The sequence below is a fragment of the Carcharodon carcharias genome, chromosome 15 (assembly GCF_017639515.1).
Source record: "Carcharodon carcharias isolate sCarCar2 chromosome 15, sCarCar2.pri, whole genome shotgun sequence".
Lineage (NCBI taxonomy): Eukaryota > Metazoa > Chordata > Chondrichthyes > Lamniformes > Lamnidae > Carcharodon > Carcharodon carcharias.
In genome coordinates, this window is record NC_054481.1 from 11,790,094 (window position 1) to 11,912,205 (window position 122,112).

General features: G+C 44.2%; 2 protein-coding genes across 6 annotated transcripts; one reads left to right on the forward strand and one right to left on the reverse strand.

Moving 5' to 3' along the window:
- Positions 1 to 60,685: 60,685 nt before the first annotated feature.
- smim22 (small integral membrane protein 22) lies at positions 60,686 to 82,542 on the forward strand. Of its 3 annotated transcripts, none has more exons than XM_041205881.1 (4): positions 60,686 to 60,839; positions 76,031 to 76,236; positions 79,075 to 79,154; positions 81,180 to 82,542. In XM_041205881.1, exons 2-4 carry the CDS (start codon positions 76,107 to 76,109, stop codon positions 81,225 to 81,227), a joined length of 258 nt encoding a protein of 85 aa, XP_041061815.1. In that variant the 5' UTR covers positions 60,686 to 60,839; positions 76,031 to 76,106; the 3' UTR covers positions 81,228 to 82,542. The 3 variants fall into 3 exon arrangements, with proteins under 3 accessions (XP_041061815.1, XP_041061817.1, XP_041061816.1); XM_041205883.1 differs by having other exon boundaries at positions 60,697 to 60,839; positions 75,970 to 76,236; XM_041205882.1 differs by having other exon boundaries at positions 60,717 to 60,859.
- A 1,242-nt stretch (positions 82,543 to 83,784) lies between these two features.
- On the reverse strand, positions 83,785 to 117,386 carry rogdi (rogdi atypical leucine zipper). Of its 3 annotated transcripts, XM_041206617.1 has the most exons (11): positions 117,308 to 117,386; positions 111,567 to 111,638; positions 106,285 to 106,367; positions 103,354 to 103,408; positions 100,227 to 100,307; positions 98,446 to 98,541; positions 96,974 to 97,072; positions 96,193 to 96,306; positions 89,768 to 89,817; positions 88,083 to 88,209; positions 83,785 to 87,060 (listed from the first exon to the last, which is right to left on the reverse strand). In XM_041206617.1, exons 1-11 carry the CDS (start codon positions 117,341 to 117,343, stop codon positions 87,019 to 87,021), a joined length of 855 nt encoding a protein of 284 aa, XP_041062551.1. In that variant the 5' UTR covers positions 117,344 to 117,386; the 3' UTR covers positions 83,785 to 87,018. The 3 variants fall into 3 exon arrangements, with proteins under 3 accessions (XP_041062551.1, XP_041062552.1, XP_041062553.1); XM_041206618.1 differs by lacking the exon at positions 100,227 to 100,307; XM_041206619.1 differs by lacking the exon at positions 96,974 to 97,072.
- Positions 117,387 to 122,112: the final 4,726 nt, after the last annotated feature.

Genomic DNA, 122,112 nt, shown 5'->3' on the forward strand with positions numbered 1-122,112 from the left:
TATGTGTCACACAGAAGAGAATCACCCTGAACAGGGGTCACAGAGTTGAGAATCACCCTGAACACGCGTCACACAGAAGAGAATCACCCTAAACACATATCACACAGAAGAGAATCACCCTGAACATGTGTCACACAGAAGAGAATCACCCTGAACACGGGTCACACAGATGAGAATCACCCTGAAAACGCGTCACACAGAACAGAATCACCATGAACACGCGTCACACAGAAGAGAATCACACTGAACACAAGTCACACAGAAGAGAATCACCCTGAACATGTGTCACACAGAAGAGAATCACCCTGAACACGCGTCACACAGAAGAGAATCACTCTGAACACGCGTCACACAGAAGAAAATTACGCTGAACACGCGTCACACAGAAGAGAATCACCCTGAACACGGGTCACACAGAAGTGAATCACCCTGAACACGCGTCACACAGAAGAGAATCACCCTAAACACTCGTCACGCAGAAGAGAATCACCCTGAACACGCGTCACACAGAAGAGAATAACACTAAACACACGTGACACAGAAGAGAATCACCCTGAACACGTGTCACATGATGAGAATCACCCTGAACACACGTCACACAAAAGAGAATCACCCTGAACACGCATCACACAGAAGAGAATCACCCTGAACACGCGTCACACAGAAGAGAATCAGCCTGAACATGGGTCACACAGAAGAGAATCACCCTGAACATGTGTCACACAGAAGAGAATCACCATGAACACGGGTCACACAGAAGAGAATCACCCTGAACAAGCGTCACACAGAAGAGAATCACCCTGAATACGCGTCACACAGAAGAGAATCACCCTGAACACAGGTCACACAGAAGAAAATTACCCTGAACACGCGTCACACAGAAGAGAATCAACCTGAACACGGGTCACACAGAAGAGAATCACCCTGAACACGCGTCACACAGAAAGAATCACCCTGAACACACGTCACGCAGAAGAGAATCACCCTGAACATGTGTCACATAGTAGAGAATCACCCTGAACACGCGTCGCACAAGAGAATCACCCTGAACACGCGTCACACAGAAGTGAATCAGCCTGAACACGGGTCACACAGAAGAGAATCACCCTAAACACGTGTCACACAGAAGAGAATCACCCTGAACATGCGTCACTCAGAAGAGAATCACCCTGAACTAACGTCAAGCAGAAGAGAATGACCCTGAACACGTGTCACACAGAAGAGAATCACCCTGAACATGGGTCACACAGAAGAGAATAACCCTGAACACGCGTCACACAGAAGAAAATTACCCTGAACACGCGTCACACAGAAGAGAATCAACCTGAACACGGGTCACACAGAAGAGAATCACCCTGAACACGCGTCACAGAGAAGAGAATTACCCTGAACACACGTCACACAGAAGAGAATCACCCTGAACACAGGTCACAGAGAAGAGAATCACCCTGAACATGTGTCACATAGTAGAGAATCACCCTGAACACGCACCATACAGAAGGGAATCACCATGAACATGTGTCACACAGAAGAGAATCACCCTGAACAGGGGTCACAGAGATGAGAATCACCCTGAACACGCATCACACAGAAGAGAATCACCCTAAACACATATCACACAGAAGAGAATCACCCTGAACATGCGTCACACAGAAGAGAATCACCCTGAACACGGGTCACACAGAAGTGAATCACCCTGAACACGCGTCACACAGAAGAGAATCACCCTGAACACTCGTCACGCAGAAGAGAATCACCCTGAACACGCGTCACACAGAAGAGAATAACACTAAACACACGTGACACAGAAGAGAATCACCCTGAACACGTGTCACATGATGAGAATCACCCTGAACACACATCACACAAAAGAGAATCACCCTGAACACGCATCACACAGAAGAGAATCACCCTGAACACGCGTCACACAGAAGAGAATCACCCTGAACATGTGTCACACAGAAGAGAATCACCATGAACACGGGTCACACAGAAGAGAATCACCCTGAACAAGCGTCACACAGAAGAGAATCACCCTGAATACCCGTCACACAGAAGAGAATCACCCTGAACACAGGTCACACAGAAGTGAATCACCCTGAACATGTGTCACATAGTAGAGAATCACCCTGAACACGCATCATACAGAAGAGAATCCCCCTGAGCACAGGTCACACAGAAGAGAATCACACTGAACACAAGTCACACAGAAGATAATCACCCTGAACACGCGTCACACAGAAGAAAATTACCCTGAACAGGCGTCACACAGAAGAGAATCACCCGGAACATGGGTCACACAGAAGAGAATCACACTGAACACGCGTCACACAGAAGAGAATCACCCTGAACACTCGTCACGCAGAAGAGAATCACCCTGAACACGCGTCACACAGAAGAGAATAACACAAAACACACGTGACACAGAAGAGAATCACCCTGAACAGGCGTCACACAGAAGAGAATTACCGTGAACACGTGACAAAAAGGAGAGAATCAACCTGAACACGCGTCACACAGAAGAGAATCACACTGAACACGGGTCACACAGAAGATAATCACCCTGATCACGCGTCACACAGAAGAGAATCACCCTAAACACGTGACACACAGAAGAGCATTACCCTAAACACGTGTCACATGATGAGAATCAACCTGAACACGCGTCACACAAAAGAGAATCACCCTGAACACGGGTCACACAGAAGTGAATCACGCTGAACACGCGTCATACAGAGGATAATCACCACAACCACGCGTCACACAGAAGAGAATCACCATAAACAGACGTCATACAGGAGAGAATCACCCTGAAAACGCGTCACACAGAAGAGAATCAGCCTGAACACGCGTCACACAGTAGAGAATCACCCTGAACACGCGTCACACAGAAGGGAATCACCCTAAACGCATATCACACAGAAGATAATCACTTGGAACACGCGTCACACAGAAGGGAATCACCATGAACACGTGTCACACAGAAGAGAATCACCCTGAACATGCTTCACACAGAAGACAATCACAAAATAAAGGCGTGACACAGAAGAAAATCACCCTGAACACGCGTCACACAGAAGAGAATCACCCTGAACACGCTTCACACAGAAGAGAATTACCCTGAACACGCGTCACACAGAAGAAAATCACACTGAACACGGGTCACACAGAAGAGAATCACCCTGAACAAGCATCACACAAAAGAGAATCACCCTGAAAACGCGTCACACAGAAGAGAAACACCCTGAACACTGGTCACACAGAAGAGAATCACCCTGAACAAGCGTCACATAGAAGAGAATCACCCTAAACACATATCACACAGACGAGAATCACCCTGAACATGCGTCACACAGAAGAGAATCACCCTGAATACGTTTCACACAGAAGACAATCAGCCTGAACACAGGTCACACAGAAGAGAATCACCCTGAACATGTCACACAGAAGAGAATCACCCTGAACACGTGTCACACAGAAGAGAATCACCCTGAGCACGCGTCACGCAGAAGAGAATCACCCTGAACATGGGTCACGCAGAAGAGAATCACACTAAAAACACGTCACACAGAAGAGAATTACCATGAACACACGTCACACAGAAGAGGATCACCCTGAACACAGGTCACAGAGAAGAGAATCACCCTGAACATGTGTCACATAGTAGAGAATCACCCTGAACACGCATCATACAGAAGGGAATCACCCTGAACATGTGTCCCACAGAAGAGAATCACCCTGAACACGGGTCACACAGAAGAGAATCACCCTAAACACATATCACACAGAAGAGAATCACCCTGAACATGCGTCACACAGAAGAGAATCACCCTGAATACGTTTCACACAGAAGAGAATCACCCTGAACACGGGTCACACAGAAGAGAATCACCCTGATCACGTCACACAGAAGGGAATTACCCTGAACACGTGTCACACAGAAGAGAATCACCCTGAACACGCGTCACGCAGAAGAGAATCACCCTGAACACGGGTCACGCAGAAGAGAATCACACTAAACACACGTCACACAGAAGAGAATTACCCTGAACACACGTCACACAGAAGAGAATCACCCTGAACACAGGTCACAGAGAAGAGAATCACCCTGAACATGTGTCACATAGTAGAGAATCACCCTGAACACGCACCATACAGAAGGGAATCACCCTGAACATGTGTCCCACAGAAGAGAATCACCCTGAACAGGGGTCACACAGATGAGAATCACTCTGAAAACGCGTCACACAGAAGAGAATCACCATGAACACGCGTCACACAGAAGAGAATCACCCTGAACACAAGTCACACAAAAGAGAATCACCCTGGACATGTATCACAGAGAAGAGAATCACCCTGAACACGCGTCACACAGAAGAGAATCACCCTGAACACGCATCACACAGAAGAAAATTACCCTGAACACGCGTCACACAGAAGAGAATCATCCTGAACACGGGTCACAAAGAAGAGAATCACCCTGAACACGCGTCACACAGAAGAGAATCACCCTGAACACTCGTCACGCTGAAGAGAATCACCCTGAACACGCGTCACACAGAAGAGAATAACACTAAACACACGTGACACAGAAGAGAATCACCCTGAAAAGGCGTCACAAAGAAGAGAATCACCCTAAACACGTGTCACATGATGAGAATCACCCTGAACACGCGTCACACAAAAGACAATCACCCTGAACACGGGGCACATGGAAGAGAATCACCCTGAACACGTGTCACACAGAAGAGAATCAGCCTGAACACGGGTCACACAGAAGAGAATCACCCTGAACATGTGTCACACAGAAGAGAATCACCCTGAACACGGGTCACACAGAATAGAATCACCCTGAACACGCGTCACACAGAATAGTATCACCCTGAATACGCGTCACACAGAAGAGAATCACCCTGAACACAGGTCACACAGAAGAGAATCACCCTGATCATGTGTCACATAGTAGAGATTCACCCTGAACACGCATCATACAGAAGGGAATCACCCTGAACATGTGTCACACAGAAGAGAATCACCCTGAACATGCCTCACACAGAAGAGAATCACCATGAATATGCGTCACACAGAAGAGAATCCCCCTGACCACAAGTCACACAGAAGAGAATCAAACTGAACATGTGTCACATAGTAGAGAATCACCCTGAACACGCATCCTACTGAAGGGAATCACACTGAACAGGTGTCACACAGAAGAGAATCACCCTAAACACGCGTCACACAGAAGAGAATCACCCTAAACAAGTGTCACACAGAAGAGAATCACCCTGAACATGCGTCACTCAAAAGAGAATCATCCTGAACACACGTCACGCAGAAGAGAATCACCCTGAACACGTGTCACAAAGAAGAGAATCACACTGAACATGGGTCACACCGAATAGAATCACCCTGAACACGCGTCACACAGAAGAAAATTACCCTGAACACGCGTCACACAGAAGAGAATCACCCTGAACACGGGTCACACAGAAGAGAATCACCCTGAACACGCGTCACACAGAAGAGAATCACCCTGAACACTCGTCACGCACTAGAGAATCACCCTGAACACGCGTCACATAGAAGAGAATAACGCTAAACACACATGACACAGAAGAGAATCACCCTGAACAGCCGTCACACAGAAGAGAATCACCCTGAACACGTGACACACAGGAGAGAATCACCCTGAACACGCGTCACACAGAAGAGAATCACACTGAACACGGGTCACACAGAAGATAATCACCCTGAACACGCGTCACACAGAAGAGAATCACCCTAAACATGTGACAAACAGAAGAGCATCACCCTAAACACGTGTCACACAGATGAGAATCACCCTGAACAAGCGTCACACAAAAGAGAATTGCCCTGAACATGGGTCACACAGAAAAGAATCACCCTGAACACACGTCATACAGAGGAGAATCACCACAACCACGCATCACACAGAAGAGAATCACCATAATTAGACGTCATACAGGAGAGAATCACCCTGAAAACGCATCACACAGAAGAGATTCACCCTAAACACGCGTCACACAGAAGAGAATCACCCTGAACACGTGTCACACAGAAGGGAATCACCCTAAACGCATATCACACAGAATATAATCGCACTGAACACGCGTCACACATAAGGGAATCACCCTGAACACGTGTCACACAGAAGAGAATCACCCTGAACACGCTTCACACAGAAGAGAATCACAAAATAAAGACGTGACACAGAAGAAATTCACCCTGAACAAGCGTCACACTAAAGAGAATCAACCTGAAGACGCGTCACACAGAAGAGAATTACCCTGAACACGCGTCACACAGAAGAGAATCACAATGAACACGGGTCACACAGAAGAGAATCACCCTGAACAAGCATCACATAGAAGAGATTCACCCTGAAAACGCGTCACAAAGAAGAGAATCAGCCTAAACACGCGTCACACAGAAGAGAATCACGCTGAACACGTGTGACAAAGAAGAGAATCACCCTGAACACGCTTCACAAAGAAGAGAATCACTCTGAACATGGGTCACACAGAAGAGAATCACCCTGAACAAGCGTCACACTGAAGAGGATCACCCTAATCACATATCACACAGAAGAGAATCACCCTGAACATGCGTCATACAGAAGTGAATCACCCTGAATACGTTTCACACTGAAGAGAATCACCCTGAACACGCGTCACACAGAATAGAATCACCCTGAACACGTCACACAGAAGAGAATCACCCTGAACACGTGTCACACAGAAGAGAATCACCCTGAACACGCGTCACGCAGAAGAGAATCACCCTGAACACGGGTCATGCAGAAGAGAATCACACTAAACACACGTCACAGAGAAGAGAATTACCCAGAACACACGTCACACAGAAGAGAATCACCCTGAACACAGGTCACAGAGAAGAGAATCACCCTGAACATGTGTCACATAGTAGAGAATCACCCTGAACACGCACCATACAGAAGGGAATAACCCTGAACATGTGTCACACAGAAGAGAATCACCCTGAACACGGGTCACACAGAAGAGAATCACCCTGAACACGCTTCACACAGAAGAGAATCATCCTGAACACACGTCACACAGAAGAGAATCACACTGAACACAAGTCATACAGAAGAGAATCACCCTGAACACACGTCACACAGAAGAGAATCACCCTGAACACGGGTCACACAGAAGAGAATCACCCTGAACACGCTTCACACAGAAGAGAATCATCCTGAACACGCGTCACACAGAAGAGAATCACACTGAACACAAGTCATACAGAAGAGAATCACCCTGAACACACGTCACACAGAAGAAAATTACCCTGAACACGCGTCACACAGAAGAGAATCACCCTGAACACGGGTCACACAGAAGAGAATCACCCTGAACACTCGTCACGCAGAAGAGAATCACCCTGAACACGCGTCACACAGAAGAGAATAACACTAAACACACGTGACACAGAAGAGAATCACCCTGAACAGGCGTCACACAGAAGAGAATCACCCTGAACACGTGACAAACAGGAGAGAATCAACCTGAACACGCGTCACACAGAAGAGAATCACACTCAACACGGGTCACTCAGAAGATACTCACCCTGAACACGCGTCACACAGAAGAGAATCACCCTAAACACGTGACACACAGAAGAGCATCACCCTTAACACGTGTCACATGATGAGAATCACCCTGAACACGCGTCACACAAAAGAGAATCACCCTGAACACGGGTCACACAGAAGAGAATCACCCCGAACATGTGTCACATAGTAGAGAATCACCCTGAACACGCATCATACAGAGGGGAATCACCCTGAACACGCGTCACACAGAAGAGAATCACCCTGAACACGCATCCCACAGAAGAGAATCAGCCTGAACACGGGTCACACAGATGAGAATCACCCTAAACACGTGTCACACAGAAGAGATTCACCCTGAACATGCGTCACTCAGAAGAGAATCACCCTGAACACACGTCACGCAGAAGAGAATCACCCTGAACTCGTGTCACACAGAAGAAAATTACCCTGAACACGGGTCACACAGAAGAGAATCACCCTGAACACAGGTCACACAGAAGAGAATAACACTAAACACACATGACACAGAAGAGAATCACCCTGAACAGGCGTCACACAGAAGAGAATCACCCTGAAAACGTGACACACAGGAGAGAATCACCATGAACACGCGTCACACAGGAGAGAATCAGACTGAACACGAGTCACACAGAAGATAATCACCCTGAACACGCGTCACACAGAAGAGAATCACCCTAAACACGTGACAAACAGAAGAGCATCACCCTAAACACGTGTCACACAAATGAGAATCACACAAGCGTCACACAAAAGAGAATTGCCCTGAACACGGGTCACACAGAAGAAAATCACCCTGAACACGCGTCATACAGAGGAGAATCACCACAACCACGCATCACACAGAAGAGAATCACCATAAACAGACGTCATAAAGGAGAGAATCACCCTGAAACGCATCACACAGAAGAGAATCAGCCTTAACACGCGTCACACAGAAGAGAATCAGCCTGAACACGCGTCACACAGAAGGCAATCACCCTAAACGCATATCACACAGAATATAATCACGCTGAACACGCGTCACACAGAAGGGAATCACCCTGAACACGTATCACACAGACGAGAATCACCCTGAACACGCTTCACACAGAAGAGAATCACAAAATAAAGGCGTGACACAGAAGAAATTCACCCTGAACACGCGTCACATAGAAGAGAATCACCCTAAACACGCGTCACACAGAAGAAAATTACCCTGAACAAGCATCACACAGAAGAGAATCACCCTGAAAACGCGTCACAAAGAAGAGAATCAGCCTAAACACGCGTCACACAGAAGAGAATCACGCTGAACACGAGTCACACGGAAGAGAATCACCCAGAACACGTGTGACAAAGAAGAGAATCACCCTGAACACGCTTCACACAGAAGAGAATCACCCTGAACACGGGTCACACAGAAGAGAATCACCCTGAACAAGCGTCACACAGAAGAGAATCACCCTAAACACATATCACACAGAAGAGAATCACCCTGAACATGCGTCACACAGAAGAGAATCAGCCTGAATATATTTCACACTGAAGAGAATCACCCTGAACACGGGTCACACAGAAGGGAATCACCCTGAACACGCGTCACACAGAAGAAAATTAACTTGAACACGCGTCACACAGAAGAGAATCACCCTGAACACGGGTCACACAGAAGAGAATCACACTAAACACGCGTCACACAGAAGAGACTCACCATGATCACTCGTCACGCAGAAGAGAATCACCCTGAACACGCGTCACACAGAAGAGAATAACACTAAACACAGCTGACACAGAAGAGAATCACCCTGAACACACGTCACACAGAAGAGAATCACCCTGAACAAAGGTCACACAGAAGAGAATCACCCTGAACACGCGTCACGCAGAAGAGAATCACCCTGAACACTGGTCACACAGAAAAGAATCACCCAGAACACGCGTCACACAGAAGAGAATCACCCTGAACACGCGTCACACAGAAGAGAATCACCCTGAACAAAGGTCACACAGAAGAGAATCACCCTGAACATGCGTCACGCAGAAGTGAATCATCCTGAACATGTGTCACACAGAAACGAATCACCCAGAACACACGTCACACAGAAGAGAATCACCCTGAACACGCGTCACACAGAAGAGAATCACCCTGAACACGTGTCACACAGAAGAGAATCACACTGAACATGGGTCACACAGAAGAGAATCACACTGAACACGCGTCACACAGAAGAGAATCACCCTGAACACAGGTCACGCAGAAAAGAATCACCCAGAAGACGCGTCACACAGAAGAGAATCACACTAAACACGCGTCACACAGAAGAGAATCACCCTGAACACGTGTCACACAGAAGAGAATCACACTAAACACGTGTCACGCAGAAGAGAATCACCCTGAACAGGAGTCACACAGAAGTGAATCACCCTGAACACGTGTCACACAGAAGAGAGTCACCCAGAACACGCGTCACACAGAAGAGAATTACCCTGAACACGCGTCACACAGAAGAGAATCACACTGAACACGCGTCACACAGAAGAGAATGACACTGAACACGCGTCACACAGAAGAGAATCACGCTGAAAACGTGACACGCAGAAGAGATTCAGCCTAAACACGTGTCACACAGAAGAGAATCACCCTGAACACGTGTCACACAGAAGAGAATCACCCAGAACACGTGTCACAAAGAAGAGAATCACCATGAACAAGCGACACAAAGAAGAGAATCACCCTAAACACATATCACACAGAAGAGAATCACCCTGAACATGCGTCACACAGCAGAGAATCAACCTGAACATGTGTCACACAAAAGAGAATCACCCTGAACACGCGTCATGCAGAAGAGAATCACCCTGAACATGGGTCAAGCAGAAGAGAATCACCCTGAACATGGGTCATGCAGAGGAGAATCACACTAAACACACGTCACACAGAAGAGAATCACCCTGAACATGCGTCACACAGAAGAGAATCACCCTAAACACAGGTCACACAGAAGAGAATCACACTGAACACAAGTCACACAGAAGAGAATCACCCTGAACATGTGTCACACAGTAGAGAATCAACCTGAACACACATGATACAGAAGGGAATCACCCAGAACATGTGTCACACAGAGGAGAATCACCCTGAACATGTCACATAGAAGAGAAACAACCTGAACACGCGTCACACAGAAGAGAATCACACTGAACACGGGTCACACAGTTGAGAATCACCCTAAACACGTCTCATACAGAAGAGAATGAACCTGAACACGTGTCACACACAAGAGAATCACCTTGAACAGGCGTCACACAGAAGAGAATCACCCGGACATGCGTCACGCAGAAGTGAATCACCCTGAACACGTGTCACACAGAAAAGAATCACCCAGAAGACACGTCACACAGAAGAGAATCACCCTGAACACGCGTCACACAGAAGAGAATCACCCTGAACACGTGTCACACAGAAGAAAATCACACTAAACACGTGTCACACAGAAGAGAATCATCCTGAACACGTGTCACACAGAAGAAAATTACCCTGAACAAGCATCACACAGAAGAGAATCACCCTGAAAACGCGTCACAAAGAAGAGAATCAGCCTAAACACGCGTCACACAGAAGAGAATCACGCTGAACACGCGTCACACAGAAGAGAATCACCCTGAACACGTGTCACACAGAAGAAAATCACACTAAACACGTGTCACACAGAAGAGAATCATCCTGAACACGTGTCACACAGAAGAAAATCACCCTGAACACGCTTCACACAGAAGAGAATCACCCTGAACACGGGTCACACAGAAGAGAATCACCCTGAACAAGCGTCACACAGAAGAGAATCACCCTAAACACATATCACACAGAAGAGAATCACCCTGAACATGCGTCACACAGAAGAGAATCAGCCTGAATATATTTCACACTGAAGAGAATCACCCTGAACACGGGTCACACAGAAGGGAATCACCCTGAACACGCGTCACACAGAAGAAAATTAACTTGAACACGCGTCACACAGAAGAGAATCACCCTGAACACGGGTCACACAGAAGAGAATCACACTAAACACGCGTCACACAGAAGAGACTCACCATGATCACTCGTCACGCAGAAGAGAATCACCCTGAACACGCGTCACACAGAAGAGAATAACACTAAACACAGCTGACACAGAAGAGAATCACCCTGAACACACGTCACACAGAAGAGAATCACCCTGAACAAAGGTCACACAGAAGAGAATCACCCTGAACACGCGTCACGCAGAAGAGAATCACCCTGAACACTGGTCACACAGAAAAGAATCACCCAGAACACGCGTCACACAGAAGAGAATCACCCTGAACACGCGTCACACAGAAGAGAATCACCCTGAACAAAGGTCACACAGAAGAGAATCACCCTGAACATGCGTCACGCAGAAGTGAATCATCCTGAACATGTGTCACACAGAAACGAATCACCCAGAACACACGTCACACAGAAGAGAATCACCCTGAACACGCGTCACACAGAAGAGAATCACCCTGAACACGTGTCACACAGAAGAGAATCACACTGAACATGGGTCACACAGAAGAGAATCACACTGAACACGCGTCACACAGAAGAGAATCACCCTGAACACAGGTCACGCAGAAAAGAATCACCCAGAAGACGCGTCACACAGAAGAGAATCACACTGAACACGCGTCACACAGAAGAGAATCACCCTGAACACGTGTCACACAGAAGAGAATCACACTAAAAACGTGTCACACAGAAGAGAATCACCCTGAACAGGAGTCACACAGAAGTGAATCACCCTGAACACGTGTCACACAGAAGAGAGTCACCCAGAACACGCGTCACACAGAAGAGAATTACCCTGAACACGCGTCACACAGAAGAGAATCACACTGAACACGCGTCACACAGAAGAGAATGACACTGAACACGCGTCACACAGAAGAGAATCACGCTGAAAACGTGACACGCAGAAGAGATTCAGCCTAAACACGTGTCACACAGAAGAGAATCACCCTGAACACGTGTCACACAGAAGAGAATCACCCAGAACACGTGTCACAAAGAAGAGAATCACCATGAACAAGCGACACAAAGAAGAGAATCACCCTAAACACATATCACACAGAAGAGAATCACCCTGAACATGCGTCACACAGCAGAGAATCAACCTGAACAAGTGTCACACAAAAGAGAATCACCCTGAACACGCGTCATGCAGAAGAGAATCACCCTGAACATGGGTCAAGCAGAAGAGAATCACCCTGAACATGGGTCATGCAGAGGAGAATCACACTAAACACACGTCACACAGAAGAGAATCACCCTGAACATGCGTCACACAGAAGAGAATCACCCTAAACACAGGTCACACAGAAGAGAATCACACTGAACACAAGTCACACAGAAGAGAATCACCCTGAACATGTGTCACACAGTAGAGAATCAACCTGAACACACATGATACAGAAGGGAATCACCCAGAACATGTGTCACACAGAGGAGAATCACCCTGAACATGTCACATAGAAGAGAAACAACCTGAACACGCGTCACACAGAAGAGAATCACACTGAACACGGGTCACACAGTTGAGAATCACCCTAAACACGTCTCATACAGAAGAGAATGAACCTGAACACGTGTCACACACAAGAGAATCACCTTGAACAGGCGTCACACAGAAGAGAATCACCCGGACATGCGTCACGCAGAAGTGAATCACCCTGAACACGTGTCACACAGAAAAGAATCACCCAGAAGACACGTCACACAGAAGAGAATCACCCTGAACACGCGTCACACAGAAGAGAATCACCCTGAACACGTGTCACAAAGAAGAAAATCACACTAAACACGTGTCACACAGAAGAGAATCATCCTGAACACGTGTCACACAGAAGAGAATCACCCTGAACAGGAGTCACACAGAAGTGAATCACCCTGAACATGTGTCACACAGAAGAGAATCACCCAGAACACGCGTCACACAGAAGAGAATTACCCTGAACACGTGTCACACAGAAGAGAATCATCCTGAACCCGTGTCACACAGAAGAGTATCACCCTGAACACGGGTCACACAGAAGAGAATCACCCTGAACATGCGTCACGCAGAAGAGAATCACTGTGAACATGCATCACGCAGAAGAGAATCACCCTGAACACGCGTCACATCGAAGAGAATCACAATAAACACACATCACACAGAAGATAATCACCCTGAACGCGTGTAACGCAGAAGAGAATCACCCTGAACACGGGTCACACAGAAGAGAATCACACTAAACACACGTCACACAGAAGAGAATCACCCTGACCACGCGTCACACAGAAGAGAATCACCCTGAACACGTGTCACACAGAAGAGACTCACCCTAAACATGCGTCACACAGAAGAGAATCACGGTGAACACACGTCACACAGAGGAGAATCACCCTAAACACACATCACACAGAAGATAATCGCCCTGAACACGCGTCACACAGAAGAGAATCATCCTGAACACGCGTCACACAGAAGAGAATCGCCCTGAATAGGCGTCACACAGAAGAGAATCACCCTGAACATGCGTCACAGAGAATAGAATCACCCTGAACACGTGTCAAACAGAAGAGAATCACACTGAACATGGGTCACACAGAAGAGAATCACACTGAACACGCGTCACACAGAAGAGAATCACACTGAACACGCGTCACACAGAAGAGAATCACCCTGAACACGGGTCACACAGAAGAGAATCACCCTGAAAACTCGTCACACAGAAGAGAATCACCCTACGCCCGCGTCACACAGAAGAGAATCAACCTGAACATGCGTCACGCAGAAGAGAATCACCGTGAACACGCATCACGCTGAAGAGAATCACCCTGAACACGCGTCACATCGAAGAGAATCACAATAAACACACATCACATGGAAGATAATCACCCTGAACACGTGTAACGCAGAAGAGAATCACCCTGAACACGTGTCACACAGAAGAGAATCACACTGAACACGGGTCACACAGAAGAGAATCACCCTGAAAACGCGTCACACAGAAGAGAATCAGCCTAAACACGTGTCACACAGAAGAGAATCACCCTGACCACGCGTCACGCAGAAGTGAATCACCCTGAACATGTGTCACACAGAAAAGAATCACCCAGAACATGCGTCATACAGAAGAGAATCACCCTGAACACGCGTCACAGAGAATAGAATCACCCTGAACACGTGTCAAACAGAAGAGAATCACACTGAACATGGGTCACACAGAAGAGAATCACACTGAACACGCGTCACACAGAAGAGAATCACACTGAACACGCGTCACACAGAAGAGAATCACCCTGAACACGGGTCACGCAGAAGTGGATCACCCTGAACACGTGTCATGCAGAAAAGAATCAACCTGAACACGCGTCACACAGAAGAGAATCAACCTGAACACGCGTCACGCAGAGGAGAATCACACTGTGCACAGTTTACTCAACTGCCATGGGATGCCCATCAGGAGTGTTTGGTTATTTTCCCTCTCCTTCGTCATGGTCCCTGAGCCCAGCTGCACCAACCCTACTGCCAGCTTAGCATTGATCAGCCAATCTGGCATAAAACAGCAATCGAACGTGGGTCATGTTCCAGCTGTGGCTCAGTTGGTAACACACTCCCTTCCAAGTCGAAATGTTCCTAGTCCTTATCCCACTCCCAGGGCTTGAGCACAAAAATCTAGGCTGACAAGCCATGCAGTACTGAGGGAGTGCTGCACTGCCAGAGGTGCAGTCTTTCAGATGAGATGTTAAGGTCCAGTCTGCTCTCTCAGGTGGACGTAAAAAATCCTACAGCAATATTTTGAAGAAGATTGAGAGAGTGCAGAGATTTACTAGGATGTTGCCGGGTCTTAAGGAGTTGAGTTACAGGGAAAGATTAAACAGGTTAGGACTTTATTCCTTGGTATGTAGAAGAATGAGAGGAGATATGATAGAAGTTTACAAAATTATGAGGGGTATAGACAGAGTAAATGCGAGTAGGCTCTCTCCACTTAGATTAGGAGAGATAAACACGAGAGGACATGGCTTTAGGGTGAAAGGGGAAAGGTTTAGGGGGAACATTAGGGGGAACTTCTTCACTCAGAGAGTGGTGAGAGTGTGGAACGAGCTGCCATCTGATGTGGTAAATGCGGGCTCACTCTTAAGTTTTAAGAATAAATTGGATAGATACATGGATGGGAGAGGTCTGGAGGGTTATGGACTGGGTGCAGGATAATGGGATTAGCGGAATAATATTAGGGCACAGACTAGAAGGGCTGAATGGCCTGTTTTCTGTGCTGTAGTGTTCTATGGTTCTATGTTCTATGGTTCTAAGAATTGGGTAGTTATCTGTGGGATATTTATTTATGTATCTCTCAACCAACATCACAAAGACAGATTATCTGATCAATAGCACATTGCTGTTTGTGTGAGACGTCTGCAAATTGTTTCCTGTGTTTCCTACAAATGACTACATTTTAAAAATGCTTCATTGGCTATAAGGCACTTTGAGATGTCAAGTGTCTCAACCAATTAAATCTTGACAACCAGTCAGGAACGTCTTATAATGATAAAAGCAAAACACTGCTATGATGGGCTGGCAATCTGAAAGAAAAATAAAAAATGCTGGAAAATCTCATCAGGTTTGGCCGTATCTGTGGAGAGAGAAACAGAGTTAACGTTTCAAGTCCATATGACTTGAGAAGTGGAAATGTGATGGACTTTATACTGTGTAAGGGGAGGTGGAGCAAGACAGAAGGTCAGGGATAGGTGGGAGCCAAGGAGAGATTGACAAAGATGTCATGGACACAAGGCAAAGGGAGTGTGAACAGTAGTGGTAAAGACTAAAGAAGGTGTTGATAGTGGCATAAAGGTAAGAGCAGAATGTGTTGATAGCAGAACAAGGGTCAGCGTTGTGTGAAAGCACAACATAGAAACAAGTGACATATAGCTGGGGGCAGGAGGGTGGGGGTTTGGGGAAAAAGGATTAAAAAATGAATACATTTTTTAAAAATTAAAATACAACAAAAAGAATTGGATTAACAAAGGAGTAAAGACAGGGGAGAGAGTTCATGGTCTGAAATTGTTGAACTCAATATTCAGTCTGGAAGGCTGTAAAGTGCCTAGTTGGAAGATGAGGTGCTGTTCCTCCAGTTTGCGTTGAGCTTCACTGGAACATTGCAGCAGGCCAAGGATGGACATGTGGGCATGAGACCAGGGTGGAGTGTTGAAATGGCAAGCGACAGGGAGGTCTGGGTCATGCTTGCCGACAGACCGAAGGTGTTCTGCAAAGCGGTCACCCAGTCTGTATTTAGTCCCCCTAATGTAGTGGGGACCGCATTGGGAGCAGAGTACAGCAGACCAAAGACCTTGTAAGTCAGATTCATATGTCCACTATTAATTCTGTTTTGTACCCTGACCATGGCCGGGATTTTCCTGCCCCCCCTCCCCCCCTACCCCCGCCCACTGCTGAGATCTTCCGGTCCCGCCTAAAGCCAATGGGCTTTTGGCTGGTCTGCCGCATACCCTGTGGTGGGTTCCACCACAGTGAGACCAGAAAATCCCGGCAAGTGCAAACACTCAACAGCAAAGGAAAGTGTCTCAGAAATGAACCAAATCTGCATTTCAGTCTGTTCACGCCTTGCTGTTTTGGTCAAACGCTGAACGTTTAACAATGGCTCCAGCATTGCCGCCTGTATCCTTTCCAGTGTAACTTGGCAGTTCTGGGATTAGAGAGCTGGGTCCCTGGTAAGGAAGACTTTCCACAATGCGCCTTCCGATTCCCTTTACTGCATTGCACACGTGTTCGTGGCATTACTGGATGTGGTGTTCTGAGGTATTGCTGCATTCTGTCTGAAAGCAAGGGAAAAGGACAGTTTAAGAAAAAGACGAGGGCCATCTTCAACAAAGAGGACAGCTTTTTCAGCCAACCACACAACAGCAAAAGGAAAAATAATTTATCTGCATGCGTTTGGCTGAAAGGCAAAATAAAGCAACTGAGACAAAACAATAACGGAAACTTAAATAAGTTACTTTTTATATCCTCTTCTGATGAGATAAGTGTAAATTGCATTTCTTCTGAAGAAACTATTGTAAAGCCTTGAGCCTATCTTTTAAACAAAATTCAAATCAATGCAGAACAAAGCCTTATACTTATCTCTTGGGCTAAAAATAAGGAGTCTATCACTCCGGGCCGTCTTATCTAATGTTCTACCTTATTATCACTATAATAGGCAGTCAATACACCTTCCAGCTTACTCTGTTATAAAGAATATCAATCAATGCTGTTTGCCAACCTTATTTTATTATATAAGCATTTAAACTTATCCAGTTTAAGGCTGGTTACTTCCATGTAAGGTTTTTTCCTACTCTTCAAAAAAAGTAACTCATTGGTCACGTAGCAATTCAGGATGTCCTGTAACTGGGCATCTTGTAAATTCTAGATCATTCTTTCATTCACAAATGTTAGGAAAGCCATTATTCAGAACCCGGGGTGGGGGCTGGGAGGAGAGTTAAGTCAAGCACAAAGAGCTTTAAGGGTCATTGGCTCAAATCTTCCAATCGCATTGTCCGGAACGCTGACCAGGCAGGAAGTTTACCCACTTACCCCCTGGATGCAATTTTTCTCTCCGGCCAAACTTCTGATCCACGATGCAGAAGAAACTCCCTCAGCGCAGGAATCCTCGGAGAGAGTAGTGAAGAGAAGCCTTTTTAAGAGATCAGGCTGCCATATTCTGGTAGGTATTTAAAGGTCCCAGAGCTTTTCGGTGTGTTAGTGAGTGAATGTGTAAATTAATGGGTGAGTGAATGGGTGAGTGGGTAGGGTGGGTGAGGTTAGTGGGTAGGGTGATAGGGTGGCAGATGGATGAGGTGGTAGGGTGGCAGGTAGATAGGGTGGTAAGCGGGTTGGGTGGTAGGTGGGTGAGGTGGTAGGGTGGCAGGTGTGGAGGGTGCCAAGTGGGTTGGGTGGTAGGGTGGCAGGTGTGGAGGGTGCCAAGTGGGTTGAGTGGTAAGGAGGCAGGTGTGTAAGATGCCAAGTGGGTTGGGTGGTAGGTGGGTTGGGTGGTAGGGTGGCAGGTGTGTAGGGTGCCAAGTGGGTTGGGTAGTGGGGTGGCAGGTGTGTAGGGTGCCAGGTGGGTTGGGTAGTAGGGTGGCAGGTGTGTAGGGTGCCAGGTGGGTTGTGTGGTAGGGTGGCAGGTGTGTAGGGTGCCAGGTGGGTTGGGTGGTAGGGTGGCAGGTGTGTAGGGTGCCAGGTGGGTTGGGTAGTAGGGCGGCAGGTGTGTAAGGTGCCAAGTGGGTTGGGTGGTAGGGTGGCAGGTGTGTAAGGTGCCAAGTGGGTTGGGTGGTAGAGCGGCAGGTGAGTGTGGTGGGCAGGTGGGTGAGTGGGTTGGTGCATGGGTCAAGGGGATGGTTGAGTGGTGAGCGTTAGTCAGGTCAGGTCAAGATGGGTCGTCTGGTCGGATCAGGGGAATAGTTGGGGGTCAGAGGGGCTAGTCAGGGAGATCAAAGGTGGGGGGCTCAGGGACCTCTGTGTGCGTGATTGGGGGTCAGAATTGTAGTTTCCCCAAGAACTAGGCTAGGATTTTTCTTTCTAACACTTGCTGGGTAACTTCAGATAAGTAAATAGGAACTGTCTGAGGTCTTTTTTGGAGGGTCCTAAAGAGCAGGGCAATTGCCCATTGGAGGTTCAAACATCCCAGGCAATTCCTACTGTGTTAGTGTGTCGGGAATTCCGCTGGGTCCCGTCGTGCATCTTGGGTCGTACGTATGGGCTCCAACGATCCGAAGACTGGAAGATCTGGGCCATTATTGTGCTCAAGAAAACGAAGAGTGTCAGTATTGGACAGTGGGGGCCCTGCTCAAATTTTTCAACCAGTTATCAAATATGAAGCACCGATCGAAACGATAAATACAGGGAAATCTGAAATAAAAAGAGAAAATGCTGGAAATACTCAGCAAGTCAGGTAGCATCTGTGGAGAGGGAAGCAGAGCGAATGTTCTGTTAACTTTTTCTCTCTTTGCCTGCCATGCTTTTATTTCAGTATTAAGCACTCTGGAGCCAGGTGAACAGTTGACAGTTCCTTTACTCTGCCCCGATTTCCTTGCAGTACTTCCTACTATACCAAATGCCAATCTTTGTCACTTCATCCAGCATTCATCCTGATGAGCTATCTGATCAAGGTCATCAACCTTCATGAAATAGTACAGCACCCAGCACCTGACACATCAAATCTCTGGGGTCCCACGAGCCAGACAGATTTAATTCTACTCTCCCACATGCTCCCCATCCCTTCTAACATTCCTCTTTTTCAAGCAATGGTTTAATTCCATTCGAGGAGAACTTACAAACTCCATTTCAACAATAATTTGTGCCAGTGAACTGTGCGTTCCAACCACTCGTGTGTAAAGAGATTTTACTCTAAGCTCCACTTTTAAGATGTTGCATGTAGGGAATCAAATAACACCTTCAGGTAAATGAAAACAGCTAATTGGGTATTGACGAATTTTAGGATTACATGATTTATTCCACTGTACAAAAATATTAAAATAACTATAGATTCACCACAGCAAAGAGGTACTTATTTCAATTCATTAATAAATTCATGTGAAACATCAGCAACCTGCTAGCTAAGTCTTTCTTTTAGGTCGCTGCTCATTGACTGAGATGAAGAGAAATGTTGTCACTCATAGGGCAGTGGATCTTTGGAATTCTCCATCCCAGAGGTCTGAAGATGTTCAGTCATTGAGTAGATTCAATACTGAGGTTGATTGATTCCCTTGGTGGCCCAGCCTCTGAGGAAATGGGCAGGAAAGTGGGGTTGAGGTAGGAGGTCAGCCACATTGAATGATGGTGCAGGCTCAAGGGGTTTGTGTGACCTACTCCTGCTCCTATTTCTTATCTAACGTTCTTTCCTCAGGAGGACATCACTGTGGCTGCATGAAATCTGGTCAGAGGAGATGAATATATTCATTTGAAAACTGTTCATCAACTTAAAGACAATATAGAAAATAATTTGTCATGGTATTGGTACAAACCTCAGGGCTATCTGCCGTGCTAAACTCTGATTCGTGGCACTTAATTAATCGTCCCATTTAAGGTGAACACCCAATATGGCAATAAATATTCGTGTGCTTTGCTTTTTCGTAACTAGCACGGTAGTCCAGCTGAATTACCATTTCATGGCACATGTGACAGAGGAATAGGCTACAAAGAGAGCAAAAGGCTGCTCTCCAGTTCAGTGTTGGAGCATTGCCATCTTAAAAATAATTACCAGGATACTAAGGAGAGGAAGGTGCCATAATACTGGTAACACCAGTCACTATTCTTTTAAACATGTACCTAGGGTTTTAATTAGATGTTAGCTTAAAAGAGAATTACACAGCAGGAACTTATTCAATGTCGGAACTGGAGCAAGAAGCTTTTTCAGACAGCAAATAGAGCAACATTTAAACTGAGAGAAAGAAAACAGACAGAGTGAGAAAAAGGGAGGAAGAGGAGTCATTCACATTCTCTTTTAAGCTAACATCTAATTAAAACCCTAGGTACATGTTTAAAAGAATAGTGACTGGTGTTAACAGTATTATTGCACCTTCCTCTTCTTGGTATCCTGGTAATTATTTTTAAGGTGTTTTGTCAACGACAGCAAAGGGACATCACCATATGTATATCTATCTAGGATCTATACATTAAAAATAAACATCTGTGTGCAATTCCTGTCTGTAAACTACTCATATTTTCATCAGGCTTTTGTTTCAAATGATTTCGTAATAAATTTCTGTGTCACTATTTATAAAGGTAACAATGTATGTAAACTTGTCACACCGTAATGACACCCTCCTGCCTGGGATGGCACTGTCTCACCCCAGTTTGCTTCACTCAGTTCCTCATCTGCATTGCAGAAAAATGACTGTGCTCCAGTCAATTCTTCTCTGCATTCAAGGAGCCATAAGTTTCATTATTTAAGTATAAATAGCAACATAAAATTGAAACGTGGAATAAAAATTAAAACGGAAAGAGATAGGGAATCCATGTTCTGGGAGAATTATCTCCCTCTCTCTAATATTCTGTCACATGAAGTTGACACTTGGGCTGGCCTCTGTGTGTTAAGTGCCAGAGTGATTGACAGGCATAAGTCATGTTATCAATTTCCTGTAAAGGTCGCACTTACTTCCTGCAATATTTTTTTCCCCATTGCGCTCGGTTGATAACACCCCTGTTTTTATAAATAGCCCATCCTCCGGCTCACCGTAAGAAACACCATTGGCTGACCTGCTGGTAATATACTTAAATATTCGCACATTCGTATACTTCCTGTAAGTGACACACTCCTGACCTTCCCCACTGTTACCAGCCCTGAGCCCAGAGAATAACAAATGCAACAACTTGTGTCTCTAGCACGAGTTCTGAACCGGATCTTGAGTCCCCAACCCACCATAACAAAAAATCTTGTTCTTGGCCATTACCAGGGACTAAGCTTAAAGCAAGCGCACCGCCCGCTCTTTACAAATAATTATGGGTACAGTACTTCAAATCCGGCACTCTCGGGGCTGAGGCCTTGCCAGGTTTCAGATATTTCTGGGCTTCGGGTCAGGCGGTTTGAGCTGTGAGCAGTCCGTGTCGGATGGGGTCAGGGGTCGCTTGGAGCGCGGGATAGAATGGCGTGCAAAGCGGGGAAGCTGGCGGCTAGTCTGGAGCAGCACCACACCAATGCAGCACCCAGCCGAATTATCCAAGTAAGTATTCTTTATGTTTAGTTTTACTCACTTAAAATTGATGCATGGAAGATTTGAAATGCCTGGTTTACACGCACGCTGGCTTTCAGCTAGCCAGATTTGAGGGTATACTCCTACCTGTAGGACTTTAAGTCCGTTCATGAGAACAGATTGGAATGCTGGGAGAGGGCAAGGGATCTCAGGACTTGACAGTGAGCTCAGAGGTCATAGTCTCTGTTGTGGATGGGGAGATGGCAGATTACTGTAACCTGAAGATAATAATACACAGTCATATTTATTGTAAATAATCCAACTCTCCTCAGGTGGTTGTTGTGGAAATGCTTTTCAACGTTGGGTTGACTACCCGCTTGGCTGATCTGCCTCCTGATACAGGCCCGCCTAAGTTAATAAGGTATTAAGTCACCAAAACCTTGGTGATTAGATGAGTCATTAAAGCCCAACCTATCATTTCCCTGTCTTCCTTTTTGTAAAAACATAAAATTTGAAATACTGATCTCCTAAATCAAAGCAGAAGTGATGAATGAGCTCAGAACCCTAGCTGCCTCAAGTTTTACTTCATAGGTATGCTGAGCGATGCTTGCTTATTATTCTTAATACAAAATCAGGACAAAGCAGCCCCGCTTGATCAGCACCCTATCCACAAACATTCACTCCCTCCACCACCGACGCACAGTAGCAGCAGTGTGTGTACCATCTACAAGATGCACTGCAGGAATTCACCAAGGCTCCTTAGACAGCATCTTCCAAACCCACGACCACCACCATCTAGAAGGACCAAGGGCAGCAGATAAATGGGAACACCATCGCCTGGAAGCTCCCCTCCAAGCCACTCATCTGACTTGGAAATATATCGGCCGTTCCTTCACTGTCACTGGGTCAAAATCCTGGAACTCCCTCCCTAACAGCATTGTGGGTATACCTACACCACATGGACCGCTGGGGTTCACCTTCTCAAGGGCAATTAGGGATGGGCAATAAATGCTGGCCTATCCAACAATGCCCACATCCCATGAATGAACTTTAAAAAAAAAGATAAACTTTTTCTCCGAGGGTTGAGAGTCTTTGGACCGCTCTTCCTCAAAAGGCAGTGAAAGCAGAGCCGTTGAATATTTTTAAGGCAAAGCTAGATAGATTCTTGATAAGCAAGGGGCTGAAAGGTTACCGGGGATAGGTGGGAATATGGAGTTGAGGTTACAATCAGATCAGCCATGATCTTTTTGAATTGTGGAGCAGGCTCGAGGGGCCAAGTGGCCTATTCCTGCTCCTAATGTGTATGTTTGTATGTATGGCTGACTATTAGGTGACAAAAGTGTCCAGAGAAATTTCTCATGTTCAGAATATGTCTTATAAATTTATAAGTGGCATTTTATATTGTTTTGTTTCCAAGATGTTATTTGCCGCTTTGAAGCTAAATGATATATTTGATGTGAGAGCACCATTATAGTAAAATGACTACATCCCAGAGAGATAATGTGATGGAGCCTTATAACCAGAGTACTAATGAGAGCCTTGGGTGTATTCAACATCGCTTAGAAAGCACATTGTGCATCAAGATAACACAATGTTGCATCATCTCTCCTAATCTTTATAGTGGACGGACTGGGATTCTTATTATATGATGAAAGCAAAACATTTATAAACTGGAATACAACAAAGAGGATGCTGTCAAGCTCCCAGAGAGAGCGGAGAGGCAAGCAATTCCAATAACAACTTGGAGCACTCTAGGCAGTAACTATAGCAACTGCACTAGCCTAGACTAAGGAGTCCACCATGATCTGTTCAATAGTGCACCACGAAAAGGGTTTTAATCAATGCGACCTTCACATTTCTGTGGGAGCTTTACTTTGTTTCAACTCTTTACGGGTAGTCCCATTAAACTCCACCACCATGGCTCTCTGTGTGCAACTGGAATCCATTTGTCATCAGAGGCCTCTCGCCACAGATCAGAAATAACCCTGAACTTGAGGAAAAAATGGGGAGAATTTTCATCTCAGGACATGGGAGCAAGTTTCACAGAATTGGATTGGCCGCCCGTTACACATCATGTCGGACTTCAAAGAGAAAGAAATTTGAGTAGGGTGTTTAACTAACCTGTTACCGGTGGGATTTCTGCCCCACTTGAGTTTAAAATTACCCCAAACGTCCGTGTTCCCAATGAATTCAGCGGTTGCAAGACTGAGAGAGTAAAGGATGCAGGGTTATATGTGTGACCAGGCTTCACTGAGTGATTCGAAACATTTTCAGAACTGCACATTACATTATGAGCAATATGAACTTTGCAGTCGTATGAAAGATGATGTTAAGATCGATTATGCTTTGGTTGCTGAGAATTAAATAGGCCATATTTCCATGTTAAATTTTTGTTAGCAGTTTTGATAAATGGTGTGGCTTGTTAGTTTTATATTAGTGAAGCAACATGTTGGTTTTAGAACTCTTATCCTTGTTCTCAAATCTTTCCAAGTCCTCCCACCTTGAACATAAACTCCTACTGCCCTACAAGCCCCTGGTCTCTGCGCTCAGCCACTTCTGGCCCCTTGAGCGTTCCTGATTTTTAACCTCTTCACCATTGACAGCCATCCCTTCAGCGGCTAAGGCCCTATTCTCTGGAATTCCCTCCTCATATCTCTTCGCCTCGCCTCTGTTCATCGAGATCCCCCTTAAATCCTAACTCTTTGACCAAGCTTTTGTTTATCCCCCTTATGTGGCTCGTTGTTAAAGGTTGTTTGTGTAACATTCCTGTGAAGCATTTTATTCCTGGGATGAAAGGGATGCCTTATGAGGAAAGTTGAATAACTGCAACTACAGAGGCTTGAGGGAGGAGCTGGCCAGAATTGACTGGGAGATGAGCCTAGCAGGAAAGACAGTGGAACAGCAGTGGCAGGAGTTTCTGGGAGTAGTTTGGGAGACACAGCAAAAATTCATCCCGAGGAAGAAGAAGCATATTAAAGGGAGGACGAGGCAACCATGGCTGACAAGGGAAGTCAGGGACAGCATAAAAGCTAAAGAGAAAGCATACAATGCGGCGAAGAGCAGTGGGAACCAGGGGATCGGGAAGCCTACAAAGACCAACAGAGGACAACTAAAAAAGAAATAAGGAGGGAGAAGATTAAATATAAGGGTAAACTAGTCAGTAATATAAAAGTAGATTGCAAGAGTTTTTTTAGATATATAAAGGGTAAGAGAGAGGCAAAAGTGGACATTGGGCTGCTGGAAAATGACGCTGGAGAAGTAGTAGTGGGGAACAAAGAAATGGCGGAAGAACTGAATAGGTACTTTGCATCAGTCTTTACGGTGGAAGACATGAGTAACATCCCCAAAGTTCAAGAGAGTCGGGGGGCAGAGGTGAGTATGGTGGCCATTACCAAGGAGAAGGTGCTAGGAAAACTGAAAGGTCTGAAGGTGGATAAATCACTTGGACCAGATGGATTACACCCCAGGGTTATGAAGGAGATAGCTGAAGAGATAGTGGAGGCGTTAGTGGTGATCTTTCAGGAATCACTGGAGTCAAGGAGGGTCCCAGAGGACTGGAAAATCGCTAATGTAACCCCCCTGTTTAAGAAGAGAGTGAGGCAAAAGATGGGAAATTACAGGCCGATTAGCCTGACCTCGGTCATTGGTAAGATTTTAGAGTCCATTATTAAGGATGAGATTTCAGAATACTTGGAAGTGCATGGTAAAATAGGGCAAAGTCAGCATGGTTTCATCAAGGGGAGGTCATGCCTGACAAATCTGTTAGAATTCTTTGAGGCAGTAACGAGTAGGTTAGACAAAGGAGAGCCAATGGATGTTATCTACTTGGACTTCCAGAAGACCTTTGACAAGGTGCTGCACAGGAGGCTGCTCAGTAAGATAAGAGCCCATGGGGTTAGAGACAAGGTACTAGCATGGATAGAAGATTGGCTGTCTGGCAAGGAGGCAGAAAGTGGAGATAAGGGGGTCCTTCTCAGGATGGCAGCCGGTGACTAGTGGAGTTCCGCGGGGGTCAGTGTTGGGACCACAACTTTTCACTTTATACATTAATGATCTAGATGAAGGAACTGAGGGCATCCTGGCTAAGTTTGCAGATGTTACAAAGATAGGTGGAGGGGCAGGTGGTATTGAGGAGGCGGGGAGGCTGCAGAAGGAGTTGGACAGGTTGGAGAGTGGGCAAAGAAGTAGCAGATGGAATACAACGTGGGGAAGTGTGAGGTCATGCACTTTGGTAGGAAGAATAGAGGCATAGACTATTTTCTAAATGGGGAGAGAATTCAGAAATCTGGAGTGCAAAGGAACTTGGGAGTCCTAGTCCAGGATTCTCTTAAGGTTAACTTGCAGGTTGAGTCAGTAGTTAGGAAGGCAAATGCAATGTTGGCATTTATTTTGAGAGGACTAGAATATAAAAGCAGGGATGTGTTGCTAAGGCTTTATAAGGCTCTGGTCAGACCACATTTAGAATATTGTGAGCAATTTTGAGCCCCGTATCTCAGGAAGGATGTTCTGGCCCTGGAGCGGGTCCAGAGGAGGTTCACGAGAGCGATCCCAGGAATGAAAGGTTTAACATATGAGGAACGTTTGAGGACTCTGGGTCTATACTCGATGGAGTTTAAAAGGATGAGGGGGATCTGATTGAAACATACAGAATACTGAAAGGCCCGAATAGAGTGGACATGGGGAAGATGTTTCCATTAGCAGGAGAGACTAGGACCCAAGGGCACAGCCTCAGAGTAAAGGGAAGACTTTTTAGAACAGAGATGAGGAGAAACTTCTTTAGCCAGAGAGTGGTGAATCTATGGAATTCATTGCCACAGAAGGCTCTGAAGGTCAGGTCACTGAGTGTATTTAAGACCAAGATAGATAGGTTCTTGATTGGTAAGGGGATCAAAGGTTATGGGGAGAAGGCGGGAGAATGGGGTTGAGAAACTTATCAACCATGATTGAATGGCAGAGCAGACTCGATGGGCCGAATGGCCTAATTTCCGCTCCTATGGAAAGGTCGAGTAGGTTGAACCTGTACCCAATGGAGTTTAGAAGAATGAGAGGCGATTTTATTGAAACATGCAAGATCCTGAGGGGGCTTGAAAGGGTGGATGCTGAGAGGGCATTTCCCCTCACTCGTGGGGGAATCAGGAACTGGGGGCACAACTTCAACATAAAGGATCTTCCATTTAAGACGGAGCTGAGGAGGAATTTCTTCTCTTGGAGGGTTGTTGGTCTTTGGAATTCTCTTTCCCAGAGAGCAGTGAAGGCTGGGTCAGTGAATATATTCAAGTCTGAGTTGGACGGATTTTTGATCTACAAGGGAGTAAGGGCATGGGGAACAGACAGGAAAATTGAGTTATTAGATCAGCCATGATCTTATTGAATGGCAGAGCAAGTTTGATTGGCCGAATGGTCTACTACCACTCCTGTTCCTTATGACCTTATGACCTGTTAAAGATTCAGAAGGAGGTCACTTTGCTATCCTCAAAGCTAAGGGAAAGCACAGGATGAGAAGGATCTAAGAAGGACAACTGTCGTGGTTTAAACGAAAGGCAAGGTGATCCCTACCGAAACCTGGAATTGTTGTTTAGGTTGAGAGATAAAGCAAGCAAGAAGACAGTGAACATTGGAATCAATTTTCCAACCAGGAATGCCCATCCTCTGGATGTAATCTGGGCATTTCCCTGATTTTTCTGTCCCATCAGCCTCGAGAGATTGATGTCACATCAAAATGGTTACCACTGTTCTCAGAGTGGAAAGAGGAATAAACACAGGGTGTTTATTTTCTTCAGTTAATTCCACAATGATTTGTATTGTTCCAAGAGTGGTAATCAGAGATTAAATAATCACCAGGCCATAATCAAATTCTTTTGGCCTGACATCCCATTGAGATTATTGTCACAGTAAGAGGAGTTGAGACAGTAATGTATTGCATTGTTATAAAAACAAAAACAAAAACAAAAAACGGCGGATGCTGGAAATCCAACACAAAAACAGAAACAGAAATACCTGGAAAAACTCAGCAGGTCTGGCAGCATCAGCGGAGAAGAGTACAGTTGACGTTTCGAGTCCTCATGACCCTTCAATAGAGCTAAGTAAAAATAGGAGAGGGGTGAAATATAAACTGGTTTTGGGGTGGGGGGGCGGGGAGAAGTCAGGGGGTTGGTGGTTGTTGCGACAAGCAAGCAGTGATAGGAGGAGATAACCAAAAGATGTCACAGACAAAAGAACAACGAGGTGTTGAAGGTGGTGATATTATCTAAAAGAATGTGCTAACTAAGTGTGGAGAGCAAGAAAAGCAAGGTAGCTCTGGTGGGGGTGGGGTGAAATAAGACTAAAAGGGCATAAAAGGTATAGATAAACGATAGGTGGAAATACATTTAAAAATAATGGAAATAGGTGGGAAAAAATATCTATATAAATTATTGGAAAAAACAAAAAGGAGGGGGAAGAAACAGAAAGGGGGTGGGGATGGAGGAGGGAGTTCAAGATCTAAAATTGTTGAACTCAATATTCAGTCCGGAAGGCTGTAAAGTGCCTAGTCGGAAGGTAAGGTGCTGCTCCTCCAGTTTGCGTTGAGCTTCACTGGAACAATGCAGCAGGCCAAGGACAGACATGTGGGCAAGAGAGCAGGGTGGAGTGTTGAAATGGCAAGCGACAGGGAGGTCTGGGTGATGCTTGCAGACAGACCGAAGGTGTTTGGTCTCTCCAATGAAGAGGAAACTGCATATTGTGCCTAGTTTAGGCAGTATCCTGTGTACAGGTGTATACGTGTGTGTGTTATGAGTGTGTGCGCGTGTGTGTTCGTGTGCTTGTGCTTGTATATGTGTGTGCGTGTGTGCCTTTTTGTGTGTGCATTTTTTGGCGTATGTGTGTGCATGTGCATGCTTGCGTTTGTGTGTGTTTGAATGTGTGTGTGCGTAAGCATGTCTGCATGTGTTTGTGTGTGTGTGTGCGCATGTCTGCATTAGTATGAGTATGTGTGCATGTGTGTATGAGTTTGTGTGCATGTGTGTGCGTATGAGTGTGTGCCTGTGCATGCGTGCATGCGTGTGTGTACAGCTATACATAATCTCAGAATAATAGTGCAAAGGTGGAAAACAATATTTCATCATTGTGGCAAAACAGAACAGCAACAGCACAAGTCGCTTCTTATGAAAAGAAACTGGACTCGATCTCTTCACCTCCCCCATAGGTTTCACAATCCAAAGTTCAGTCATTTTAAATCCCTGCTGGATCAGGGATAATTAGAACAGTGGAACAGTCATGTTTGAGCAGTATTTGAATGTCAGGGTCTCCGCTCGGAGTGGATAAACTGGTAAGCACATTGGTAAAGATTCACTGCTGGGACAGAGATTCAGATAGACATATTTCCACGAGTGCTGATTTTCAAATGTTGAGTTGTTTAGAGCGAATGATATAAAAGGATTTCGGAGATCACATGGATAAAAAGATTCATAGCTTTTACATTGCTGGAGCCAAGCTCACACAACACAAAACGTCACACAACATGAAAATCAATAAGAAGAAGATTGAAGGGTTTAGTTTCATTTCCTTTGGTCACACCTTGCTTAATGAATTCTCTCAAAGTTCCTTTGCATGTTATTAACAAATTGGCATGCAGGAAATTAAACCAATGATGGATTTCAGCGGCTCCCAATGTGGTTTCCTCTAACTTGGAGAGACCAAACGCAGACTGGGTGACCACTTTGCAGAACACCTTCGGTCTGTCCACAAGCATGACCCAGACCTCCCTGTCGCTTGCCATTTCAACACACCACCCTGCTCTCTTGCCCACATGTCTGTCCTTGGCCTGCTGCAATGTTCCAGTGAAGCTCAACGCAAACTAGAGGAACAGCACCTCATCTTCCGGACTGAATATTGAGTTCAACAACTTTAGATCATGAACTCTCTCCTCCTTCCCCACCCCCTTTCCGATCCCCCTTTTTCCTATCATTTATATATATTTATATATTTTTCTTTTCCCACCTATTTCCATTATTTTTAAATGAATTTCCATCCATTGTTTTATCTCTACCTTTTAGCCTATTTTGATGCCCCCCCACCCCATACCCACTAGAGCTATCTGTACCTTGCTCGTCCTGCTTTCCCCCTTAATGTCCCCATTAGCACATTCCTTAGCTAATATCACCACCGTCAACACCTCTTTGTCCTTTTGTCTATGACATCTTTGGGCAATCTCCACCTATCACTGGCCCTCTATCCAGCTCTACCTGTCCCACCTCCCCCCCCACCCCCCCCCCCACCCACCACCTTAAACCAGCTTATATTTTACCTCTTTTCTATTTTACCTTAGTTCTGATGAAGAGTCATACGGATTCAAAACGTTAACTGTGTTCCTCTCCGCAGATGCTGTCAGACCTGCTGAGTTTTTCCAGGGATTTTTGTTTTTGGACAGCTTTATAAAACTCTCGTTCACTCACAGATGGAGAATTTAAGGTTGCCAACTGTGATTATGTATATTCCTGGAGGTTTCATCACAAGACTTACCCCCACATCCCAGCCATTAGTCGGCCAACACATCCACCCTTGTGACGCACTGCCTTCCTACACCAATTGGAAAGCAAAAAGACCCATTACCCAATCGAATGATGGTTAACTGTCGGCCAAACAACCCTCCCCACCCACCCCGCACTCCCCAATTTTCAATATTTTTATGTCTGGTAAAGAAAAATGTTCAAAGAAATTTTTTTTTTGAACTCTCTTTTTTAACATCCCGATGATTTTTCTCCAGGGTTTGCACACAGCAGAGTCCTGGAGATTGATCGTCAATTCCTGGAGACTCCAGGCCAATCCTGGAGGGTTGGCAACCATAGGGGTATTGTGCCTAATTCTGGACACTGCACTTTAGGATGAATGTGAAGGCCCTAGAGAGGGTACAGAAAAGATTTACGAGAATATGGTTCCAGGGATGAGGGTCTTCAGTTATGTGGGTAGATTGTCAAATCTTCTTAGAGAGAAGAAGGTTGAGAGGAGATTTGGTAGAAGTGTTCAAATTCATGAGGGATCCGGATAGAGTAAATAGAGAGAAATTGTTCCCATTGGTGGAAGGCTTGAGAACCAGAGAACACCAGGGTGAATGGCAACATGAGGAAAAACTATTTTTGTTTTCACACAGCGAGTGGTTAGGATCGAGAATGTACTACCGGAGAGGGCGGTGGAGGTAGATTCAATCGAGGCTTTCAAAAGGGAATTGGTTAAAAACCCAAAGAGGAAAAGGAAGTTGCAGGAATATGGAGAAAGGCAGGGAAGTGTGACAAGTTTAACAGCTCTGGCAGAGAGCCAGCACAGACATGATGGGCCCAATAGCCTCCATCTACACCGTAATCATTCTAAGAATCGGCACAATTTCCAAAAGCAGTTTAAAAAAAGGGCAATCTGATTCTATCTTCCAATGTTCTCACCTCTACTCTGATAGGCCTCAGGTCCTTGACTTCTAAATGTGTCTTCCTCACAGGCGGAGGTCCCTGTCACAGGGAAATATCCACAAAATCAGCCCTCAAGTTACGCCCTGAAATCTAGACTTGCAGACAAGGACTGCTCGTAAAAACATGTCCGTGCAGGAGCCCAGAGCTTCACAGCAGTCGCTGACTTGCCCTCAAATTATCATTGTGTTAGCCTTTAGAATGTATGATGTGATTGACTTGACAAGGGTAAGCCACCCATCGTTCTTCAAATGGTGATTAACTATGATTTGCGAGTGAGATATAGACTCCCATTAAATATGCCTTGCAGCAGCACAGGCAGTATGTTACTGCTGTTGAATATAATCATGTCAGCTCCATAAATCACTCAATGCTGTTTACCCGAAGCCCCCTGTCCCTTGGATAAGAGCCTGACTTGTGATCTGATTGCCGGTGTCTTATCTAATCTATATTAGATTACAAGCAGAATTTTAATTCAGTTAACTGGACAAGAATATGGAAAAAATAACTTCTGTCTGTCTACAACACAGATGTTAACTTCACGGGGAAACAGAGCAACATTTTGAACACTTCCCTCAGATTTCAAAAGGAAATCGGTGCTTCTCGGGTTTACTTGAAGGTCAGGCTGGTGAAACATGAGGAATCATTGAATTTTCTCCTTTAAGAGGCAGCGAGGTCAGCAAAGGTCAGAGGGCATGGCGGGCACACAGTGGGGGTGGTTTCAGTTTGGGTGAGCAATGGGCAGGTGGGGTGGCGCTGCCCAGCCAATCTCACTGCTGGGAAGCTCTAATCAATTGTAGTGATCGGGTGTCATTCAAATAAAACGAGCCACAGCTCGTCAACCGAGGGGCAGAAAATCTGTTAGCTCCACCCCGAAACCGAATGGGTAAAATCTCACTGGGTGGGGTGGAGTGCAGTGTTCTGTGATTGATTGTGTGAGTCTGTTTACTATTGACGCTCGCTGTGCTTGATTAGTTAAGCCTGGGTGTGGACTCAGAGAAAAATAAACATAACTGTAGAAAGAGCTGGAAGCCAGTGCTGAAGCATGGAGTAGACATTTTAAAACACTGTAAATAAAATCTATTATAAATATAGAAACTAGTTTCATCTCTGCATAGACCTGAGATATAAAATATACAAGACGGAGGGAACAGGAAATCCTGGGGAGGGGATCAGGGGTGAGAGAAGGACCAGCAGCAAGAGGGACAATTTTTCAGGCACCAAAACCACAAAAAAAATCAGTTAAAAAAAGTGTACCCATATTGCTTGCAGAGCAGTCCCTTTAAGGGCTGTATTGAATGATGGGCTACCCTCTCAGGATGCCAATTTAAATGTATTAATGAGGCTTCTGACCGGGTTGGGTGAGAATGCTGGCATCTAAACTGAAGCCCAGTCCAAAATAGCATCTGCTGAACTTTCAGGCAGTGACTAGTTATTTTTCCTCAAATTTTCATCTTGCCACTTCCCCAGTTATGCTCAAGAACACAGTTGTAGCAGGAAGAGAATTGCCCACCAGCGTAAAGAGCAGTGCTTCACGCATCAGTGCTACAGTACTCCTGGAGTCATAGGAACAGGAGAAGGCCATTCAGCCCCTCGGGCCTCCCCCACCAAGTCATTGCTGAAACCCTATTTCCCCGGCAAAGTTAATAGGCCACAAGCAAGGTTAGAGATTTCTACACAAGTGGTGCAGGGATATCAAAGGCAGCCAAAGCTAGGCAAGTGAGCTGCTCGAAAAGATCCACAAACTACGTAGAGAGGGGGAGACCTCAGATTTGCTTGCGGACCTTTAACTCTGCCAGAGAAGTGTGAAATTCCCCCCACCCGTTATTGCTGTACCTTTCATGCGGATGAGCCTCAGAAACGCCAGTAAAGGTTCTCCCACGGAAGTCATGGTGACTGAGCAGGGAAACCATGAAGGGTTTAGAGGTAAGTGGTGGGTGGAAGTGATCGAATATTGCAAGCGGGATGATCATTCCTACATGACTCCAGGTTGTTGCAATTTTGGTGTAAGCCCTTATAAACATACAAACACAAGGCGCTGCCCGGCAAGACAGGTGGTCCATCTAGCCTGTGCCCATGTGTAAGTACCAACTCCTGACTCCAGTGATGCTCTTTAATGTTAAATGGGCGAAGCCAGGGTGGTGAAATTGCACAACCTGGAGCCAAGGGCATAAAGCTCAGGAAATTCCTTAGAGCTGCTCTGGCCTCTGGGGTTATTTGGGCATAAATTCAGTTTACACACGCACGCGGGGATTTTCACCACCCTGCCGAGCAATTTGGAGTTGTCGGAATATGGCAGGAGCAGCTCTGATGAGATTCACCCTGTCGTTTACCACTTGAAATCTACAGGAGTTTTAGTTTGACAAAACCTCAGCTGGAAACCGCTCAGATTATAAACTCGTCTAAGGTGCCGGTGGTCATGTTACTGAACCAGTAACCCAGAGAAACAGGTCCAAGTTCCACTAAGGCAGCTGGGGACTTTAAATTCAGTTAATTAAATGAAGCTGGAATTTAAAAAAACTAGTATGGGTCAAGGTGACCATGTTACTACTGGATTGTCATCTGGTTCACTAAGGTCCTTCAGGGACAGAAATCTACTGTTTTTACCCAGACTGGCCTATACGTGACTCCAAACCCACTGCAATGTGGTTGGCTCTTAACTGCTCTCTGAAATAGGCTCCCCTGCACCGCCCACATCCTCTGAGTACATGGAGCTGAGAGGCTGCTGTCACTACGTTCCTAGAGTGCGACTAATCTAGACTTTCACTGAGCTATCAGAATCTCAGATTGTAAGTCACTCTGTGTGTCCAGTCTACTGAGGAATATCCAATCAAATTTACACCATGCCCTTTGTACCCTGTTCCACTATCATCTCTGTTGAGAATTTGTTTCCTTCCCCACTTCAAGATACAACAGATGGATTACTGTTAGTAAAAATTAGCACCTCTTGATTCTTTATCTCATAACATCCTTTTTACATTATATATCTAACCAAACCTGCTAAATATATCTCATTCCCTCCTCGATAATACTCAACAGAAGCCTCAGGTATCTTTCTTCAGCTATCGGTTGCTGACAAAATAATTGGCTTCCTCTCCAGTTCTCACAATCAGTTCGGGAGCTCTTCTATGCCCAGGCGTTGTTACCACTAATCCTTAGCCATTAGAACAGTATCCAATCTAGTCATGACCCATTGCTCACTTCTTGTTGAGAGTGCTCTAAACAAAGGGCTTTGCATTAAATTCATCACGAAGCAAAATCAAACTCAACAGCAAAGTGCTTAACTCTCATCCCCCCTCTAGCCTGTGCAGGCTTCATTAATATGTTACACTTGTCTCCACTTTGTAAAATGCTGCAGAGAAAGCGCAACCTCTACTCAGAGAAAGTAAGTAAGCATTTACCGCTTGGTTTATGCTCTTTGTTACCTAGCTGCTTACTCCTTGATAGTGTCACAGATTATAAAAGAGTCAAAGAAGGATACAGCATAAAAAGAGGCCATTGTGCATGTGTTGGTTCTATGAGTTGTCCAATTAGTCCCATTCCCCTGCTCTTTCTTAGTAGCCCTGCAATTCTTTCCCTCTTTAAGTAGGTACTCAATTCCCCTTTAAACATTATTTTCTGAATCCTCTCCTACTGGCGTTTTAGACAGTGCATCCCAGACTTGGGGAAGACTGTGTCATAGTGGTACTGTCACTGGGCTGTAACCCAGACAAAAACAAAAATACCTGGAAAAACTCAGCAGGTCTGACAGCATCTGCGGAGAGGGATACAGTTGACGTTTCGAGTCCGGATGACCCTTCACCATATTTGGTTATGATTGGCATCTTATTATTCCCCATAATTTGGGCAATGGTCAACCTGAAGGCAGCAACAATGAGACTTCACTTTGATTGGGTTTTCCGGTTCATGGGTTCATTACCTTACAAGCAGCAGGGTTGGATTAAACACTTGCGCCTCTATAATTTAATTACGCTGACTTCAAAATGACCTTATCACTGTGTGATTTGATGCATTCATTTTAGAGCATAGCTTCTTGGTGTTGATCTCTCATTGCTGCGCAGTGAAACAGGAAGAAGTCAATGAGAACTGCAGACTGTAAAATGAATAAGTTGAGTGCAGCTAATGAGTGAAGTGTTTGAGGAGATGATAACTGCAACATGTTGTACTCCGAATTGCTGCTCACAACTCCTAATGTATTATTGAGCAGTTGCTCATCAAATATTTATTAACCTGCAACCAGCGATTGCTGATTCTACTGACTAAAGAAAACTTGGCAGTGTAAACTCGAGAAAAAAAAATATTTCAAGTCCTTTGAATAACAAATTTCAATCAAATTCAAAGTGAGTTTTTATTGTCGAAGGATGTACGATCGTTATCATCAAATGTTTGCATTTATTTCAGTCCCTAAACTTAGAGAAGTGTCTCAAGGTTCTTCAGATGAGCTGAGATAGAGGTGGAGGCCAGCGATGGGTCTACGCAGTTTCCAAGATAGGAATGATGTGGGGTTGGAGGCATTGACACTGAAGGCTGCAAACTGTCTGAGACAATGGGCTAGATTCTTTAATGTGGGATCAGGAACTGGCACCCAAATCGTTTCCGACCCCAACGTGCGAAGCCCCAAATTGGGCCAGAGGCGATTCGGCGTTGAATTAGCGGCACCGGGTATAGTGATCAACTATTCTGTGTTTGATTATGTGAGTCTGGTAGCTGATCTATGCTCACTGTGCTCGATCGGTTGAGCCTGGGTGTGGATTCAGAGCAAGGTGAACAGACACAGAAGCTACTAGAGGCTGGACCGTTAAGCATGAGGGCAGACATTGTGTGATTGCAGGGATATTTTTAAATTCTTGTTAATAAATCTGTTGCACACTTAGAATAGTTTTATCACTGCATTGCTCTGAGATATATTAAATATACAACACCGGGCGCTGCCTGGAGGCAATAACTGGCTCTGGAGGGGGACTTTCAAAGTCAGACAGCTGCCAGGACTGGGCTTGTTGGTGCCTTGTGGAGTGGAGTAGGCAGGAGCACAGAGGGCCTGATGGTGCATACAATTGGGTCATCTGATGACATCATCAGGGCTTGACCGTTACTTACCCCCTTGTGGGGGAATCTAGATCTAGGGGACACAGTCTCAAAATAAGGGTTCTCCTTTTAAGACGGAGATGAGGAGGATTTTTTTTTTCTCTCAGAGGCTGTATTGAGTGAGCCAAATGGGTCCTGCCTTTCATATCAGACTAACTTTCTTACTGCCACTCCAAGACAGGCCTGCAAATCACTAGGCTGTGATTCCATCCTCTCCCCCCGGAGAGCAGTGGAGGCTGGGTCAGTCAGTATGTTCAAGGCTGAGTTAAACAGTTTTTTTGATGTACAATGGAGTGAAGAGGAAGGAAAAGGCAGGAAAGCAGAGTGAAGGCCATAATCAGATCAAATGATGTAATTGAGCGGTGGAGCAGACTCGAGGGGCTGAATGGCCTTCTCCTGCTCCTGCTTTGCATGTTACTATGTTGTTATTTTTACCTGGGGCCTGAGCAGGAAAACACTGTCATTTCCCAACCCAGCCAGGGAGCAGTCACCAGGGCCAGAGGGAGCCTGTCCAGTACGTTTTAACATTTTTTTGTGAGGTTCCTTGTCAACCAGATGAATCTCGAATACCACTCGGAACCCACAGGGAAATTTTGGGTAGCTCCCACCCTTAGCACTTGAAAATGACTCAGCAGCCAGTTCAAGCTTTGGAACTGGTCACCAGCTTTGAGCTAACATGGAGGCAGCAGAGAACTAACGGGGGAGGGGTAAGGAATGAGCTGAGTATTTTTGGAAGTGGATTCATTGAAATGCTTTAACCCTTTGCTTTGCCTTTCATATTACAGGTCTCAGAATTGGCCGCCTGTCAAACGGACGGTGCTGGCTATTAAAGGGACAACCAACATTAATCCAAGCAACTTGTTCAGCTGCCAATTCACTGGTCAATATTGTAAAATGGATGACGATGTGAAAGTTACCTGTAGATTTGAGAATTTGTGGAATTCGCTTCCAAGGTTATTGGCTGAAGCGGAAACTATGGGAGGGATTTTCTGGTCCCTCCTGCCACAGGACCAAAAATTCCCACCTGAAGTCAATGGACATCTTGCTGGTCCATCAAATTTCCTGCCCCACCTACATCAATTCCCACATCGGGTGGGACCAGAGAATATCAATCTATGTCAACGTTCAAAATTACATTGGTTATTTGAATGAAGAAAAAAGGGATTAAGGAATATGGGACCAGGGTAGGTAAATGTGATTAGAACTATTTGCTGGTGTTGAGGGTAAATGGTGATGTGGTCTCTTGGACCTAATGGCTGTTTCTGTGCTGTAAAAAATATTATGCTCAAATAGGGGATGGGTAGCAGATTTATCTCTCAGGAAATGCAAAACTTCTTCAATCCTCAAAAAGGTTAAACAAACTACTTCATTTGGTTTATAAAGTAATATATTACTTTTGGCTAACCTCATGTAACAGGGCCTCCTACAGCGGGTGGTGATGTTGGGGAAGACCACCGAGCAGAGGAACTGGTCGACCTCCGTGGGCCCCTCGCTGCAGGGAGCAGTGTCTTTGTCAAGCTGAGGGGCAAAGCCAGATGTGATGAGGTGAGGGAGAAAGCAGCAAGGACTAATCCAGGGCTTGTAAATGGCAGCGTGGCAAGAGCCTAGGGCAGCTTGAAGCCCCTGAGGATGGTGAAAGAGCCAGGAAGGGAATTGGAAACCTAGTAAAACTGATTGGCAGCACCTCTGAGTCTGAGAAGTCCCATGAGAGAGAGAATGAGAGAACAGGACTGCAGTCAGGAGCTGGGCAGCAGAACAAGTCTGGTGAGTGACTGTGTTGAGGAGTGAAGACCTTGAATAGGACTGAGATCTGGAGCATCAGCAGTGAACGTTCTCTGTAAATAGTTTGTTTCTTGGGGTTACGCTTTCCCTTGAGCGTTGATGCCAGTGGAATAAATGAATCTTGTTTTATAACCTTTGTGAAGTCCGTGTGCTTAAATCACATGTTTAGATTCTACCATCATGTCCTCTTCTTCAGTAGTCCCTCGGGATCGAGAATGATTTGCTTCCACTTTGGTTCCGTGGGGTTCTGCACGATCCACAAACTCTGCCACGCGTGGGATGAGGGTTTGGGAAGAGGGTTTGTTTGGAGGTTTGTGTGCTCCCTCCAACGCCTCAACTTTGCCCATTGCATGTTGCCGACAGGGTGTCTCAATGTGTCTGGTGCCTTCCTGAATGAGCCTTCTCCATTTTGCCCAGTCACAAGCCAGGGTCTCCCGTGAGTCGAGGGGATGTCTGATCTCTTCAGGGATGCTTCGAGGACATTCCTGAAGCACTTCCGCTGTTCTCCTGAGTGTTCTCTGCTGCCACCAATTCCCGGGTTCCTAACAGTCATGTAACATGTTACCCACTGGTTAATTCATTGCTTTGCCCGTGTCCATTGCCCTGTCCCATGGTGCAGCTTACGATGCACCAGGTTTTCTTTTACAACATGGCTGGGATTTTCAGAGCGGCTTAACACAGAACTGGTTTGCTTGGCTTCATGTAGTTATGAAAAGCACCAGGCTTTCCATCCTTCAGACCAGTCTGACAGACGGCTATCAGGACAGACACAAAGCTGAAGAGAGCTATCAGATTTCATCGATCGTAATCCATTCTACATCTTTTAAAGTGCTTTCGAATACTGGTTTATCACTTTATTTTCTTTTAAGTGTTTCAACACTCAAGATATTTCTTCAGCTTCTTGGTCTCGGAGCTGACTAGCTGCATCAGCAATAGGTTCTTATTAAGACATTGTGACTGTGCGCTTTTCCCCCCAAAAATACACTTTTCTCATAAAATTTATACAAGTACATTACATAACAGTTCAAAGCTGACTTTACTTAAAGTGCAGAAGGGATCAATTTATTTCAATACAGTGTGTGGCACCCTGAGATGCCTCACCACAGTTACAACTGCAGCTTCTATTTGCAACCTTCATTTCATGACAACTATACAGCCCGAGGCATTTTACATGATTTCTAACCCTTCGGTATGCAGTGGCAGGAGGGCGTGAGATAGTGAGTTTTCCCCACCCAACTGCCCCAACCTTTACTATGTCCCTCAGCATATAGTTCCTCACAGTGTGGGGGGGGAGGTGTTAGCATAGTGATATTGTCACTGGGCTGCCATTCCAGAGACCCAGGGTCATGCCTGGGTTTAAATCCCACCATACCGAATGGTGAATTGAATAAAAATCTGGGATTAGAAGTCTGATGATGACCATAAAACCATTGCCAATTGTTGTAATAAACCCATCTGGTTCACTAATGTCCTTTAGGGAAGGAAATCTTATGTCCTTATCCAGTCTGGCCTCTATGTGACTCATGAACCACAGCGGTTGACTCTTAAATGCCCCTTGAACAAGGGCAGTTAGGGATGGGTAATTCACACTGGACCAGCCAGTGATGCCCACATCCCAAATATGAATAAATAAAAATGTGTTAATTAACTTTAAAGCCCAAAAGCAAAGTAGGAAACCAGATGCCAATCTTTTACTTTAAAAAAAGATATATTTAATAACCCCACAGCAAACTTGAGATAGGATGAACTCAAAGAGTTAGTTTATTTTCACACACCCAAAATGTGAAAAGATTGTTCACAACATCATCTTCACTCTCAAGTAGTAAAGCAAGGGATAGAGAAAAGAAAGATTTACAGTACAGAGACCATAGAGGAAAGAAATATTGTTTCACATGGAGTTGCAGAATCTAAGTCCAATGAGGTATTCCTTCACGGAGGTTGGCAGGTTTAAAACCATTATTGTAGAATTCAGATTTCAGGTGGTATTGCGATAGGCACACAGAGATGAATCAGGCTTGTAGGTGATGGCACGGAACTCCCCGAAGCAGTGTTAATGAGGCCAGGTATTCAACATAGGCAGAGCTCCTTTTCTCTGATGCCGCTAGTCAGATAGTGAACAACGAACTGAGCTGTGCTGTTCAGCAAGGCAATATTACTTGTTCCACAAGCCAGCGGCCCATGTCACATGACTCCCATCTCTCCACTACCTTTGACAAAGGATGTGTACCCATCATCTGAACTCCAAAGACTGGTAAATACCTCAGCCGTTAGGAATTGAAAGGAAGGTTGCGGGGCCTTTGTCTTAACAGATGGTCCATTTCATTCTGGCCAGTCTGGGTTATTAGATGCAGATGGCATTTGTTTGGCTTTCTTTGAAGTTAGGCTGTACAGTCCACAGGAGGTCATTAGGCGCTCCTCAGAGATGATGAGGTTTGAGTTTTCCTAAAACTGTCAGTGGCTTCTTTTGTTCAGGGGTCACAGACAGACACAGCTTCAGCCATTTTAAAGGTCTTTGTTCAGTTTTTAAAATCTTAGAAATAGCGATGAGCACATCTATGCATATTTTATAAAAATTTATGAGTGTGAGGTCTTTGTCCCTCACACAGGCATGGGACAAAGTGCAGAGTATTACCCCCTAGAAAGCATAGGCTCAGAATGGTGATCCATTGCCTAAAAAATGAATGTTTCCACTTCTTACCACAGCCTTACATAAAGAATACCTAAAGATGGACTTGAGTATTCTCTTTGCATTCAGTATTTGTATAGCCAGTGGGGAACGATTCATATCACAGCACTCTGGAAGCACTGGGAGTGTAATGGTACATTGCCTTGGAGAAATGATACAGGACTCGTCGCCCACTGTCCCGACTTCCTATCAGAGCCACAGCACAAATGGGGAACTGCCAATCATAAACTAGGCATTGGCTCGATGAGAGGAACGGTGCAGCAAATCAAAGGATTGCCCCTGTTTAACTGCCCTGGTGTTCACGATTAGGTAAGTCTCGCTGCTCACTTCTGTAGGGACACAGGAGCAGGAGTAGGCCATTCAGCCCTTCGAGACTGCTCCACCATTCATTAGTATCACGGCTGAAGGCTTCACTTTCCTGTCTGCTGTCTGCCCCCCTAACCCTTGATTCCTTTGTTTAACTGTCTAACTCAGCCTTGAATAAATTCAATGACCCGGCCTCCACTACTTTCTGGGGATGAGTAATTCCACACACGAGCGACTCTTTGAGAGAGGAAGTTTCTCCTCATCTCAATCTTAAAAAGGAAACCTCTTATTTTTAAACCCCCCCACCTAGTTTTGGCCTCCCCCACTTTCTCAGGGCATTTTTTTAAATCTAGAGGTAAAGCCATGACCAGCCAACATTTAACCTAAAGCTGTGGCTCAATGACAGCAATCTCACCCACTAAACCAAAATGATGAGATCAGATCCTAAACAAAAGACTTCAGCACACAACCTACGCTGGCTCTATAGGGTAGCACCGAGGAAGTGCTGCACAGTGTTTGGTGGGATGGTAAACCCAGGCCCTATACCTGCCCTCTCAGGTGGGCATTAATCATCCCGTGGGCATCAGCCCATGAAGAGCGTGGGAATCCACCCGATGTCCTGGCCAATATTTATCCTACAATCAATACCTAAAATAGATCTATTTATTTATTTGTTTAATTGGCGGGGCCTTTCTGCCTGAAAAATGGCTGCTGTGAGTCCTGTGTTACAGCAGCGACCAGACTGACCACTGTTTGGAAAGCAAGGTCAAACGTTATGAAAGGTGCTATCCGTCTATTTTCTTCGATATTCATCCATGGGGTGTGGACATTGCTGGCTGGGCCAGTATTTATTACCCAAACCTAAGCTCCTTGGGAACCGAGTGGCTCGCTAGGGCCATTTCAGAGGGCAGTTAAGAGTCAACCACATGGCTGGAGTCACGTGTAAGCCAGACCAGGTAAGGACAGCAAATTTCCTTCCCTGAAGGACATTAGTGAACCAGGTGGTTTTTTTTTTTGTTTAACAACAATTGACAATAGTTTCATGGTCACGGACTTTTAATTCCAACTTTTTTGTTGAAGTCAAATTTCACCATCTGCCATGGTGGGATTCAAACAGCAGACACCGGAGCATTATCCTGGGTATCTGGAGCACTAGTCCAGTGACAATACTGCTACGTCACTGCACCCCCACACCGCCACCCCCCCACCACCCCGCCCCCCCCCACCCCCACCCCCCCCCTAACCCCCACCCCCCCCCAAAAGAGGATATGTTCTATTTCTTTCTGTAATGCAGTACAAACTTCTTGGGAGCTGGGAGAAGTCATGCCCTCTACCCAGTGAATCATCAGTGTCTAGTTGCTATCTGTTCTCTCCAAAACGCACTGACAACTTATGACAGGTGGAGGAGACGTGAAGCTAGCACAGTAAATACATCAGAGCCATTAAGGAGGAGGATGAACGAGTCTAGGCTTTTTCACTCAGGGTGATGCGGGTGGTTATATAACACACTCCGAAACCTATACAAAGTTCTGCGCAACCCATGCCAAATGTCATTAAACCCCCTTGTGCAAGGTCCTGTCATCATTACTGACTGATGTGGGCTGACAGTAAAAATTTGCACGTCACATCGATGCTGTCTCAGCTCCACAAAGTACCTGTACCTGTCACACTGCGTGTTCTATATGCCAATTCCATCAATCTTTACGGCATTATTGGCACCAGCTCATAAACCATTTGAGCACACTATGTCAAGGAACACCCCAGTGCTAATTGGCACTTTCTATCCTCAAGTGTTCAGCCAACCAAACAATAATGTGTGAGCTTCAATTGAATGAGCTACTTCCTAGAGGGAGTAAGATGATAAACTGGTGACAGCAGCATTTTCCTGATCTATAGGTCAGTTTGGAAGGTTGGTGATTTTTATAAAGTCAAGTCTTGCCCACTGTGGACCCATACCTATGTTCTGAAGCCTACTACGTGTCTCAGAACTATACTCATTGGAGTTTAGAAAAATGTCCCCTGGGGTTGAGGGGACGGAAGGGAAGAGGAGTCATGATGTCGGAGAATGGAGTATTCGGCCGTGGTGACAAATTATTTTTGTGGGTAATTCCTGGCATTGGCTGAGTAGAGAACATCTCTCCTCACCTGGACCCTTTGTGCAGGACCCTCAGGGGGGGCTTCAGGAGAAGCCAGGGTCCTGTCTTTGACCCCCACACCCCCGGCTGCTGCCTCGGGTCCTTGCTGAGGTGCCTGTCATCTGCTAATGCCCAGCCTCTCACCATCATCCTCACTCGTCTCCGCCCTCTAGATCGTCACAAGGCTCTGAAGTAGATATCTGAGAGGAGGAGAATCCTTCTGTAGAGGGACTGCCAAGCACGCCATCGGATCAGACACCTGGTTGGTTTCGAGCATCAGTTAGAGGGGCCTGCACCTTACACGAGTGAACAGCAGAAGGCACAGTTGAGGAAACAGCTCGCTTGAAGTTGAGGATCTTGGCAGCTTTACTGAGGAACACAAACATGCGGACATCTGGATCTTAGCAATGAGTTAAAGCAGTTACATTTTGTTTTCCTTCATTCTTTCATGGCAAGGCCGGCATTTGTTGCCCATCCCTAATTGCCCTCAAACTGAGTGGCTCGCTGGGCCATTCCGGAGGGGCAGTTAAGAGTTAACCACATTGCTGTGGGCCTGGAGTCACATGTAGAGCCAGACCAGGTAAGGATGGCAGATTTCTTCCCCTAAAGGGACATTAGTGACCCTGATGGGTTTTTTAAACAACAATCACTTCGTGGTCACCATCACTGGCTTTATAATTCCAGATTTATTCACTGAATTTAAACTCCACCAGCTGCCATGGTGGGATTTGAACCCAGTGTCCCCAGAACGTCTAGTCCAGTGATGGTGCCACTACACCACCACCCTCCTCCCCCTGATATCAGGAAAGCCTGTCAAGGAGTTTCACCGTTCGTGCTGATAGACTGCGCCCAACCCATGAAGGTCTCACCCAGATAAGGCCACATTGGGGCTGGTAAGACATTAAGCCCCTATTCTATTGTAATCCTGGGGTAGCCGCCACCTTCCGATTTCAGTCAGTGCCCCATCAAAATGGCAGCCAACCAGCTTCTGGCTGGAACATGGCAGCCAGTTGGTTTTCTGGATTTTAACCGTTCAGTCATTCCGTTCCTGCCGGGCGGGCTGGGTTAAAATCAGGGGTTTGTTCCGAGAGGCGTGTATGTCGATGTGCTGCCAGAGCATTCTGTGAACGGAATTCTCAGTCAGGTGAGTCCGAGATCTCGCTGCTGATAGGCCCCAGAGAGAGGGGGTGGGCGGCATGTTGGACAAGGTGGCGGGTGGGGGGTGGGGGGTGGAGTGGGATTGGGGGGGGGTGGGGTTGGAGGGTGGACATAGGAGGCAAAACTGGAGGGGTGGGAGAGTGCCTTCGATTGACACAGGGGGGGTCCCAGGAGGGAGGCTTCCCCCATAACCCCCCCCACCACCCACTTTCACCGATCAGCAGCCCACAGCGGTAAACCTGCCAGGCTATACACTGGGCACAGGCCTCTCCCACTGCCCGTTAAATCAGACCGGCGGTGGGAAGAGGCCCTGAAGTGGCCATTCATGGCCCACTTAAGGGCCTCGCTTGAGACACGGGAGGGCGGCCCACCAGAGGGAGGGAGGTTGGACCAACCACAGATGGCATGGCACCTAAAAGTACCACACCCCCCACCCCCACCCGTCTGTTCTCCCACCCGCAGCTTCCCCCTGTACAATTCATCCCTCAGTGTCTGTCTTGCGAGAGCCTTGGCCTGACTTGGTGCTCCTGGGGGCAATCCTTCCCCAGTGACTGCAGCATGATGGTCAGCGGCGGGCGGCGGGGGGGTGGGGGGGAAGAGATTGCAGATGGGTATTGCCGCGTTCCACTGCGTTCCTCCGAGTAGCAGCACGACCAGTGCATTCCTTAGCCTGATTTCAAAACTCTGGACGTAAGGAGCTTTCCGGAGGCTGGGGGAGATGCATCGCCACCTCCCCTGACAGGTTGGCTGCTCCGTGACTAATAATCTTCCAAAGATTAAACGGTTCACTCCTTGCTCTTGATTATCCACTTTCGTTGAAACATTTCCAAAGGCTTTTAGTGTGAAGAAAAGAGAGGAAACACAGATCGGAATTTTGCAGTGGGCGTGTGGGGGCTGGCCCGACACTCGGGTGAATAAAACGACGCGCGATGATGTCAGGCATGCGCCCTGATGTCATCACGATGTTTCGTTCGGTGGACGGGTGTTGGAGTCGGCTACGCGCCCGCCGATAATTAAACCAGCCTATTAAGGCCATTAGGGAAGTAATTAAGGTCAACTTTACACTGCCCGTCCAGCCTAACGGTCGGCGGACAGGCAAAAAGGCCAAGCGGCCTTTACAATTTTTGGGAAACCTCTTCCACCAGCAGGGCGAGGTTTCCTAAAGCTTCCATTAATTCAATTTTCTGAAATATAAAAACATGCCCCATCTCGTTTGACACAGTCACACGAGGGGAACGTGTTTAATTACATTTTTAACCCATTTCTTTATTTAGTTCCAAAGCGCTTCAATCTCTGTGAGGCAGCTCTGTACCTCAGGGAGTTTGAGGCACTTTTTCACGCACCTGTGCGAAGAAGCACTGGCCCCGACTCTCCCTCCACCCCTCCCCCCCACCCCCACCGCCTGCACAGATAGCGCTCGGTCACTAGCATCTTACGCTGGGTGGGCCCTAATTGGCCTGCCCGCTTTAAATGGCGGCGCAGAGCCAATCGCGGGCAGTGGTCAGCTCCGTGACCCCTCCGGCCGAGCCCGCCCACCAACTGGAAAATTCAGGCCATAGAATTTTTTTCACCTTCCCTTATCTACACAGAGCAACATGTCTGAGCTGGACCAGGGGACGAGAGCAAAACAATAAAATGGCTAAATTATTGGGATTTTTGGCCGCTGATTCCTGCTTAAAAGCAGTTTGTTCTAAAATAAGACCATTCATCATTAATGTTTGATTTACCAATTGTAGATGAAACCCTGGTTTAGAATCAATAACCCACAAAGTATGTGTTGACCCTTTGGAGATTGCTGGCCAGTCACGGGTTTGTTTATGCCAATACTGGTTTAACCACATGCACTAAAGGTCGTAGTAACCACCTTACACATACTCAATCCAGGTGTATGTAACCACCTTACACATACCCAATCCAGGTGTATGTAACCACCTTACACATACTCAATCCAGGTGTATGTAACCACCTTACACATACTCAATCCAGGTGTATGTAACCACCTTACACATACCCAATCCAGGTGTATGTAACCACCTTACACATACTCAATCCAGGTGTATGTAAACACCTTACACATACTCAATCCAGGTGTATGTAACCACCTTTAACATACTCAATCCAGGTGTATGTAAACACCTTACACATACTCAATCCAGGTGTATGTAAACACCTTACATATACTCAATCCAGGTGTATGTAAACACCTTACACATACTCGATCCAGGTGTATGTAACCACCTTACACATACTCAATCCAGGTGTATGTAAACACCTTACATATACTCAATCCAGGTGTATGTAAACACCTTACATATACTCAATCCAGGTGTATGTAAACACCTTACACATACTCGATCCAGGTGTATGTAACCACCTTACACATACTCGATCCAGGTGTTTGTAAACACCTTACACATACTCGATCCAGGTGTATGTAAACACCTTACATATACTCAATCCAGGTGTATGTAAACACCTTACATATACTCGATCCAGGTGTATGTAAACACCTTACACATACTCAATCCAGGTGTATGTAACCACCTTACACATACTCGATCCAGGTGTATGTAACCACCTTACACATACTCAATCCAGGTGTATGTAAACACCTTACATATACTCAATCCAGGTGTATGTAAACACCTTACATATACTCAATCCAGGTGTATGTAAACACCTTACACATACTCGATCCAGGTGTATGTAACCACCTTACACATACTCGATCCAGGTGTTTGTAAACACCTTACACATACTCGATCCAGGTGTATGTAAACACCTTACATATACTCAATCCAGGTGTATGTAAACACCTTACACATACTCGATCCAGGTGTATGTAAACACCTTACACATACTCGATCCAGGTGTATGTAACCACCTTACACATACTCGATCCAGGTGTATGTAAACACCTTACACATACTCGATCCAGGTGTATGTAACCACCTTACACATACTCAATCCAGGTGTATGTAACCACCTTACACATACTCGATCCAGGTGTATGTAACCACCTTACACATACTCGATCCAGGTGTATGTAACCACCTTACACATACTCGATCCAGGTGTATGTAAACACCTTACATATACTCGATCCAGGTGTATGTAACCACCTTACACATACTCGATCCAGGTGTATGTAACCACCTTACACATACTCGATCCAGGTGTATGTAACCACCTTACACATACTCAATCCAGGTGTATGTAACCACCTTACACATACTCAATCCAGGTGTATGTAACCACCTTACACATACTCGATCCAGGTGTATGTAACCACCTTACACATACTTGATCCAGGTGTATGTAACCACCTTACACATACTCGATCCAGGTGTATGTAACCACCTTACACATACTCGATCCAGGTGTATGTAACCACCTTACACATACTCAATCCAGGTGTATGTAACGACCTTACATATACTCAATCCAGGTGTATGTAACCACCTTACACATACTTGATCGAGGTAAGTTTCAGAGCTCAGCGAGGCAGCCAGAACAGTGGAGCCCACTGGTGTCTGAGTAAGTGAGCGACTGGAGACTGTGAGATAGAGAGAGTGGGGTCAAAGAGAGTGTGAGGGAGTGGGGGAGAGAACGAGATTGTAAGGGCATGGCGGGAGAGAGAGAGTGTGAGGGGGTGGGGGAGAGAAAGAGAGTGTGAGGGGATGGGGGAGAGAGTGAGTGTGATGGGGTAGGAGAGAGAGAGTGTGCAATAGGTTGGGGGAGAGAGCGAGAGTGTGAGTGGGTGTGGGTGAGTTAGAGAGTGCAAGGGGGTGGGGGAGAGTGTGAGAGTGTGAGGGGGTGGGGGTGAGAGAGAGAGTGCAAGGGGGTGGGGGAGGGAGTGAGAGTGTGAGTGGGTGGGGGTGAGAGAGATTGTGAGGGCGTGGGGGCAAGAAAGAGATTGTGAGGGGGTGGGGGTAGAGAAAGAGAGTGTGAGGGGATGGGGGAGAGAGAGAGTGTGAGGGGGTGGGGAAGAGAAAGAGAGTGTGAGGGGATGGGGGAGAGAGAGAGTGTGAGGGGGTGGGGAGCGAAAGAGAGTGTGAGGTGGTGGAGGAGAGAAGAGTGAGGAGAGAGAGTGTGAGGGGGTGGGGGACAGAAGAGTGAGGAGAGAGAGAGTGTGAGGGGAGGGGGGTATAGAGTGATTCATATGAATTCCTTAGCCAATATGACACCCCTCACATCCTGAGCTTTTATGTGACACCTTATCAAATGCCTTCTGAAAATCTAAGTACAGCACATCCACTAGTTCCCCTTTATCCATCTCACATGTGACTCCTTCAAAGAACTCCAATAAATTGGCTAAACATAATTTCCCTTTCACAAAACCATGTAGACTCTGCCTGATTACTGCTCTGACAGGCAGGTTTTCCCACTTCAGAAGGTGAGGTTAGTAAAAGGAACAGAACAGTGCTGAGCAAGCTGCTGAGTGGTCCTGAAAGCTGGTGAAAAACAATCTATTATCGAACACTGCCAAATCGAATGCGTTCATCTCATTTCCACTGTTAACTCCACCCAGCAGAACGCCAATAAATTAAAATATACCATGAGCTGGAGAGTGTTTCTGAACCGATGTAGCTTCATTCACCTGAAAGTCAACCAATTAAAATAACAAAATGTTAAATGCGGATGGATGTGTAACAATGGGTTTGAGCTAGTGGGCTAGAGTGAGCATGGCAAAGGAAACAATCTCTTTCTTTTTTCTCTTATACCAGCACGATGGGCCATAATGGTCTAGCTTCTAATGAATGCATGTTCCCTGCTGCCATATTGGAAGCCTAGCTGTGTTTAACACCTAAAAAACAGAATGTCATCAGATTCCTAGCTACTAGTCTCTATGAACCAAATTTCCTGCCACTGCAGCTTATTTAAATTCAGCTACTTCTACACCCAGTGCTCAATCTTGCTGGTTGATTCATAGGCCGGATCACGCCAAGATGCCTGTTAAAATGACAGCAAAACCAATAGTGGATAGCACTGAGGAGGCAATAATATCACACAGTCACCGGCAGGCTTTAGTAATTAAGCTACCTGTGTTGCATAGCACACAGGAAAGTTCGTCCCAATGTTAAATCGGGTTGCCAACCCCTCCAGGATTGGCCTGGAGTCTCCAGAAATTTGAAGATCAATCTCCAGGACACTGCTGTGTGTCACCCTGAGAAATATCATAGGGATGTTAAAAAGGATTGTTTTTTTAAAAAATTTTCTTTGAACATTTCTCTTTACTGGGCAACAATATTAAAAACAGGGGAGAAAAAGGCTGGCTGATTGTCAAGCATCATCCAATTGACAAATGAGTCTTTTTGCTTTCCAGTTGGTGTAGGAAGGCAGTGCGTCACAAGGATGGATGTGTTGGCCGACTAATGGCTGGAGCGTGGGGGCAAGTCACGTGATGAAACCTCCAGGAATACATTTACTCACACTCAGTTTGTTGCTCTCTCTCTCTCTCTTCCTTCCCCAGCTTGTTGCTCCCTCTCTCTCTCTCTCTCCTTCCCCAGCTTGTTGCTCCCTCTCTCTCTCTCTCTCTCTCTCTCTCCTTCCCCAGCTTGTTGCTCCCTCTCTCTCTCTCTCTCTCCTTCCCCAGCTTGTTGCTCCCTCTCTCTCTCTCTCTCCTTCCCCAGCTTGTTGCTCCCTCTCTCTCTCTCTCTCCTTCCCCAGCTTGTTGCTCCCTCTCTCTCTCTCTCTCTCTCCTTCCCCAGCTTGTTGCTCCCTCTATCTCTCTCCTTCCCCAGCTTGTTGCTCCCTCTCTCTCTTTCCCCTTCCCCAGCTTGTTGCTCCCTCTCTCTCTCTCTCTCTCTCTCTCTCCTTCCCCAGCTTGTTGCTCCCTCTCTCTCTCTCTTTCTCTCCTTCCCCAGCTTGTTGCTCCCTCTCTCTCTCTCTCTCTCTCCTTCCCCAGCTTGTTGCTCCCTCTCTCTCTCTCTCCCTTACCCAGTTTGTGTTTCTCTCTCTCACCCTTCCCCAGTTTGAGTTACTATCTCTCTCTCTCTCTCACCCTTCCCCAGTTTGAGTTACTATCTCTCTCTCTCTCTCACCCTTCCCCAGCTTGAGTTACTCTCTCTCTCTCTCTCCAGTCCCCTGTTTGTTGTTCTCTCTCTCTCTCTATGTCTTCTCCATTTTGAGCTCTCACTCAGTAAACCTAATGTTAAATGAACATAGGGAATATATTTATGGCAGAATCTACCACGTGTGGGATTAAATAAATACTACCTCTGACTTTTATCCTTGTGAGATCCAGAATCTTCCTTACTTTTCCAGCATTTTCTCTTTTCATGTTGCACCTTCCCCTCCCCGATTCCCGTGGGTGGTCAGTGGTGGGGGGGAGCAGGCAGGATGTTACAGACCCCGTTGTTACCCCATGGGGGTCAAAGGTCTGAGCGCCATATTTAAAGGACACCTAGACAGCCTGCACTGTCCCTGTCCACCTTTGCCCGGGCCACTGGTCCAACCTTTCCCATTGACCCTTCCTCCCTTTCCTGGTCATCCTCCACAACCTGCACTGTCACCACACGATCTCGAGCAAGGGCTGGTATTTACAGACACTCCCCAAAGAGGACAATGCAGCGGCAGCTCATTGTTAAAGGTGGGGGGGAAGTCTACCTCGCCAGGCACACGCCATTTACGTGCGGTCGTAAAACTGAATGTTCCAACTTTGGACGGCAGGGAACTTAAAATTTGGTGGGGAACTTAATCCAGGAGAGGCGGCCTTTTAATGAGCGTTCCTGACATGCATAGTGCCTGCCAAAGGGCTTTCCAACATTATCCATCAGGAAGCTCGGCCTGCCTTTAACCCTCCTTTAAAGTGCCAAGAACGGAATTCCGAAAGTTTGTCCCAACGTCGGGAAACTAGCTTTTGGCCTCATGCCAAATTATGTTCCACTGCCCACCCCCACCCCCCCCACCCCCCACCAAGCTTCCCACTATTGGAAAGCCTGGAAAATTCCGCCTGTTAACTCCGTTTCCCTCTCCGGTGATGCTGCCAGACCTGCCAGAGATTTCCAGCATTTCCTGCTTGTATTTCAGAAGTCAGCTTAGCTGTTTTGGAGGTGCTACATCATCCACCTTCAAGGATTCCACAAAAGCATCCAACGCAGGCATGGGAGAGTCGCTTCGGGAATTCAACCCCGGAGAGATTTTGGAAATCACTGCTAACCCTCCTAACTATGAAGCCGGGCACGGTGTGGAAATAAGGTAGCAGGTCCAGACAATTTCAGTGAGACCAGCCTAAACGACAGGCAGCAGGTGACAGAGGGAGAGGCTATACCGGGTCTTCCTAGAAGGAAACCCAAATAGGTTTCCATGCCCTGTGAATGGAGGTGGTTCAGTGCCACTTTGTTCATTCTTACAACTGCAGGTCAATGAAGGATGAAGTTCAATGATCTGACTTTAATTGAGGGTAAAATGAAGGGGGTCATGTGACCTGTTTTGACATCTACCTAACAACAGGCCTGGGTAGTACAGCTGTTAAGGATTAAAGGGAGGCTCAGGTTATTTTGCTGGAAAGAAAGTATGAAGTGATCACACTTGAGGACAATGGCTCAAGCATCTATGTTTACAGTGATCAGGCTGCTAGTCTCCAAAGTCCCAGGAGGTGCTGAGAATTGAGAAGTTATGCTTTAAACTGTCCATTTAAAGGGGTCTCAGATTGTTTTATTGAGAAGAAGGTGCAAGGTGTTTACACTTGGAGACATTGGCAGCAGCCTGTGTGCGGCTAGTGGATAGATTGTGCGTCTCCAAAGCCCCAGAAAAGAGTTGAAAAGGTCAGGTAGTAAACAGTTATGCTTTAAACTGTCCATTTACTTCCAAGATAAAAGATGGTCAGGAATAGTCAAGGATAACTAATCAGTTTTTCTACCTGGTTACAAGGCCCATGTGATTCATGTTGTCATGGAGATGGGCTTTGAAAGGGAAGGTATCTGTGGTTGGGGCAGTCTCCCAGGGTCCAGGAGAAAAAGAGCAAAAATGTGTGCGGGAGCTTACGCTTGGATTGAAAAGACCATATTTGCGAAGATTTGAAATGATGCCCCTCATAAAAAGCCGATTACAGCCACAAATCACTTACAGGCACATCGAACATTTTAAGGAAGACGTGTGTGTTTTTAAAGAAATACAAGCAAGGACACTGAGCAAAAGATGGCTGATACTGTAAAGTGACCACTTTCTGGGAAATTTCTATGTGGATTATACGGACAGACTGTCCTGAGAGAACATGGGATGTCATACCTGAAAAGGTGTCAGTGCCTTCTTCAAGCAGTGACACTTGAAAGGAAGTTAGGAAAGATGCAAAAGACTGAACTTTAATCTCCTATGGTTGCAGAGACAAAGACTGATTACCACACCTCAGCAGTCATCTAAACTCCATCTCCAGTTGATTTGTATCTCAAAATGTGTAAGATGGTCAGAGATGAAAGAAAACAGACTCTGAGCACATGACATGCTTTTTCCCTCACAGGAGTACACAGGGAAAAATGGGTTAAAAAGCCAGCTGCTGGGCAGTGCAGTGTGTACTGGTGTGCTGTGTGTGTGACAGCAAGAAGACAGCTAAATAGTCACCCCTACAGATGCAGGTGAAGTCTCTCTCCCTCTCTCTCTCTCTCTCTCTCCCTCTCTGCTGGAGGTAAAGCTTAGCAGAAGCCACAATCAAAAAGGAGATAGGGCAGCTTCTTCAGCTAACCTGCAGAACCAAGTGTCCCCAAACCAACTGCGAAACTGCCCAAAGTCAGCGCTACTGGAATCACCCAACTTAATGACCGTAACGTTTCGCCATCAATGCCTCAAAGACAAGCCAAAGACTGGTTCATATATCATCTTAACATTTTAATTTGGAGTCTTAGCTTCTCATTTCTGAGTGTGTATGTGTGTTGCATTTTTATTATTTTTCTTGGGTTTTTATTAACTGATAAACTCACTCATTCTCTGGCTCAAGAAAGCCTGGTTAAATTGGCTCCTTCTAAAGAAAATACATTTGGACTGGGAAAAGGTATCGGGGGGTTGGGTTGGAGGGAAGGGATCCCTTTTAAATTAACCTTGTCGCGACCAATCGAGGGTGTTGGATAAAGAAGGGGAGCTAGCTCATTCCTCCTCGACAGGGAGCATAACAAAACTGGGGTCCCGTTTGGGAAGTTAACAAGTTTTGGGGACCTTGCCCAGGGGCTGGTCGTAAGAGGCTGGAAGATTCGCCTAACTTGAGCTAAAGGGAGAAACAGCTCGGAACCCCTCACCATAAAAGACAGTTCAGGGGTTAAAAGTTACCGGGATTGGAAAGGAAAAGGATAGAAGTGAACTTTCGGAAGATAATGACTTTGGGCTGACTCAGGAAGAAACATTTGTCTACCTAAGGGAAAGTAGAATTGTGAAATAGGATTTTAGGTTGTGTTGGATTTAAAAGGATCAAGTTCTGTTTGGTTGCCTAAACAAATAGTGTTTAGTCATTATTGTTCCTGGTTGGCTTCTTACGGTAAAAATCTTAAAACGTGAAACCTTGTATCATCCTTTCAGCTATTAAATGGAAGCTTGAATTTCTTTTTAAAGTTACTGGTCTCCATAGGCAATCGCAACAAGATTTTAAGGCAGTTCAATACTGACACCTGCTGGACAAAGACAAAAGGTGCAAGCTGATAACTGGCAAGTTGAAGCTAAAACCACAAGTGCACTAAGATAAAAAGCAAAATACTGCGAATGCTGGAAATCTGAAACAAAAACAAAAATTTGCTGGAAAAACTCAGCAGGTCTGACAGCATCTGTGGAGAGAAAGACAGAGTTAACGTTTCGAGTCCGTAAGACTTTTTCAGAATTAAAGAGAAGTAGAAATGAGGTGAAATATATACTGTTAAAGGGGGTGGGACAGGTGAAGCTGGATATAGGGCCAGTGATAGGTGGAGGCAAAGGAGAAATTGCGAAAGATGTCATGGACAAAAGGCTGAAGAGGTGTTGATGGCAGTGATACTGGTGCGCTAATGACCCACATCTTCCAGTCAGTGACAATGCCACAGTGGTTGCCGTTGACCTATATAAAAGTATAACCTTATACTATACTATATAAAAGTATGGCCTTATACTATACTATATAAAAGTATGGCCTTATACTATACTATATAAAAGTATAGCCTTATACTATATAAAAGTATAAAAAACAAAAACAGAATTACCTGGAAAAACTCAGCAGGTCTGGCAGCATCGGCGGAGAAGAAAAGAATTGACGTTTCGAGTCCTCATGACCCTTCTGCTGAACAGTTCTGTCGAAGGGTCATGAGGATTCGAAACGTCAACTCTTTTCTTCTCCGCCGATGCTGCCAGACCTGCTGAGTTTTTCCAGGTAATTCTGTTTTTGTTTTGAATTTCCAGCATCCGCAGTTTTTTGTTTTTATCTCTGTGTATAAAAGTATAGCCTTACCATTTCAGTCCCTCCAGCCGGGATTTCCTGTCCCAGAGTGAGGAGCGAGGCAGTGTTGCAGGAATCCACGTGGAGTGGTGAGGAGGAGGAGCAGGAGCGGTGATGCTATATCCCCTTCTGCTGTCATCAGCTCAGGAAACTCCCCCCTCGCTTGCAGTGTTATACTTTACAGTTCTTAAAGTTTTTTTTATCTGTTTCTAATGTTTAAGATTTTTAATTGTTGTTATGAGTTTGTAGGTCGGGAGGGGTGGGGTGGGTGGGGATGGGGGTATGAGGCCACTCAAGAGCCCAGCTGGATCCCAGGCACCGGTGAGTGATGGTGGGGGTACGGTGGTCACATGTGGTGGTGGTCAGCAAGAGGAAGGGGGGGGGGTGGGGTCTGGTTCCCAGTGGGCTCTCCTCTTTCTGATGCAAGGTTCCTCGCTCTGTCACCGTGACTTTGAATGAGGGACACCCCCCACCCCCGACCCTCCCCTGCCCCACCAGGAGCCCGTAACCAACCCCACACTGATTTCCTTGTCATTCCCCCAGCCTGCCATTGGGTTAATACCACCGACAGTGGGGTGATTCCCCCTTAAGTGGGGATCAACTGGCGGCAGAGGGGGTAAGGCCATTCCTGGGACTTAATCGGGGTCCCCGCCCACCACCCTCCTGTGTAAGTAAATACCCCCACCACCACCAAACTCACCAAAGGAGAGGGCATCAAATTCCACCCTATAGGAAAGACTTCTTATGCACAGAGGGTGGTAGAAGTTTCGTCACAAACAGTAATTGATGCTGGGTCAGTTAAAATCGGAGATTTGTAGATTTTTGTTGTTGAACGACATGGGGCAAGGACGGGTTTGTAGAGTTAGGTCGCTGGTCAGCTGTGACCTCACTGAATGGCTGGACTGATCTGAGGAGCTGCGTGACCTCCTCCTGTTCCGAGTTCATAGAGTCATTTACACGACAAGAGACCGTTCTGCCCATTGAGTCCATGCCGACTCTCTGTAGTGAAATCCAGTCAGTCCCACTCCCCCACTCTATCCCTGTGCCCCAGATCTATCCCTGTACCCCAGCTCTATCTCTGTATCCCCGCTCTATCCCTATACCCCCGCTCTATCCCTGTATCCCAGCTCTATCCCTGTACCCCAGCTCTATCCCTGTACCCCCACTCTATCCCTGTACCTCTGCTCTATCCCTGTACCCCAGCTCTATCCCTGTACCCCTGCTTATCCCTGTACTCCCACTCTATCCCTGTACCCCCACTCTATCCCTGTACCCCTGCTCTATCCCTGTACCCCAGCTCTATCCCTGTACCCCAGCTCTATCCCTGTATCCCCAACTCTATCTCTGTACCCTCGCTCTATCCCTATACCCCCGCTCTATCTCTGTACTCCCACTCTCTCCCTGTACCCCCGCTCTATCTCTGTACCTCCGCTCTATCCCTGTACCCCTGCTCTATCCCTGTATCCCCACTCTATCCCTGTACTCCAGCTCTATCCCTGTACCCCCACTCTATCCCTGTACCCCTGCTCTATCCCTGTACCCCAGCTCTATCCCTGTACTCCAGCTCTATCCCTGTACTCCAGCTCTATCCCTGTACCCCCGCTCTATCCCTGTACTCCAGCTCTATCCCTGTACCCCCTGCAAGTTTATTTCCTTCAAGCGCCCATCCAATTTCCTTTTGAAATCCATTGTCTCCGCTTCCACCCCCCTCGTGTGCAGCGAGTTCCTGATCTTTACCACACACTGTGGAAAAAAGGTCCTCCTCACATCCCCCCCATGCCCAAAACATTAAATCTGTGCCCTCTAGCCCTTGTTTCCATCAGCCAATGGGGACAGTTTTCCTTTGTCTACCTTGTCTAAATCTGTCACAATCTTGTGCACCTCCATCAAATCTCCCCTCAATCTCCTTTGTGCCAAAGAGAACAATCCCCATCTTTTCCAGCCCAAAACCTCTCCTCCTAGGAACCACAGGGGTAAATCTCCTCTGCACCATCTCGTGGACCCTCACATCCTTCCTAAAGTGTGCTGACCTGACCAGAACTAGATGCAATGTACACTAAGCTGCGGCCTAACCAGAGCTTTGAAAATGTTCAGCCTAACTTCTCTGCTTTTGTACTCAATACCTCTAACTTAACAAGCCCCAGAACCCACCCCCCCCCCCACCCCCCCATGCTTTGTTCCTTTATCTTTTTAATGATTTGGGCTTTATTCGTTCTGCCCCTCTGAAATGGGGCACTGTTATTTAGATTTGCTTGTGTTGATAACACTGGGGTAAGCCAAAGTATTCTTGTGGGCTAACAGAGAAAGCTTAAGGACCTCGCATGACATGTGCCCTAAAAGCAACCGTCTCTGCTTTCGTATCAGGTCAAACCAGTTTAAACTCCGCCTTAACCCACAGCATTGTGTTCATACCTCTGCGGCCACCAGCCACATTGCTGAGGGCCAAAGTGCAAAGAGTTAATCAAATCTTTGGATTTCTTCAGGCCAGGTTGACAGGCTGCACGTTTGTTTGTCAAGTGCCAAGAGGTTTAGAAATAAGTGGGTTGTTGTGGCAACCTTGTTAGGGACACACAGCTCCCTGGTTACCAGGCTAACTCCCTATGGTGACGTGAGTTGCAAAACAAGGCCCCACCTTATCAGAAGTCAGAATGGAACACGCAACAGGAAGAGACGGTTAAAAAAAAAGGAGCAGGGAGGAAAATAACATAACTGTGCAGAGCGATTATATCCATAAACATCTTCAGGAATGACATTTTAAATAACCATATTGTGCTAACACTTGGCAATGATTAATTCAACAATGAATGGTTTAATTGAATGCAGTTCATTCTTAATTCTTCCATAAAGCTCACTGGATCCCCTGTAGATCTGTCTTTTCTCACATCACTGCCATCAGTAGGAGGTGTGGTTCTCTCTCTCCCAGATCTCATTGCCTCCTTTGGCTGCCAGGTGAGTTGCTAAGGGGCAAGACATACCATCCATCTCAGTGCATGGAAGATTGCCATTTTTGCCTGGCGGGGTACACCCACAAGCTCCAGTCAGTGGGCTTCAGGCCTAGAGTTTGGGATTGAATCAGTCCAGTCCACACATCCCTGCCACTTCTGGTCATTCTGACAAAAGGTGCTCATCTTTAAGATGTCTCCATTTGCAATCATGCTCTTTACAAACAGCCCAACACCCTTGCAGCACAGAACACAATTCTACAGCAGATGTTTTTTTTCCCTTTATGGGATGTGGGTCAGCATTTGTTGCCCATCCCTAATTGTCCTTGAACTGAGTGGCTTGTTAGGCCATTTCAGAGTCAACCACATAGTTGTGGGCCTGGGGCTGGCAAATTCCTATCCCTAAAGGGTCACTCATGAACTGGATGGGTTTTTAGAACAACTTCTGATAGTTTTATGATCACCTTTCTTGAGGCTAGCTTTCAATTCCAGATTTATGAATTGAATTTAAATTCCAACTGCTGCCATGATGGGATTTGAACCTGTAGGCCCAAGAGTATTCACCTGGAGCCTCTGGATTACTGGTCTTGTGACACTACCACTACACCACCATCTCTCCCTGAAAATAGCCACTGTGAGGTTCGTGTTCTTCTCATAGTAAACATCATAATTACATCTTATTTTAAAAAGAAGGATTTCTTTTATTTCATTATTTTTTTTGTGAAGTGGAATCAACCTTCAAAGCTTCTGATACCTGAACTCTCGCTTCACATTTCCTGTTTTACTCTCTTCAAATAGAAGGGAGGAAGTCACTAATGAGCAATCACTCACATCATCAAATAATTCATTTAATTATTAAGCTACTGTTTCCTGATAACAAGTGAGGCTATTCTCAGGCCTGTCCTTTTAACACCTGCTTCGTACTGAACGGTCTAGGTGGCGATGCTACACAGTACTTGCTGGGCGATGCTCGTCACATCAGATTAAATACTGCAGTAAAGTTGACAGGGAACGTAAATTAAATCCATTGGGACAGGTGCTATCACTTCAACAAACCAAGCTGAGTTGCGCCGGGTCGCTAAAGCTTGTATAAGCGTTGTAAGTGACATAATACCCGTCCATTCCACCACTCCAACATTTCATCAGGTAAGCTGTCCTCGGACGAAGTGGGTTTAGAAGCATGGAACACTTTTGGCCAGGACGTGCAGATATAACCCAGTTCTTATTTTGAAGTCCCGTGTTCTGTCCTTATTTTCAAATACTCGTTAAAAATTCCTCCATCCAGATTCATAACGGAAGTTTCCTATAGCAAGAAATTTCCAGTGGGCGAGCAGGCCCCGCCCCTGTAAAATGGCGCGGGACTGACGTCGGGCGCAACTCCTGACATCATCCTGCGTCATTTGCATTTTCAGGTCGGCTGGGGGGGGGCGTGGCCGAGTCAGCTGTGTGCTCGCCGACCTGTCAACAGCCCATTGAGGCCATTCAAAAAGCAATTAGGCTCATTAGTGGAACAGCCCGTCCAACCTTAAAGTTGGCGGACAGGTCAGAAGCGCTGGCGGCCACCTGAAAAGGAACAAATCCTCATCCAAGGGCGGGATGAGGCTTCATTGCTGAATCTAAAAATTAAGAGACACTTTTAATTGACGTTTTGCCCAGGTCCCAACTCACGTGACTTTGTCACATGAGGGGACGTGGATGGTGAAAGAAACTTCCACTGCAGTAACTTTTTTTGCTTTGGGATCCGATCTCCCTGAGGCAGCACTTAGCCTCAGGGAGACCGGAGCGCACTTCCGATTTTAGGAATCCCCCACCGCCCACCCACTATGGATGGCGGCACCCCTTAGATAGGGGGCACCAATCGGAGGGCCGCCCACGCCTCCACTTCCCCTCCAACGGGGGGAAAATTTTGGCCTATGTAAACTTGTCACACTGTAATTACAGCCTCTTGTGAGTGGTGACGCTACAGTGAATTTTTTATATAATATATAGAAATTTATCAGCATAAGATATGGAAATGTTATCACAAAGCATACCTAATTTACAAAGCACATACTATTTCATGACAGTTCAATGTTAAACAAGTTGTTCCAAAAATGCCACCTTCCAGGACAGTATAAAGACCAAAAAGCTCCACACACTTCACTGAGCTTGTCCTTTTTTTTTAATTCTGAACTGCCAACAGTTTACAGGTGCTGAGCAAAAGATGGTAAAAGGAGTAATTGAAAGAACAAAGTCATGAAAGAAAGTATAACGTAAAAGCACAAATATGGGTCACAAAACAACTTTGTCACAGTGGCTTCTTTATATTAATCAGAAGCATTAAGGTTTGGATTGGAGGCCAGTCACAGAGGTATGTTATTGCAGGAGTTAGTGTGTGGCCTTTGGAAGCACTGAGGCCCCTCCTATTCTGCAGCTGTAATTAATGCAGTGAGTTATCCAACCCAACAACAAGGACCAGGATATGTGACTTGATCAAGGTGCACTTCCCAGAGTGGGTGGGGCAAGGCAGAACTGCAAGGTGCCACAGGGACTCTCACAGGCCAAGCAAGAGAAAGACTGAAGGGGAACAGAGGGAGAAGGTGGATGATTTTAACTAAAGGTCAGTAAGGAATGAACAAGGTGAGATACTGTGTAGGATTTTTCTAAGTCATGCTCAGTGCAGTTTTAGACCTTTGGCTTAGGCTTCAGTTTGGTTTTCAACAGGTGTAAACAAGTGAAAATCTCTGCTGAAATTAAGAATCAGAAGTTATTTTCTTAACGCGATCCGGTGCAGACTCATTTCAGACTTTCACTTCATTGCATTTATGTTGCCAAGCTGAAAAATTCTGAAAGAGGAAATGAACTGGTCCCAATAATGCTGCAGGAATAAATTCAATATCATCTTTAAAACCTTTCTTTTTGTGGGTGTGGGTAACATAGTTGTAATATACCTGTTGAAACGTAGATGCTCAAATTACCTCAGGCTTTGTTTTGCATGTGAGGCCTATATTTTTTGGTAAACTACTTCCTGGTCCATCATGAATTTCCTAATCTCAGGTTTAGTATCTACTCCGACATCACAATGATATTTTTATTAAAGGCAATGCTGGTGATTAAATAACACAGCGGACAGGCTACTCAGAGCGGGTAAGTCGGAAAATCAACCCCAACAGAGCGGCTGGCCTCCACAAACTAAAGATTAGTCTCCTGGAAACTGCTGTAAGACCACCTCCCCCCAGCCAGAGGAAAGATTATCCCTGCATCCAGTCCGTCCAGTCCTGTCAGAATTTTATACAGTTCAATGAGATCCCCTCTCGTTCTTCTAAACTCCAGTGAATACCGGCCTAATCGGCCCAATCTCTCCTCATAGGGGTCTAAAGGGGAAAGTCGACAACTAAAGTATCTCCAACGTTTGCTCTAATTCTAGCTCTCAAGAATCCGCAACAACAATGTCTGATGTATATAGCACCTTTAACAAAATGAAATATCCTAAAGTGGTTCAGGGGAGCATTATAAAACAAAATGTAACATTGAGCCACACCAGGAGATATGGGGTCAGAGATGGTCAAAGAGATGGGTTTTGAGATGGTCTTAAGGGAAGAAAGTGAGGTAGAGAGGTGTAAGGAGAGTATTCCAGACCTTGGAGTCTGGGAAACCGAAGACACAGCCACCAATGGCAGAGCGATTAAAATTGGGAATGCTCAAGAGGCCAGAAATAGAGAAGCATTAGATATCCTGGAGGGTTGTGGTGCTGGAGGAGGTTACAGAGCTGGGGAAAGGCAGGATGACGGAGGGATTTGAAAAAAAAGGATGAGAATTTTAAAATCAAAATGTTGCCAGTGTAGGTCAGACAGCACAGTGATGATAGGGAGCAGGGACTTGGTGGGAGTTAAACCACAGCAACCGAGTTTTGATTACCTCAAGTTTACGGAGGGTAGAATTGGGGGAGACCAGCCAGAAGTGCATTGGCATAGTCGAGCCCAGATGTAACAAGGCATGAACGAGGGTTTCAGCAGCAACAGATGAGCTGAGACAGGGACGGAATCGAGAGGTGTTTATCGAGGTGGAAATAGGTGGTCTTGGTGATGGTATTAATATGAGGTACACAACTGAATTATCACTTGGGTTGGTTGAATCATATCCCTTAATTAACACTTGCTTTGACAAAACAGCTTATTCTCGGAGACAGTAAGACAAGGGCTGCTAACTTCGGTTTGGAAACCATTTTGACTAAACTCTTGAATATATAAACAGTTATGATAAGGCCACTTTGTTACAATTACTGGTTGAAATATAAGCAGTGAAGTCCAGTGCTGTGAATTCCTTTCATTGCTGATAAATTTCCAGTAAATAGTCTCTACTTAGCTGCATGATTCACACTAGTTTCAAAGTTCCAGTAAACATTCACAGGGAAACAATGCAAAATGACCTGGTCTCGGGGCGGGGGCGGTGGATTGTGTTAAGGGGGCCAGAGTAATTATATTGCACTGAGCCCAGGTTGAATATAGGAGAGGTCTACATGGACACGAAGAGGGGAACTGGGGAAAGGGAGAAATTTATCTTCAGGATTGTCAGGTGTTGGGGAGGAAGGTCTTGTAGCAGAATGGTTCACACCCCAACCTCAGAACCAGAAGCTTTGGGTTCGAGTCCCACTCCGAGGCTTGATGGCCACAGATGGTGCATCCATAACACAGCCAAACGGGTTGATTATCAACCTGAAAATCCTATGGTAGGCGATAAGAGTGGGAGAGATTCGGGTCAGCCATACTTGATGTGGAGTGATGCCCTTCAAGTTGCAGTCTCTAGCTTCAGGCTAGTGACTGCTCTAGGAAACAACAAGCTGTGGAAAGCAGATGTAAGCATGCATTTTGTCTGGCTACCCAGAAGGAAAAAGCCGTTCGGACCAGCACTCTTATTTCCCAGTTTTTTTTTACTGGTGTTCCATTTTAAGGTATACGAGACCAGTTCAGACCAGTATTCTTTTTTTTTGCTCAGTTTGACTTTTTTTCCTCCTGGGTGGTGATCTCTAGAAGCAGGCTGTCTAAAAAAGACATTGGAGGTTGACAGCACGAGTATGTGGCATTTAACTCGATATAAAAGAACCTTATTAAACTGTCTCTGTAGAAAAACGCTATCACTTTGTTGGCTTTTAAATTTGCTAAATTTATTTCCGATGCGAGGTTTTGCTTGAATGTAACTCTGCGGTCCATCATCCCACTCTTAGGAATTGGGAAACTAGCACGTTTCCAGCAGTAACTCAACCATGGCACTGAATACATGCCCATCACAGGAAGGGGGTCAGGTGATTGTTTTGCACTGTCCTTGTCTCTTTCCACACTGAGCTAGAAAACTAGTTTAAAGAAAAGAAAGGCTTGCATCTGTTTGGCTCTTTTCACAACCGCAGATGTTTCGAGAGCAATGAATACGTTGCCTGCTGAACCAGTGTAAACAGGAAAACAGCTGCACTGAAGGGTTCACTCGCTCGCAGCTGCCGGTGTCAGCCTTCACACACACACACACACACACACACACACAACAATCTCGAGCTGAATATCACGTAGAGTGATGCGCACGCTGGGAAAGTTTTCCACTGTCTGTCTCCCTTTTCATACCAAGCTAGAAAACTAGTTTAAAGTAAAGAAAGACTTGCATTTATTTAGCTCTGTTCACAACAGCAGATGTCTCAAAGAGTTTTACAGCTGTTTGAAGTACTTTTTGAAGCGTGGCCAATGTTGTAATGTAGCAAACACAGCAAGATCCCACAAGCAGCAATGCGTTGATGACCAGATCATTTTTTTTTTTTTAAAGATGTTGATTGAGGGATAAATATTGGCCAGGACACTGGGGATAACGCCCCAGCTCTTGTACAAAATAGTGCCGTGGGATCTTTACTTCCACCCAAACAGGCTGAGGGGCCTCGGCAAGGCCAAGAAGAGGGGGGGGGGGGGTGCACACGGTGCTAATCACCAGGCCCGTGCCTTCAGGGGGTCTGGTAAGGGCGAGGTGGGGGGGGGTGGGTGGGGGGGTACATGATGCTAATCACTGGGGCCTATGCCTTTGAAGTGGGGGGGTATTTCTAGGAGAGGGGGTGCACGCGGTGCCTTCAGGAGGCCCAGGGTCTGGCAGCACCGCACCCCCCCCAACCCCATCTCAAGTGGTCACCTCAATGCTCATGAACAAGTGCGGGGTGGGCACTTTTCTCCGGGACAAAGTTCCAGTGCTTGAGATGCACTTGTCCTGGAGCCAGAGCCCAAGTCAGTGCGGCCAAGTGTTTTGACAGCCGGGGTGCATTCTGGGTGATGTAGTCAGACTCCACCCTTGGCCGCTCTCTCTCCCTCTCCCACTGGGGCCAGCCGCCTAATGGACTCCATGAGCTATTTTAAGAGCACGTGCTCCCACCCCACCAAATGGGCAACTGAAACACCTGAGCTTGGCGGAGTGAAGCGATGGGTAAAGTCTCGTGAGTTTTGAAGTCTTTTATTTTCCTCCTCAGCACTTTGCTCTGAGTTATTACAATAGTTTAGTCTTGTACACCTTAAAAGACCTTCATCAGATCCTTATATTTCTTAAGTACCAGCTTTCTGTATAATTTATCAACTCACTTTCTCTGTTTCACTGCTAAAGTTAAATACCACTGTGATATACATCTAATGCTCTTAGCAACTATATTTCCAGTTCAATTCTCTAATTCCTTTCTGAATGACATTTTTCATTTGAACTGGCTGCACACTACTTCAAAACAATAAAACCAAAATCAAAAATAAATTCAGTTCTGCTGAAGAGTCACGAGGACTCGAAACGTCAACTCTTTTCTTCTCCGCCGATGCTGCCGGACCTGCTGAGTTTTTCCAGGTAATTCTGTTTTTGTTTTGGATTTCCAGCATCCGCAGTTTTTTGTTTTTATCAAAAATAAATTGCCTCTCGATGTGGTGCATGGCCCTGGGCCGAGCCCTTCCTGACCTGATCCCCTGCTGCTCGATGGTGTGGTGTGAGAGTGAGTGAGTGAAAGTGAGAGCTCTGAGACTGGGAGTGAACTAGCCGCATATGCACACACTCTCTTTCCTCCTCTGCTCCTCCTCCCTTCCCAGAAAAGCATCCATGCACCAGGTCGGGAGAGGAGGAAAAGCCAGGCTGAAAGGCAACCCGCTCCCGACCCCAACTTTCGTATAAATTCCACCAAGGCCAGCTCAGAGGCTAATGCATGGTTGGTGCTAGGTATAAACCCAACTGCTTAGCTCTGCCCTGTTCCCCTCCCCCTTCCCTGGTGACCAGGACTTGGGGTCTAGTCTCTCTCCTCTAGCTCCGCTTCTTAAGCAAAAAGGACAAAAAAAAAGATTTTGAGTTAGCTCTGCTGCTTTTTTATGTTTTTAATGGTCGTTTTCATTCATGACTCATTTTTAACAATTTTTTCCCAGCAAGGTTTCTTCATACTCTAACTCTTTTTTTCTAAATCCGTGTCTAATGTTGTGCCAAACCAAATCTCAGGCAGCTGCTGCTGGGTTTCTTGCTGAAGGGGAGTGACAGGAAGTCGGATTGCTTGTTGGGGCGGGGGGGGGTGGGGGCTGGAGAAAGGGGTTATTTCTGCTCCTATAGAAGCGGGAAATGCTGGGAATGCTCAGCACATCTGGCAGCATCTGTGCAGAGAGAAACAGAGGCTAATCACGCTTCGTCAGAACAAGTGCAGATCGTGGACCTGAAGCGTTGACTCTGTTCCTCTCTCCACAGAAGCTGCCTGGCCTGCTGAATATTTCCAGCATTTTCTGTTTATATTTCACATTTCCAGCATCTGCCATGCTTTGTTCTCCTATGATATGCTCCATGCTGGGTGTTTGGCAGTGAGGTTAGTTCCAGTTTAAAATGAGAAAATATTTATCACTCAATATAAAGTGTAATTTTCTTGTTGACAAAGCCCACTCATGTGGATAGAAAAAGCACATCACTGCAGGTAAACTTGTTGGTGCTGAGTTACTGGAAGGTTTTGCCATTTTTAAACTTGCAAGTGAAACCAGGAGTCATGCGCCAGTAGAATATGTCACTGTTAGTTCAAGATATTCTTATTTGTACATGGGATTGTTGTTTGCGGTGCTTGTGAGATTCAAGTCTTTTGGAGGTTGCTGTCTGGATGTTGCATTGGGCCAGGTTCAAAGAAGTGGAGCTAGTTGCATAACATGAATGACCAAGTTGTGTCTAATTGTCTGACAAAGCTGTGTTGTAACGTGTCTCATACTGAAACCTGAGCTTTCTCTGGGCTTTATCAATAAAGGAAGAGAGTGCAAAAGTCAAAATGTTTTGCTAAATCTATCTAAAACAAGTAAACCTCATTGTGACTATGGTTCCCAATTCTGGGCACCTGAAGGATGAGGGGGGGGCGGGTGTTGGTGGGTGGAGGATAAGGAGTCTTGAAATAGGAGAAGCACTAGGGCCGATGATTTCTCTCCCTGGCCCTAGGCCTTAGTTTAACGCCTCATCTAAAACACAGCACCTCCAACTGTGCAGCACCCCCCACCCCACCCCCTCAGTACTACAGTGGAATACCAGCCTTGATTTTTGTGCTCAAACCCTGGGGTGGGACTTGAACCTAGAACCTTGTGACTCCAAGGCAATTGTGCTGTTAACTGAGGCACTGCTGTTCAAAAGAGCTGGCAATGCCCCAAGCAAAGACCATAAACAGTCCTGAATATAAATATTACGACATATGAAGATAAGGAGTTATATTGAAAAAGCAGTGGGACATGGATTTGACATAATTTAAGTACCCATTTGGTAGTAAAGAACTTGAATATTGCTGGAAAAAGAGACATGCTATCAAAGCTTTTCATCTTGCACTCATCAAGATTGTTTTTTATAAGCTATCAGCATGCCTTTGTCACGCAGTATAAATTGTTGTTCTTCCATTACTGTTGGTAATTTCTTGCGAGCTCTCCTGATGAGTCAAGACGAAAAGTTTTGATAGCATGTCTCTTTTTTTTCCAGCATTAGCTTGAGTTGCAGGTTTCGATTATTTTTCCTACATTGAAGAAAACCTAAGAGCAGCTTTAGGCAGTGGTAGATTTAGAAATGAGGTGGATGGGGATGTTGAAGGTGTAAGATTTATTTCCTAGGCGAGCATTGGGTTTTCTTTCCACCATCTCCACTGCCACCAGAAGAAGTAACTGACGTTCTAGCTAGATGTTCTCAGATTCTGCAGATCCAACCCACGAACGTTTTACCTTTGACTTTTAATGGGCCACTTTACAAGCACAGAAGCAGAAACCCCTCAACTTTGGGCTGAAAAAAATTTACAATGCAGGTCTACGATAATCCTAACTGGCACTGCAATATATGCTAACAAAGAGGCTCACTGGTGCACCTGTACCTACTCTGGTTCCCCCATAGAAACCCAGAGCAAGATGGGAGGTTACTTAAATTGACATGTGCAGATTTAATGACTTCAAACATTTTTTTTATTTAAGGGGGTTAAAGGGGATTTAATATCATCCAAACAAAACTTCAGAAGTGTGACCTAACAAATGGTTTCACAAATATATGAACCTGCCTTTTCCTTTTCTTGTCAGATGTTGATCATTAGTCACTGTGCATTTCAAACATTATCTGTTTTATTGCATGTTATGTTTTGGGTCTTAAATTTATGTTAAAATGAAGGGGGGGGGGGGGGGCGTCACATGACCTGTCCTGAAGTCTGCCTTTTCAGCAAAGGTTTGATTGTTAGAATGCAAAAGGGGCCCAGATTGTTTTGCTGGGAAGAAGGTGCAAGGTATTTACTCTTAGCACACAAGTTGCTGCCATTGTCTCCAACAGTGGTTAAGTTAAATCTCCAAAGTCCCAGAAAAGAGTTGAGAATTTTGGGTTGTAAAAGGTTGTGCTTTAAACTATCCATTTACTTCCAAGATAAAAGAGAGTTGGAGTCTCAAAGGGTAGCTAATTAGCATTTCTACCTGGATACAAGGCCCATGTGATTCAAATTGCCATGGAGATGGGCTTCGAGAGACGAAGTGTTTCTAAGGTATCCCAGATAAGGTTAGTCTGCCGGATTAGGGAGAGGGAGAGCAGCTATTGGCAGCAAGATGCTGTGTGAGTGGGATCATGAGCTCAGATTGGAAACACCAAATTCGTGAGGAGCTAAAACAAGACTGGAAGATTTGCCTAGCTTTAGCTAGAGGGATAAGTCTCCAGGAAAAATCACACCATAAAACACAGTTCTGGAGCTAAACATTTCCAGGCTGGGAAAAGAAAAGATTGGAAGCAAATCTTGAGGAGCTACGAATCATTTTGGACTGATTCTGGGAGAATTGAATGTCTACTTAAAGGACAGTATAACGTACACCTGATAGTGGGGTTTTTGGTTGTGTTAAACGTTCTGTTCTTTAGTTTAAAGTATAAATTGCCTACAAAAATAATGTTTTGTCAATAGTGCTTTTAGTCACTTTGTTACAGTAAACATCTTAAAATGTGAAATCTCATCATGTCATCCATTCAGCTATTAGCTAGAAGTACAGATTTCTTTGTTAAGTTACTAATCTCTACGGGGATCGTAACAGTTTCTATAACTGTGAAGCAAGAAGCTAGAAATTACTGATAATGATAATAGAGAACAATCAATCCATCAGGTTATAACAATCAAGAAAAACTGAACAAGCTGAGGGATGACCTGATAGAGGTCTTTAAAATAATGGAGGGGTTTGATAGGCTAGATGTACAGAAGATGTTTCTACTTGAACCAAAAAACTAGGGGCCATTAATCAAAGATAGTCACTAATAAATCTAACCTTTCCTTCCCAGAAAGTGGTTAGAAAGTGGAATTTGCTACTACATGGAGTAGTTTAGGTGAATGGTATTGATGCATTTAAGAGGCAACCAGTTGGGAACCCGAGGTAGAAAGGAACAGAAAGCTATGCTGATAGGGTGTGAGAATGTTTGTGCAGAGGTTAAACTCTGACGCAAACTATTTGGACTTGAATGGTCTGTTTCTGTGCAGTAAAACTCTAATAATAAGTGCATGCCATTCTTTCCAATATTTTAAATGAGTTAACACTTCCATTAAAATAAATTCATCGAGCTGGTTGGTTCTGCCAAACTCCAGCTGACTGATTATTGGTATTGTAGGTTGAATCGCTGGCATGCCAAACACTGAAGCTTTTGCACGAAGGCCTTTTATTTCATCAACTGGACAAGTACATCTGAGTCCACACTGGTCTAAACCAAGAGAAAGAATGGTCTGAATTTTCAGCCCTCCTGCCAAAACGTGGCAGTTGGACCCTGAATACAGTGGCCAACATCGCACCGCCCTGGTGCTGATATCCTCTATGGCTGCAGCAATCTTCCCCAGGGCTTTGAGACCTGAGTCAAGCTGAGGGCCCACTTCAAATTATGATGTTTCCAGGCTGAACTGATTTGGTGCAAGAGGAGGCTCCCCGTGAATTTGGCCTTCCCAATCCGAGCACATGCTCCCACCCGCATCCCTGAGTGGGGAACCACAACATCTGGCTGCCTATAGCTGCTCTCCCCCTCCCAGATCCGGCAGACTAACCTTGTCTGAGAGTTTTTCAGGGATATCTTAGAAAGATTTCCCCTCTCGAAGCCCATCTCCATGGCAACGTTAAATGCTTGGGCCTTGTACCTGGGTAGAGAAAGAAGCCATGTGATTCTCACCTCTGACCTGACCTGCAGTGAGGTTAAGAGGATGGGGTATGTGGGATAACTTGCTGCTGTGTCCTGATTTCCCCCACCCTGCCAGTGCTGCCGTTGTCTTCATCCATTCTCCTACCCCAAGACAACAGCAAGTAGTGAATGCTCCAATAAGGCCAGGCATGATTTACTTGGTGTAAAGAGCCAAGAAGCAAAAGAAACTTGAGGTTTTGAACAGGTCCTCTGCCAGCCTGAGAACATTGAATTTCAGCCAATTGCAACTCAATTAGCCAACAGGGATGCAGTGAGAGGTAAAGTGTCTAATGCCATTGAAAGTGTGTTAGAATCCTGGGGTCACTGAATCAGTCTCCAACTCAATACTCCCCCCCCAACGTTTCACACAAGTCAGCAGCTATGACACCGCAGTTGACAGATGCTGTTACTCCTTTTGGGAGTATATCAAATCTTGTGCATTAATAGATTTAATGTTTTGACAAATCGCAACTGTGACAATAATCTGATCCAAGCTACTTTTTGTTTGAAAATTCCCCTAGACAGATCTTGCAAGTAGTTTTGTTCAAGGTGGTGATTGGACAGAGTTCAGCACCGCCTTCTGTAACAACAGTCAGAGGAATTTGTGTGGCTGTATATGGGAACACTTGGCTTCACCTGATCTGCATTTATAAGAGTGAATCTTGACCAGGCTGTTAATTGAGTACATTTTGATGGAACTCTTTTTAGTTGGAACTTTGCCACATACCATGGGCATTTTTCCCCAGCTTTTCATATCAAGCCCCATCCCGTGGGTTATTACTAATAAACGCTTCAAGAATGGAGACAGTGCCTTTAAACTGAGGAGTGGGGTGGACTGATGGAAATCCACCTGAGATTGTTGGACTGACCTATCGGTGCTGTAGGAATTTTTTGAGGGTAGCTGTGGGCTTGGCTGGAGAAAGCTATCAAACACTTGCAGGCTGGATGTTCCCTGTGGGCCTCTGAACCCCACTGTCGGGTTGAAACGTGGGTGAGATATCACACTGTGTGGGGAAGTGTCACTCAATGTCATTTTCCCCAAGACTAATGGGTCAGCATGCTGTCCAATTACAGACAGAGGGCAGGTTCACAAAGCTGTAGGGCCAATCAGAGACCTTCCAGCTCGAAAGCAGCAGGATTCCATGGCGAGTAGGTGAGGGATGGGTGGTTATAAATGGAGGGGCGAGTAAGTAAGGGACGGGTGGTTATAAATGGAGGGGTAGGTAGGTGAGGGACGGGTGGTTATAAATGGAGGGGCGAGTAGGTGAGGGACGGGTGGTTATAAATGGAGGGGCGAGTAGGTGAGGGACGGGTGGTTATAAATGGAGGCACCCTCTCTCCAATGGCTTTCAATCTTAAATTACCACTGCAGGGGTAGGGGAAGCCCTCGATCTACAGGACAGCCTGTGGCTGCTGTTGTACCCAGGCAGACAGGGAGGGGCTCCAGACCTGCCTGGAGTGCTGGCCCTCAGATTGCTGCTGGGAGACCAACAGGCAACTAACTGAGTTTGTGGCCTGTGGAAAGCAGGGGGCTAACTGGAAAATCCCAATCGACCTCCTACAATTGGCCTCGAGTGGCTTTTAACGAGACTAATTGGCCACCTTCTGTGTGCAGGCAAGTAGCCCTGTGCATCTCTCCCCATCTCCACCACTTCCCCCTCCCATCCTGCCTCCAGGAAAATGGCCTATGGGTGAGATGAAACCAGCGAACTGGCACGCTCGCCTGTGGTGCTATACTTACCTATCCCTATCCCTGTTCCCAGCCATGGTGGGAACTCAAAGTCCAGCCTTGGAAGTTTTTAGTGCTACCACAGTAGTTAAACTCAGACACCAGAGGAGGCCAGTCAGTCCAGCTACCTCTAAAACTACAAGTGCTGGAAATCTGAAGCATAGCAAGTCAGTCAGCATCTGTAAAGGGCAGGTTAACATTTCAGATGTAAGCTGGGAGTATTAACTGAATTATTGACCTATCCCTCTCCAGACGCTGACTGACCTGCTGTGCGCTCCTCGTGTTTTTTTTTGTACCGGTGCCAGCTCCCTCACCAGAATTATCCGGTTTAGTCCTCTCTCCCTATATTTCTTCTTTATCTAATTCCTGTAAGTCCTGATTGACTTTAGTACTAAGTAGGTTTCACCTTGTGGAGGTCTTGTGGTGCAGTGGGTCGTGTCCCTGAGACAGAAGGTCTGGGTTCAAGTCCCACAATGGCTGAGGAAGGTGTGTTTATAATGTAACCAAACAGGTTAATTAATGACTTGTAAAGCACCCCCCCGCCCCCGCAACCCCCAACCACCACCCCCCAACATATGCCAATGGTGAGAGCCTCTGGGTCAGTGTTGTTTGTTACAGAGTCGTACCCCTCAAGCTATAGCCTCTAGTGACCTGTCCCAGGAAAAACTAGCCATGGAAATAAATGTGTGTTAGTTCATCTACCTCATGTCACTCAGCATAGGAGAGAACAAGGAAGGTATCACTTTGCAGTGTGGGAGTGCTAGAAGCATAGAACATGTTTGTGGACTTGGTATTTAACGGAACTGACCAAAATAAAAAAGCTGTGTTAAATGTCCACGCAGGTCTTTTTGAATAACTGGAAAGATTTGAAGACTGTTTCCTCCTGTTACAAAGCCTGATTGATTCCTTTAAGCATGTGGCAATTTCTTACCTTCCCTCAACAAGTGTAAACAGCACAGGGGTTTTGCCAGAAGTAACGTTCTGATTTCCGACACAAAACCAACAGCCTCCTAATTATAAAAGCAAAATACTGCAGGTGCTGAAGAAGGGTGATATTGGGCTCAGCGTTAACCCTGCTTTTCTCTCTCTCTCTCTCTCTCTCTCACACGCTGCCAGGCTGTCTGAGATTTTCCAGAGCTTTATGTTTTTACTTCAGACTTACTAATTATCATAGGCTGGACCTGTGTTGGGTGCAATGCTTGGGAGAACACTAGTAGCACTGGGACGCTAGTGCAAGATAAAGCCCCAGGACACCGAGTAAGGTGCAGGCCTTAACATAGCCAAAACAAAAATACCTGGAAAAACTCAGCAGGTCTGACAGCATCTGCGGAGAGGAACACTGTTAACGTTTCGAGTCCGTATGACTCTTCAACAGGGCTAAGGAAAAATAGAAAAGAGGTGAAATATAAGCTGGTTTAAGGGGGGGGTGGGACAGGTAGAGCTGGATAGAGGGCCAGTGATTGGTGGAGATTGCCAAAAGATGTCAAAGAGGTGTTGACCCTCTCTGGTTACCAAGACATTTACAGCACAGAATCAGACCATTCAGCCCAATTGGTCTATGCTGGTGTTTATGCTCCACACAAGCTTCTTCCCACCATAATTCATCTAATCCCATCGGAATAACCTTTTATTCCTCTCCACCCCCGCCCCCCCCCCACCCCCACCCCCGACCCCATGCATCTAGCTTCCCCTTAAATGCATCTTTCTCCTCAGCTACTTGTGGAAGTAAGTTCAAAATTCTCTGGGCAGAGACGTTTCTCCTGAATTCCTGACTGGATTTATTGGTCACCATCTTGTATTTGTGACCGGTTTTGGGCTTCGCCAGAGGTGAAAATATCTTTTCTAGATCTATCCTTTTAAACCCTTTCCTAACATTAAAACCTTCCACCAGGTCATCGCTCAGTTTTCTTCTGGAAAGAAGGATCAAGAACCGGAGAACACTCATTTAAGGCGGTTGCAAAAGAACCAACAGTGACATGAGGGAAAACTTTTTTTTTACATAGTCTTTGATTAGGATCTGGATGGAGAGGGTAGCAGAAGCAGATTCAAACATGGTTTTTGGAAGAGAATTGGATAAGTGCCTGAAGAGAGGGAATTGCAGGACTACTGGGAAAGGGCAGGGGGGAGAGGGACTAGTTGAGCTGGTCTTGTAGAAAGCTGACATGGAGACGAGGGGCCGAATGGACTTCTGTGCCCTTACCATTCTAGGATAACTGTTAAAGACATGGCCAAGAATGTTACCTCTTCGACCTGTGGGAAATAAATGAACCAAAGTGTTGAAATTGCTGATTAACAGACTGACTAACTGACAATGCTGTTCCTCCGATTTGGAAAGACAGTTTCATTGTCTCAAGTGCTGGACCCGACATTTGCTCTGTTGTGTAATCCGGTGAGTTATGAAGTCGTTAGCAAAGAGTTACTCTACAAGTTACACAAAATGTGGGCATCATTTACTTGGGTAAGTTTCATTAGAAAAAAAACTTATGGTGTAAAAACATGGCAAAGTGTGGGCAGATAGATATATCAGCTGTCACACATGATCAGACCTCCAGAAATGTGCCAAGCCAGAGTTGGTAATTCCATATTTGCCAGAGGCAATTTTTTTTTTTCATTTATGTAGGTAGAATCAGATATCGCCACTGGAGTATCAGCAAAATTAAACTAGAAAATCTGGAAGGGAGCTTATAGGAGATATTCACACTACAGCCGTATGACAATTTTCACTTTTTTATTTCAAAAATGTACTTGATTCATAAAATATGTAATGGCGTAATTCAAATAGTACAATACAGATCATTCAGATACAGTATATGGTACTCGTGAACCTTATTCCACTTACAGTGCAGATTACATTCATATTACAATACATTCAAGATATTCCTTATACATTCACCCCATAGGTTTGTTTTAAACATAGATCCCAGTACCCTCGATACACTCTGGCCTTTCCCAATTGAGCATTTGCAGTGGATACACCCAATTTTGATACTGCAGGTATAGTATAAAGACAGCCTGAATCGGGGGTGGGAGTTGAATCTGACACTGTTCAATCCATCAAAACGAGTGAAAAATTCTCGACCCTTCCTCCAATGGAAAGTTTGTTCCTACCTATTCTGTCCAGATCCCTCATGATTTTGAACACCTTTTAGAAAATCTCCTCTCGGCTTCTATCCTCTAAAGAAAACAACCCCAGTGTTGGGACTTGTGAGTCCCAGTTGCACGCTTGTTGTAAGTGGTGGCTGAGTTGGTTCTATAGATAGAGCTGATCAGCAGACACTTCTTAGGTGGAACACGTTCTGTTTATTTACAAAGGTATTCAGCAGCTACGCTTGTGTGCTTTCAACTCAAACTCTATCTCCATACTACTGACCAGTAACTACAGACCACTGACCACAGAGGTAGCCCATGCTGCTCCTCTAGTGATTACGCAAGGTCATGTGATCTTCGCTTATACCATCCTTAAAGGTACACTACACATTAGATAAAAGCATAATTACCACACCCAGCTTCTCCAACCTGTTTACCTATTTGAAGTCCCCCATCCCTGGAACCATTCTTGTAAATCTTTCCTGCACCCTCATCTTCATATCCTTCCTATAGTACGGTGTCCAGAATTAGATGCAATACTCCAGTTGAGGTCAACCAGTGCTTTGTAAAGGTTCATCAAAACTTGTTTGCTTTTGTATCCCATGTTTCTATTTATAAAGTACAGGGATTGGTTGAGAAAGTGACCAATCAATTTTTTCACTGTTGTGGGGTGTTGGTTGCAGTTTGGTAAATCTGAAGGAGTCTTCGTAGTCATAAGTAGATTAACTGTAAATCTTTATTGACTCTTAGAGCTATTTACAAATATACAGTAAAAGGTCCAGGCTAGGAGTTGGCTCCATGCTTGCTGGTACACTCGGCTCTGTCCAACACTAGACTGACACCCATGTGCTTTCTTACATCACTGTGTGGACAGTGCTGTACTCAGTCCCACATTAACTTCATATGTGCCAGACCCTTATACTACAGTTACTACATGGAAACGAGCTGAGCGATTCTATATGGGACTACCTGACAGATTTAATGATTCGACTGCAGTTAAGTAAATGTGCCAAGTAAATATGTATATTACACGTGTGAGAGAATATTGAATGCCATTGATATTCACTTCCTGCCGTTATATCTGCATATCTTGTACTTACCTTAACTTTCAGTTGTTTAAAAAGGATATTTTAGTAAATTCACTGAATCTTTCTCAGTAAAACTTTGCTGCGGATTTTTCCTGCACTGTATGCATTTTAATGACACTGAAGCATTCCAGGAAGGTCATTTCATTGAGGAAGCAAAGTGACATTATATGTAATTATATCCTTTACAGGTTCTTTTTGCCTGGCACGTGACACATTTGGAAATGATGAATTTGGTTCCGTGTTTTGCAGTTTGTGTTATTTGTTGACTGACGTGGAGAACAGGCCTGTCCGTTTTGAGTGGTTTCAATAAAGCCGGTGTTGAAGGATGGCCGACCAGGAGTTGGGGAGTCAGATTGAAGCACAATTTAATGATGTTGTGAGGAGATTACAGAGCAAGCATCTATTTCAGTCTAACTGGGACATCGCCACTTTTGCCATTTTCTTTATTTTCATTGGTAAGACACCAAAGGGTAACAAAGCTTCTTCACTTCAAACACGTTATGTCACTCGATTAAAAGAATAGGTTGTGATTGATAAAGTACTCACGGGTACAGGAGGCCATTCAGCCCCTCAAGCCTATTCTATCATTCAATTAGATCATGGTTGACCTGTATATTAACTCCTTTAAGATACTTTTTTTTTTGGCTATTGGCTTATACTGTGGACAACGATGGCACTCTTTTAAGAACTGCCTATTAACTTAGAACTAAATTGAAGTTCTGTTGAAGGGTCATGAGGACTCGAAACGTCAACTCTTTTCTTCTCCGCCGATGCTGCCGGACCTGCTGAGTTTTTCCAGGTGATTCTGTTTTTGAACTAAATTGAAGTGCTGGATCTCTGGAAGGTTTAAATACTGCACTTCCTGTGTATTATCAATGCATTGAGGAACTACAGTCATTGCTCTTCTAATACTCACCCTTGCACATGGTGCTGATATTTGTACTTTTTGACCATTATCCACTTAGTGGAGAGAGACTTTACTGCTGTTCTCACCCTGGTGGATCCAAGAGGTGAAATCGCTGTTTGACGATACGAAAGATGTGTCCATTGTTGATTGTCTGGCCCCCCTCATTGTACTTCTCCTGACCTCTTGTAATGATGGTATAATGAGGGCATATCCCTCATTTTCACCCAACTGCCAATCCTAGACTCACCCTGGCCATTCAACTAAAACAGGCGCTGTCGGGCCTGGCTGAGTGAGTAGATAAAGGGAGATGCCAGAGAAATGTGTCACTTATTGCAGGGATGGTTATCTTTTCGAATGGGGCTATGTTCAGGCTAAGGGTGCGTATGCCCATTTCGGTGCAGTCAAAGATGCCCCGCGCTCTTGGGCGTCCTGCCTCATGGTGCCCGCTCTTGCCGCTGATTTGCTATCCACAGGAAACAGGGCGGACATAGCAAGCAGCACGTTAAGCGCCTGGCATTGCCTCAATGAAGCCTGCTGGATAAAAGTTCAATGCAGCTATAACCTTGGCAGCCGGTGCCTAAGCAGGTCCCTGTGCTGAGGCTGGTGCCAGGTCTGGCTGCTGAAATACGTAGAGTTTATTACTGACGTCCTTTGGGGAATCCCAGTTGGCACAAGCCACCCTCCTTCAGACAAGAAAAAGTAAGAGGTTCTGTGTCAGTAAGGGTAGGTCTGAACACAGTGCCTAAAATGCGATCTACCCACTGACCTGTCCCCACTGCATCACCACCTGCGTTGGAAAATACATTGTGGCCGGAAGCTAATGAAATTTCAACAGGTATAATTAATCAGCAGTGTGAAGCCCGGGGTCGCATCTACTTTCTCTCCACCGCCCCCCCCACCCCCCACACACCCCCCACACACCCCCCCTCCCCCAGCCCAGGTCAGTTTCCTGTCTGAAACTGACAACTGGTTAGCAGATAGGAAGGGAAGGTCAGAATGAAGGAAGAGTCCCTGGCCCTCTGGTAAGGCAATGGGTTAGTCAACCCAAGGTAGTGGATGCCTAAACTTTCCTTCTGGGGCATTGAGGAGCACTCCTGCAAAATGTTATATGGTGGCACACTAACGGGATGCTGCTGTCAAGCCAGAACGACACTCTGCCTACCACACAAATGAGTAATGTGGTATATGAATTTCAGTGCCGGTGTGATGTCAGGTAAGTCGGCCATAAGTCCCGACAGCTGGCAGATTGTATCAAACAGCACCTCCCTTCAGTTGTTCACAATAAGCAGAGTATTGACCATACTCAACTAACTCCACTTGTAAAACTCAAAATATAATGTCTAGCAATAGATGTGATTTTGCAATCGGACAGCACATTCTGAACAATCCTGAGTGTGCTGAGAATTACACTAATTTAAGATTATCAGTTGGGATCGTAATGTGGCTCATTTATGTTTGCTAGAAGCTACATATATTCATGGGCAGGGACCTGTCCTCTGCAGGCAAAAGGAACATGTCTAGGCCTTTTTTGAATAAGCAAATGCATGGGGGAATAACAGCTCCCTAGTGCATTCACTATGGCAACTAATCAACCAATCAGTATTAATGATGACACTCCCTCTTTAATTTGCAGTTAGCCCAAATGTACCGATACAACCTTTTGAAGTTTTGTGACTGTGTGTAACAGAACTGCTGCAGCTACCAAGATCCAAGTCTTCCTGTCTTCAGGTCATTGGAGACAAGACATATTATGGAAGATGTGGGTCAGGACACCGCGGAAGTGGGAACTGCCCAGGAAGTTAAAATTTCTGATGGGCTGATTCCCTGCTGCACAGGACTGTCTGCAAATATCTTCAGTTCTGAGCTCAGGGTGGAGACTTGGGCTGGATACTTGGGACTTACCTGGATACCCATCCTAAAACCATTAGACAGATTAAAACCTAGTCTTACAGCTGGGTAACTCCACAACTGACTGCACCCACAACCCCTCCCCCCACCACAATCACATCCCCAATTACCCGACTAGCCCCTTGATTTGATCCCACTGAATCCCCTCCCCATTCACATGCTCACTCACCTATTCACTATCCCAAATTCAATTATTAAAAGACTAACTTTAAAAACTTAAGTGAATGTGGCACCTACTGTCATACTCCTACCTCTCCTTCCCCCAACTCTCTTCTGCTCACTGGACTTGCCCTGAAGACACTGCACTGCCTACTTATCCTTCAGCCACTGACTGGAAGATCTAGACCCAAGCCTTTTAACAATTTGAGGCAGTATAAAACGAGGGAGTGCCATCAACCTACCATGTCCGCTCTTCCTAGGACCATATGCAATTTGCACTGTCATGAATTTGCCTTAATCTACTTGCTTTCCTTAATAGGTGCCGTGTTGGCTCTGACTCTCTTGGTCCTAATTCGCTGCTGTTGGGGCTGTTGCTTTTCTTCCTCACCAAGCAAGAAGGTGTGTGTATTTTTAACCTACCAGTTAACAACTTCCTCTTGAAATGCTCCCTAACAATAATTTGTCAGTTTGCAGATTTCCATTGAGTGTGGGTAGGTGATTTTTTTTTTTAAAGAAGTAACAGAACTCCTGACACACAGTCATGGTTATTGTAACATAAAATCATCATTAAAATGCAAACATCTTCAACCTCCCATTCACAGTGACACAGGAACATATAATTTGCTGTCAACTCTGCAGTGACAAGGAGAACAGAATTACCTGGAAAAACTCAGCAGGTCTGGCAGCATCGGTGGAGAAGAAAAAAGTTGACTTTCGAGTCCTCATGACCCTTCAACAGAACTGAGTAAAATTAGGAGAGGGGTGAAAAAGAAGTTGGTTAAGGTGGGGATGGGGGGGTGGTTGTAGGAACAAGCAAGCAGTGATAGGAGCAGATAATCAAAAGATGTCACAGACAAAAGAACAAAGAGGTGTTGAAGGTGGTGATATTATCTAAACGAATGTGCTAATTAAGAATGGATGGCAGGACACACAAGGTACAGCTTTAGTGGGGGTGGGGTGGAATAAGACCAACAGGGCATAAAAGGTATAGATTTTAAAAATAATGGAAATAGGTGGGAAAAGAAAAATCTATATAAATTATTGGAAAAAACAAAAGGGAGGGGGAAGAAACGGAAAGGGGCTGGGGATGGTGGAGGGAGTTCAAGATCTAAAGTTGTTGAATTGACAAGTGACAAGGAGACACCATTTGAAGCTGTGTTTTCTCCAGTTCAACCGTTATCTTCAGCCCCTATTATTTAAAGTGACTTTGCCAGAAATCGGGGGGAACCTATCAACTTCTTCAGAAGTAGTCTATGATGCAGGGGACTTCTGAACAGAAATATTCCACTTTACATCCTCCTTTTCTGGAAATATCGAGCAGGACCCTAAAATTCCACCTCTGATGATTGTCTCCTCCATTAATTCCAACCCCAAATACCTGAATTACCGTTTAATCATTGATTGACAACTGCCCAACCTAAAATACCAATTTCAAATTAATGCTTGTCGCGAACCGATCCCTTATTATGGATCCCCCATCTCGGTTTCTCTCTCCACAGATGCTGCCAGACCAGCTGAGTTTTTCCAGCACTTTCTGATTTTATTTCCTACCCCAGCACTCAGTTCATTCTATCAATGGCTTGTTGTAAATGCCATTCAGCATATCAGCAAAGCTGAAGCCAAACTTCGGTTTTATTCATAATTTGAAATTCCATTAGACTACAACCTCAAAAGCAAGCGATGGTATTTTTTTGTTCCACAAACATGCATAATAGTTTGATTTTTGTATAGATGTCTTGTTCTGTTTGTTTTTTTCACGTGTGCCAGGAGCTGATCTCGCTATAATTAGTTTCTGCAAAATTGCCCACTCATATTAAACCATGCCAAAGCTATGTAGTTTTCAGTTGTGGATGCTAATAATGACATGGGGTAGGGTGGAGTGGTAATGTTACTGGATAGAGGCCCAGACTACTGCACAGAGCATGGGTTCAAATCCCACCACAGTGGCTGGTGGAATTTAAATTATGTTAATAAATCTGCAATATAAAGCTAGACCATAACGCTATTGATTGTCCTTAAAAAAAAAACCCACCTGGTTCATTAATGTCTTACAGGGAAGCAAATCTGCCATCCTTACCCGGTCTGGCCTACATGAGAGTCCAGACCCACAGCAATGTGGTTGGCTCTTAACTGCCCTCTGAAATGGCATGGCAAACCGTTCAATTCAAGAGTGATTAGGGATGGGAAACAGATGCTGGCCTTGCCAGCGATGCCCACATGCCAAAAAGAAAATATTAGTGCCAGCATTATTCCGTGGCTACAAAAATTGCAATAAATAACAGAATATTGCAACTTCCAAGGAGAATCATTTAACTGAAAGAGCTAGAGATTTAAATATCTTAAGTAGCATAACCAAAACAAGAATAAAATAATTTTAAATAGTCCAAGGTGATCAGTCTGATGCTCAGTTATTTTCTTTTCTAGCATGGAAAGCACAAGGTGGGAGTTGACAACTTGGCACTGGAACCTTAGAACCTGGATCGGACTTCCAGCCAGGGGCCAGATCAATAAGCAATATTCTTCACTGCGCACATGCGTTTATCGAGTCCTGTGCAAATTTTCCACATCAGTTATTTTGACAGGCACCTTTTCTGAATCATATCCAAATGTGAAATCTATTATCTTTACCAGCCTCCCATCAATTTGGTATTAATGGCTTAACACAACTTTTTATTTGCTGTTTGTACTTATTGCATATTTAATCATTAAAAGTAAAAATGGCTGATAGTATTTTTTTTAAAGAATTCTGCTTTGTAAAGTAAAAATCAGTTTGAGTACAATGGAGCTTTTCAATTGTGACTTGAAGCAGTACTGTGTTTTGACTTGTTCCACAGCAGTCAAACTAATTTACTATTCTTTACTGCTAGTTTATTGTCTAGAAAAAGACCATATGGTACAGAGTTATAGCATATGTGCAACTTTGGAACTCTCGTGTGGCACTGAACTTTGCGTATTGTGTTCATAAAGTGCAGATAAGTTTAAGGTAGGTTGGTGCTTCAAGATTCTGTCAGGTGCTGCTTGCATACAATTCACTGGTGCAGAGAAATCACAACAGAATCACGGTGTAGGTCACCAATATTGATACTCAAAACTTTTAAACAGCTTATTGTGTGTGCAAATAACGTCACTCTATCATCCATTGATCTCATGTCACGGTTCAGTTATACCAATGAAACTTTCATCTATTTTGCAGGCATGAACTTAACTGAGGTGTAAGATTATAACTAATTAGCTGCTTTCAATTTAGCCAAGTACTAACTCTCAAAGTGCATTGTATGATTTTTGATCATGCTTTATAGCAGAGATACTGACTAACACAAGTTACAGCTGTACTAAACTAACAAACTTGTTGCTATGAGCTACAGCATCTCCCCTTTCTCTGGCAATTCTAGTCATGAAAAAACTCTGACAAGAGCCACGTGTTTGTGGTGCAGTTAATGGAGAATAACGCATTTGAGAATTGATGCACTATCAAGCAGGTGACCTGTTCCTATATCTTCACCAGTACCTTAACAACCAGCTCGGGCTAATGAAAGATGATCCGAAAAATGATGTACTTTTTAAGGGAAGCAGCTACCCAACCTTAGTTGTATGTTAACCAAGATTCAAAATTTAATAGTGCTGGGCTGGAGGTGTACAGTATGTTGATACTCAAGCTGTATCAGGTGTAATGGGATTTATTTCTGAATATTTGTTTTAATTGTGCTAAATTATTTTGCTGAAATTCTAATTAGTGTATTCTTTTCATTCCCAGTAGGATTGTACTAAAATAAACTGATGTATCACAGTGCTGTTTGAGTGGTTTGTTCAAACTAACGAGTTCACATCTCCAGCGTAACATGTCCATTATAGGCAAGTTATTTTGTCAGAATAAATTTATGTTTAAGCCAAACAGAAATAACATTTTGATGGAACCATTTTTTACAGCTGATTTCATAAATTCATCCAAAGCTGCAAACTTTACAGTAAAACTGATTTCTTTTTAGAATAAATGATTGGTGGCTTAACAATGCAACAAGCTTTCTTAATTTAAAATGTCACTGCAAAATGTAAATTTAGCATGCTGGCAAATCAGACCTCAGTGATCACTAATACACAATGTAGATGTTTTACATGGCTTCCTAGAATACTCTTACAGTACCCTTTCTTGGTCACTGCAGAATAATACAAACCTACAACCTCACCTAATGTCACAGAAACAAATCCACAATTAAACTGAATCTGTTCAGGGTCTGTTACATGGCACATCTGCAATAAGAATATTCCTGGCACGAGAGTATTCCTAGCACATTTTAAGATTTTAAACAAATAGATTTATAATTCCTAATTTTCAATTCTGTTTCTTAATTCTTAAGCTTGCGGATAGCTAGGAGGAAATGATAATTTGCAATTAGGGAGTATAATTAGATTATTATAAAAACTCTAAAGAGACCTGAGTATTTCCAGCATTTTCCGTTTTTATTTTAGATTAATTATTAATTTGGAGACAGAAAAATGGAGAAAACGTGATCACAAAATAAATACAGATGAGGGAGACGACTGAGCTTAGAAATTTAAGTGTTACGCAGTCAGGTCCACTGTTTCAAAGTGGGTTTGCATCAAGACTCAAGTTAATTCTGTAACAAATCAATGCTGAGAAATTTAGAAACTGAAGTTTTTCCTGATTGTTTAATGTATCAAATCTAAAATACAATGTTGCTTATCCAACCTAAAAAATGTTGCAGGACTATGATTTCGAAATTAGAGACATTAATCCTGGTCTTAACCAGACTCCGAAACCACCCATTCTCTCACCAACTGTATTAATGGCTCATTTTTTGTCGCCACATTAGGTACTCTCATAGAAATTCATACAGTTCCCATTAATTTATTTTGTGCTACATGGTTCATGGTCTGAATTGACAATGGCAATAGTTACTACGCCATCTCAAAAAAAAATCAGAGCATTCTTTCACTGACAGCAATTCAAAATATGATTCTAAATGTATGAAATTGTACATGGACTCAAACCTAGTGCTAAACAACTATATACTTTGACATCAATGCTTTATTGCAGATATAATCTGAATGATTCCCTTGGTCCACTATACATTCCAAATAATTTAGACCATCCACATTAAATATAATTGTCTCAGTCACATCATTATACATACGGCAGACATCAAAACATAAGTACATTGTTTGAGATTGACCACAGGAATAGCAACAGAATAGAATATATTTAACATACTATATTCATATTACATGATCCTGGAAGACATCACAGCTTTAAAAAAATTATCAGCTTATGTGGCACATGCTTATTTATGCTCCTTTACTTCACCCATAAGTTTGAGCTTTAAATAAAAGTTAACTGGCCTATTCTACTCGGCATGTTGCTTTGTTCAAATGTACAGCTTGTAACTTCAGCACACATTACAAAAAACAGCTTCACAAGTAACAAGGGGAGACAAAGGTGTAGTGGTAATGTCATTGGACTAGTAACCTAGAGGCCCAGACTATTGCTCTGGCGACACAGAATCATGGCAGCTGGTGCAATTTAAATTCAATTAGTCAATATATCAATTGTCATAAAAATTCATCTGATTTAGGGAAGGAAATCTGCCACCCTTACCAGGTCTGGCCTACATGCCTCCCACAGCAATGTGATTGACTCTTAGCTTCCCTCTGAAATGGCCTTGCAAGTCATTCAGTCGTACTAAAGCTGTTACGGATAGCAGATGAACTGCAGCACTTCAAGAGGGTTCACCGCCACCTTCTCAAGGGCACATAAAGATTGGCAACGATCACTGGTCTTGTCAGTGATGCCCACATCCCATGAAAGGGTAAAATAAATTTTCGTATAAGACAAAACACCTTATACAGTAAACTGTGTCACCACCAAACTCTAAGCACTCCAGCTAAGCTTTCATTCTTTTTTAAAACTAGAAAACTTTCCCAATCCCTCTCCGTGCGTTAATAAACCTCGCAGGAAAGTTAAGGGTTACTTTGTCTCCTCCAGTGAAAAATTTCAAGTTGCGCACAATTATTTCCACAGACCAAGGCAACATGTTGCAAAACATGTGCTGGTTTGTAACTTACTGCTGTTATCATTAAGATAGGAGAGCATTTGAAAATGTTACACTTTTGTTAAATGCTGTGTAAATCAAGGAAACAGCCAGTGCTTTGCAATATCTTATACAAGCACATTGGCTAAAGTCAGCAGCCAAGTGAGCAGTACAAGACTCATGAAAATCACGTAAACCTTTTAGAAGGCAATGGTATTTAACAATTATTCGAAAAAGTGTAGGTTTGATCATTTTAGAACAAGTTCTACAGCTACCGGACATTGAAAGTTACAGTTGGTTGAGAAGGGCCACCTTATTTGGTGGAAATGTCACGACAGTTTGAACAATGCTCAACTTGATCAGTATTGAATATATAATCACAGTGTTGTTAATGAGATATTTTACAACTTGTGTCCCTCACACATGTATTACTTAGAAATGAATTTCACTATTTACCAGAGAGCTTGAAACAGTATTACTCCACGCCATGTCAAACTTCATTTAGAAGAAACAGGATTGATTTTTTGGATATTCTCAGTTCTCAACTGAAGATACACATGAAAAAGGTGGCAATCCTTTGTACTGGATTCTAACACAAGGACATAATTAGAGCTTTGTGTGGTTAAGGTTCAAAGAAAAATCAATGACCTTCTCAATACTACAATCTACTGAAATACAATATTTTGGATCCTGAACATAGCTGCATTGTGAATGATACTTTCAAAATTAATATCACATTTGCAAACAGCTGAAAAATCGGTTGTCTTAGTTTGCCAATGTGAACAATGACAAATATCCAAATATTATACAAACATGCAACCAAAATATGAACATTGATTAATATTAATACACACACACTCTACCCACAACCTATCCAGAAGTGTTACACAAATGCACTTTATTTACGTCCTGCATTGGGGAGATTTATCTGACTGCTCGAGATCCCCTTGTGTACACTCCACTGTAAAACTTTTCCTACATCTTGATATCAAGTCCTTTTGGACTAATGGAACAGATTACATTTTCAAAGTGCAAGGATTCACTTTTCAGGAATACATATTTAATTCATTTCCCGTGTTCTTTTTTAATGCACAAATCAAACTTTTACATTAACGATGCAGTGTAAATTCCAATATTTTAGTGTCAATTGGTTAGTATTTGTTATCTGTAAGATTCTAGACAAACACATGCCCAACACAATTAACCAAACTATGTGTTAGATACACCGACCACATATAAGGCTCCCAAACAAATTTTAGCACTGCATATCTGGTCAATAAACTAAAACATTTAAGATCGGTATAAATTAAGCTGAGCTCAGCATTTTTCATCTTTGTTTTTGTTCATTCTAAGTTGCTGAATCATTAAAAAGACAAATGCTTAATCAATCACCAGTTTAGAAATCCTGACGGAAGAATAATCTAGATCCAGGCACAAGATTTCTTGGTAAAGCAGTCATGAGCATGAGGATTGATGGATTTGTGACCAGCACAAATTCAAAACTAACTAATGCTATAATAATGTACAAACTGTGTAAATATGATCTGCTTGAACTTAAACATGACAACACTTCAGTCTTTCCATTTCTTCTTGATCAACGAATCTCTGGGTCCCAAGAATATTGTAGTTCAAGAATGTTTGGCTGGTCCACTAAGAGGTATAATGTATAGTTTTAGTTATTTTGTTGCCCTGTTAAACAGGTTGAAAACATTAGCTTCAGTGCTTGAACATTCAACTCCCTGAAGAGAGAATTTTCCCGCCTTTATTCCACATAGTCTGCAACTTGAAATTGATCAAAAGTGCACAATGCAAAATCTGTGTAATGCTATAGAAATCACTGCTTCTAATTCAATACATTTGCTACCACTTTCCTTTCAGCAGCAGTAGTAAACCACACCTTCATCCATTAAAACCTAAAATTTTGAGATAAACAACTACCAAAAAGTGATCGCAGGGTTAAAAATTTAGACTGCATTTGATTCTGAGACTTATTTCCAAACATTTGCCAGACCAGGTTCCACAATGGATTCAACTTATTAAAACATGTGACACACATCAAGGGCAAGCGAGCTAAGTGCACTGTGTGTTAAGTTATCTATTTCTAAACAGGCCGCCCAAAATATTCAGAGACAGCATTTACAGCAGGCAGACTCTGTGCCCACTTCCTGCCCCAGCTCCGAGTGCAGACTGATCTTCATTTAATCTGGTGCTCAGGATCAGTAAGGTTTGAAGTTCCAGTAACTGGAAAACACAGAAATCTGTGAAGACAAATAAAAGAAACATTGCAATATCCAATAGAAAAAACCCAATACAATACTTCATCCAAATTCCCAAAGAAGCAAGTTTTATTACTGGAATTAAAGTTAGATATTTCTTCAATGGTACTTTACCCCCTGTCAGTTTTTTTTTCCAAATGCACAAAACTAACTACAGCTTCTCATTGTGACGAACGGAAATATTAAATGTGTTATTTTCACCATTTTGTGACAGGCGCCAACTATACTCTCAACTATTAAGAGTTTCATTTAGTTAAGGCAATATTTTTTGACATCTTTATTTAACTTGTACAATTTTTCAAATCGCAATTTTAAAAACATATCAATATTTTCAATTTAACCAAGTCCAGCTCAATTTCAAATGGGCTAAAACTGGCAAGGTGCCCAGGCCAGAAGGATTGCACATCTAAGGAAGTTGCTAATGTAATCTGTAACACCCTAGGGGTTTATTACAGGCAGCACTGCAGCTCAGACACTGTTTGTTACAGAGCAGAATTAGCAAAAGCAGAGAGTTATGGCAGCGTTTGCTCTCTGCCTGACAGGGAGAATCACAGAGTGGAGAAGTGCCAAAGAGGAGCAAAATACATGAATAGGATGGGAATAAAGAGAAACGGACCCCGGAAGTGCAAAATGTTTTAGTTGACGGGCAATATGATCGGCGCAGGCTTGGAGGGCTGAAGGACCTGTTCCTGTGCCGTACTTTTCTTTGTTCTTGTTCTAAAAAAATGGGGTGAAGGAAGAGAGAGGTCTGCATGCGTCCGATGAAAGGACACCTTTCCGCTATCAGGAGGAATCTAGCTGTTCAATTTAGCAGCCCAGAAATAATCCAGTAAAATTTACCCAATGGTGTTGGCCATTGTACTTAGAGATAAAGAACAACATTTTATCTGCCCTTTCAGTTGTATAACTGGTTTGTTATGAACACAAAGTAGTCAATTGTGAAGAGGCCATCACACAATATCAGATGATACTTCTGGTTCACAGACAGGTTGAATAGACCATACCTTATCCTTCAGTTGCTGACAAAGCTGTAGTGCGATAGTAAAGAAAACAAGCGTGTCATTCAGCCAGGGGACCACACATTCCACTTTGTGCACATGACTGACTTCAAATTTCTGGTTATTAAGCTCACTGCAACACAGAATGAAGAAAACACACTTTGAAATTAATTCTTGCTAACATTTAGGAAAGAAACTCTTGCTACATGCTTCAGTGCTACAATCAAGGAAGCCCACTGATTTGATGATTCTCTTGCTCTATGTTAGATCTGCAGCCGACGCTGGAATTTCAACTCAGAGTCTAGCTGTGAATGAAGTACTGGAACTAAGGGGGGAACCGTTGAGAAATACAAGATTTAACCCTTTTGATTGCATTTCCTTCCCTTTCTTTAGATCTCAATGAGGCTGCATGTCATTCACAGACAAGAGGAGAGGTGACACCTCATGCATCTCCACTGCAGAAAAGCATCCAGCCTCTGAAAGCTAACTTTGGCAGCACATCCAAGCTACGAACCTCAGCACATAGACAAGTAAGGATTACAAACTTTGTGTTTCACATTTAATTAGAGGAATTGTAGCTTAGTGATGTTCCTATAAAAAAGATAATGCAGTAATAGTAGCAATGTATCACTGAACTTGTAACATGAGTGCAACAGTCGAAACACACTTTCATGTTACACTAAGTCATCTCAATAACACAATGTTAGTAACAGTACTTTAAAAAAAATGGATAGAATTGTGCAATTTGATCCCAGGAAAAATACAATGGCCCCAACAGTATTCTACCATGGGAACACTGGCGTATAGTGGTTTAATATTTTTATCACACGATATTGCATCCTTTTTGGAGACTGAATTCTGCAATTCCATCAATCTAACTACTGAAATTCAAATTGTGGTGTTGTCATTTATGTGTACATATTTTTAAAAACTGAATCAACAACATTAATGAGGTGTTTGTGGAGAGCCTAGACATCCATTAGAAATGTGAAGTTGCAAATTAACAAATGTTACTGAGACATTATGATGTTTCTACACTTATGCACTAGAGTTTGAATCTTTTGTTGCAATGAAATTTTTGTGAAGGTGTGACGTAGATCTAATAAACCTGCAGAAAAACATCCATTATTTTAGCAAGTGCCTTTTAAAACAGCAAGCATCTTTAATTTGTTGGATGAATCATATGATGTTTGGATCTGTAACTACTTCAAATGGCCATTTTTTTTTTTGTCCTCTGGCCAAATTTCTGGAACAAACATTTCAAATGTACATTTTCTGAGATATCCATAATAGTGGGGCTGAAAAAACCCCAGAAAAAATCTATTTCTCAATCAGTGCAAAATACCCAGAGGGAATAAACAAATAATACGGAATCATTTAAAAAGCAATCAAATTTCTTGGAAGGATGTAGCAAATGCAAAGTATATGCAAAAAAAAAAAATACACACAAACTCTCTGGCTCCTGTCACTGAAATTTAAACGTTTCACATTCAATATATATAGTGGCACTTTTTCAGATATTAGCAAAACTCAATTTAAAACATATAACAGGTCAGAAAAGGCTGCTGGTTATTAGATACTCTGTACCTTCTAACCTTCACCTAGGAAATTTCATACTAAACCAAGTTTTTGGGTCATAATTGAACAGATGAATCTATTTCCTAAACGAAGAAACTCAGAAGGGCACTTACAACATGGATCCTGGGTTGTGCAGTACAGAGCTTCCTGCAGCTTTGAAGTTCTGTAAGGTGAAGGGCAAAGCTGATAAGAAGATGGTCCAAAAACAAAGCAAGAACTTTTTATATCATAGGACTCCCCAGTAATTATTTTCTTATTGTGAAGGATGTCAGCACTGCTGGTAAGATATTAATTCTTTCAAAGCTATATAAAACCTCTATAGTTTTAATACTTGACATTATAACTTCATTATCGAGGTTGGAAAAAAAAGTTTCCAACCCCAAGTCCAGGACTTTCTATTGTTTTGTATGTCATTGTTTAAATGGAACATAATCGATATGACACAAAGAGAGAAGCAAACAGGGAGTTTAGAATGATGCTAGGATAACATTGTCAATCTCAGGGTCTCAGATCAAATAGTTTAGACACTTAAATTAAAGAAGGATGTCACTTTTCTATCCTTAATCTCCTACTGGGCGTCTGCGAATGTGCATGATCCTGTATAAACAACATGACATATACTTGCAGTCATAAAAATACAGGAACAGCAGTAACTCATTCAGTCCCTTGAATCTGGTCCATCATTTAATTAAATCACGGCTGACTTATACTTTCTCTTCATTTAATTGTCTTTGTTCCATATCCCCTGAACCCTTTACCTAACAAAATCGATCAATCACAGTCTTGAAAATTTCAACTGACCCAGCAGCTACAGCACTTTGGAAGCTGTGGGTTCCAAAATCCCACTACTCAATGTGTGGAACAAATGCTTCCTCATGTCATTCCAAAATGACCCAGCTCTAACTTGAAGATTATATCCTTTTGTTCCGAATTCCTCTACCAGATAAAACAGTTTCTCTGTATCTATTCAATTGGATTTCATTATCATTTTAATCAGCTCTATTAGATTACCCCACAACAATCTCTTAACCTCAAGAGAATATAATGCAAGTCTATGCAATCTATTCGAATTTAAGCCTTGGTGTAATTCTGGCGCATTTGCACTGCACCCTCTCCAAGGCCTAAAAAATGAATGCAATACAGCAGATGGGGTTTGACTAAAGCTCTGTCCAAGTGAAAAATCACTTCCTCCTCTTTGTAGTCCAACACTCCATACCCATACAGAAATAAAAGCCAGCATTCCATCAGTCCTTTACAATTTCTTTTACACCATAGCTTTTTACTGATTTGTGTGTTTGCTTTTTCCATAACTTCGAGTCTCTTATCATTAAGGAAATATTCTGGTTTGTTTTTCTTATCTCCAAAATGGGTGATCTCACACTGAACTCCAGTGGCTATCATTTTACCTATTCACTTAGTCTGTCCAATGTATGTAACTTCCTGCTCCCATCCTCACAACTTACCATGCCTCTATTTAATGTTGTTTGCAAACTTAGACATAAAACTCGATTCCTTCATCCAAAGTGATTGACCTCTCACATTAAACTGCATCTACCCTATTTTTGCTCACTCTCTTAGCCTTGCAATGTCTCTATACAACTTCCTGCTCCCGTCTACACAGATTACTCTGCCCCCTACCCCAATATCATTTGCAAACATGGACATACAATTCTTTTACAGTACAATTCAATTCCTTCATCTGGGCCATTGATTTATTCATTGAAAAGCTGAGGCCTCAGTACAGAGCCCTGGAGAACCCCACTGTCACATATAATCAGGAAACATTCCCCTTATCCATAGAGTACCTCATTCTTCTCAACCAACAACCATATTACAAGATTACCTCCAATTCTCTGCTCTTTCATCTTTTCTAATAATCTCTTATGTGGAACCTTATTAACTGCCTTCTAGCAGTCAATATACAGAGTATGCATAGACACTCCCCTATCCACTATGCTAACAACCTCAACAGCTTCAGCCAGATTAGTTTGACATGGCCAACATCCAGTAGAACTGAAACAAAAACAGAATTACCTGTAAAAACTCAGCAGGTCTGGCAGCATTGGCGGAGAAGAAAAGAGTTGACGTTTCGAGTCCTCATGACCCTTCGACAGAACTTGAGTTCGAGTCCAGGAAAGAGCTGAAATATAAGCTGGTTTAAGGTGTGTGTGTGGGGGGCGGAGAGATAGAGAGACAGAGAGGTGGAGGGGGTTGGTGTGGCTGTAGCGACAAACAAGCAGTGATAGAAGCAGATCATCAAAAGATGTCAACAACAATAGTACAATAGAACACATAGGTGTTAAAGTTAAAGTTGGTGATATTATCTAAACGAATGTGCTAATTAAGAATGGATGGTAGGGCACTCAAGGTATAGCTCTAGTGGTTTTTTTTTTATTTTATATAATGGAAATAGGTGGGAAAAGGAAAATCTTTATAATTTATTGGGAAAAAAAAAGAAGGGGGAAACAGAAAGGGGGTGGGGATGGGGGAGGGGACTCACGACCTAAAGTTGTTGAATTCAATATTCAGTCCGGAAGGCTGTAAAGTCCCTAGTCGGAAGATGAGGTGTTGTTCCTCCAGTTTGCGTTGGGCTTCACTGGAACAATGCAGCAAGCATTGCTACTGAATATTGAATTCAACAACTTTAGGTCGTGAGTCCCCTCCCCCATCCCCACCCCCTTTCTGTTTCCCCCTTCTTTTTTTTTTCCCAATAAATTATAAAGATTTTCCTTTTCCCACCTATTTCCATTATATAAAATAAAAAAAACCCACTAGAGCTATACCTTGAGTGCCCTACCATCCATTCTTAATTAGCACATTCGTTTAGATAATATCACCAACTTTAACTTTAACACCTATGTGTTCTATTGTACTATTGTTGTTGACATCTTTTGATGATCTGCTTCTATCACTGCTTGTTTGTCGCTACAACCACACCAACCCCCTCCACCTCTCTGTCTCTCTATCTCTCCGCCCCCCACACACACACCTTAAACCAGCTTATATTTCAGCTCTTTCCTGGACTCGAACTCAAGTTCTGTCGAAGGGTCATGAGGACTCGAAACGTCAACTCTTTTCTTCTCCGCCGATGCTGCCAGACCTGCTGAGTTTTTCCAGGTAATTCTGTTTTTGTTTTGGATTTCCAGCATCCGCAGTTTTTTTGTTTTTATCCAGTAGAACTGGTTGTTCTGGTTATGGTATATATAAATAATTTAGATTTGAATGTAGGAGGGTTGATCAGTAAGTTCGCGGATGACACGAAAATTGGTGGGGTGGTAAATAGTGAGGATAGCCTTAGATTATAGGAGGATATAGACAGGCTGGTCAGATGGGCTGATCAGTGGCAAATGGAATTTAATCCGGATAAGTGTGAGGTGATGCACTTGGGCAGGACAAACAAGGCACGGGAATACACGATGAATGGTAGGACCCTGGAAGGTACCGAGGATCAGAAGGACCGTGGTGTGCATGTCCACCGGTCCCTTAAGGTAGCGGGACAGGTAGATAAGGTGGTTAAGAAAGCATATGGGATACTTGCCTTTATTAGCTAAGGCATAGAATATAAGAGCAAAGAGGTTATGCTAGAACTGTATAAAACACTGATTAGGCCACAGCTATAGTACTGCGTTCAGGAATCCGCATTATAGGAAGGATGTGACTGCACTAGAGAGTGTGCAGAGGAGATTTACTAGGATGTTGCCTGGGCTGGAGTTTTAGTTATGAGGAGAGATTGGATAGACTGGGATTGTTTTCCCTGGAGCAGAGGAGATTGAGGGGGGGACATGATTGAGGTGTGTAAAATTATGAGGGGCATAGATAGGGTAGACAGGAAGGAACTTTTCCCCTTGGTGGAGGGATCAATAACCAGGGGGCATAGGTTTAAGGTAAGGGACAGGAGGTTTAGAGGGGATGTGAGGAAGAATTTTTTCACCCAGAGGGTGGTGGGAGTCTGGAACTCACTGTCTGAAAGGGTGATAGAGGCAGAAACCCTCATAACATTTTAGAAATATTTGAATGTGCACTTGCGATGCCATGGCATACAAGGTTATGGGCCTAGTGCTGGAAAATGGGAGTAGAATAGTTAGGTACTTGTTCGAATGGTGCAGACTCAATGGGCCGAAGGGCCTTTTTCTGTGTTGTAGACCTCTATAACTCTATGAACAGATGTTAGTGTGACCGCTCATCTACTCACATTAAAGATCATACAGTACATTCTGTTTCTGTAGCTCTTCAACCTCTTACAGTCACAAGCTTCTGTTTGGAGAAAAGAAAGACAGCCCATCCAATCCAGTGGAACTAAAACACAGGTTATTCTCCTTGTTTGTTTTTCCTTCTTTTCATTAAAGAATTAGAGCATAACTAGGAAACTCTCCCTCCCCTTGAGGAACCCACAGTGTAACTATAGGCTGAGACTACTACGAATCATGCTAAACTCAGGTGTCAAGAGAGAGTGAGCTGCTCCGGTTCTGACAAAAGATCATTGACCTGAAATGTTAGCTCTGATTCTCTCTCCAGAAACCCGCAAACCTACTGGGTATTCCTTTCATTTTCTGTTTTTATTCCAGAATGTGAACACTTTTACCGAGAGTCTCAATATTATTCTATGATAGAATCTCGAAAACTAATCTCACCAAGGACAAATACAACTTCTGTCACCTTCAGCCTTGTGCATCACATTTTTAGTTATACATCGAAACATTTTATTTGTTTTCTTCACTACAGGTGAACACTGAACAAAGTGTTTTATCTATCAAATGGCCTTATGTTTCTTTCCTGCTATTATTTTGGGCACATGTTGCCTTCTACCGCTACATAATTATTCATGAACTCCAGCTGCCAGCTTTCCATCCACCGATTTACCCTGCCCATATCCCACTGCATTATCACACGTTGCTCAACACCAATGCATCCAATTTTGTGTCACTTACAAACTTCATTTCATTCTCTAAAGCACTGATAAAATTGTGCACAACGGACCCAAAATCCAACTTAAATCTTCTCGACATCAGGCGACATTCAAAATGTCGTGCTTAACAAACTACTGAACGACTGTACAAAACAGTTCAAACGATGTTTCTCTTTAAAACGTCTAGTTGGCTGGTAATAAGGTTGCCAACCCTCCAGAATTGGGGTGGAATCTCCAGGAATTGACAAGTAAATCTCCTGGGCACTGCTGTGTACAACCCTGGAGAAAAATCATCAGGACATTGAAAAAAGTTTGCTTCTTTTGACATTTTCTTTGAACATTTTGCCTTACAAAGATATAAAAAAAACATTGTAAATGGGGGTGGTGGGGGGAGCTGTTTGGCTGACAGTCAAGCTTCACCCAAATGGGTAACATGTCTTTTTGCTTTCCAGTTGGTGTAGGAAGGCAGTGCGTCACAAGGATGGATGTGTTGGCCGACTAATGGCTGGAGCGTGGGGGGCAGGGGTGGGCAAGTCATGTGATGAAACTCCAAGAATACATTTAGCCAGAGATGGTGATCTTAGTTGGTACTATAACAATCCCCAATGACATAGATAACTTGTAAAAACATATTTGAATTTCCAGTGAATGACTGAAAGGAGCATACGACAATATTTCAAGGTTTAAGGCTTTTATTGTAACAACCTAAAAGCAACACTGACTAAACACTATTTCAGTAGGAAAATTATACTCTAAACTATAGAACAGTTTCCACATTTAACATTTAAAATGACTGAAAATCCCCCCATGGTTAAACTTTACTTTGATCCTTAAGAGGACACTTCATTCTCTAAAAACCAGTCCAAAGATATTCTCAGCTCCCGATGACTTGCTTCTTTTCCAACTGGATAACTTCTATTCCTTGAATTGACTTTCACAGTGACTGTTACCCTGGAGATTCCTCCTTCTAGTTAAAGCTAGGTAAATCTTTCAGCCCCTTTTAAATCCTCACAAACTTGATGCGTGGTGAACAATAGAGACAGGCGGCCTCTATCTCTCTGCTCTTTTTCTCGCATTCTTGCAGATTGAATGTCTGTGAAGTCTTAGAATATCAGGAATATCTTTGGAAAACCTGCAAACCGATCCTACAATGGCTTCCAATGGATTATTTCCTCCTAAAGCCCATCTCAATGGCAACGTGAATCACATGGGCCTTGTAGCCAGGTAGAAATGCTAATTAGCTACCCTTGAGAATACCCCTCCAAACTCTAATTAATTTCAAAATGGAATGGATGGCTTGAGGCATAAGTGTTTATAAAAACCTGATATTCCTAACACTTCCCTGTGGAAACTTGGACAGTAACATTCCACCCAGTCATCAGATGCCCTTGTCATTGTCCACAGGTGTGAACATTAAGCACCTTATTTTCAGTAAAACAACCTGGGCCCCCTTTACCCTTTAACAACCAAGCCACCCAAGCTTGTTGTTGGGCAGAATTCAGAACAGTTCACATGACAGACTTCTTTCCTTCATTTTATCCTAAGTTATAGAGACTGTCCCAAAACGTAACAATGTTACAAACTTCATATTTGTAACAGTAACATAATAAAAACACTGCTGCCATATATCACCTTATTCAAATTGGGTTGCAGAAGATGGAGCTGGTAGACAATCAAACAAAGTTTGCTCAGGTTAATGTAGAAGTTTGCAAAGACATCACCCGGAAGAGGTGGCGTGAACATTTTCTAAGAGAGAATTAAGATATTTAGTTATTACAAATATATACAAATAAACATTGGCTTAAGCTGATAAAATGAAAGTCAAATTCCTTAAGTATTATGAGTATCTTTGTTTATATTCCCACAAGCTCCTAACCAATGGAATATAAAGTCGCATGGGAATATATTAATGGGAATGTTCATGTTGCACAGGAACATGTTATTTAAAGTCATATGGGAACATGTTAAGACAAATATATATTTGTGCAGTGTGATACAAAGTTAGTGCACTTAACATGATTGATTTATTGTAGATATGAATTAAACAGTCTTGCATTTGAAGTGTCCAGTATTAATTTCAGATGGAGAAATGCCATCCACAATCCTTCCTAAAGCTAGCTTTTGTGTTGTCTGAAAACTAATGACAAAGAGTTAATATCTGAGACATGGACTTTAATTCTAGATGTCTTTGGATTACCATTTAGGCTGCAAACATGCTACAATTATAGCACTGATCTGAAGCTATTGGCTTTTCATTGACGCTACAGCTGTAATATATGGGTGCAGAGGTCGGTGGGGGGAGAGAGCGAGAGAGAGAGAGAGAGAGCGAGAGCAAGAGAGGAAATAGCAGGGGGAAGGAAAGCAGCAAATCTAAAGACACTGGTCAGTCACACAGAGTAGGATATGTGCTCACCATCAAACTGCTTGAGGCTACTTCCGGTAGTGTCATTGCTGCAGGAGTGGTAAGTCTATTGCGAGCACGGGTTAGCTGCAACATCACTGCATCCATGAGCTTAAAAAGAAAATGTCTACGGTTTTGTCAGGTAGGCTTTAGGACTGGTTAATAATTATTGATAATCTTTCGGATTAATTAATGGTAAACACAACATTAGCTTCACTCTAGCACCACGTGGAAAAAAAAAAGTCCTTCATTCTACACAGATATTTATCTTTATTGGCATTGATAAGCTAATTTCTACTTCTTGCGATAGAGTCTCAGCTAAGTTGTTTTCTTGTATTCTTTTTAATGTAGGGGAAGAATGAGAGGATGTGCCACAATGAGTCATGTGAAAAGATAATTATCTTCACAAGACAGACAGACCAGATAACTCACAAGCCAGTCACGATTGCCTCAACAGTGGAAGCGAATTGAGCCATATTTCATGTGAAGCAATTTTCAACTGAAAACTAAATGAATTTTAATGTTTTGCAGTCAAGGACACGCTGACGCTACTTTATCACTTTGACACATCAGAGGTTATGAATCATTTCGTAGATACTTCACAGAGAGCCATTATATTTATATCACTAGAAAATAGTTTGATGTTGTAATTTTACACAGAATCTTTACTTTGTTCCTGCCTGCCTGCCAACCTATGACAGTGACAGTTGGCAATTACGACATTCCTGTAGAAGATGGGTTTTAGTGCTCTCTGCTCTTCTAAAAGCACCAACTCATTCTGGGGTACAAAAACCCCAGGCAGCCTCTAGTCTCACCAGGAAACTACAGTTCATATTTATGGCTAGATAGTGTCAATCAGACATTTGATTATTGGAAGAGTTGCACCAAACTCCTGTCACCATCCAACGTGTACCGTCTTAGCATGGGCTGCTGGAATATGATCAGGGTGGGGGGGGGGGGGAGGGAACCTCCACCAAACTGTAGCACTGCTACCCTCAATTTGGTAGAGATCGCAGTGCAGACCAAGAAACTGAAATTGGTCTGTGTGGCTTAGATATTGACTGGATAAGCTTGCTGAACCTTTAAGGAAGTTTATGGTTTTCCATATTGTTGTAAGAAACTTGTTTGGAAACTGGAGCAGAGGGGATGATTTAGAAATAAGTGCTAAAATACTGTATGGGGGACATTGAAATATAATTTAAAGTACACCCATTCCAATTCTGTGGGACGTGTCACTTACAGGAGATGGGGAAGAGGAAAGCAACCCGATCTTTTATTTATCATTGCTTGAAAGTTAACTTCTATCTGTATATAGACTACCTGTAGATAGAAGTTACTATATATTAACAAAACAATCTGTGGTTATTAAACATTCAAAAGGTACACCTAGTTTTTAAAAAAATTTCATTTAATGATTAACTTAGGCATTGATCATTCAAGGATATTTACTGCTCATGTGCCATAAACACTGAAACCTGACTGACCTTGTTGACCTCAGCCCCACTTTTAAACTGGTAAGTCTGATCTCTGCTGTTTAGTAGGTACAGGGCCTGTCCAACATGATTCCTGGCATCCTGAATCTGGTAAGTCAAAGAAAAAGTTAATTCAAAGACTGAGGAATTGGACATCACTGGTGGAGGGCAGAGGGAAGAAAGAGTTGAAAACAAAATGGAAAGAATATTAGCATATATAAGGAATGATGTCCACAAGAATACAACGATTGGAACAAGGAAAAGTTACGTGGTCCATGAACCCCCCAAGTTCCAACCCAGTGTTATCCACTGGAAATTGCTGACTAGCCACAGGTGTGCAGCTGTTTTGACTATTTTAGCCACACGCTCCAACGTTGGTGGAAAATGGCTTTTGTACAGCAACACAATAAAGGTTATTACATCATATGTGCATTTACTTCATAAAAACTGTACAGCATAGAAACAGGACATTTAGCCTGACAGATTTTTTTGCTGCTGTTTATGCTCCACAGAAGTCTCCTCCCACCTTACTTAATTTCACCCTATTTGTCTATTCCATCCTCCCTCGTGAACTTATCTAGTTCCCCCTTAGAAGAATATCCAACATTATTCAGTAGCTAAGGAAGCAAAGTGCTCAACAAACAAAAACCTCTCATGTTGTTAGATGGCTTACCATTTTACCAACTGACACTTGATGTTCCCAAGCATATGCCGCACAAATACAAGTAGAGAGATCACATGCTCAACTATGGTATGTACTAATTATTTATTTAAATTTATTAATCAGAAGGACATTTGGATTCCCAATTAGCTACTTGTGGCTAGGGGCAAATGCACTGGGCACTGTTCCAACTCATTAAGTATTTCTTTTAAAAAAGCTTTAGTTACCCCAGTACTGATTCCTTTGTACCTACTATTCTTGGGGATGGTGGGATGGGGAAGAAAAATCCCATCTCAATTCTCAGTCCTAATCCAAGGTTTACCGAGTTCCGAGTTCCCAAAACCTGCCTTAAATTACCCTGCGTCAATACGTTATGTAGAAAATACCGGGATACAAAACAGCCCTCCTGTTAAGAATATCAGATTTATTTCCATTTTCCTCTTCCCGCAATTGGAGATCATTGATTTGAAGTGATGAAAATAAACCGAAGCAGGAAGGGCAAGCTAACATGGAACAGATTACTGGCTCCTTACTCGAGGGCAAGTTTTGATAAAGACTCTAACAGTGGGTCCCATTCTATGCCTCCATTTCCAAACAGTATTCCCCGCTGCGTAAAGAAAACGCCAATCAGGCAGCACCAGTGGAAACAGAAACAAGAGTTAAATGTTTCAGGTTGATGATGCTTCATCAGAATTCACGATGCAGAGTTATCGACATGTTTCTCCTCCCAACAGATGCTGTCCGACCTCCTGAGTGTTCCCAGCATTTTCGGTTTTTATTTCAAGTTACTCCAGTTATCTGAAGGTAACAGCTGAAAATGCTGGATCAGGATTTTCCCCCACCCAATTCCCCACCTGCAAATTCTACGTTGCTACAGAAATCTTTTTTTTTCTTGGTGGAGCAGCTTTCGGTTAGAGGAAAGAAAAAGCACCTTGTGATAAAAGCAACCAAAATTCAGAGCTAGAGAAGATGGTGCCTAACTGTGGTCAATTGTTTAACAGATTAGATAACGACACAAGCGCTGTCAAAATTGCACACACAATGTTTTTGTTAAAATAAGCTAAGCAATCATACTAAAGAATGGATACCTGCATGCAGTGATAGAAGAAACTGTTGTCATGAGTGCTTTTACCTGCTGCATTTTCCACTGTTTATCCTCCCTGAAAGTACAATGCAGGACCTGGTTGTGTTTAGGCAGCCTAAGGTTAATATCCTATATTGGAAAACAAATGCTCGATTAAAGCTCAGGATCAGCCTCTTGGTCACAGCATTTATCAAGAGAAGGTTGAAACTCTTTATTTTTCGGCTGCGTTTGCTGCCAATGCCATGCGTGCACAATTGTATGCTGATGACAGGCCCAGGTTAATGTTCGCCATATTTATAGGGGGCAATGTGCAGCAGGGCGCATGCGGTCAATACTGGCAAAAAGGAGAGAATGTTGTGAATTTCTATCCTGGACTGACGGTGATGGATTTTGGAAACTCCTTATACAGCGAGTTAAAAGGGAAGGATTTGCAGACGGGAAACTAAAATCTTTTCCTCGTGGGATATTTTACTGCCGTCACGTTGGTAAGTGTTTCTAAACTCTGTCTCACAATCCCAGTAACGTAAGTGGATTGTAGGTTTCCGTGAGTGTTAGACTCTAAATAGCCAAATGGTTATGGTACTGGGTTTGTAACCCCAAGATCAAGAGTTCAAATCTCACAATGGCAAACTATGAAACAATGTAACTTCAACTGAAACAGATGGAAATGGGTTTGTACTCGAAAGAGTTACATTGCCTCATCTAACACTGCAGTAGAATACCCCACAAGGAAAGGATTGTTTCCTGTCTGGAAATCCTTCCCTGCTCCTGCCACTGAGTTCCAGGCAGCAGGCTCCAGCAGTGATGCCATTGGATTTCTGCACATGCGCACTGGGCATATAGGCACCAACAGACATACTGTGTTGGCGGGAGACACACTGCTATACTTAGACAATGAAAACTTTATGGTGTGCATACGTTGCAGCTCAAGTGAAATTGCACTCTAGCCTCTGGCCATATGCATAATTATTTTCATTTCATCATGAATAATCAAGTTAAGCAGTTTTATAGCACTGTTGCACTTAAGAGTCAACATATTTTATTATATATTCCCCAAATAAAGAAAAATATTCTCCTTGTGTAGAGACTCCATTTTCCCTTAACCACTATTCATTAAACTCCACGTCACCAGGCAAAATAAGTACAAATACAAGAAAATAGCCCCTCCATCAACCGCTCATTGTTGAGCAGTAGTGCTTCACTGTCCCATGAATATTTTTTAAGAAAGAATTGAGAAAAATAACTTCTGGTTTCCATTCTTTTTTCTTTACCTCTTCCCCCTTGCCAAGCTGAGAGTAATTGCTGTCTGACTTCATTGATGCTGCCCCTGGGAGCTGTGCACGAATGAGCTGAGCACAATTCCTTTTTTGCACACGGGAGGGTGGGCCTCTGGATTTTGCCTGGTCCCATCTGTGTCCCCTTGTGAAGTTAACTCTGGGATGCTTGGGTACCTATGGTGCTGACATTGGCAATCTAATACATGGCACCCCTGCGTCAAGTCTCTCTCTTAAAAAGCACATTATTTTGGAAAACGCAAGTTTAAATCTTTCACAGCGCATTGGAATTTACTCTGGTTTCATAGGCAAAGTAGTTAGCACCAGAACACTTTTGGGGACATGGAATAGAGTGTTCAAACACAAGTGAAAATATTGTATTCTGAATGCTTTAATATTTTAAGTGCTCAAACATGGTGATCTATGTTTTTCTGCTTCATAACCAAAACCTCCAGAATTGAACTGCTAAATTTGTAGTGACAAATCGACAACTCAGCACAATAATAAACCCAAACTAAATCATTACTTTAATGATGAACCAGTCCCTGGACATTGCCTGTTAGAGGGTTGAGGTTAACCATTTAGGTTTTCCAGCCTAGGGTATTGGGGGGGGCGGGGGGTGGAGGTGGAGGAGAACAGGTTTCCACTTGGCCGCCACTGAAAATAAAGTTTATGTGCGCCTAGTTGTGTGACAAGTGTGTGACATATTCCATGTCGTACTTGAATATTTTCCTAACACATTCAAACTGGAGATGGTGTGGAATTTTTCACAACCTGCAAATCTCAACGTGCCGTTGCTTCCAAAGGATTGTTTTCTTTTAATTAATTGACTGGGATGTGGATGTCGCTGACAAGGTCACCATTTATTGCCCATCCCTATATACAAGTGTCTGGCCTTGCTAGGCCATTTCGGAGGGCAGTTAAGTGTCAATCACATTGCTGTGGGTCTGGAGTCACATATAGACCAAACCAGGCAAGGACAGCAGATTTCCTCCCCTAAAAAAGGACATTATTGAACCAGATGGGTTTTTATGACAATTCAGTAGTTTCATGGACACCATTACAAATACTAGGTTTTTTTAATCCAGGTTTATTTAATTAATTGAATTTAAATTCCCCAGCTGGTGTGGTGGGATTTGAATCCATGTTTCAGATCATTAGTCCAGGCCTCTGACAGCTACCCACTATGCTACCATACCCACTCTTGGTCTAAATATGTATATACCAGGAATACTAGGAATAGGAAAGTTGTCTTATGAGGAAAGGCTGGACAGGTTAGGCTTGTATCCACTGGAATTTAGAAGAATAAGAGGCGACTTAATTGAAACCTTTATGATCCTGAGGGGTCTTGGCAGGGTAGATGTGGAGTGAATATTTCCTCTTGTGGGAGAATCTAGAACTAGAGGGGGTCACTGTTTAAAAATAAGGGGTTGCTCAGTTAAGACAGAGATGAGGAGAAACTTTTTCTCTCAGAGGGTTGAGTTTCTTTGGAACTCTTCCTCAAAAGGCAGAGGAAGCAGAGTCTTTGAATATTTTTTAAGGCAGGGCTAGATAGATTCCTGATTAACAAGGGGTGAAAGGTTATCAGGGTTAGGCAGGAATGTGGGGTTGAGGTTAAATTCATATCAGCCATGATCTTGTTGAATGGCAGAGCAGACTCGGTGGGCCAAATGGCCTACTCCTGCTCCAAACTCGTATGTTCTTGTGCACGTATACGTAGAGACGCGCACACATACATATATATATATATATATATATTTACGTGCATGTATAATTATACATATATTTTCATTTTAACCGAACTATATTAGTATTCAGTTACATTTTCAGTTAAAACTAATAAATTATACCATCTGAGTCTATGATGCCAGCACCTTCATTCCTATTTTATATGTACTCACAGCCTGAGTCAGTGCATCTCCCTGCAATGTAAGGACACCCTTCACCTGGTCTGTTCTGGAAAAGAAAAAAGCATTTCAAACAACATTCATGCCATGGTACGTAACTCAAGTGGGGTGGCTTTAAATTTACATTTAATCGGAGAAAAGATATAAAATTTGTATGTATGGTCTATATACATAGAATAAATAAATAATTTTGTGACTATCCATGGAAGATTGTGACTTAAATCTCCAGTTAATAGACTGGCAATAACATTATTTAATCACTTGACCTTACTCTTCCTGATTTCTAGGTAGGAAAACATTGCACAATTAGCTCAGTTACTTCAAATGTTAAATGATGTTTTCTCCCTTTTCTACTTCTAAGGCATCTTTGGCAATCATCCTTTGCTGGGGAGGAAAAAATTGATTTAAGTTGTTGTCACAGCCAGAACAGTACGTGCGCTGCTACACCCTAATTCTATGACTTAATATTAACATCAAGGATGGTGCTGCTTCCTAAGTGGAATTCAGCCACAGAACAAAATTAAAATGGTTATTGCTGTTAACTAATTTGAGTTTTTTGATGACATAACAGAGAGGGGGTTGAAGGAGGTAATGCGGGTGACGTGGTGTACATGGACTTCCAAAAGGCACTTGATAAACTATCACACAATAGGTTGTCAGCAAAGCTGAAACACATGGAATAAAAGAGACAGCGACAGTATGGATATGAAGTTGGCTGCGTATGGGAAAGAGAGTAGTGGTAAGCTGTTATTTTTCAGACTGGCAGGTACACAGTAGGGTTCTCCAGGGGTCAGTATTAGGACCACTGCTTTTCTTGATCTATATTAATGACTTAGCCTTGGGTGTGCAGGCACAATTTCAAAATTTGCAGATGACACAAAACTTCCAAGTACGTGAGCTATGAGAAGGATAGTGATAAACTTCAAGACACAGGCAGGCTGACAGAATGGGCGGATACATGGCAGTTGAAATTTAATGTAGAGAAGTGTGAAATGATATGCTTTGGTAGGAAGAACAAGGAGAGACAATATAAACTAAAGGATACAATCCTAAAGGGGTGCAGAAGCAGAGGTACTAGAGGTTTATGTGCACAAATCGTTGAAGGTGGCAGGGCACGTTGAAAGAGTAGTTAATAAGGCAAAAGAGACCCTGGGCTTTAGAAATAAAGCCACAGGGTACAGGAGTTTAGGCACTGGAGAGAGTGAAGAAGGTTCATGAGAATAGTTCCAGTGATGAGGAACTTCAGTTACGTAGACAAGGCTGGAGAGGCTGGGACTGTCCTCCTTAGAGAAGAGAAGGTTGAGAAGATTTTTGGTAGAGGTGTTCAAAATTATGAGGGTTCTGGGCAGAACAGACAGGAAGAAACCGTTCCCACTGGCAGAGAGTAGAGAATCAAAGCAACCAATTTAAGGAGTTGGCAAAAAAGGAGCAAGAGGCGACATGAAGAAAATTTTTTTTTTAACGCAACAAGTGGTTAGAATCTGGAATGCGCTGCCTGAGTGTTTGGTGGGGGCAGATTCAATCATGACTTTCAAAAGGGAATTGGATAGTTAGAGAAAAAAAAAACACTTTCAGAGCTGCAGAGCAAAAGGCAGAGGGCAGGGGGAAGTGGGGTTGGGGCTACTTCAGTAGATTTTACAAGGCCAGCAAGGATTCGACAAGATGTATTCTGTGCTATTCTGGTCCCATGTTTTATTCCCAGACAATGGCCAACTTTGAAACCAATTTTAGATATCTTCATATTTCAGCACCAAACAATCGTCTTTTGCTAATGACTTGCTGTTCTAAAGCACAAAATTCACCCACGCTCTACCAAGAACCAACTAAAGCTCAAATGAATGAGGGTTGCTCAACTAAATGTTATTCAAATTTAAGCAGGTATACTTTTGAACGTACAGAACTAGACACAACCATTTCACGCTGGCCTAAGTCAGTCCCAGAACAGAATACACAGTTCACAGCCTCGATCTCCTCAATTTATTTTCTAGACAACTTACATCTTAAAATTACTCAGCAGTCTCAATCATCTATCTGGACAATCTGTTTCAAACACCTTCCAGGTGAAACATTTAGAACTATGCTTTCCATTCATTTTCCTCTTCTTGACTTCATCTATTATTCTCAAGGTCAAGGTAACACATTTCTTAAGGTTCAACTTGTTAACACCCTTAAGGACCTTGACGATCTTAATAAGATTTCCTCTTAGGCTTATCGTCTCTGCAGCTTGCCCTTGTTCAGGTGTCTAATAGTAGGTACCAAGACAGGTAGCTTTTTATAAAGGCAGTTACTTCACGTTAGGCCAACTAGTTTTAGAACTTAAGCAAGTCACTTCCTTACATGAAGACAGGCAACAAAGTGAAAATGAAAACTATAAGTCGCTCTCAATCATCCTAAAGTAGTGAGGAACAGAAACATTGGAGGATGGCTGGGAACAGGTTGCTTGGCTCAGGGAATAGGTGACACAGGGATCCTAAAAAGAAAGGAAAACAGAATTGTAGATTTAGGGGGAAAGAAAACATATAAAGCAAACAAAAAGATTAAAATAAGTTCCAAAACATACCAAACTGTATAGAAAATAGCTGAGCCATGTGAAACCAGTTAGTAGTACTATACACAACATCCAATGCTTTCTGCATGTGATCAGAGAAAGAACATTTAATGTTCAAACATCTCAGATACATGTAGAAATAAACAAAAGTTCTACAAGGCCTTCAAATACAAAAAATGTTCCAAAACAGTTCTCCCATTCATTTTTTGATTAAATAAAATTGTTTAACAAAATAATCTTTTCCATCAACTTGATTCTTCCTCAATTGTGTGCTCTGAGGATGTGTGTTGGCAGATAAAGGAAGCTTGTTTTTTTTTGCGCACGGTTGCCAGTGAGAATCATCTCCCGTTGAACATGGCACAAAGTCAGCTGCTTACACTGAGCTTCCTAGTTTGAAGTTCTCCTGTCGGGTTTGACCTTCAGGTCCAGCGGCTGATAGAGTAAAACGTCGGGAAGCCTCCTGTACAAGAAGGGTTCATTGTTAGTTAGAAAGAAAACAGGAAACCAAGAGCTTTTTTAGGCAACAGCATTACATTTACATTATCTGCAGATCATCAACATATTACTTTTTCTATCGATAATCATTAAAATTAGTTTGTTCTGCTTTTCACTCAAATTCCCAGGTTTTGTGATTTGAAGTGATTAAAACCAATTTGCTCCAATTATGGGAATAAAATGCTAGAATTCTCCTTGATTTTCACACTGAAAATCAGGTCCAAAGATATCGCACATCACATAACTGCTAATATTGCCCGCATTGCACAAGGTACATGATGTATAGGAAGTGTTCATATAGTGGATGATTAAATCGCTAATGTGACGCATACATTTTTGACCTGATCTCCAGCACAATTTGGATTTGATCAATTACTATTCTCTTCGACTGTTTCAGTTATGATTTAATGAAATGACATTTCAATCAAATGGGGATCATTGCATCCGAGGCATATGTCAGCAGCAGAAACGCACATCGACAAATGTGAGGAGTTACAGTGCCCGGCTGACAACAATGAGGCTAAGGCCACCTGACTGCAAAATAAATCCGGGGAGCCCAGGAATAGTCCTACAGCAGGATCGCTATCATCTATTCCTTCATCACTCGGATAGAATTTTCACTAAGCAGGAATGAAAAAATCCCGCATAAAAAGAGAAAATGCTGGTTTTTTTTTAAAAAAAATTCAGTCTGGTTTTATTTCAGATTTCCAGCATCCACAGTATTTTGTGTCTGTATGAATGAAAGAAATTTTTAATTTATGTTTTAAGCCATTATATCTTTGAAGTGGAGACTGGCATTTTAAAGTTTCTTTTCGTTCATGGGGTGTGGGTTTCGCTGGCTGGGCCAACATTTATTGCCCATCCCTAGTTGCCCTTGAGAAGGTGGTGGTGAGCTGCCTTCTTGAACCGCTGCAGTCCATGTGGTGTAGGTACACCCACAGTGCTGTTAGGAAGGGAGTTCCAGGATTTTGACCCAGTGACAGTGAAGGAACGGCGATATATTTCCAAGTCAGGATGGTGAGTGACTTGGAGAGGAACTTCCAGGTGCTGGCGTTCCCATCTATCTGCTGCCATTGTCCTTCCAGATGGTAGTGGTCGTGGGTTTGGAAGGTGCTGTTGAAAGAACCTTGGTGAATTCCTGCAGTGCATCTTGCAGATGGTACACACTGCTTCTACTGTGCCTCGGAGGTGGAGGGTGTGAAGGTTTGTAGATGTGGTGCCAAGCAAGCAGGCTGCTTTGTCCTGGATGGTGTCAACCTTCTTGGGTGTTGTGGGAGCTGCACTCATCCAGGCAAGAGGCGAGTATTCCATCACACTCCTGACTTATGCCTTGTAGATGGTGGACAGGCTTTGCGGAGTCAGTAGGTGAGTTACTCATCGTAGGATTCCTAGCCTCTGACCTGCTCTTGTAGCCACAGTACTTATATGGCTAGTCCAATTCAGTTTCTGGTCAATGGTAACCCCCCAGGACGTTGATTGTGGGGATTCAGTGATGGTAATGCCACTGAACATCAAGGGGTGATATTTGGATTCTCTCTTGTTGGAGATGGTCAGTGCCTGACACTGGTGTGGTGCGAATGTTACTTGCCACTTGCCAAGCCTCGATATTGTCCAGGTCTTGCTGCATTTGGTCAGTATCTGAGCCGCCGCGAATGGTGCTGAACAAATGAGCAAACATCCCCGCTTCTGACCTTTTGATGGAAGGAAGGTCATTGATGAAGCAGCTGAAGATGGTTGGACTGAGGGCACTATCCTGAGGAACTCCTGCAGTGATGTACTGAAGCCAAGATGACTGACCTCCAACAACCACAACCATCTTCCTTTGTGCTAGGTGTGACTCCAAACAGCGGAAAGTTTTTCTCCTGATGCCCATTGACTTCAGTTTTGCTCGAACTCCTTGATACCACATTCGGTCAAATGCTGCCTTGATGTCAAGGACAGTCATTCTCACCTCACCTTGGGAGTTCAGCTCTTTTGTCCATGGTTGAACCAAGGCTGTAATAAGGTCAGGAGCTGAGTGGCCTTGGCAGAACACAAACTGGGCGTCAGTGAGCAGGTTATTGCTTTAAGCAAATGCCACTTGATAGCACTGTTGATGACCCCTCCCATTACTTTACTGATGATCAAGAATAGACTGATGGGGTGGTAATTGGCCGGGTTCGATCTGTCTTGCTTTTTGTATACAGGACATCTCTGGGCAAATTTTGATGGGTAGATGCCAGTGTTGTAGCTGTACTAGAACAGCTTGGCTAGAAGTGCAGCAAGTTCTGGAGCACGAGTCATCAGTACTCTTGCTGGAATATTATCAGAGCCTATAGCCTTTGCACTATCCAGTGCCTTCAGCTGTTTTTTGATATCAAGTGCAGTGAATCGAATTGGCTGAAGGCTGGCATCTGTGATGCTGGAGGCTTCTGGAGGAGGTCGGGATGGATCATCCAATCGGCACTTCTAGCTGAAATTGTTGCGAATGCTTCAGCCTTATCTTTTGCACTGATGTGCTGGGCTCCTCCATCATTGAGGATATTTGTGGAGCCTCCTCCTCCAGTGAGTTGTTTAATTTCCACCACCATTCATGACTGGATGTGGCAGGACTACAGAGGTTAGAGCTGATCTGTTGGCTGTGGGTTCACTTAGCTCTATCACTTGCTGCTTATGCTGTTTGGCACACAAGTAGTCCCGTGTTATAGCTTCACCAGGTTGACACCTCATTTTTAGGTATGCCTGGAGCTGCTCCTCCTGCATTCTTCATTGAGCCAGGGTTGACTCCCTGGCTTGGTGGTAATGGCAGAGTGGAAGATATGCCAGGCCATGAAGTTACAGATTGCGTTCGAGTACAATTCTGCTGCTGATGGCCCACAGCGCCTCATGGATGCCCAGTCTTGAGTTGTTAGATCTGTTCCGAATCTATTCCGTTTAGCACAGTGGTGCTGTCACACAACACAATGGAGGCGGGACTTCGTCACCACAATGACTGTGTGGTGGTCACTCCTATCGACACTGTCATGGACAGATGCATCTGCGGCAGACCAGTTGGTGTGGCTGAGGTCAAGTATGTTTTTCGCTCTTGTTGGTTCCCTCACCACCTGCTGCATACCCAGTCTAGCAGCTATGTCATTTATGACGCAGCCAGCTCGGTCTGTGGTGGTGCTACCGAGTCATTCTTGCTGACGGACATTGAAGTCCCATACCCAGAGTACAGTCTGTGCCCTTGCCACCCTCAGATCTTCCTCCAAGTGATGTTCAATATGGAGGAGCACTGATTCATCAGCTGAAGGAGGGCGGCACATGGTAATCAGCAGGTGGTTTCCTTGCCCATGTTTGACCTGATGCCATGAGACTTCAAGGGGTCCGGAGATGATGTTGAGGACTCCCAGGGCAACTCCCTCCCGACTGTATACCACTGTGCCACCACCTCTGCTGGGTCTGTCCTACATACCCAGGGATGGTGATGCCTGGGACATTATCTCTAAGCTTTGATTCCATGAGGATGACTACGTCAGGCTGTTGCTTGACTAATCTGTGAGACAGCTCTCCCAATCTTGCCACTAGACCCCTGACGTTAATAAGGGGGACTTTGCAGGGTTGACAGGGCTGAGTTTGCCATTGTCATTTCCGGGGTCTAGGTCGATGCCGGGTGATCAGTCCTTTTTTGTGACATTTTAGCGGTTTGTTACAACTGAGGGCATTTAAGAGTCAACCACATTGCTCTGGGTCTGCAGTCACATGCAGGTAAGATTGACAGGTTTCCTCCCCTAAAGGACATCAGTGAACCAGATGGGTTTTTACAACAATCGACAATGGTTCCGTGGTCATCATTAGACTTTTAATTCCAGATTTTTTTTAGCTGAATTCAAATTCCACCATCTGCCGTGGTGGGATTTGAACTCGGGTCCCCAGAGCATTAACCTGGGTCTCTGGATTACTAGTCCAGTGACAATGTATACAATTTGCATACGTAGTGATGAGCATTGCTCTTTCAAACTTAACTACAATAACTTTACAGGTACTACTGGAAAAAAGGAAATATTTTGAACGCAGATCAAATGGAGAATCAAAAGCTCCTAATATACATAAAGGGGAAATGCCATAAATACTAGTGCAGAAATCAACTATGACTTTTGGCCTAAGAAAAACAATTTTTTATATGCCTGGTGCGAAAGTCAATCTTAGTTTTTCAGGGATTGAACCATGTTGTGATTATTAAGAGTACATGCAGGAACCTTTATATTCTCCCTCTGACAACTCTAGTGGCAATCTCCTGTCCAAGTGATAAGACTAACGTGTACTTACGATGTCTTCGAGAAAGAATACAAGTATGAAGCTCAATCTAAAATGAAAGCTGTAGTATTCACCAAGAAGACTATTAATTGCGCAACAGCAACAGAGTTTACTGTTTCCAAGAAAATAGAGACTGGAGAAAGATATCCAATAAATTAGGAAAGATGTCAAAGAACAAATGCACCAGCTGAGGAAGACCGAGCAAGTGGCCTGGCCTGGAGAAAAGGGTAGTGGAATGGGTGAAGGAGCATTGGCAAAATGGTTATATCATCACCCGCAGAGCCATCAGACTCTATTCCCTCAGAGAAGTGAGAAAAGATGGCATTCCAAAATTCAAGGCCAGTGCCAAGTGGTGCACAAGATTCATGAACAGGCACGATTTCGTATTCCGTCAGAAAACATTTCACAGCGTCTGCCACCTGAACCTGACGATAAATTCCACCAGTTTGTCATCCGAGTGATTCAGATGATGATCAGAGTGATTTTGAAGGATTTCAGCATGAAGTGTTGTAGTTAATTCATTATGGAATATATTTATGCTGTGTTGGATGAAATGTATATAGGTTGTAATGTTATAAAAGAAATAAAATGTTAGAGAATTAATAGGAATTCTTTAGTGTTGTTGGTTTTCCCTTTATTCCATTGCAACTGTTTTCTTGGGGCCCCAAATGAAGCATAAATGTCAATTTTCAAAAACATTACCCATGTAAAAGTCAACCTTATGACCTCTGGCCTAAACCAATTGGTCACAATAATTCATTTTTTACAGGTAAATTAAAATGTATTTTATTACTGCAATGTTAAACATTAACTGAATACTTATTAACTGTTGAGGGAATATCAAACTCAGTCTCCTATGCAATGATCCAAAGAGAGAGTAAATTACCTTCAGGATATCCTTCAGCTGTTTAAGGACAGCATGAACTTCTTCCCGCAATAACCATTTAAATTCCTCCTCCTGAAACAGTTCAAAAAAGGCAAACTTTTCACCAAAATAATATAATTTAGAGGCAGCTTTGCAGGCAAGGTGATGTGTGCATATGTAGGAAGTTGAGACAGGAGCGAGGTTGCTTTAGTTTTAAGATGGAGGAAGACATACAATATCATTGAATTTAGCATTACATCATTCAATTGCTATATTACCCAAACTAATTATAATTCAACACTATTATTGCTTGCTTTATAACAGAAATTATGCTTTGAAGTGAAAGACTTGCCACACCTTAATTTCATCATTGTTAACACAATGACCTGGAATTAGTAGTCTTCTCAAATAATTAAATATATCAAGATATTTTAGCCAATTTCACACAACATCCTCTGTTCCAACAATAAGAAAACGTGGTTTGGTCCCATTACACAATGGAGAAGAGCTGAGGCCTCCCTCATTATCATATCCATTAGTCAAATGCAACCTGTGAAGAGTATCTGTTGTGACCCTCAGATGGATCCAGTCTAACCTCTTATTTCCAGTTCCACTCTTTACAGTGGTAAAACTAACTAGATCTCGCCCACTAAATGTCAGGTTCTGTACACTTGCACTCTTCTCCCTCTCTGCTAGTTTTTGCTTTCTGCCACAGCAACGCGGAGAGTAAAAGCACACTTAAACTGCAAGAAATTCAAAAGAACCCCATATTTGCATGACATACTTAAACTCATTGCCAGATAGATATTTGCTATTCTGTATAATAAACAAGGAATAATTTACATTCACTTTTTCTATGCAGCAAGGCACCAAGAACAACACAGCTTGTGAGGCAGTTTAACTAATGCAAATAACTAAACTGTATAACACTGCCAGAGGATGGATAAAAGTTCTTTGTCTCCAGTGCCTCAGGCATTTCATTATTACTCACAGCATTTCTTTTTATTCAAAATAGGAGTATTTATCAGTGCCAATCAGCATTTCATGCAAGAGGCGATACGCTGCTCGCGTTTTTCTTTGCACCTTGTACCAAAGTGAGACAAAAATCACAAAGTTGTAACCACAGAATGAAGCTATGTCAGCCACCTTGTCTATGCCAGCTCTTATTACTAGAGGAACCCAGGGTCAATCCTGTTGCCCGTTCTCTCTCCATAGCCTGGTGTTTTCTTCTACTTCAATCATCTATCCAATTTTCTCCTTAAAATGATGCAAGGCTTTTTTGCCCGAATAATTCAGTTCATAGACATCTACAGCACAGAAGAAGGCCATTTGGCCCATCGTGTCCACACCGGTCAACAAAGATCTGACTACGCTAATGCCATTTTCCAATGCTTGGCCCGTAGCCCTGGAGGCTATGGCAACGCAAGTGAATATCTAAATACTCCTTAAATGTTATGAGAGTTTCTGACTCAACCACCCTTTCAGGCAGCGAGTGCCAGACTCCCACCACCCTCTGGGTGAAAGTTTCTTCTCAACTCCCCTCTTACTTTAAAAAAGTGCCCCCTGGTTATTGACCCCTCTACTAATGGAAAAAGTGCCTTCCTATCCACCCTATCAATGCCCCTCATAATCTTATGCACCTCTCTCAGGTACCCTCTCAACCTTCGTTGCTCCAAAGAAAATGACCCCAGCCTATCCAATCTTTCACCTTCTAACAAACCTGTGTAAGGGTATTTCTTCCCATCTCTGTCCTCTCAGTGCCTATTTCAAATTGGAGTTCCCCCCAAAAATATTATTTCCCTATTCACCTTTTCAAAACCGTTGTCACAACAACAGGAAACAGAGTGTGGCATCTACCTACAATTTCACCAACTAACCACAGACATATTGAGCTGTTTAAAGAAGACCTGCTTTAAATAAAATACACGACACTGATCAAAAAATGGCTGCCAAAAGTCACCTGATGCCTGATACTGCAACTTGACCACTTCTCTGGAAAGTTTCTATCTTGATTGCGCTGCAGGCCTGTTGCATGCAATTCCAACCCTGGAGGGTGTCAAGGTCTACATCAAACAGGCAACTCTCTCGAAAGGAAGACATTAAAAATCCGAAGTGCTGGACTTTAATTAACTGTCATTCTATCAAGATAATGGTAACTGCTAACCAATCAGATGCGCCTCTAACATTCAAAATCCCCTGTGGGGGATAAAATCATCCCATCTCCTATCAGTTTCTATCTCAAAATGTGTCAAAAGTTCTGGAGGTGAAAAGATGAAAAAATGGGATTAATTGGTCTGCACTAATGACAACAAGATGTGCTAATCAAATTCCTTTCTGGCAATATACAGACAGGAGTTTTAAAAACCACTCCTCCAGTCTGACAATACAAGGAAAAAGAAACATCACAATCATCTAAAACACTGCTGGAAGAGAGCAGAAACGATCTCTCTCTCTCTGAAGCCAGGGTTTTTTCAACAAAGTGCAGACTTAAGCCAAGTCAACTCCAGAATTCTACAGGAAACCAACTAATTTCAAGCTGCGACGGTGTTCAACAATCTACGCCTCGAAGACAAGCAAAGGACTTAATCGTGTATTCTTTTAACTTTTTATGGGATTCTAACTTTCTTGCTTCTGATAGCTGTGCGCGCGTGCACCACCGCGTCTTTATTTTTTTCTCTCTTGGGTTTGGTAACTAACAAACTTACTCTTTGTCTGACTCAAGTGAACCTGGTTTGATGGGCTCCTTATTAAGGAATAAGTACATTGGAAAAAGCATTTACGGGGAAAGGAATTTATTTTCAGACCTTTGCTGCAACCAACCGAGAGCCAGCTCAATCCTCCTCGCCCAGTCCTAACATCATTAATAATTTTTGAAAAAGCTGAAATCTCTTTATGGTCTTCTCTGCCCCAGTGGAAATAGCACTGGTACCTCAATTCTCTCATCAGAATTACTTCCAAACCATGCTATTAACGTTGGATCAACGTTGTGAGCTCTTCACGGCTTTAATGTCTTTTCTAGAATATTTGTACAAATTGATTACTGCCTTACTTCCATCATTTATAAAACAGAAACAAACTCTTAGGCTCGCAGTGATTGAAAGATGCTACTTGCATGTTTTATTATTCTTCAAACCCACTCACTAATTCAACCCAAAAGCCCATCTGCAACTCACTTCGCTGGGGGAAAGGAATCACATGGCTTTCCCAAAACCATTTAAAGACACAGGAAGAGCAGCTGAGATAAATCAACTTATTTACAAATCAAACCAAAAGAAGAGGGAATCTCTGCAGAAGTAAAAAATGCCAATATTCACCAGCACAGAAACCAAGCTCCTCCACTGGAGCTCAGGAACTCACGTCAAGATCACAGGATCTTTACAGTACCGGAGGTGGCGACTGGGCCCGTCCCGTCAGCACTGGCTTTCCGTAGATCAATAAAGCTTCGGCAGTTATCAGAGTTTGGTGTTGCCTGCTGGACTACAATAAAAAGGGGGCTGGAAAAGATTTTGCCTTTCCAAAACAGTTTGTTGCTGAAAATTTGGCCAGATCCAAAAACAAACTAACAACCAAAATATTTGATAACTTCATAGACTGTGCCATATACCTTCTGAATACAGCAACAGAAGTAACACCCCCCAGTATAAAATCTTCAACTTACCACAGCATTGTGGGGGAATACATATATTTTAAAGTTACATAGTCTAATGGTGTTTATTATAGAGTGCTGGCTTGCTGAAAATTCAGTTCGTCCTTTTCATAGTTGGCATTGCTTGGTTAAGCTCTGGTATCTACACAAATCTCTCAAAATAAGCTACAATGCACAACTGAGTACATTTAGAAACAATGCTGTCGGAAACATGACAAAACAAAACACTTTGGCATTCTCTCACCTTTTGGAGCACTTCTATCAAATGTTTATAATGAAATATTTATCTCTGCTCTCCTTTTATAGCCAGCAGCTAAGTGTGGATTTTGCTGCTTGGAACCTGAAGGTGCAACTGCTTCATGTACCTGGATTCCTGGCATCCGCCAACCCCAGTATCCATCACACCAGGTATCTGCCCCTCCAAATATCCTCCCCATTACCAGTACTCCCATTATCCACCTTCCCCAGTATGTGGCCCCCGAGTTTCCAATCCCAGAGGTATCTGCCCCCCTCAAGTACCCAGACTCCTGGTATCCACCAGCCCAGGAATCAGCTGTCACCACTGCCTCCAAGAATCCAAACTCCACGATCCACCTAGATAAGAGCAAAATACTGCAGATGCTGGAAATCTGAAATAAAAACAAAAATAGCTGGAAAAGCTCAGCAGGTCTAACAGCATCTGTGGAGAGGAAGACAGAGTTAAAGTTTTGAGTCCATATGACTCTTCATCAGAACTCACTTCTAATGAAGAGTCATACGGACTCAAAACATTAACTCTGTCTTCCTCTCCATAGATGCTGTCAGACCTGCTGAGCTTTTCCAGCTATTTTTGTTTTTATTCCACGATCCACCTCCCCGTCACTCCCAGTTATCTGCCCACCCAGTACTTCCACTCCACCAAGGGTATCCGCCACCCCCCCCACCCCCCCAATACCCAGACTCCCAATATCCACCATCCCAGCTATTGGTTCCCTCTCCAGCAGGTAAACTCCTAATCCGGCCCCTGGTATCCACCCTGGCCCAGGTACCCATCCCTCTCCTTGGGTATCCAGGGTTCACTCCCGATCTTCCTCTCCCCGAGATATCTGCGCACACTCCCCTTTCCACGGGTGACCGCCACCAACTGCTTCCCAGGCCCCGGGTACTCGCACGAACCCTCCTCTCGCCATGGGTATCTGCCCCGTCATCCTCCCTGGTACCACCCCCCCCCCCCGCCCCCCCCCCCACCACAACACCCCACCCGAACGTACCTGCTCCACCCTTCCCCCCGGGTACCCGCCCACCACCCCCGCCCCCCCACCACCCCGCCCCCCCACCCTCACTGGCCGGTACTCGCTCCACCCTTCACCCCCCACCCGGATACCTGCTCCACCACCCCCCCCACCCCCACCCGGGTACCTAGTCCACAGGCACCTCCCCCCCACCCCCCCACCCCAACTTCCTCCCCCGCCCCCCCCCACCCCCCCCACCCCAACTTCCTCCCCCACCCCCCCCCACCCCAACTTCCTCCCCCGCCCCCCCCCACCCCCCACCCCAACTTCCTCCCCCACCCCCCCCACCCCAACTTCCTCCCCCGCCCCCCCCACCCCCCCACCCCAACTTCCTCCCCCACCCCCCCCACCCCAACTTCCTCCCCCGCCCCCCCACCCCCCACCCCAACTTCCTCCCCCACCCCCCCTACCCCAACTTCCTCCCCCGCCCCCCCCACCCCCCCACCCCAACTTCCTCCCCCACCCCCCCCCCCCCCCCCCCCACCCCAACTTCCTCCCCCGCCCCCCCCCCACCCCCCCACCCCAACTTCCTCCCCCACCCCCCCCACACCCCCCCACCCCAACTTCCTCCCCCGCCCCCCCCACCCCCCCACCCCACACCGGCCGGTACCCGCTCCACCATTCACCCCCCACCCGGGTACTCGCTCCACCCCCCCCCCCCCCCGGGGGGGGCACCGCTCTGTTTACCGCCCACATTTCTCCTCTGCTGCTGCTACCCAGTCCTTGCCGGAGGAGCGGCCTCCATCATTCCCCCCTCCCCCCGTCCCCCGTCCCCCGTCCCCGTCCCCCTCCCCCTCCCCCGGGCCGGGTTGAGGGGCTGTCTCCGCTCCGGCTGCCACACTCACCAACACCACCCTCTCCGCCTCACTCGCCGCCGCCATCCCGCTCCGCTGAAGGACAAGAGCAGCGCTTCCGGCGTCCGCCTCAAAAATCACTCCGCCCCTTCCGGCTGTGTCCCGCTCTAAATGGTTCCCCGGCAGCGGCCATCTTTTGCGTGGGCATGGGGAGGTGCCATAGGAGGGGGTTGAGGAGTAGGGGGTGATGGAGGAGTGGACCAGGGTGTCCCGGAGGGAGCGATCCCTACGGAATGCCGATAAGGGGGGTGAAGGGAAGATGTGTTTGGTGGTGGCATCATGCTGGAGTTGGCGGAAATGGCGGAGGATGATCCTTTGAATGCGGAGGCTGGTGGGGTGATAAGTGAGGACAAGGGGGACCCTATCATGTTTCTGGGAGGGAGGAGAAGGCGTGAGGGCGGATGCGCGGGAGATGGGCCGGACACGGTTGAGGGGCCTGTCAACCACCGTGGGTGGAAAACCTCGGTTAAGTGAGAAGGAGGACATGAAAGATGCAACACCTGCCCCTTCACTTCCTCTCTCCTCACCGTCCAAGGGCCCAAACACTCCTTTCAAGTGAAGCAGCATTTCACTTGCATTTCCCCCAACTTAGTCTACTGCATTCGTTGCTCCCAATGTGGTATCCTCTACATTGGAGAGACCAAACGTAAACTGGGCGACCGCTTTGCAGAACACCTGCGGTCTGTCCGCAAGAATGACCCAAACCTACCTGTCGCTTGCCATTTTAACACTCCACCCTGCTCTCATGCCCACATGTCTGTCCTTGGCTTGCTACATTGTTCCAGTGAAGCCCAACGCAAACTGGAGGAACAGCACCTCATCTTCCGACTAGGCACCTCACAGCCTTCCGGACTGAATATTGAGTTCAACAACTTTAGATCTTGAACTCCCTCCTCCATCCCCAGCCCCATTCTGTTTCTTCCCCCTTCCTTTTGTTTTTTCCAATAATTTATATAGATTTTTCTTTTCCCACCTATTTCCATTATTTTTAAATCTTTTATGCCCCCCCACCCCCACTAGAGCTGTACCTTGAGTGTCCTACCATCCATTCTTAATTAGCACATTTGTTTAGATAATATCACCAACTTCAACACCTCTGTGTCCTTTTGTCTGTGACATCTTTTGATTATCTGCTCCCTATCACTGCTTGCTTGTCCTTACAACCACACCACCCCCCTCCACCTCTCTCCCCCCACCCAACACCACCCCCCCCAACCTTAAACCAGCTTATATTTCACCCCTCCCCTTGCATGCACCCAGTTCTGTTGAAGGGTCATGAGGACGCGAAACGTCAACTCTTCTTCTCCACCAATGCTGCCAGACCTGCTGAGTTTTTCCAGATAATTCTGTTTTTGTACTGGACTAAAAGTAACCACCAAACCTTGGGGGGTAGAAACCAAACACTCATGAGGCAGATTTTAAAGGAGAGGCAGAGCTTTGGGCTGGGAATTCTAATCTGTGGATCCCAAACAGCTGAAGAGCGAAAGTCTTGTGATGCATCCCTGCCTCTGAGCCGTAGGTTCAAGCTTCATCCCAGGAGCTGATGGGCAAGGGTGCGTCCATAACCCTGTCCAATAGACTGGGCATCAACTTGCAAAATCCTTCCCACACACTCCAGTCGCAGGCAGTTAGAGTGGGAGATATTCCTGGTCAGCCATGTAGTAAAACAACATTGGAGCCTCGACCATCACTATCCACAGCTCCAGGCTACAGCATGTAGGTAGAAGTACATTGCCACAGCAATGTGCACTCCCTGGGTGATCTATTAAACATCAAACATTTGGAGGTAGACCCAACCAGCATCAGAGGCGTAAAGGAAATATACAAGGCCAAAACCAATTAATGGCAATCTGAGCAGGAGTGTAGGGAGGATTCCTATTGCACCAACTGCAGTCTGACTTAATCACATGCTACCAAACCTTTCATGACACAACTCAAAGGTGGAATGCTATTGAAGTTATTGAACTACACGTACCAGAGATATAGAAGCAGTTTAAAAAAAAATCACAAATGCACCAGAAAACTTAGGATAAGTGTCCAACCATTTATTAAATCAAAGGCTTTCAATAGCTCGGCACAAGGAAAATTATGGTCACTTGGGTGCACTAGTTGTGAGCAGCAAAACCAAAGAATGCAGCAGATTAAAAGTAGAAAATGTAATAGATTACTGTGCAGTTAGAAGTATTTTTTAACACCTGTGTACCTTCATGTTCTTATCGAACCTAGGGTTATCTAGTTCCACGCACAGAATTTAAGACCGCACTTATCTAGATAAGCACTGTACTAAATGCTTTAACAAATCATGTATGACATTTCATTTCCTATTGATAAACATATTCTGAAAGCAAGAAAATTTCTAAGATTGAGTTTACTCAAACAACTGCTAACAAAGCACCATGAAAACAAACACTCCAGGTATTTTTTGCATATAAAATGAAGCCTGGAACTAGTTTAATGTGTTTATCTCACCTTAGCTTCCTCAAATCTTATCCCACATCCATTGCATTATTTCTCCACTTTTCAGATTCTCCCAAAGTAACCTCCCTGCATTTCCAGGATTCATCTCCTGCCAAATTTGTTATGGTAACTAGAAAGATTATGCACAAGAACTATAAGGAAGTTCTGATAAATCTGCATAAAACACTGGTTCAGCCTCAGATGGAGTAGTGTGTCTAGTTCTAGGCAATACCTAGAAAGATGTGAAGGCATTAAGAGGGTGCAGAAAAGATTCACATGAATAATTCCAGGAATAGAAGAGCTTCAGTTACTTAGATAGATTGGAGAAGCTGGGGTTGTTCTCCTTAGAGAAGGTTGAGAGGAGAGGTATTGTCACTGGACTAGTAATCCAGAGATTCAGGGGCTCAGGTTCGAATCCCACCAAAATCTGGAATTAAAAATCTAATGGTGATCATTGCCAATTGTCATAAAAACCCATCTGGTTCACTAATGTCCTTGATGGAAGGAAATCTGACGTCCTTACCTGGTCTGGCCTACATGTGACACCAAGTCCACAGCAAGGTAGTTGCCTCTTGCTTGCTAAGCCATTTCACTCAGTTGTATCAAATTGCTACAAAGCCTCAAAAAAAAAGGAATGAAGCCAGACGGACCAGCTGGCATCGACCTAGGCAGAGGAAATGACAATGGCAAACTCAGCCCTGTCAACCCTACAAAGTCCTCCTTACTGGGGGGGGTAGTGTCAAAATTGGGACAGCAGTCTCACAGGCTAGTCAAGCCCGATATAGTCATCCTCACGGAATCATAGCTTACAGATGATGTCCCAGACACCACCATCACTGGGTACGTCCCGTCCCACTGGCAAGACCCCGAAGAGGTGGCAGCACAGCGGTATACAGTCGTGATGGAGTTTCCCTGGGAGTCCTCAACAATCAACTCCAGACCCCATGAAGTCTCATAACATCAGGTCAAACAAGTGCAAGGAAACCTCCTGCTAATTACCACATACCACCCTCCCTCAGTTGATGAATCAGTACTCCTCCATGTTGAACATCACTTGAAGGAAGCACTGAGGGTGGCAAGGGCGCAAAATGTACTGTGTAGGGGACTTCAATGTCCATCACCAAGAGTGGCTCAGTAGCACCACTATGGACCGAGCTGGCTGAGTCCTAAAGGACATAGCTGCTAGACTGGGTCTGTTGGCAGGTGGTTGGTTCCCTTACAAGAGGGAAAAACATACGTGACCTCATCCACACTAACATGACTGTCGCAGATGCATCTGTCCATGACAGTATCAGTAGGAGTGATCACCCCATGGTCCTTGTGGAGACTAAGTCCTGCCTTCACATTGAGGATACCCTCCTTCATGTTGTGTGGCACTACCACCATGCCAAATGGGATAGATTTCAAATAGATCAAGCAGCTCAAGACTAGGCATTCATGAGGCATTGTGGGCCATCTGCAGCAGAATTGTACTTGAACACAACCTCACGGCCCGGCATATCGCCCATTCTACCATTATCATCAAGCCAGGGGATCAACCCTGGTGCAATGAGGAATGCAGGAGGGCATGCCAGGAGCAGCACCAGGCATACCTAAAAATGAGGTGTCAACCTGGTGAAGTTACAACACAGGACTACTTGTATGCCTAACAGCATAAGCAGTAAGTGATAGACAGCTAAGTGATCCCACAACCAGTGGATCTGATCTAAGCTCTGCAATCCTGCCACATCCAGTCGTGAATGGTGGTGGTCAGTTAAACAACTCACAGGAGGAGAAGGCTCCAGATATATCCCCATCCTCAATGGCAGAGGAGCCCAGCACATCAGTGCAAAAGATAAGGCTGAAGCATTTGCAACAATCTTCAGCCAGAAGTGCCGTTCGGATGATCCATCTCGGCCTCCTCCAGAGGTCCCCAGCATCACAGATGCCAGTCTTCAGCCAATTCAACTCACTCAACATGATAAGAGAAACGCCAAAGGCACTGGATAGTGCCAAGGCTATGGGCCCTGACAATATTAAGGCAATAGTACAGAAGATCTGTGCTCCCAAACTTGCCGCGACCCTAGCCAAGATGTTCCAGTACAGCTACAACACTGGCATCTACCCGGCTATGTGGAAAATTGCCCAGGTATGTCCTGTACACAAAGAGCAGGACAAATTCAACATGGCCCCATCAGTCTATTCTCTACCATCAGTAAAGTAATGGAAGGGGTCATCAACAGTGCTTCCAAGCTGCACTTGCTTAGCAATAACCTGATCACTGACACCCAGTTTGGGTTCCACCAGGGCCACTCAGCTCCTGACTTCATTACAGCCTTGGTTCAAACATGGACAAAAGA

Bases quoted from the DNA above. Each gene is read 5' to 3' on its own strand.
- smim22 (XM_041205881.1), top strand. From the start codon at position 76,107: ATGGCCGACCAGGAGTTGGGGAGTCAGATTGAAGCACAATTTAATGAT. The intron at 76,237-79,074 runs GTAAGACACCAA...TTTCCTTAATAG, and splicing joins CATTTTCTTTATTTTCATTG to GTGCCGTGTTGGCTCTGACT. The intron at 79,155-81,179 runs GTGTGTGTATTT...TTTCTTTTCTAG, and splicing joins CTTCCTCACCAAGCAAGAAG to CATGGAAAGCACAAGGTGGG.
- rogdi (XM_041206617.1), bottom strand. From the start codon at position 117,343: ATGGCGGCGGCGAGTGAGGCGGAGAGGGTGGTGTTG. The intron at 89,818-96,192 runs GTGATATATGGC...TTCACCTTACAG, and splicing joins TGCAACCCAATTTGAATAAG to AACTTCAAAGCTGCAGGAAG. The intron at 87,061-88,082 runs GTATGGTCTATT...TTGTCTTCACAG, and splicing joins GTCAGCAACTGAAGGATAAG to ATTTCTGTGTTTTCCAGTTA.